This window comes from Danio rerio, chromosome 18, assembly GCF_049306965.1.
Source record: "Danio rerio strain Tuebingen ecotype United States chromosome 18, GRCz12tu, whole genome shotgun sequence".
NCBI classification, from domain to species: domain Eukaryota; kingdom Metazoa; phylum Chordata; class Actinopteri; order Cypriniformes; family Danionidae; genus Danio; species Danio rerio.
In genome coordinates, this window is record NC_133193.1 from 21,649,476 (window position 1) to 21,771,371 (window position 121,896).

Consider the following 121,896-nt stretch of genomic DNA (forward strand, 5'->3'; position numbering starts at 1 on the left):
CCACACAGTGCATTCTAGTGGAATCGCGTTACACAAAGACCACCAGAGTTCTGCAGAGGAGTGGGGAAACGAGTGGGGGGGTTGGACTGTGGTTGCCATGGAGACAGATCCCTTTTCTCTGCTTTCAGTCTCCCTCCTTTCCTCTCCCCTCTGCCACCTTCTTGCTCTTTCCCCCCCTCTATATCCCTCTTCTCTCTGGCTTTCTCTCTCTCCCAGGACAGATAAGCATGAGGACAGGTTTCTGTGTTTACTCGACACAGTAGGGCCCTCCAATCCCCGAGCAGGGCTGACCCTGATAACACTGCCTGTTACAGCAGCAAACCACTGACAGTTGATAAGCCGCGGTGCAGGCATCTTCCTTCCCCTTTCTCCCTGCCCGGGATAACCACAGCCACGCACGCTGTGTTCATTTGGATTAGTGTGGATTCAATTGGATTATTCCTCCTGTGTTCAGAATGTTGATGTCCGAAAGCATGGCACTGTTGCTTTCTCCTTCTCTTTTTTTTTTTTTTTTTTTTTTGAGCTAAATGTCAGTCAAGAATCTTCAGTGAAGTTATCGACTGACTTCCTCATCTGCATGTTCATGTGCGCAGCGATAACTCCCAAAAATAGCTTAGTGTATTAACTCGTTATCCTACTTTACATGCAAACTTAACTAACAGCCTTCTACCAGGTCAGCGATGCTTTAAGATTAGCTGTAGTTTATCTTGGCTCAAGGGTATTCCTTTAGTTATGTGACATGTGATCTAAAAGGCATACATATGCATGCAGAATTTAGAAAGACGTGTCATTAGCCACACTGGACGTTAGGTGATTTGCAGGCAGATGCAACGATAAAATGCGCTGTAGGAAGGTACTGATAATCAGTGTTGGGGTAAGTTACTTTTGAAAGTAATGCATTACAATATTAAGTTACTTGCCAAAAAAATAACTAGTTGTGCTACTTAGTTACTTTTTATGAAAATTAATGTTACTTTTGTTTTACTTTTTTATTACCTTGTCAAAGCTTGATCTCTTTCAGAACTTGTTTTTTTTTCTGTTTACATTTAAAAAAAAAAACCTTAGAAATTTTTGCAGGATGATGTTATCTGAGAATTCCCTGAACTGCACATGCCATCTATACATCTATACTATACATGCCATCTATACAGATTATTGAAAGTTTAAAGCAATCTGTTTGCTATTTGTCTTAAATAAAATCACAGTCCATTGAAACTATAATCCCCTTTTCTTCTATGTGTTCAAAATAATGAACACACTCTCTCATTGATTGTGATGCATTATGACATTTTAATTCCGCAATTGAATTTAGATATAAAATAAATGATATATTATGAATTATATATTATAAAAGATATTTAAACTAAAAAGTAACTTGCATTACATTTTCAAATTAGTAACTGAAGTATTAAAAATACATTTTAAAAGTAATGCATTACTTGTTACTTAGAAAAGTAATATTGTTAGGTACCTTGCGTTTTGCGTTATGCCTAACACTTCTGATAATAACGTTCAGACTATCCAGACAGTGGCATTTGGATGAATGTGTTAATACTGCATGCATTCCTCTCGATAACAAATAAACAAACAAATAAATAAGAGATGAGAAAGCAGCAGTAACAAAAAAAAATTGATTATGCCCATGTGTATATGCACATTTAAGTTCTGCAATCCAACAGCATCCTGTTGACAAAATAACCACGTTTTGATTGAGCAAAATAGTGTTTTGGAAAATGCTGACTAAGCAATGACTATTATCATTTGTAAAACAGCTGTTGTTGAACTGAATGGATCAAGATTGTATAAATGTAGTTTAAGGGTTATTTTACTCAAAGTTAAAATTCTTTTATCAATTACTCCCCTTCATGTTAAACTTAATTCAATAGTTTCTACTCCTCCGTGTCAAGCTGATTTTAGCTCATGAAACGGATGAGGCTTTTATACTTGATGCATTTGCCTTTGAAATATTCTTTAAAATGACAGGGGGCGGTCAAAACAAATTGACCGTAAAATTAGACACATATACGTAAAAGTAGGATGTTACTGGAACTACGTCATAATTAATATCATTCAAGATTTTTAAATAAATTATTTTATAAATGATAAATACTGAACATGGGTTGCTCTACAAATATATTTTATTATGGTTAGAATAAAAGCAAAAAAATAAAATAAACATTTACTAAACAATACTGATGCTTTGGTTTTAAGGTCTAGCCTGCTCTACAATTCACACATTACTGTCTGGCTAGTCTGTGTCCTCTACGTATATGCTAAAAAGGGAAAAACCAATAAAAACAGGCCATCAGTATATTGTAAACTGATAGGTTCAAATATACTTTTCCAGTTATCAAAGAAATAATTTGTTACTTCGTTTTAGTTTTGCAACTATGAAGTTGTTTTAAATTCTAAATTGTAACATATACATCAGTGCAAAACCTATAAATCAAAATACACCAAGAAATAAAATCTCTTTAATGTGATTCATATTCAACTCAAATCAAATGCGACACCGTGAAAACTGTTCACTCGAGTTTTAAAAAAACTTTCCCCGCCAGCCGAAATCATGTCACACACCCCCAAAGCGAATCTCCACAAACACAGTGATGACGTCACGTTCACCACGAGCACTCAAGCGAACTAGTATATTGCCTAGTTTTGGGTGCACTTACACTTTAGGCTTTTGAACTGATATGAACCAACACTAAAGTAACTCCTTTTGTTTTCATTTCCCTGTGAAGCTATTTAGAATCTGTCTGCATTGTTTGAGGCATCTAGATCTAAAACGGCATTCCACAGACACCTTGATGTTCTTGTAAAAAGCCTGCATTCCTGACTGTTTATTTCTTTAACTGCTGGCCTGTGACCACAGTCATATGATGGTCCTTTCCATCCTTTTTGACATGGGGCTAATATGCCTTGATCAGAGTCACACAGTGTGGCTGTAAAAGATGAGGTATTTTGAGGCCAGGCTGTCAGACATGGGCTTTGTATTCCTTCCAAGTAAGCATTGAATTCCAGGCAGTAATTAGATGTTGTCTGTAATGAGATTTGTGTGATACGTTTGCTGTGAGAAGGTACCGGCACTCACTCACTTTGATGTTGAGATTAAGACGCGCACAAGAGTGCTTTTATGGCGCATATTAAGCCTACACGGTAATTACATTCTCACACAAATGTTGAGGTTTTAGGCCCAGCTGGGGGTTAAAAAAAGAACATGCTTAATTATTGAAGCGAGAAACCGATCATTCTGTGAAACAAATGCTCTGCTTTTATTTTGAAACCCTCGCTTCCTGGTTCACACGCGCTTTGATTTAATTTAGTTGCGCACATTTATCTAGAGGAGTATACAAATTAAAAATGTCTTTGCTTTTTCTATCAGTCATCATAAAGTTGCACCGTGTTTACACATTTTGTAGATGGTTTTATTAAATGATTTGTTTTTCTGCTTTTCTTTAGTGCAGCAACCATAAATACTTTGAAAATTGCATTGCTTTCAACTTGTAAAATTCCAGATTGTTTATTTAAGCTCATTCTATTTTAAGCGCAAAGTTCATGGACTCTGAACTAGCAACAATATGGAAATACTTAGGTGAACAGAATGTGTTCAATTCAGGTCGTAATTATCTCTAATGAGATTCTAAGAGAGGTCAATCCTAGCTGGGCACTAGCTAATTTTAAATAATTATAGATATGCTCATGTTTTTTTTCCACCCTCCACTTTAGCATTCTTTTTAATTTCACATTAGGTGACATTGTTCTTGCCTGGACGTTTTGGGTGGCAGTCTAAAAACCGCTTGGATTTAACATGCAAATTTTGGCTACTATTCTCTGTTCATTTTTTATGTGAAGGCAAATATTCTGTCGATTTTATCATGGGTACAGTGTGTTTCTTTCCGCTGCATCTGAACATTTTTGCATGAAAATACAGACGTGGTCAGATTTGATTATTCTGAATGAATTATGAGGTTTAGACTGCGCCATGTAAATGTACAGTGGCAAAATACAATTTGCCTTCCCCAATGTAGCCATAATGGAACGCATGCAACACATGCTTTCAAAGGCAAATGGACAGACATATAGCTATTTATGGGTGAAAAGAATGCAAGCTATTTTGCCTAGCAATCAGAAGCTAGCCTTTGTTTTTTGTGTTTGAACACCATAAACCTTATTCATCATTTGAATTTCTTTTGAAGGTCTATTTCCATCAAAATGCAGGTTGTCAAGCATAATTGGAAAAAATCGTGAAGAGAAACACAAGACTTCTAGATTGTTATTTGTCAATCCAATTTATGTCCTTGGAATCACTTTTTGATTTACACATATTAAAAATAAACATGATTAAACATTTAAAGATTTGTAACTGAAACTGTAGCCCAGGTTGCCTGATAAAATACAACACCTTCTTACACTATAACATAAAAATTTACAGTCAAAACAAAATTAAAGAGATGGTTTATCTAGTGTTGAATGCTCAAAGAATGAATCTGTGAAAAGTCTAAATCCCCTGAGTTGAGCAATTCCCAATTGATTGAGAAAATCCCAATTGATCAACCAGTAGAATTTTTATTCATGCTCAATGTGATCGAATGTAACCTTGTAAAAATAGACAATTAATAATAATAAAAATTTTGAATAGTGGTTAAAGAAATTAACTTCTTGTTGAATTCTGTTTTGCATATATAATGTGAGAAAAATGTTTAAAAATATATCATTTCTGTAAATTGATTGACATTCCAGTGATCAACCAATCACGTTGAAAACTCGCCCCACTACGTTAGACACCATCTATGTTGTCTTTTCTCCATAAGTTCAGAGAGGCGAACAGCAGTATAAAGGATTAAATACGGAAATATACACACAAGTATCTTCAAGTTTGGATTTTGGTCAGAAAGTTGGTCAGAACGTTTCTGTACAGGGGATGATCCAAGATAGCAAGTCACCCCACGAGACGAATGCAGATGTGAATCAGTTAAACTAAACCAGGAACGCGGTAGTAAAATCCAATTATCTGCTAAAAATTGCAAACAGAACAAACTTTTGTTTTTTTCCACTTGAAAGACTGCTTAAAGAGTCACGAAACACCAAAACACTTTTTTAAAACTGTTGACAGTCATAAATGTGTCCCACGCTGCTTAAAACACTATTAGGACACACAAATTTCACAAAAAAAGTGAAAATTGGTTGTTTTTGCGTTATTTCGACCAACTTCAGGTTCTTCAGGTTTAAAACAAATTTTTGAAGCTGTGTCTCGGCGATTAGATACTTGTGTGTATGGCAGAGAGACGCCACGTTGTGTTGCCAAAACAAGTGGGAGAAGAAGAATTGTTTGGAAATACTGGTCGTCAGTGTTGATTTTTTTATAATTTGCTATGTTAAAATCACTACAATAATATAGACTAAAAGATCTGCTGTAAATGCTGCTCTCCCAGTGTAAACTTGTAAACACCGCAATCAAACTATTACTGTCAAGTAGAATTTTCACCGAATTTTGTGACAGAAATAAAAGTAATGGGTTTCTGACGCTGAAGTCACAGAGAAATTAGGGGTTTTGTTTCTCATTCGCCGTGCCGTAACAAACATTGCATGAAAGATGCACGCTTCCAGCAGTTCCTCGAATCAAATATCTCGTTTGTCACGAGTGGCATGAATGAAATGTTCCTGAATGAAAGTGCTAAACTACAATTAAAATCCACCATTTATTAATTTGGCCAAGAATTTGATTACGGATATCCATGTAAACACAGTTGCTGTCTGTCTGTGTGTGTGTTTGTTTTGCCTCACTGAAAATTAGCGTGTGCCCAAACCGAAACTCCCGTTTTTTTAAGCAAATTTTTATGAACCTACCCTCTTTCCCTCATCCGACACCTCTTTTGGTGAATCGGTTTAGTCTTGATTAAACTGAGCTGATGAACTGACTGCTGAACCCGTATCATTTGAATTGAAGTTATTGATCTGAAACGTTTGAACTGCTTTATTTGAACTGAATCTTTTTCTTTTCTTTAACTGGATCTCTTACATTTTACTGTATATCACGATTATTGAACAAATAACTTTTGAGTAAAATGTCCTGAATTGTTATTTTGTTAATATTGAAGTTGTAAAAGGTATATTTGAAGTTTTTGATGTTTTAAGTTCCTTCTATTATTCTAAGTGTTATAATAGTGGTGGGTGCCCCCAATAGTTGTCAATGAGTAATGCATGCATATTACTTTACTTGATTTAATTTTCAAATTGACACAGTTGTAAATCAATTGCTCATTTTAAGTTCTTAAAATAATTCATTTATTTTCAATACAGATTTATTCACACAAGTGTTAAATTTAATTTACATCACCATAGACAAACCTGCTGGCCTTATAGTTAAAATTAGCATTAGGTGTACATTTTTGACATGAGTGCTACACGTATACATCTACTTCTATTACTTCCTAATCGATTGCAAGCAACATCCAGTTTCTTACTGTAGTGTAAAGCTCAAACTAAAGTCATCCAAAGTCCCTCTTAGAAGGCCAGAAATGTATTTTTGTTTAAAATGTGAAAATATTTGTTTTGAATGCTGCAGTATAATAATTTAAATGGCAGTGTTTCTTTGCTAATGGTATTTGTGTCCTGAGGCTGTTTCCCAGTAACTAATGCAGTTATTCTTCTAATTGAGTCATAGTGCATTTAGGTATTTCCTTTCAGTGGCTTGGCAATTAAACCGTGGTGTCAACACCTTAATACAATGCTTTTTGTTTTCTATCCTCCTGCCAGGATTGCAATTACAGCCGCTGGTAATGGACACAAACTCTTTGCTTATGGGTCAGTAAAATGACTCAATTCTCTTAAATGCTTGAATCCAAGTCGGTGTTTATGATTAATGGTTATGCTCTTCAAATTTGGAACATTTTAATGTTTCATGGTTTAATGGATGAACAATCTTACTCCGTACGGACAGTTGCTTTTATAGTCAGCGGCTTTCTTTAGCATTAGCCGCATCGGCTCACTTGCATAACCTAAATTTGACTCATCCCATCAACCACGATGTTTCTTTTAATTGGCTTAGACATGGATTTGATGGCTTGTACTAGTACACGGTTTAATACTTCATCCTGTGGAAGCCTTCTAGGGTTTCTAAAGCAAGGCATAAAGTGGAATTTGATATGTTGATCATACAGTGATCAGCATATATAAGTACACCCCTCACAAATCTATCTTTTAAATTAATATATTTAATAGGAAGCTATACAATGTTATATTTGTGAATATACATTCGATTAGTCAGTACTGTAGCCAAATCTGTAGCTATGATAATGGTCAAAAAACCAGTACACCCAAATTTATGTTATAGAAAAATATATAAATATAAATTTTTTTTAAAAATGTAAAATATCTCTCATCGCACAATTTAAAAAAAAAATAGATCGCTGTTAATCTATTCTCAAAGTTGAGTCGGGTTTTATTCTATGCAAATCTATAATGACTTTCACCTTGATAATTTAGCGCGGATGTATACCTGACCGCTGAGCCGTCTGACAAAAAAAGTGCCCTTCTGAATCAAATCAGCAGAATGCCTGACTTTAGCTGCAGTTCGGCAGTTTCACTTTAACTCCTGATTCATTCATGCCTTTGTGACAAACTGGGATTTTAGATGCAAATAAGGAGTAAGGACTGGTGAAAGTGTTCTAGAATTTAACAACGCAATAATGTTTACTTTAATAATGCCACTAATATAAGCATACTCTGCGTCTTAATTCCATTTCTCTTTAGTTCAGTTACGACTTTAGTCTGAACAAGCTGATCAAAAATCGCTGTTTTGAGCTTATGTAGGCCTACAGTTCAAAATTCATCTTTAACTGAATAAGCAATTAGTAAACACAAGTACATCTTAGTGAACATCATTTATTTTCATCACCAGTTATCATAGTAGAGCAGTTTCTCAAGCAGTTTGTGATGCATTTGTAAACAGGAGATGAGCCCCTGGTCTAATGCGTCACCTGGCTTGAGAAACTCTTTCTCAAAGACTTATTATTTGGGTAGCACACATATTCTGAATGATTTTTTTTTTCAAAAATTCAAAAATCAAGAGAAGCAAAAATATATATATATTAAATTTAGTTTAAATGTTGTATGTTGTATTTATTTCCCAATATTTTGCTTGAACTTAATTGTTTTATCTTTCAATTTCTAAATATGTTTGGTGACTAAAATATCATTTTATTAAATATTAGGGATGCTTCGATCAGGATTTTTGCAGCTGATACTAAGTACCGAATACTTATCCTGGTGATCGGCTGATACAGAGTACCGATTCTGATGCTTCAAGCTTTTTAATGCATAAAATACATATTCCTTCTAAGTATCATACTTCAGTGGAGATATCTCCTTACCTAAAAGAATAAATAGCTGCATATATTCCCTTAAATGTGTCTTTTAGCCATTTACATGTGAATATGTCATGGTCAGAAGCAGCTTTACTGGAAATAGCTAAAACAATTTTTTTAAATGGTAAGAAAAAGGACAGTCAATGCAATTTGGAAACATTGCAAATGTTGAAAGAAGTATTCAACATGTCTCAATGAAGAAAAAGTTATCAGCGCATATTTGATGCATAAAAGGTTAAAATGCACACCTATAAAACTAATACTTCTTTACTAAAAGGAAGTAGTTTTATAAACTACTTTTTTATTGCAATAAGTATATTACAAGAAGTTATATTATTAAATATTCATATTCAATATTTACTTGTGTAATATTTCCAGCCAGGTTTTAGTGAACTTGCAATATTGTCAAAACACAGAAGTTTTTTTCAGTTCTTATATGTAAAAAGGCTTAAATACATGCAAGGTCATTTAAATATTTTGCTCATCTCCAACTAACACAAATTCTTGTGATCGCATCATGAGATCGGCCAGATCAGCGAGTATCGATAGAGTCATTAAATGTGATTATCAGCCGATACCGATCTCCAGCTTTTTAATCCGAGCATCTCTAATAAATTTGTTTTGTTTTAATGCAGCAAAATACTTTGCCTATATTCACTAATAAATGAATAAAAATATTCATTTTCAAAATGGGGTGTACTCAATTATTCTGAGCATGGTATATGTGGTGTAAATTTAATAGTATATTCAGTGTAGTTGATGTCTAGTGTTCCTCATTTTTCTCAAGGAAGGAAGAATGGGCGTACTGTATATTTTGTAAGCAACAAATGTTCTTGCTCTTGAATGCGCTAAGTGGAAATATTAGACATTATTTAAGCTGTTAAGGCCAGCGGCCGTATTGATATTTTTTGAAATGTGTACAAAAATGAAATATAGTTAAAAGCTATACACTGGTGGTAATGTATTATTTTTTCATAACAGTGAAGGTCTATTTTAAAAGAAATATATTTTTCTTCCAAAAGTGTATTTGAAAATGTGAGTACACTTCTCTTAAGTGGATCTTTTCAGTTAGTGGATTGACAAGGCCAAATGCCTCCACACTAGCTGCTGCCTGATTTATTATGAAACGGAATAATACATAGATATTATTCTTCATCCTCTTAGTGTAGCGATCCAAAATGTACCCTTCGTATGCGAGTGAAGACTGACAATTACAACCACTAATGGAATGATAATGGAATCTCACATATTCAGTTTTCTTTCTTAGACCTCTTTACAATAATACATTTTAGTTTTAAAACACAGAAGTTTTGCTACGGTTGCGTCTTCTGCCCACACTACCCCAGAGTTTTTGAGCCCTGAAAACTGAGCTTTTTGAAAATGCTAGAGAGGCAATTTCATTTTAAAACACTGCTGCTGCGTGTCAGTATGGATGGCGAAACTGAGACATCTGAAATGGAAGCATGGCTGCAGACATTCTGATTGGGGCTTTTTCTCAATATTAAGTGCACAAAGTTCAATCTTGCATCCTTTCCTTAACCCTTTACTTCGCAATTTTGATATGGAAAACAAACACCTGAGAACACCTCAGGTAAAAACAGCGTACTTTATAAAGTTATTTTGCATCACAAGGGCTACATTGTAGTGTTCACTTTCTTAACGATGAAATGAAAACATGATATAAGGATCTGCCTATTTTCATTTTGATATTAACTTAACATTACTGCCTCCTTTCATTTTCACAAAATACGAAACATCCCCTTTCTTTTGCTGAATTACAGTTTTAATAGTAAATAATGGCCATTATAAAAGTATAATAATAATAATAATATTACAGTACAATAAGTTTAAACAATATAAGAAACAAAGGGAAGCAATAAGTCACTATGCAGAATCAGCGTACGTGCTTACATAAATTAATATCTATATTAAATCTTATCTTTGCGTTCTGCCAAAACACGTTACATGAGAACAAAGAATAGATTCAAAAGACCAAAATATCATTAGATAGAGATTAGATGAATTAAACATCACGTTTAACAACTATTGAGATGAAATCCAGCGGAAGATCCTTGATGAACTGTCCACCTGCGCTGCCCTTACCTGGGGAGGTGTGTTCAAAGCACCCGTGTACTACCTGAAGCTCAGACGTGCGCAAATGCTGGAGCACATGCCAGAGTCTGTGTGGTGTCACATGATGTGCATTTTCAGTGGTGTAGTGTGGATGGAGATTTTTTCAGTAACGCTAGGTAAAACGCCAGTGTGGACGTGGATTGTTTACATTCTAAAACATCGCTTTAAAACTAAAACATATTAGTGTTAACGGGGCCTTAGTGCTGTGGATGTCCCTTTCCTTATGCATTTTCGGGTCGCTTTAACTGACCTCAGCAGGACTGCAGTTCACGCTGAGTGGAAAACGCATATACAGCTGCGGTGATGTATTTGTGGCTGTGGTAAAACCTCTCCAGGTGCCCTGTTTGATTCATTGGCGCATCTGTCATCCCCTGCCTCTCCTGCTGAACCAGACAAAAGCAGAGCCACGCTAGATTGAAAAGGCAGAGGAGCAATCTTTTAAATGGATCTCTTTTCGAAAATATATTATGACATAATCATGTTTTCTTCTCAAAGCCCAAGGGAAGGCTGCCTGTCAGACTCTGGCCTTCTCTTCACTCGCCTTCCCCTGAACAAAAAGCAGCTAAAAAAAGAGAGAGAAAGCGAGAGGGAGGGGGAAAAGAAACGTGGTTGTGTGCTAATAGAACCCAGAGGCACTCTGAAACCTTAGACATTCTGCTTTTCTGCTCTCAGTCGGGAGATTAAAGCTGGGGAAACGTTACAGGAGGCTGGATAATTGCCCCTGTGTCTCCAGCAGACAAAAGCCAACGCTTCGACAATTCCCCGCGGTAAGTCGTCAAGAGAGGCTCAAGGATCCTTCAAGGCTGCAGCAAATTGTATAGTCCTGTCTAACAAACTACCAATCTCTGGATATTATGAGGCACCCATACAATCCCGGGCGTAATGACAGCTTGCACTGCCATAATGGAGTGGAGGCACAAAATGTTTTTTTCTTTTTCCTTTTTTCGTGAGCACACTTCAGATGGGGGAAAAAAGCTATACCAGCTACTATTTTTTTTCCTCTTTCTGAATTCCCATTTGTGTTTTGATCTCTTTTTTGTTTTTCTTTTAAATATTCATTATCGCTGTAGCTGATGCCACCAACAGGTGATTGCAACCTTTTCCCCAAAGGACCACTTGATCTGTTGCCTGAGAAAAATCTGCAAGCGGCTAATGAGTTGCCTAGCATTGGGGTGGCTATAAATTAACAAGGGTTTTTTTTTTTGTGTGTGTTGGTGTTGTTCCTCGCCCCCCCTCTCCCCTCCTGCTCTCACGTTTTTCGATTTGCTCCCTCTCTCTACCTGCTTCACGCCTCATTGCCGCCAGCAGCAGCGGCGGTGATGTCTGGCTCCGGCAGTCCTTTTTTTGTCGGTTCGGTTCATGTTTAGAATTAGCCATTTGACAAGAACAAAAGAAATTAATTGGTGGTTTAAGCCCTAATGAGACGGCTTTGAAATTAACAGGGCTCATCAATGGAAACAAACAAAATCCTTCAGGGCCGTTGTTGAGGGAGCATTACTCTGACAGGGCTTTTGACACAATGATGAATAGCAGGTCAGGAGAGACCATCTGTGCTTATTTAAACCCCTGCAGGAGAGGGGAGGGTTGTGGCCTGGCTGGAAGAGATGGCGATAAAAAGAGAAAGGGGGCGAAAATAAGCCGAGAAAAGCCTCAAATTCACCAGCTTTATTCATCGCCCTTCAGCATGACACCACTGCCCAACTAGGGCTACAAAGGAAATAAAAAGCACTCACATTTGCATGTGAAAGGTTCAGGGACTCTGACTATGCATCCAGAAAGCCAAAGAGCTCTGATTTCAAGGGATATTTAACCTCCATTCAGGCTGCAACAAAGGCTTGGCTGTCGGGCTGAGAGCCCCGGCTCGGGCTGATTGGGGAAGGGGGAGGGGGTTTGGGATCAGAGACCTCATTTGTTCTCCCTCTTTACTCGGCTCTGTCTCTGTATCTGCCGAAGAGCTCTAACCTCTCCCTCCCTCCTGCTCGACTCCACAGGCGCAAGGCCCTCTGTGTTTTGTAAAGCCACCATTTTGCCACTTTAATGTATAATTAACACATTAATAATCCATTGGCACATGGGCTTGTTTTCAAGCTTGTTTTAGGGATTGGCTGAGGAAACTGTTCAGTTACAGTCAAACCAAAATTTCTTTTTCTTTTCCTAGTGGGTGCAGGACCCTATTTATGCAAGCAGGGATAATAAAATCCTTATCAACTGTGACATATTAGAAGCATTCTTCATGCAGTGCTTTTCATGGAGCTGGTTGACAGCAAGGAGAGTACAGGGTCTCATTAAGGCTAAAGCTACATTCACATGACCTCAATGTAGCCAAAAACATTGGCTAAAAAGCTAAACAAAAAACATCCGTGAAAGAACCAAAGCACTGTATTATATCTTCCAGGTCACTGTATGGTGCTGTCACTTGTTAGTAAACAGTACCTGTAAGTAAGTGGCGATGTGTCATCGGTGACTGTGCTTGTGTGTATGCAGAATTTGTAGTGCGTGTATAAAGCGTCTATGCTGTTGGTTGTAATGTTAAGAATCAACACTACCACATACTCTGCCATTGTTGTGTTTGTTTGCTCTTGCTTTTAGTCTACACCTCTCTAAATACATACCATGCACCCGCATGACATCGTTTTCAAAGACTTGTTTTTGTGTGTTTACATGGACATGACAATGGCGGCGTTTTCAAAATTGTCAGTCCTTTTTCAGATTTATTGCCATTGTCATGTAAACAAACAACGCATATGGCGTTTACAGTTTTTGGCTAAAAATGTCATATAAACAGCCTCTTAACAGTAACCAACAACAGTTGTCTGAATTGTTTTGGTTTGATTATAGCCTATTACATACTTTACCTTTTTTTTTTTTTTTTAAAGATTTATTTTTGGCCTTTATTAGATGGAACAGTATTTAGACAGGAAGTGAAGTTGGAGAGAGTAGGGTAGGGAAATGTCCTTGAGCCAGGATTCAACCACAGGACGCCCTGACGTGCTACTACACCATATGTTGACGTGCTAGCCACTTGGCTATTGCTCCGACAACATTCTCTACATTTCTACCAAAGTTATCTGACATTTTATAGATAAATTTGTTGACACAACAGATAACCAAGTTCTCGCTGTATTTTATTATCATTTTCTAAACTTAGTGTGAGAATTGCAACACGATTTTATGGCAACTTGTAACGTTTTGATTTAGTGGCTAATTCATATGAATTAATTTAATCTCATACATACAATTTTGTGTGATTTGCTAATGACTGTTGGGTTTAGGGGAGGGGTTGGGTGCTGCCATGCCTCTTTTTTTAAATTGTACATTTTCGTACGATGGAACTTGTACAAACTCATGTGAAAAAAGGCTGGTTTATACTTCTGTGTCAATGGATTGCTGTGACCCACCGCGCCCCTGCCTTGCGCATTGCCATGCATTTATACTTCTGCGTGCTGTTTGTGTTGCTCTACAATAACACTTTTGAAACACTAGCTGGCAGTGAGGTTTTCATGTTCCTTTGTGTTGAATTTTTTTTTCACAGGTATTTTGTTTTTTTTGAACGTTACCTTAATGTAAAAGTAGCTAAAACTCGCTCATTCTGAGGCGGGAACTGGCGGACGTGCAGCAACTTTAATCATAGGTAAACACTTGGGCTGTGTGATTAATCAAAATCGAATCGCAATTTGAAATGTCGTAATTAGTTAATCGCAAGAGGCTGCATTATAAAATATATATGTATATTAATAAAACAAAAACAACGAATAGTAGCTGCTTCAGAAAATTAAACATTCTAGACTTTCTGCGATGGTGACATGAGGCACCGCAGACATGGTATCGGTTGTCATGAACTATGCCACATTACACAAGATGAAATGATTGATCCGGTGTCACGATGCCCATTTGTCGCTTGCAACTCCCCACGACACCCTATCTCAAGGACATTTTTAAGAGCCGTCACAGAATTGTTCCATGGCTTACGGATTATTGAGCTGAAACTTGAATTAAATTAAAATCAGCTTAAAGCTTGAATTAAATCGTAAATCAAATCGCAGTATCTGTCGAAAAAAATCGCAGTTAGATATATACCCCAAATCGCACAGTCCTAAACATCTGAGCTCCTTCACGGGACTCCACACTTGTAAACACTCGCTCTAACGGGTTCCCACGGCTCTCACCCCCGCCCACACTCGCCATCGCTACTAAGCCAACCAATCACAGAGCTTGCGCTTATTGCAAAATGTAGTTGCATTTTTTGAGAGGTGTGCATCAGCGTCAGCCACAGCAAGGAGTATGCAACAGCCTCAGTGTAAATCAGCCTTTTGCCACTGAACTGACAAAATGTAAAATAGTTATGTTTCCTCGTGAGATCAGACTGGAGAATTGTTGAAGGTGTCTGAATAATGTCTGGTTTGTCTGTGCACCACAGCTCAGATTCAATGTCCTAGTCCCTGATCCCTGATTCTGTCCTCCCAGCATGCCTCAGCTCTCCCCTGCCAGCTTGTTTGTGGATCACAGGGGACTGGTGATAAATAAACAGCCCGTGCGGAGGGGAGGAGGAGTGCTGGATGTCTGGGCGATGTTTAGCTCTTCCTCGGTTAGATAAGGAAATGTTTGATGAAGTAAGGAGGAACGAGAACGATTTAGGTCATCTAATCTGATTCTCAGAGAATTGGTTGAGCCTCAGTGGGGAGCAGTAATTACATAGTAGGATTAGCGGGACTGTCTCTCCCCCCCTCCTTCCAAAAAGCGCTCATGCCCTGTAGGGTCGGCCTTTGACGGGATGAGGGGGGTTGGGGGGAGGATGAGACTCAAGGGGAAGTACAGCGCGTTAGTCAGGGTGCACTCTGGGTAAAGCTGGCGAATGGACATCTAATAATATAAATAGGTAAATCCTTTGCTTGCTAAGGCAGGGATTGCACCGTAGCCTAACAAGGATTAGCCCAAAATATAACATCTGATGCTTTTTTTGGGGTTGGTCAAGTAGTGGGTATTAATCAAGTGCAAACTGATAGCTGCTTAGTCGCTGATTTATCTAATTAGGAAGAATTAACTAATTAGGAGACAGAGTACAGTCTGATTTAGTTACTTGGATTGTACAACCAGAGTTCTAATTGTATTCGTCTGTTTTTGTCTGTCTGGTTTACCACTGTTTGCTGTGTTTTAAATTAGCTGCTTCATAAAAATAACTGTGGAAGCCTGTTGCTGCTTTACAGTAAAACAATAAAACAAGTAGTGGGAAGCCAATTTTAATAATCGGAAATGGAAATAGTTGCGCGGTGTCCTATAAAGTGAAATTTATTAGAAAGTAAATAGTATTTCAAACAAAAAGAAACAGCTCATAGGTTATGCAATGTCAGTTATTATTACTGAATGGTTAAGGTTTACAAGGTTCTGTGTGTATATTAGTTTCTGCAGTGGTTAACAAGACATATTAACTTCACAGCATGTCAGGTTGTGCATTACACATTTCAGGTTGTATAAATTAATGATGAACAATAATTTATTTATTAGGGATGGGGGAATATGTTGGCCTTACTGTTATCGGCCGATATTAGAACTTGCCATAAGCTAACATTAATGTTGGTTATTTTCACTGGTTATCAGCTTTAAAAGGTTTGTAGGTAATAATGTACATGCTTTAATCACGTTTTCATTGCCAGTGTGTAACCAGCTCGGAATAATACATACACTAACTGACAAAAGTCTTGTTGTCAATCCTAATTGTAAGAGCAACAAATATTAACTTGACTTCTAGTTGATCATTTGGAAAAGAGGAAGAAGGTAGATTTTTGTGATAAATCATCTGTTAAACTGCATCCCATTGATCACAAATACTGCAGAGGACCTATTGGAACCCGCATGGACCCAAGATTCTCACGGAAATCAGTCAAGTTTGGTAGATAGCGCTCCTTCTCATACTTCAGCCTCCACATCAAAGTTCCCTAAAAGCAAAGAAGGTCAAAGTGCTCCAGGATTGGCCAGCCCAATCACCTTACATGAACATTATATAGCATGTCTTGGGTAAGACGGAGGAGGCACTGAAGATAAATCCAAAAAATCTTGATTAACTCTGTGAGTCCTGCAAGTATGCTTTCTTTGCCATTCCAGTAGACTTTATTAATAAGTTATCTGAGTCATTGCAGAGATGTATGGATGCAGTGCTCCAGGCTCATGGGAGTAATTTTTCCACTGCATCATGACTTTATATTCTATACTGTACATTATTTCTGTTAAGTGTCAAGACTTTTGTCTAAGCAAAGTCAGACCTTACAGTCCTAATTAAATAATTAAAAATCAAGGCATGGTCATATTTAATTTTGGTAAAATAAGTGTAATCTAGAAGCCTTTGCCTTTTATATAAGTCACTTCTTATAGCAAATGATCAACTAAGTCAAGTTATTATTTGTTGTTACTGAAACTTGGATAGGTGACCAGACTTTTGTGAGGTAGTGTAGAAATTAAGACATTCCCAAACTTACTAGTCTATAAATATCTAAAGATAGATTTTTATGTGAAGAACCAATTACATTTTTCCCAGTACAATCTAAACTATTTGACGTTCATTCAGGATAATTCCAAACAAGCTATTCTGCATTGTAGCATCAAAGTACAATGCAAAGAAAAGAATGCCTTTAATAGTTTTAAATATTCTTCATAATCTAACCGTCACAACAAAGTAATTGTACAAACAAATCTCACCACTGTCATTTTTGTTGTATGCTTATTTTGTTAATAATAAGAAAGTGCTGCATATATTTACACTTTTTATTATTTTATTTTATTTATTTATTTATTTCCATGTTTTAATCTAAAAGTAGTGTGAAAGGCATCTAAATGCTGTTGTTTTTCTGAGTCGCTGGCTGCAGTTCACCTAATGGCCACTGGAAAGTCTAGATAGGATACATGGTCGGCCGGAAGTGCGATATGCTCATCAATATAGCAGCATTTTTTAAGACACTGTTTAACAATAATTAATATTTTTATAATACAGTGACGATTGGGTTTAGGGTTAGGGCAGAGGTAGATGTCAAAAAAATACAATTTATTGGGTAATTTAATAAATAATGCTCTGTGCAACTACTGTTTTTATGTTACTGTGACGGTTGGGTTGTGGGTAGATGTTAATAAAAAAAACAAATAATGGGAAATTTAATTAATAATATAAATAATTTTCATTAATTTCCAGCTGCAACCATATCTGTTCTAGCAACAACCCAACCGGTGTTATAATAAGTGTTTCTGAAATCTACATGAAATTACTTTAGTATAAAAGTGACATGAGTATTTATAAATGAAGAGTGTATTTACCAGATTTGCCATTATAACACTTCTACAGTACCACCCCATAAAATGTCTTCCTGAATTCCACTCTGTTTATTATGGTAGCTGTGGTGCGTGTCCATGAATTTAAGTTTGTAAACAGTATAATATATGTACATGCATCTACATACATTACATGTAACATTGTAAAGAGGCCATCTTCAAGCTCGCCATTGCCTCTGTAGCCTCACGGGACCATTTGACGGAGCGTTTTAGCATACAGAGACACACACATGAAGCCTGGCCTTCTGCTTACCTTCCGTCTGCACCAGAAACACAGTCATCAAAGTGCCTTTTGCATAATTCCCAAATGTCACTCCACTGCAGCCAGGGTCAGCTGGGAGTTAACTTGCCCCCAGGGAACCTTATTTGCTGACAGATACAGACAATACATATTGAAAATTTTCACTCCACCCTCCTCCCCCTCCATGCAGTCGAGCGAGCGTGTTTGAATATTGAATGGCTACTTTAAATCATGCAGAGAACGCGAGCGTGCGTGTGTGACATGACTGTGTTTTTAAATTGCACGCATAAACGAGTGCGGCCCTATGAGAACAGCAGCCCCGATTGCAGAAATGCCTGCCACGCATGGCTGCCGTTTGGAAAGGGTAATCCACTCATTGCCGTTTGCATTCAGTGCTGTGAACCGTGGGGCGCCCGCCCGGATGCCCGTGCATAAATTACTGCCACGGAACATAAAGTGCTGGGAGGATTTTCCTTAACGATCGCCCAGGACCGCTTTAAACGCTTCTGCTTGAGCAGTCGATACCGCGCAGCCCATTCAATTATGCAGACGGCAGTCCCTCATTAACAGAATCCCGACCTTGACATGTCTGCCCTATTTCTCTCCCCTGCCAGCCCATGCTGTCTTCCTCCCCCCGAACACGCGCCCAACCGCTCTGTTTGCCTCTTCGCTGACCTGGAAATCCATGAATATCGATTAGTTGTTTGCAGTGTAATTGAAAATGTCAGTTATGAGGCCTGCACAGATAAAGATCAACACCGGCGATGGGGGCTTGCTGTACTACTACCTGCTGCCTGTGTTTATGTGCTCGCTAAAGCTGGCGGTGAGGCTAAATCGCTTTAAATAATGTTTTTCATTGGCTTGGCATGCAGCTAGTGGAGATGTATGTCTTCGGTTTCTAATTGAGAGGAACATGCAAAAATATTCATGGAAACTTTCCTCTTTTTCATAACCTTTCTATCATTTCATAACCTTTCTGTCTCGCTGCTGGCTTTGATGAATTGACAGCACGTCACTTGATTTGAATTCTAAATCGGTTTGGGAAAGGTCAAAGGTTAGTTAGCATTCAGTTCACAGAGGAATCACACGGGGTTTAAGATTATGTTGGGCATGTTGATGTCTCGTGCTTTGAGCTTCAGGCTATTCATGAGCAGGTGCTTAATCTGGTTCTTTCTTTATTAAGGGTTTTGTTTATGTTTGTCTGCTCTAAGGTTAACCTACATGCTAAAACAGTCAGAAAAGAGGCTGAAATTAGCATTAAGCACATAAGTGCTTGCTTAATCGCCTTTCTTTGTGTGTGTGTGTGTGTGTGAGAGGTGCTATTCAAATGTTTGTCATATTTAAATTGGCTTTATTTTTATTAGTTCTCACTTAAATTTGCTTGCATCTTTAGCCGTTTTGTTGAGCTTGTTGTCATTTAATAATTTTATTAATTTCTAATGTCTGTGTAGTTGCTTTTAGTTGTCATTTTTTGTCAATTTAACTTTAGACTTATGGTTGACATCAGAATTATTAAACCCTCTTTGAATTTTTTTTCTTTTTTAAATATTTCCCAAATGTTGTTTGGCAGAGCAAGGAAATTTTCACAGTGTGTCTGATAATATTTTTTTCTTTTGGAGAAAGTCTTATTTGTTTTATTTTGGCTAGAATAAAAGCAGTTTTTAAAATAAATTAAAAAAAAACTTATGTTCAAAATGATTAGCCCCTTCAAGCTATTTTTTTTCTACAGAACAAACCATTGTTATACAATAACTTGCCTAATTACCCAAACTAGTTAACCTAATTAACCTAGTTAAGCCTTTAAATGTCACTTTAAGCTGTATAGAAGTGTCTTGAAAAATATCTAGTCAAATATTATTTACTTTCATCATGGCAAAGATAAAATAAAATAATTTATAAGACATGACTTATTAAAACTATTATGTTTAGAAATGTGTTGAAAAAAAATCTTCTCACTGTTAAAAAGAAATTGAGGAAAAAGATAAACAGGGGGGCTAACAATTCGGACTTTAACTGTAGGTAACAACAACTGCGACATTAAAAAGTCCTTTAAAGGACCAATATATTTGCACAGATGGTAATTTAAAATTAAAATTAATACAAATTATATATATAAAAAAACATTTACATAAAATTCTACTGCATTTAGTTTCACTTTAAACATCCACAATATTGGCCATTTAACAACATTTGGGAATTGGGGAACTAAAGAAGATATGGAAAGTAATCCGATTACATTACCCAAAAAGTAATCCAGATTACATTACCGACTATAATTTTATAATTTCAGAAGTTTTCTCTTTAGGGAATTTATTGAAAACTGGAAAATAAAAAAATATTTTAGGCTGTGATTTACTATTCTGTCATTTCACCTACTCTTCCTCTGTGTCGTAATCTGCTTTACACAAACACACTTCTTGCTTAAAGTCGTTGGCGTTAGTCGCACATGAAGACTTTAACTTTAGTCCATCCCTCTTTCAGACACACCCAGGCTTCCCAGGATGCCACTGCCTGCCTGCTGGTTCTCTAATCGATTGCTAATGGCTTTAGCTCCATCACTGCGGAGCAGCTTGGAATCTGGCCCTGGGACTGAATGGAGCGGAAACACCATTTTCAGCTCTATGAGCCGTTATACTGCATTGAGAAGCCCATTCTGCATGCTCCATAGCCCTGCTGATGGCGAGTGCATGGCTGCTAGATGGCTTTTGACTCTGACTCGCTCTCTAATGCTCTCTTTTTCATTCTGTCGATTTCTTTACAAGTCGTAATGCTGAGGGCACGAAGTATGCTTGCTGACGTACGACAGAATAATCTCAGTCAGTGCATCCGATGATTGCAAATGTTGTTGTGTTATCAGTGACCATAACTGCATCGCTCAGATGCTTCTTTAGTATATGGTTGATGTGTTCTGTAATTTCCGATGACGTGATTGTTGGGTCTGTCATTCAGAGTGTCAGTGTTTACACACATCAGTTGGCTCAGCGTAAGGTCATGCTGGCATTAAAGCTGCAGGCTCTATAGAATGTTATTCAGCAGAGTGTGTCAGTAACCCAGGCCAGTGTTAATCTGGGATTTCTGCAATCCGGCCTCACTGTTAATGAGCACCTGTGGATTATGGCCGCAGGCTCCCCGGTGGACCGCTAACAGGCCTCCAACCACAACACCACGTGCTGCTCATCTGCTCAGCTCTGCATGCATTTTAAGTTGGTTATGTGGTTTGACAGCCTTTGGCCATTTATGATAAGGTTCACTTATTTTGAGAATGTTTTGGCTTGTCAGAATCAGAAGGCCAATGCTTGTTAGTTAATTATCTTTTATCTTCTTATTTGTTGTCGTCTTTATCATAACCATTTTTATTTACTATACAGCAGTGGCAATTTAGCAATTTATATAAATAAATAAATAAATAAATAAATAAATAAATAAATAAATATATATATGTGCTGTATATTATATATTCTTTGGATTCATCTTCAATGCCTCCTCCTCCATCTTACCACAAACATGCTCAATAAAGTTCATGTCAGACTAGATGTCACCTGCATTACACAGTTCATCTTTTCTAAAACTGTGATATATAGCTAGTAGTTGTCTTAAGATGCATGGAAATAGTGTCATCAAAGGTAGTCAATCACTTCATAGAGAACAAAACTACCACCCTATCACAATTCCTTATTCTGCTGTGAGGTGAACATCAAAGTGCATGTTTATTTAAGTTAAAATAGCCTTTAAACAATGTCACCTCATATGTATCTCAGGATTTTTGGAAATGTACTTGTGATTTACTTGTTAGCAAGGCAAAATAACTATAGATGTGAATTCTGCTAAACATTATTTGGCATTCACAACATTTTTTTTTTTTTTTTTTTTTACATACATCTTGGTGTAATTTATTCATTCTGTCTAGAAAAAAGGACTACAGGATTTAGGACTACACAACATTCCTAATATTATTGTCTGACTAATATTGTAGTCGTGTACACTGTTTAATTAAATTTCTTAGTTGAATTTACTTAAAGTTTAAACTTTGTATAACTAAAAATATACATTGAAATAAGTTTTAAAGCATTTGTTGTTCTGGCTCTTTGTCTTATAATTTTGCACAGTTTAGATACTTTTATGTATGCACTCGGGTTTGGTTGATAGTGTCTGTCCAGTATCTAGAGAAATCCAGTCACCCTAATCAAACGTCTAATGCAAAGCTCAACAGATTAAACAGCAGTGTTGATTTAGAAGTAGACGTTTAAAGAAGCTACCAACATAACCAAACGTATGCAAAATGATGATAAACACACCCATCCATTCATTGACAAATGACTCCAGCACCTGCTTTCATGGCCCCCTCGTCTGCTATTAAAACACGCGGCACTTCCTGATCATGTTAAACGCGCCTTTAGATTTTCCCTCCGAGCCGCCGGGTGGCCGCAGGCTTGCTTTTCCCTCTTAAAACAGCCGTTTGTACTTACAGTACCTTGTGGGGGAAAACACATTAACATGGCAGACTTCCTCTTGGGAGGAAGCCAGGAGCTGCTGAGTGTTCAGAAAAGACAGAGTCATGCTGAGAGAAAGAGCAGTGTGTGTGGCACTGTGACGTTTCAGAAGGCTTCCAAACGTGATGGACTGCTTTGACAAACGCTACTGTTTGCTTTCTCTTCCATAATGCATCTGAATGAGGGATTTGTGCTTATGAATATTGTTTGTTGGGTTGCTTGTGATGGGATTGTAATCAAATGCATGTTTGTTGTGCTCGTAGCTGTAGATATTGCATCTTTCTGCTGCCTTGCATTTGTTTGCTTTTACAACGGATGTGGTTTCGCATCTTTTGATCCCATTATTTGAGTTTATTTATGTTGTTTATATTCAGTGTTATACTACACTGTTCTGTGTTATTTGTGAATGATGTTAGAGTTATTATAAATATGTGCTGTATATTGCTTCACACTGGAAATGAGCTAATCGATGAGTCACTTAGAACAGTTCTGTCAGGAATGCACTCAGGAAGTGTTTTGCTGAGTGTGTAATAAAGGTTATTTTACTAATTAAGTTTAGTTTGTCACTTGGCTAATTGAGACCTCAATGCATTGTCTGGCGTTTTGCAGAAAACTGGTTTGGGTTTAGTTTAAGCAATCTCTGAGTTTTGGTTGGTTTTGTCACATTGGTAACTTGCACTATCCTGCTATCTGCTTTAGAGCAAGTTTTATTCTTGGTTAGAGATTGCAAAATCAAACTGGATCAATCAGCTGTGAGTAAAGTGCAAAATCACATGGCAGCAACTCAATGCATTTAGGCATGTAAACATGGTCAAGAGGATCTGCTGTAGTTCAAACAGAGCATCAGAATGGGAAAGAAAGGTTTTAAGTGACTTTTAACGTGGCATGGTTGCAGGTGCTAGACGGGCCAGTCTAAGTATTTCAGAAACTACTGATCTACTGGGATTTTCACACACAACCATCTCTAGGATTTACAGAGAATGGTCTGGAAAAGAGAAAATATCCAGTAAGCGGCATGGTGGTTTTGTAATGGTGTGTGAAATGTTTTTTTGGCACACTTTGGGCCCATTGGTACCAATTGTGTCAACACCACAGCCTACCTGAGTATTCCTGCTGACCATGTCAATCCTTTTATGATGACCACAGTGTACCTACTTCCAGCATGAATCATCTCAGGCTGGTTTCCTTAACATGAAAATGAGTTCACTGTACTCAAATGGCCTCCACAGGCAGACAATGTCAGTTTGATAGAGCAACTTTGGGATGTGGTGAAACTGGTGATTCGCATCATGGATGTGCAGCCGACAAATCTGCAGCAACTGCGGGATGCTATCATGTCAATATAGACCAAAATCTCAAGAATATTTCCTGTATCTTGTCGAATCTATGCCACGAAATATTAAGGCAGTTCTGAAGGCAAAAGGAGGTCCAACCTGGTAATAGTAAGGTGTACCTAATAAAGTGGCCAGTTAGTGTATTCAAATAGTTATACATTGTCATTTAAAATTAATAAGGTATTATAATAAAAATGCACTTTTGAATATTTAAATATACATTTGACTATGTTTTTAGCTGTTTAGAAACCTGCACTATTAAAATAATTGATTTGCATTGAAATACTGACTCTCTTTTGCAGAAATGAATCAAACGACCTTCTCATATGTCACATATGATTGGCTGATTGCTGCAAGTGTCACAGTTTTAGGTGCACATGCTCCAGAGCACAAACTCTAGTGCAAACCCTGAGTTAACAATGTGAAAGTAGTTAACATTGCGCAGTAGGTAGTGCTGTCGCCTCACAGCAAGAAGGTCGCTGGTTCGAGCCTCGGCTGGGTCAGTTGACGTTTCTGTGTAGAGTTTGCATGTTCTCCCTGTGTTCGCGTGGTTTTCCTCCGGGTGCTCCAATTTCCCCCACAGTCCAAAGACATACGTTACAGCTGAATTTGGTAGGCTAAATTGTCCGTAGTGTATGAGTGTGAATGATTGTGTATGGATGTTTCCCAGAGATGGATTGCAGCTGGAAGGGCATCCTCTGCGTAAAAAATATGCTGGATAAGTTGGCGGTTCATTTCACTGTGGCGACCCCTGAAAAGTGCAGATAGATGTTGACTTGCATTTTATGAATCACCAGTGACCACAGTTTTAGTTACAAATCTTTATAAATGTTTAACTGAAGAAAATAAAGACCAACAGAAGGTGTGTAAATTAACAACACATTTGATATTTGGGTGACCTATGCCTTTATGCAAACTAGAATATGGTTATCCAGAACTAGGCATTAAATTGTGCTTTACAAATAGAGCCACAGAATGCCCGTGCTAATATGTGTCCCTTAATCGAAAGTATTGCCTATATTTTCAGTGTCCTACAGAGAAGTGCCGCACCAAGTGTCAAACAACATAGGCGAGCAGATGATGAAAAACAATTCATTTCAAATCAAATGTTTCAGTGTTTCAAACTTTTTTATGATTTCATCATTATTCGAACTGTAGTGTAAACAACTCCCTAAACATTGACGCTTGTGAATCAGGAGAAGCCTTAAAGAGGAGTCCTGGAGCACAGTGAGAAAATAAGAGGGCAGAAAAGCAAAAAAAAAGAGCATCAAGTTTGTATGAGTGATTCTGGGAATAGGCACATAAGAAAGCATACATTAATATATTGCAGTGCTGTGTATGTGTGCGCCAGAGAAAGAGAGAGAGGGAGCTCATCCTCTTAGAGCTCTGCTTGGTTACATGGGCCTGTATGCTCGACGAGAGATCTGCATGGGGCTCAGAACCGGGAGCTTTGTTGAAATGCAAAGCTAAGCAGTCAACACTGCTCTACATTTCTGAAGCATTCCCAACAGACTTTGCAGTCTTTGAAGCATTTCTGGGCCAGGGATACAGCCTTGTTTATTCAGTGCATCTGGAAAAAAAGGAAAACAGTGTGTGAGAGAGAGAGAGAGAAGAAAAACGCAGGCTATTTTTTGTTCCCTCGATACAGTGAAGTGTAACTCTCTTTGACGTCTCAACAGAAGGCCTTGTACTACAGCACTTACTGCCAGATGCCTTGATAGAAACACCCTTGTCAAACAGGAAAAGAAATAAATGCTTCATTGAACTAAAGCTGGGTTGGAGGGGGTGCCCGGGTGTTACTTCCCACCTTGTGTGTTTTCTACGTCGTGTGTATGTGGGAGACGAATAATTAGATTTGATTTCTGCGTTTTTTGTTAAATGATTGTACTTTTAAAGGCACGTTCACACTAAGTATGATAACTGTAGCAATGAGTGTATTCAAACTGCATGGTGAAGTTTTATAGTCTCTTACTTTAAATGCTGCAATTTGTTAAAGTTTAATATATTAGTCTTCATCAGGTCAAAAAAATTTAAATGTCAGTGAAATTATTACTGTTGTTAGTGCTAAAGTTGTATATTTCTAGTTGTATAGTAGTCAGTAATTGAAGTTGTTTACAATTGTTTTAAGAAAAGAATGGTTGTTGTTTAATAGTTTTAGGGCAACATTTATAAAAGGTGATTATCCACTTCAAATGTTGACCACTATATTTACAGTATTTACATTAGGAACAATAATTAAAACAACGAGTTTTTTGACCTCACTTCATTATTATTGTTCATTTATTAGTTTCCTGGAAATTAGAACTGAATTTAGAACTTTTTTCTACTGTTTGACGTGTGAAACTTTATTTAATTATAGCAACAAATATGTTGAAGCGCAAGTACAACCCAGAATATGTAAAGTATGGATTAAAATATTTTGACGACAAAAATAGGCTTAAAGCCTCAGTGTGTCATATGTAGTGAGGTGCTCTCACAAGAGAGCATGAAACCTTCTAAATTAAAACGACATTTAGAAACCAGACAAGATGTTTTATTAACAGTTCAGTTTAGTTCATGGTAACTGAACCTTTCTTTACCCAAACCACCGTTTACAGTATTTGTCATTTTTACTTTGTAATATTTCTATAATTTGATACATTTTGTTAAATGACAGCAATAAAATGTTGTTTATTTGTAAGTCTTGGTGATTTTCTTATGATTTATCTGTCACTACTTGTTTATGTTAACAAATAAATACAAATTAATTATAATTCCTAAAATTATATTATAGTTCCTAAAAATGTGGGTCACGGCTTGATGACCATGTAAAAATGTGGGTCCCATGGCCAAACCAGTTGAGAACCCCTGGGCTAATGGATGTCTTCAGTGGAATTCATACAACAGCATTTCTTTATCCACAAAAGTAAAGGGAGTAAAGAGTAAACATAAAGTAAAAGAAAGTAAAAAGGCTGGATGGAGGAGGCTTGTTCTTTATCTTCACGCTGCAGATGGTCTGTTTAACTGTTTTCTTGCCAGTAACGCATTCAGTTTTTTCATTGACAAAGTCCGCCATGTAAATAGCGAATGTGCCATGGCGTGATGCAATTGACTCTTAAAGGGAATGGTAGATGAGACTGGTTTAATGCACGCTATGCTCAAAACACGCCCATAACTTATTAAGAGAATAAGCACAAACCTGTTAGACCATGCGCCAGGGTGCAAATTGTGTTTTTTCATCCTATAACTATATTACTGTCAACACTAACAATTTATTTATAAGTGGACTTTTGTCGTGCTGCTTTGTTTGTTTGGGATAGTTGGTTGATTCTGATTGGCTGTTTGAGTTTTAACTAATTATAAGGTGGAAAAGGTGCGATGAATGTGATTGCATGCTATTGTTTTTTTCTGTTTTGTTATTATGGTTGCATTTAAAGCTGTCTATATGAGAGAAAGTTGCTTTCAACAGCAGATTGCTTTACAATAACAATTGTATGACATCTTGACATTTTCATTAATAGTTTGTAAATCTAAAAGATCCCATGAAGTGCTTTGAAATTTGCATTGTTAATGGATGTTTAAAGTTATCTCAACCCGAAACACGAAGAGAGGGTGGGACATAGTGTAGCTCCTCCCCTTAAAAAAAAACAGCCAATAGTGTTGTTTTATCACCACTCTGCCAGTGAGAGTGTTTGCTCAAGCGCATCAAATGAAAAGTAAATGAGAAGCATCATGAAGTGGGCAGGACATGTCAGATACTTAAGAGTATTTGATTGGTCATGATTTGATTAGAAACTGAAGTAGGAGGTGCCATGAATGAAACCGTTGATCCATTTGGGCGGAAGTGACAAACTACAAGCTTTACATGTTTATGTTGGTTTTATATTTTCTAAACATGAATTTTGTCACTGTTTTGGAGCACACTAGCTCATAGATATCTTAAAAACTAACAATACAAATACTAACATTTATAAAAATGTTATGGGGCTTTTAAACCATGTTCACATCAAAAACAAAAACTACATCGGTATCCACAGCAACCATGCTTTCAGATATGTACACAACACCACCTGTACACAGCACAATACCAATGTTTTCATTTCAGAAGACTTTACAAATCATTATTTGGTGAATTAACCAATTTTTTATTCTGGCCGACTGTTATTTTCTGGAGGAAAAAAAAGACATTTTGAAGAAATGAACTGGAATAAAACAAATATAAACATTTTATTTAACCAATTATCTAATAAATATATTCAATATAGAAACATAATGTTCTAGTAGTCTCGTTTTTTGTTAACTTTACTAACCCTGATCTAAAAGTGCGCCGATTAAATGTAGTCCTGCCTTTTCTACTTTCTATTTTTCATGTCACGATTTGGAAAGCAGATGTTTGTGTTTGTTCTTTCAGGCACATCCTCTGCAGCGCCAAGTAGAGTATGAGAGGATTTACATTCGGGCTTCTTAATCTGTGTAAGCGAACCTGTTTCAGGATGTAATTCACATGGTATGTCTTTTGATTCGGATTAGTTTGGGCAATCCTCTTACCCCGCTGGCTCAGTATAACTTATCACTGACAGGGCTGTCTCGTGGAACACAGCAAATCCACATATCCATCCCGCCCAGACTTCCAGCCCCTAATTCTAATCTGTCTAAATCTGATCGGAGACTTTAACTTCCAAATACCTCTTGAAAGCCACGGCTCTCTGGGTAGTTCATATGAGGGCTTTATTTTGATGTAAAAACGCGGTCGAGGATACACGCTGCTGTCATTTGAACAATGTTAATCGTGATTTTTAATCGTTCTTTAGCGAGCCTCGTTGGTGTATGTGTGTGGGAGATTGTTTTCGATGAATAATTACGACCGCCTTCCATAAGTGCCGTCGCCCTGATCGTAAAACATCGGTTATGAGTGTGAAGACATGCATTAGTCCCTTTTACACTGACACAGCTGGCAGTGACACCTAAATTGCAGACTTAAGGCCGGTGGCCCACTCATATTCGTGTGCTTTCTTCATCTAGGTTGGTAATACATCTTGTTGAGATAGATTTAAAATCAGGACATGGCTTAAAAAGCTTGTAGCGAATGTCACTGGCCATTTCTCTACTTTCTTTTCTCCCCCTCTTCATTTTTTCTCTCTCCTTAGTGCTTTGACTTAGAAATACCATGAAATATTTAAATCCTTGAGTCATATTCTTTATCCTTTAAGGTTCTTTATAATTCAATAAACAGGATTAAAGGCAGAGCAGGCATGCTCCACTTTTCTGTGTCAGCCGCCAGGCCACAAACAGGCTCTTATTAAACGTTGTAAGATTACGCCTTAATCTCGCTGAACACATGTTGGGAGGAATAAAACCAATTTTATTTCAGAAACGGGAGTCCGCGGCTCTCTCCGTAATCTCATCGCCATGCCGTCAAAAGGAAAAGACGCTGTTATGTGTCAAAGGCAATGTGAGGGTGTCGAAGGAGGGTTGAAGACAAAAGATGTGACATGCAGTGCGATTCTCCTTCTTTTACTCTCTCGTCCTCGCCTCCCACATACATTCACACACACACACACACACCTGTTTTCCAGTCAGGCCTCCTCCCTCTCCCCTTGCATGAGCCTGCTTACTTTAATTTGCTTCCCAATCATGCAGGATTTGGTGCTGTGGTCCCTGCGCCCAGTGCGAGGCTGGTGTGAAGATGACGATAAGCTAAAGCCGTAAATCCCTGCCTCAGCTGTCTTATCAGGAGCTGCTGGGGCGAGTGGCATGCTTTAATGGAGGCGGCTCTCTGTCTGGGATTTAACTCCAATCGCATTAAGACTCGCCTTCACCACTGTGCCTGATTTCTTTTTTTTCCCCCACCACCACCTCCTTTTTTCGTCATCATCATCTCTTTCTTTTTTCTCATTTCTTTTTTTTTCTCCAGAAATTCAAGTTGTAGCATGGATGTAGGGAAATTCGACTCATAAGCTCTCCCGCAGTTAATTCTGCGCATAGTCATTTGTCTTCCTGGCATTTTTCTGGCTGCTTTTCGGCAGCGATCATGAAGAGGCGATTTAATAGCAAATTACTTTGCTTGCTTTTGTGCTGATATTGTTCCTTAATGGACTGAAAGGGAATTTGGAAGAGCCATTAAGACGAGATTGTTAAAACTGACACTGTAAAAGATATTGGACTTGTCATAGTGCTTTTAAGACATTGTTAAAGCGCTTTTTAACGTCTGTACTCCTGTTCCGCTGCATCTGAAGATTAAAACGCCTTTCATCTAAAAGTTTAGTGCCTAAGGCTGCATTCATACTGTCTGTGTTTGGGGATTGACAGCTGTATTTATTTACAGCTGTGAATCTCAATGTGACCTGTTCACACAGCAGGTTTTGCAATTGCAGTTCAAATACTGTATCTGCACTGTAAACGCCAAAAAGTTTGGGTAACTTAAACCGTTTGAGGAAACCGATTGCAACAAACCCTTTAAGTTCAAAAACTTATTCTAATGTGTACTGTGAACTTAAATCAATTAAGAAATTGAAGCAATTTGAGCACAGTAAAACCCAATAAATAAAGAGAACTCAAACCAACTGAGTACTGTAAAACACAATGGGGTCTATTTTGACGATCCAGGTGCAAAGTGCATAGCACATGGTGCAAAGGCATTAAGGGTGTGTCCGAATCCAATTTTGCTAGTTTAAGGACGGAAAATTTTGCTTTGCGCCACGGCGCATGGTCTAACAGAGTTGAGCTCATTCTCTTAATGAGTTTTAGGTGTGTTTTGAGAATAAACCAATCAGAGTCTCATCTTCCATAACCTTTCAAAGTCAGTTGCTTTGCACCATAGTGCATTTGCTATTTACTTTACGGACTTTGTAAGGGGAAAAACTGAACGATTCCCTAAAGAGAAAACAGTTAAACAGAGCACCTGCAGCACGAGAATGAGAGACAAGTCTCCTCATTGTTTACTTTCACTTTCACTCTCGTGGATAGGGAAATGTGTTGTACTCACAGACATCCATTAACCTACACATGATTAATTTTGTTTGTTAAGCGCAAGGATTTGTTTCAAAACTATTTCTAAATTCAGTTCTAATTTCCAGCAAAAGAATAAATAAACAATAATAACGTAGTGTGGTCAAAAAACTGAGTTATATCCAAATACAAATGTTATACCCCATATGGTCTTAAACGTGACTGGCTCTGCCCTGGACTTTAGACCAGCTTTGATGTAGTCTATTGTGTGGTTTATTATAGTTAATCAAAATAGCAACGCGCCAGCAATGCCCCTTAACACGTCTCTTTTTTTAGACCAGAACGCATATGGGCGCACATATGAGCGCAAATGCATTTGCTATTTAAACATGTCGCAAAACATCAAAACGACTCAAGCTGAAACTAGCAAACAACAATTGCGTCGCGCCTTGAGCTTCATGACACCAGGTGCATGATAGGGCCCTATAAGTTAAGGCAACTCAAACTATTTAAGGAAACCAATTGCAACAAACCCTTTGAGTTGAAAAACGAATCTATATGAGTACTGTGAACTTACTCTATTTAAGTTGAAGCAATGAAGTATTTAATTCACTCATTACCTTTAACACTGAGTTCAAAACTCTTTTTAAATGAGTAGAATGAACTTTCTGTTAGTTTTGAGTTAACTACACTCATTTCATTTTATAAAGTTGTGCATTGGGTTTTACAGTGTGTAAGAGGATTTTTAGGACTATAACTTAAGATTTTCTTTTTAAGAATTTTCATTATATATATATATATATATATATATATATATATATATATATATATATATATATATATATATATATATATATATATATATATATATATTGGGTCACACTTAATTTTGATGGTCCGTTTGTTACATTGCATCTACATGTCAACTAATTCTCATTAGATTATAAGTAGACTGTTAAGTTGGGGTTAGGGTTAGGGCTAGTTTAAGTTGACATGTACTTGAAAAGTATCATATAGTCAGTTAAATGTCTGTTGAAGGAGCAGTATCAACAGATATTAAGCAGACATAGTCTACTATTACTCAAATTGACCATCAAAATAAAGTGTTACCATATATTTTTTCAATTATGTTGTAAACCTATCTTGATAATACTTTGACATTTTACTCTGAACTTCAAATTTGTCTACATTGTTTACATTGTGCAACAAAAGGCCAGAGTTTTGCAAAGCTCTGTTCACAACAAACCCTTTTTTTTATTTATTCAATTATTTTATTTTCGGCTTAGTCTCTTTATTAAAGGTGCAGTAGGTGATCTGCCAAAATGCTAATTGGATAGCATATTAGCTTTGGACGGCAGGGAGGGACTGTGTTTCAAAGCCACGCCTCTTGAAATCACGAGCGTGCCCACCGCGACTCAACAGGAGACAACCCAGTTCATTAGCCAGAAGTATATGTAATGGTTGGCCAGGCGGAGTGCAGGAATTTCACTTATTACTAAGCCACAGTTACATGCCATTTCAGACTGAATATTCAGAGTAGCGGTAAACAATATCGGGAGCGCGTCACTGTCATTGTTCAGAAATGACCCAATGTAAATATAAAAGCAACTTTAGCTCAGCAAGCAGGCTACGCGGAATATTGTTATTTACGGATGTTGTTGTTAAAATGAATATAAATCTACATCATCGATGCTGTAAAAGCTTTCACATCTAGCTTCCACCGGGAGATTTCAGTGGCTGAACAACACGTCTGTGCACTTCGTGCCCATTCATAACACAATACACTCTACATCAGCTCTTTGTGACTAATATAGTTTTAAAACAGAACATTACCTCTATAACAGAAATACTTTAGCCATTGTGTGGTGTCGTCCTTCCTCCAGCGTGCAAAAGTAACTCTAATACTGATTCAGGAGTTTATAAAGTTTCAATTCAGCATTTGATTTTGCCGCAACTGACAGTCTCACGTGCACGCGCGGATGAACATTTTTTAGTTTTATGCCTTACCCAGAATATGAAATTGCATATACATACATTTAGATCATTTACTGTAATCATTACTATTAGACCGTGAAGAGACTTTCAACCAGCACAAAAACAAATGCTTCTGAAGACAATCACCCACTGCACCTTTAATCTAGGGTTGCCACAGCGGAATGAACCGCCAACTTATCCAGCAGGTTTTTACGCAGCGGATGCCCTTCCAGCCGCAACCCATCTCTGGGAAACATTCACACACACTCATTCACACTCATACACTACAGACAATTCAGCCTACCCAATTCACCTGTACCACATGTCTTTGAACTGTGGAGTAAAATAGCCCCTGGTTATAAATATTGTGATCAAGGTGATTTGAGGAAACCCACACGAACGCAGGAAGGACATGCAAACTCCACACAGAAATGCCAACTGACCCAGCCATGGCTCGAACCAATGACCTTCTTGCTGTGAGGCAACAGCACTACCTACTGTGCCACTGCGTCGCCTACCCTTTTTTTAACCTTAGTAAAACTTAAAAAACATATAACGATAATACCTTCTTCTATTTGTTTATATTTTGTCATTTTAACATTATTTTATTAAAATGATAAAACACAGAAGAGCTCTGAGTATTTCTACCTTCAATGGCCATAATGGTCAAATTGACCGCATGCATTTTAGCATCCGCCTTTTAAATGTGCATGCCTCTATAGCCTAGCAACTTTCTGCTAACAAAAACATATGTTTATTTCAATTAACTGTAATTTAATTATTGTCTTCCAAAAAATCCTTTTCACTACGGTGAAAAAACATTGCTCTTCCACTTGCCAGACAATGTGAGGTACACCTTGACATTTGCACACAATTATAGGCTATATTAGGAAAGTGATTGTAATTTGAATGACTTCATAAAATATGATGACAGACAATCAAAGCTTAATTCTAAAAATTCTGTCCTCTACAGTCATATGAATGGTCTGACGAGCCGCTATGGCCATTAGAATTCTGGTTGTTTTGGTGTTGATATATGCATGCCTTATGTGAACAAGAGAAATTACACAACATTTGAAGAAAATTAGGTGTTTTTTGGTTGTCTTTAGTGGTGTAAAGTAACTGTATGTATTGTATATATTACTGAAATTGAAAGGTTTTTTCTCAGGAATTGTAATTTGCTAAGTAGTTTTAAACATGTGTACTTTTACTTTCTCTTGAGTACGTTTTTAGTGCTCTAGTGGTACTTTTACTCCACTACTCTCCTTTTGTCTAAAGTAAAAAAAATCAGCAATGAGATTCCTGTCCAATCAAATCGCACATAGAAAGTAAATCGCATCATAATGAACTACCTCAAGACATGGGCGCTTTAAAAATGCAGCAAACCTTTTGGAAGCATTAAAAATGTCCAAGAAGATGTGCAATTTTTTTACACGCAAGGACCCAGAGACTGCATGTCACCAATGAGAAAATGAAGGATGTTGACTGTATGATGACTGAAATCGCCAAACAGCCTCAAACAATCACTTAATGGAACTAATGAAGAATGGAAGAAAGGGCCGAACAAGGAATGGAAGGAAGGACCAAATGAATGATAGAAGGATTTAAGGAAGAACTGAACAAACTAAGGAACGGAGAAACAAATGAACGAGTGAACGAATGAAAGATGGACAAAATGAATGAAGGAACGAATGATCAAACGAATGAAGGACAGAACAAACAAACAATGGAAGGAAGGAAAAAACTAACGAATATAGGAAGATCACCGAATGCACTACAGAACGTTACGTTTACACATCCTAAAAAACTGCATGTAAACGCATCAATTTTTTATTGGAATACTCACTACTCTTGAGCATTTTTAAAAGGTCTTGAGTAACATTTACAACTGATATTTTACTCTACTTGCACTACATTTTTGGGCAAGTAATGGTTCTTTTTCTGTACTCTTTCCATCACTTGTTGTGTTAACTAATGTGCTCTCTCACAGAATCAGGACACTCCTTTTCTTCTGTTCAGGTGACAATCGATTATTTTGGCGAAGCACAGTTGATGTTTGGTTTGTTTATAGACCAATTACCATGTTTGTAATCATTCAGGATGCGCGCACAGGGAGGTGGCAGAAAGCAACCAGGAGCCCTAGCATTTACAGCGAGGGAATGAGATGCGGCATCAGATGCGGTGCAGAGTTTGTTGTTGTCTTAGAAATAAGATATATTACTTAAATATTATATATATATTATTCACATAATGCTTACAGCATATTATAACAGCTCGTCGCCCAGTGATAAGCACAGAGATTCGGCAAAATTAACGTTAAAGTGAGCGGCGTTCATCTGACAGCTCCATTTGCGATAGCACCCTCCCAATGAATATTGGATAAGACGAAGTGACCAAGCATCCAGCCCTAAATATACAATCTCAATGAAGCTCCGACTGATTTTACAAGAGAGAAGTTAAAGGTCTACAAGTCTTTGGATGCCAACAATGTTGTTCTTTGAGGTCATGTGCAATAAATATTGCTCCATGATGACCAGATTCAAGAGCTAAACACCAAGATTCCGCCTAGCCAAAGACAAGGAAACAAGACGGAGCTAACGTTATACAAGGCCTGGGTAATTAATCACCAACATGCAAAATGACTGCATTCTGACAGTGAACTTCACCTGTACGGCAGGGTATGTGAACCTACACATAGAGGTAAAGTTGGTTTTATTCGCACATTCAGACTTTCTCCTTAACAATATACGTTAATTTCCTAAAAATATTATTTGCAAACTCTAAATAGCGAAATCATATTAGCAACAGCCAATGACTATCAAAGTACAACATTGTTCACAGTCAAATAAACAGTGTTAATGTTGTTTTCAAGTCAGACTTGCAGGTTATTTCAGACCGAATATTCAAAGTACCGTGGTAAACAATATAGGGAATGTGTCACAAGTTGTCACTGAATGAATGTGTGAGTATAAAACTAAGTTTACCTCAATAAACGTAACTTTCACGTTTCATTCTGAGCATTCAGTGTCCGCAGTTTAATTAACCACATGTAACTGTTTTTGCTGAAATCATTTCTGCAATCAAAAACGAGTGATGTGTATGATTCAGCATAGCATGAGCTTACCTGATATGACATGAGAACTGCAGAGTCCAGCATTTCTAATTAGCTCCTCACTTCATTCAGCTACCATTTAGCCAAAGACGTCTGCAGTCGGTATTAAAGCAGTGTGTGGTGTATGGTAAAAGTTAAGTTTTCCATTTTTGGACTCGAATTCGGCATCCTACCGCAAAACACGACATCTTTCCCATTGTAGCCTGTCTGTTTTTTACAACCGGGGACCTGTGTGACGTCATGTGTGACGTAGGTTGGTAATTAGTCTATATATTCTTACATAAGTCAAACACAGCAGAAATGCTTGAATCAAACTAGATGTGCAAACACTTAGATGCGCATGTTTACACCTTTTACTACTAGTTCTCGTTTAGGGAAGCATCTAGAGCAAAGCTCTGCTTAGTTCCAGTTCTGAAACCTTGTGTTATCAGCCTCGTCTCATCAGGTAATTAGCTTGTAGGCCTAGCTTACGTTACCCTTGACCTGACATAGTGGGCTTAGTGTGTACTGAAGGCTTAGCACAACTCTAGCATCCTTGGCCTGACACTAATAAGGTCCCATAGCTCAGTCACACAACAACAACCCGGCCCATGTGGCGCTCCAGTGCCTGAGGTTGCGCATAGCTGGCGGGAGTCTGGCCAAAATGACAGCGAGGGCTCTAGGGAGAGCCAAACTGCTTTTGGTGTTATCTCGCGTCACACACGCGGTGACTGTCTGTGTGTTGATTCAGGTGCACCGCACTCTGCCGCTCAGCTCTAAACTCCTGGGCCAACTCGAACTCTCTGCTGCCTCTCAGGCAAATGCCAAAACAAATCTTATCATAATTAGCAGTAATCCAGCTCATTACCGTCTGCCTAATTATCCTATTAATAGCACTTCCTGGGAGAGCTTGTTTGCCACGCAGGCAAATGTTTGTTCCCAAATTAGCAGACAAGAAGACAGCTCCATTGTTCAAACACAGGGCTTTGACAATGCAGAGCAGGCTAGATTAGTGACACAGAAAGGAGGAGCTTTCCATATCACTCTCTCCGAGGCTCTGAGGTACAGCAGCTCTGTGCCCACTTTAAACAGCCGCTCTATTACGGTCTTCTTGGTGACTACACTCTATCACAAGCGTCTTGTCTGATTTAAAGTTCAAATGAGATCAAAGCTTTGACTCTAACTTGTAATGGAGACCAGCTATGTGATTCAAATCAGGCTTGTGGTAAAGCAAGTAGTTTCTAGTCTTATTATTATTCTAAATGAAAAGAGTTTGCCATCATAAACTTTAAAAGTGACATCTGATATTTGACTTTTTAAACTAATTGACTACATTTTGACACCCAATTTAAAATATCCAATTAGTTCCCAATACATAAGTCCAGTCTCTGCCTACATTTATCTAAGTGAATATGTTATTTTCTTACTGAAAAGATGAGTCAGATGTGCTGTTATTTATTTAACCTTAGGTTGTTCCAAACCCATGACTTTCTCATTTAAGTTAATGCAAGAAGTAAATGTTTTTTGTTAAATAACAGTCTTTTAAATGGCAAGGATTTATTGTTGTAAACTTATATTCTGACAATCCTTTCCATTTAACCTTTTCTTAAATTCCAGCTCGACTGCTTTAATTTGACTGACTACATTGTGGCAGTAACTGGACACAATACAATGTTTTTTCAGTACTTAAATCAAGTCTTCATCTGCAGAACAGTAAATTTTGGCTACCAAAACCAGTTGTTTGACATTTGGCTGAAAATGTAAATGGAAGCAAGGCTATACTGTGCCACACTGCTCAGGTGTGTTCAGTGCACTGGTTTCACTTTCCATCCAGACACTGTCACTGCGCGGTGTGAAGCAGTTTTTACACCAGATGTAAAAAAGTTCAAGTTTTATTTGTAATGCTTATATACAATAATTTTAAGTTCCTCCTGACACCCATTCATTTTAATGGCTTGTGCCGTGTAAGGGCCTGCCTGCTAGTACAGGAGCCAATCAGGGATCGCCAAAGACTAACGTTTCTCCGGAGAGAGGCTTAGACTAGATGTGTGCTTTTACGACAGTTTGGTGGTCAACAAACGCACTGGAATCTCAACAGATACTTGCTTCACAGACATAAAAAAAATATCCTAATAAAGCTTGACCTCTGTACTTTTAAATGAGCCAACTACACTTGAGAAACTAAAGTGTTTTGGTCTGGTTTACATATTCCAAACATGTAATGTCATAAGCTTGGCAAACAGATTTGGAGAATTTGATGTTTCCCCATTCAGACAGAATGCCCGAACATACAGCCCAAGAGGTGTTTTAAAGATGGCCGCCGAGTGAAATGACTTGCCTTAAAGGTACTTACAATAGTGCTACAGTCCTGTCTTGGCAACACTGGAAAATTGACAGCTCTCAAGCTGTCAAGAAAATTTTACGGTCAATAAAATGTTGTTTTATTGGCTGCTTTTTTAAAACAACAGCATAATTTAGTTTAATTTAAAGCGTTTTACAACATTATATTATTTAATAAAATAATAAATAATTATTACAAAGCATTTTCGGTTTCATTTTAGGCTTCTGACTAAGTGGATCCAGAATTTTCAGTTTCGGCCCAGAATTTTAATTTTGTTGCATTACTAATTTTGTTGACTATCTTGTTTCTCCTTGAAATGATAATCTGACATGACGTACTTATTATCCCTCATCTCGTTCTAATCCTTTGACTTTATTCCCTATGTGGCATATTATTATTACATCATTATGTTTTTGTTCATACTGCGAAAGCCCAAATGGTCCAAAACAACATCTGATGAAATGAACAAGCATTTTTCCTTTTTAGAAAATATTTGAATCAGGCCTTGCTTCTATGCAACAGCACATCAACAAACTCTCATTAGAGTATTAGCAGACTGTTTTGGTTAGGGTTAGTATAGTAAGTTGACATTCCCTTGCAAAGTTACTTATTGTAGAATGTTTGTAAGGAGACAGAAGTGTTAGCAGATATTAAGCTGACAGTCCACTACTACTAAAATAAGTTTGAAATGTAGTTGCAGAGTAGCTTATAGTCAAATATGCCTGTATGGTACCATCAACATGAAGTATTACTAGTAACTACCATTTTACATGAAGATTACATCTCTTAATAAAATCTTTAAACCCTGAATAAAGTATTAACTCTCTTTGGCTTTAATTATATGGATGATAAACAAAAATGTATCTTATTTTGTGTTGCAATACAGAAAACAATGTTAACAAGTTTTGAATGACTTTATGGTGTGCAAATGGTGACTTCATGAGAATATTTTTAGTTGAACTCTCCCTTAACCAACATGGAGTGTGTAATTAGAAAGTCATCATCATTATTGTTTTCAGACTGGACCACTTGTGGTAGTGAGTCACACACATTGAGACATGCTGGGCTTTGTGATCTCAACATAAAGACGCCTTTTTAAAAATGTAACCGTAAGTGATCATGGAATAGTATTATTAACAGCTGGTTTGTGCCATTGTAGGTAGAAGTAAAGAGGTCAGGCTGTGCCAGATCCAAAGGTGTTGGACCAGGTGGTCTTCATTATGGTCGCTGATGCATACGCAGGGAAAACTAATCTTGAATGAGTGTTGTGCAGTTAGCCTCAGGTAATCCTCAACACACACTGTCAACGCTGATCTGTTTTCAATTCTACTCTTTTTGGTTACTTGTTTTTGGCACAACCTTGAAGCTGAGCCAGAAAAAAAAGTCCCTTAAAGGTCAGTTTACTCGGTGGCCATGTTGAACAGTTTGCACATATGTAGTAATAGGCATGCTCCTATGCTTTCATCCTACTGAAGAAAAAAGATATCTTAGATGGCCTGAGGGTGAGGATATAAATAGCAGTTTTTTTAAGGTTGAAATATTCATATATATTACTAAAACTACTTAAAAAAAGAATCTTGAGCAATTAAAGATGAAATAAAATGTTAGTTAACGTAAAAATAACATGTTATCTAATCATTATACATAAAAGCTTGACTATATTTTAAGATTATTCCATTTGTATGATGACATTTGTTCAAAAAATTAAACATGCACTAACGATCGCCCCTAACCCTGACCTTCAACATTACACACACTGTTATACATAAGCTAACCATACAAAAACCAATGATATGAATTCATATGAATAACCAGTAACAATTTAGTTTAGATCACGGACATAACCATGAACTAAGACTACTAGCTTATACATTTACTAATTACCCACATAGCAAATGTGTCTGGCCCAGCTCTGGCCCACACAATCAGCTTTTGCTTGGCCCACATGCCCCAGTAAAACACAAACAAGCCTTAAAAATGCACTGTAGACCACCCCTTTAAGCATTCAGTCAGTATTTAGATTCACAGAGAAAAAATAGTGCTGAAAATGTATGAACACAACTTTATTTGAACCTGACCTATGTCTGTAAATCACCTGTAGGATCTTCAGCTGTTTTTAAATAGCGCATTTGTTTGCTTGGTAAGTTTTGTGTTTGTATGTACAGCCCATAGGGTAAGCAATGCTGTTACCCTTTAGGAGCTCCTTCTATATTGGCTCAAAATTAGTGTTTTCCTTATAATATAAAAAGTTTAGAGGCTGAGAGCAATTACTCGACCAACTCTTTCCGCTCTCCAAACCTTAGAGTTTTTTTTACGAGTTTACTAAAAACCGCTCTTTGTAAACTAACACACACACTGCAGACCACGAACATGCTCCACCAGCTCTATATATAATAAATGACTCTCTTTTCTCTCTCTCTCTCTCTCACACACACACACACACACACAGACACTCAAACCCTGTCACGGTATGAATAAGCAGTTCTTGGCCTGTGGAACCAGCAGTGCTGTCAAGCCATTGATGTACAACACTCTGGCCTTTGTTCCCCTGTACACAAACACAGTTGCCACATTAATATTTCACAGGAAATGTACTCTCTGCTCCTGATTTAAAGCCCTTTCTTGTTAACAGCGCTGTTTGCCTCAGTCGGTTGCTCTGACGTATGCGGCTTACAGGCCCGCATTTGTCCCTGACCGCGCACTGTTGTTTAGGATCATGCCATATTTATTTTTCATAGCATTTTGGGTAAGTGATTTCAAAATGAAGAAGCCTCTTCATAGTCATGTTTCCAAACCACCCTAATTTAAGTGTAATTAGAAATCATTATGCTCATCTGAGCTCTGCTAGTAAGATTCATAATTTCTACTCGCTCTGTTGTTTGTTAATGCCAGTGTGGGATTGCTTGTAAATGGCCTGTTTTTTGTTTCTGTCGGCCATGTGTGTGTGTGTGTGTGTGTGTGTATGTGTGTTTGTGTTGTGATAAAGTCAATGTAGTGTGATCATTTGTTATAAAAGAAACGGAAGCACTGTAGAGCCCAATAAAAAAAAAGAAAGACAAGGGATCAATAGATTCTCCCCGCAAGAGTGAAACATAACAGAAGCAACTAAAGCCTTTTATGAGAGAAACAATACATTATTCATGGCAAACTCTCTTTTGTTCTGCTTTGTTGTGTCTTATACAGATGGGATTACAGAAGGCTAGATCTTGGAAACATATGAAAGATTAATACGTGAAGGGGGACATGGTTTGCTTACGAAAGGACTAAATAATTATTCTTTCACAGTGAGTGGTGGAAGAGCTCCAGAGATGGAGAACTGGAGGTGCACTTTGACTGCAGAATGAGAAGGTAAAGTCAGAGCCGACCGAGAGTGACCTTGATCTGGCAGACACCACTGAGATTATATCAGGAACCAAAGCTATTCAGGGATCTCCTCATCTCAGTTAGATGGTTATCTGAAAGGGTTAGTTCACCATAAAATGAGAATTCTGTCATCATTTACTCATGTCATCTTAAACCATGAGATATTTGTTCATCTTTGGAACACAAATGAAGATTTTTTATTCTTTTGTCCAAATCCGATGAATTTCTGTCTCTCTTTTGAAATTCCATTCATTCATTAATATTCTTTCAGCTCCCTGTACTTTTTAGTCCCAGTAATTTATCAGGGATTGCCACAGTAGAATGAACTGCCAACTACTCTGGCATATGTTTAACGCAGCAGATGCCCTTCCAGGCGCAACTCAGCACTGTGCTGGGAAACACCCATACATTTTCTCCAAAAAGTACAACTTCATATTGTACAAAGCAAAAAGTAACACATTTAATTAATTATATGAAAAGTAATTAAGTAAAAGCCCTAATTGTTTCTCAAATTTTAATTATAATACAAACCCAGGCTCATTGCAAATATGTGCCTCAGCCTGTATTTTAGCAGAACGGTCAAATACATTGCTCCTTGTGCGTTTTGTTGCACGTTTTAGATGACAAATTCACTAAAGAGCGCTGTTTAAATTTTTTAAAATCTAAAATAAATGACTGAAATAAACATCCACGAGTTTATATCATGAACTAAAGACTTTTAGCTATTCAGGGATCTATTCATCTCAGTTAGATGGTTATCTTAAAGGTTTAGTTCATCATTAAATGTCATCATTTACTCATGTCTTCTTAAACCATGAGATATTTGTTCATCTTTGGAACACAAATGAAAAAAAAAAATCCCCAAATACGAGGAATTTCTGTTTTTCTATTGAAATTCCATTTATTTTCCTTTGGCTTAGTCCCTGCTATATCAGGCATCATCATAACAGAATAAACTGCCAACAACTCTGGCATATGTTTTACCCAGCAGATGCCCTTTCAGGCACAACCCAGCATCATGCTTGGAAACACCCATACACTCTCTCAAAAAAGTGCATCTTTATATTGTATAAGTAAGCAAAAAAAGTAACATGCAATTAATTACATTAAAAATAATTTTAAAATGCCAGAAAGGTTGTCCATATGGAGATAGACAGGTGAGGCAAACAATTACAAATTGTGGACACCATTAAGTTGTTTTGTGATGTGTATGTATTAGGGTTGGGCCGATAAACGATGCCATCATCCATCGCCGATGGGCAATAGATAACATGATGCTGAGCCGGCATCGGCGATCCTTCGCCCCGTCCCCGTCGCCAACCCGCTCACAAAAATTACATGTCTTAGTATTAAAATGGCATTTTAGAACAAAGATGATCCACATCCACACTGTGTTTCACCTAGCATTTCTGAACAGCCTTCCGTCCGCTGCAAATGCACATCACATGACCACAACCACACAGCCACACACACTGTCATGCGCTTGTCTGAGCTCCAGAGAGCAGTGCATGTCGGACAGTTTATCAAGGATGTACCTCTGGATTGCGTCTCACTATGGTTGTTAAACGTGATTTTTACTTAATTTTGTCTCTATCTAACGACTCTTCGGTCTTTTGAATCTATCAGGTAACGTGTCACAGCACCAGTAGTACACTGCTTCAGTCTTTCACTTTCACACTTGTACTTAGTAATTTTAGTGAAAACCTTAGATACTGTTGGTTGGGCACGTTTTTTACCGACCAACCTCCTGCGGAAAAAGTGATTGACAGGTGGTAATTTGTGTTTAACTTATCTTTATTTATATATGATTTAGTTATGGGTAAAACAAAGACCATGCAGATCAGGTAGTTGAAACGGTAAATTACAAATAATTAATTCATTGTGAATAAATTAATTATTCATAAATAATTATTTCACCTCCGCCTATGACGACCATGCCATCATCCATCATGATGTTTCACATTAGACATCGTACAATGCCAAATTGGTTGACATCGCCCAACCCTAGTATTTATATATTGTGCAATGAACTGTACAAAATAATCCAATACTTATTGGTTAAATTTCACTGTAACTTTCTGTATAATAAAGTTTGTTAGCAACATACAGCTAGCCTGTGTTAAAGAGCATTACTACAATGCTCTAAGGGTGTTTTCACACCAGACTTATTTAGTTTGGTTGAATCGAGACCTCCTTTAAGAGATTGATTCAAAAGATTTAATCCAAAAATGATTGTTGACAGTGCTTTTTGTTTCTTTTCAACTGGTTCGGACCAAAGCAATCAGTGTGATATGAAAAAGACCCAAAAACGGCAGAGAAATGCTACAATGTATCATTTGTTGCCCTTGGTCTGAACCAAATGAACCGAACCACTGATGTGAAAGCACGCTAAAATACTTAAGTAAAAGATTAAATTTAAAGTATTTTACCTCTGCCAAAAAACACAAATGAGCTTTTTTCCAGGCAGTTTTTTCCAACTTTTTTTTTTTTTTTTTTTTTTTGGATAAACATACTTAAGCACGTCAAAAGTGTTCACAAATAAAGTGCTCTCCTAATTTGTATAGTATTATTTTCAAATCCATTCATCACTCAGAATGGCTGATGTTAAAGTTGAGTCAAATTTAGGCTAACAAAAAACGATTTATTGAATGTTTTAAAGAGAGAAATTGAGTGAAAAAAAAATGGTCTGTTAAATAATTCAGCTGCTTGATTTTTTTACAGTGCAGAATTTTCAATGAAACGTTAAAGTTCCTTTTTACTGGTTATTTCAATTGGGCGTTTCTGATTATTAATCCATGGGCTTCAATCGCAGTGGACTGTAATAATCAACAACGAGGTCAAATGAGGACTGTTATCTGAGTTTGTACACACAGGTCAACCCACCCAGTCCAGCCACATTTATAATCGCGCCGTGGTATTCTGTGCATCATTGGCCTTCTCTATGAATAAATAACAACGTCAGATGTGAAGCGTCTGATTTAAAAGCTCATTGCGGTTCACTCTCACTGTTGGCCAGGCGTTTGTAAACAGATTGATATCCCATCGACTTCATTAAGGGGCTCTGCTGGAGCGTAATTGGCATGTCCCGAAGAGCAAGGTTAACAAATCCTTCCTCCGTCCTTGTCCATCATCAGACTGGCACATCAATAGATATGAATGCACAGACACAGTCCTGAATGCCACAGAGACGAGCTGATGAAGCACTGAATAAAGAAAAAAAACACACACGCGCACACACATACAAGAACTGGGATAAATACAGTCGTTAAGGAATCCCGGCGTAAATGAAAATGAATTGATTTATTTTAATTGATTGAATAAAACACAACACGTCCGTAATCTTCGCCGAGACGTTGGAAGGAGGGCTAAACATTTGTCAGTCTTTATCTATTTTCAATTAGCTGGCTATAATGATTAATTGAGTGCTCAGAGTTATGGATGAGTTAATTAGTGTAGAGAGCTCATCTCATTAGAGCAGAGTGGCACACTCACCACATGCTGCAGAGGCTGCTCAGGGTGGCACAGTGCTTTCTGATTGCACGTGGCCACCTTCTTCAGACTGTCGGTTAATGACACACTGCTGCTCATCTTCGTCATCATCACCAAGGGCGCAGAGTGCAGTGGCCGAATGTAATTTAATATGATCTAAATATTAAATATAATGATGAACTATACAGCCATGTTTGCATTTCTCTTTCACTGTTCCTTTTCGTTCTGATTCTTTCTAGGACATGTCCATAAAACATCTGTTGCTTCAAATGAAGTTTCATGTGTTCAGGGATAACATATATACTTTTTTATTGTTTAATTATATTTTACATTTTTATTAAACATTATTTTATTTGTAAGTAATTAATTACATTTACCCCCTTGTTATTGCTATTGCTGCTGTTATTGCTTGGCATATTCAGATTGTGGCATATTGATTTTTTAATTATGTTAACAGAACAACAAGGCCAAATAACAAATAAACAGTTTTAAATGTTATCCCGCTTGCTTTTTGAGCGTTGTTGAGCGAGTTCTTAAACGCTTTTGATTGGTCACACGGACACTGATGTTGAACTGCTGCGGTGATCAGCTGATGCGTTATTAGTGGAAAAAACTTGCTCTGCAGACACACTTGTGTCTGGATCCCCCAGTAATGTTATTGTTGTAACAACGGAGAGAGGAGATAAAACGATACCTCACGAACACACACGCACACACACACATGCATGCAGTTAAAGTCAGGCATCCTGCTGATTTGATTCAGAAGGGCACTTTTTTGTCAGCAGCTCACCGGTCAGGTATACATCCACGCTAAAATATCAAGGTGAAAGTCATCATAGCTTGCGTAGTATAGACCCAGCTCCCAACCCAACTTTGAAAATAGATTAACGATAATTTTTTTTTATTGCACGATAAGAATCTCGCAAGAAAAAGGCCCACCACTAATATATGTGTGTGTGTGTGTATGTATGTATGTATATATATATATATATATATATATATATATATATATATATATATATATATATATATACATTTTATTAAAATGAGCAAAAAAATCCAAATTACATTTAAATTAATGCTAAACATTTGCTTAGAATGTCACTAAATGTGTAAATAAATAAATAAATACAACAAATGAAAAAAAGTTATGTAAGTTAATGGAAACTAAATATATAAATATATTTTTAAGTATATTTCTTTGATTGCAAATCGAAATATTTAGCATCAGTATTCCAGCTCCAGTTCAACACAACGCTGTACATTTTATTGTATTTTAGCACTTTGGTGCTCAAACAGTTATTCTTACCATTATTATTATTATTATTATTATTATTATTATTATTATTATTGTTGTTATTATTATTATTTTATTTTTAAATTTTTTAAGACCATGATGTTTTTTTTTTTTGTTTGTTTGTTTTTTTGGCTCTTTAATAAAATTGAATAAAACAAGTGTAACACTATTAAGATATTTAGTTTTTGAGACTTTTTTTTATGTTGTTGTTGTTGGTTTGTTTGCTTTGTCTTCATAGTTTTTATTTATTTTATTAATGCCTTTCCAAAGTCATTTTAATGCCAGTGGCATGAATGCCTCTGTCCCATCCACAGCATATGCCCTTTAAATCTGAGAGCAGTTTTGCAATTTCTCCTAAAATTATTAAACTGCCCCCTCACAATGCTCTCAGCTGCCCCAATCCACAAATAACAACACCTATGTGCTTGTGAGGGTTTCATATCTCCCCGGACCCAGTTGGCATTTACCACACTCCTTTATTAACAGCTCGCCGTGTGCCATTAACAATCCCTCTCATTCTGCACCTCATTCACCCTTTCCCAACCACTCTCAAGACCTTAGAAATCAGTAAGCAAGTGTTTTAACAGTAATTCATTTGAGATGAGAAAGATCTGACAGGGAACCGTTGTCTCCACGACTCACCTTTGCGTAATTCGCTTCAACCATGTCGAGCACCGACCACTTCCTAACTCTTGGCTAAGTGTTAATTAAGCACACAAGAGCTCAATAATTGAGATAACATGGCAATCGGATGGCGGATTCCTTTTTATTTTTTAATTATCAAGCCCTCGGGGTGTTACTTCGTCTTAATGAAATATGGACAATTTGACAAATCAGTCTCTCCTAACGGCGTTAATGCCTTCTGCATATTCATGGCTTTTTAGAAGTCTAATCAAAGTGGTTGTTGGGCCTCCCATGTGAGCGTGGCATGGATGTGTGTGTGTGTGTTTACGTCTCTCGCCTATGAATGATTCATGCTGTTTAGCTCGCAGTTGCTTGGGTGCATCTGGCTCTGGGAGGTGTGAGTCTGGCCAAATGGAGGGCCACATGGCAGCTCCAGATGTTCAGCTTTTGTATATGCACAGCTCATCAAAAACAACAACCCGTGCCACCCCTGGGTCTCTGCCATCTGGGGGAGAACCCAACTACAGCTCCCCGCCAGCCTGCTGGTGCATTGTGAAGTTTGGAGGGAAAAAAAAAACGATGGCGCTGTCAGCCGAATCTCCAAACTCTTACTTTTTCATCTTCTTGAAATCGCGGGTCACGCCGCACAACTGATTGGTACCCATAGATACGCATATCCATGTAAAATCCCAAAGCACTCAGGGAGGATATTTCATGGCCTGCCTCTCTTATCTTCCCTTTGATACATTTTTTATCCACCTCGATTGAAGATTCAGCTCTTTCATTTCCTGTGATATGTGTCCTGGCTTTTCCCTCTCAGCGCCGAGGAACAGATAAAGCCCCCAATAACCAATTCAAAACTACAGAGCCCCTCAGCTGCCCTTCTTCCCACCTTAACCCTGGTAATGAATTCATTAGACTTTACAATAGCATCTGCTCGGGGACCGAATGGAGCAACCCCTAATAAATGCTTTATGGATTGATGTGGCTTTCAGAGTCGGCTTTTTGGTAATGTGGATGGCTGGCAATAACTCCATGCATGCTTGGTGATCCACTGAATGCGCTATGATATGATAGGATGTGTGTTCAAGAGCTGGGTGGTACAGACACAGGGATGATAGGCGGCTGGTGAGCGTTTAGACAACTAGATGTCATTGACTAATTTGATTTTATCTGTTTTAATTTAGAGTTTGTTGACTTTGCGGATTGATGGCAGCCATTTAATGCTGCATTACAAATCAAACATTAAAGCAGAAAGGAGTAAAGGCTAAAGTTTTTGCTAAATAGTTAGATTTACTAAGAACTTGCATCAACGTAAACCCTCTTTTGACAATGGCTATGTTTACATGGACATCAGTAATCAAATAATTTGCTAAAGTAAGACAATAATACGATTAAAATGTTTACATGAGTAGCTTTTTGACTGTCATTGCGTCACTGCACTATCTACATTTCCTCCGGAGTTGCATTTTTAATTTGCCAACTTTAACTGCAGTTTGGCACTTTAACTTTCCTTCAGGAACATTTCATGCATGCCCCCTGTGACATAAGATATTGGGTGCGATTATGAACTGCTGGAAAAGTGTTGTTTTAATGGAATATGATACTCCTCGCTGAATGGGAGAAAAAACATTTCCTGAAATATGAATAATGAAAAGGTGTGGAAAGTGAATAATTTTTTTTGCTGCATATGTGTTAGAGTTTTCATTTCAGACACAATATTAATGGAGGGAGATGTAAAGGGATTTACTAAAGTTTCCAATAGTCAGTTTAACCCCATTGGAGCTGCGACAAAGTGACAAGACCCCATTCATTTCAATGGAAAACTGTTGCAATCATTAGCTACGTTTTCAATTACCAATCTTTATGTGCATTTTGGATATGCGCATAAAAAATAGTTGATGGAAACGGCAAGATGCGCATAAAAACCAAATGCACATACTGTAGGATAAACTTTTTATTAGATAAGAAAAGATGTGCATTAATTACGATGGAAACAGTTTTACAAAACCAATTCCAGTATTCGCATTAAAAAGGTCATGTGATTTTGTTATAAGAGATCATGAGATGATAAAAATGTGTGTGAATGGACAAACCAGCAGGCTGAGCACATTGTAGAACATCTGAAATGTTGTTTTGGTAATTCTAAAGCACCTTACTCATCTCATTTTTAGTGTTCTTTTTCTTATTAATGACCTCCAAAATCAAGAGCGTCTGTGCTCCATGTCTGACACCTTAAAACACCACCGCACGTTCACTGTGTCAGGATTGTGAGGCTCACGTCATTTATTAAATGAAGAAAAGATTCACGCAGTTTCTCCTACTGCAGCAAATTCTGTTTTTACTGTTGATTTTTGACGCCAGATAATCATTAAGTGACAATTTTGTTCGCTTTGACTCATTGGATGGAAACGCGGCTTTATTCGCTCAACTTTTATTCGATAGCCCAGTTTGCGCATAAAGTTAATTCGCATTTTTGGATGAAAACATAGGTTTTGTCGACAGTATGTGAGAGTGTCTAATAACACAGCAAAATTTAGAATCCTTCAACTTAATTAAGAATGAATTTTGAGTGACAGCCAATGTGAACATCAATAGTTGATCATTCCTGCACCAGCTGGTTTTTTTTTCATATTTTGAACCTACATTGACCATCGTTTGCAGCAGATAAACAACCACAACAACAAAAAGATGTTTTCTTTTCTTATTTATCTTTTCCATTTATATTTAGAGTTCTGTCCAAATTGTTTAATTTCAACACTCATTCACTGTCAGTAAATATCATTTATAAACTTTACCTAATAAACCTTGTGGTGGTAATGCCAACTAAAGCGAATTAAATGGCCACCCAGGGTAAAGGCAGCTACAAAGTCACAAGTAGTGTGTGGGGCTTTAGTGGTATTTATGTCATTATTTAAATTACCAATGAACTGGAAGCTAGGATCGTTTTTATTTTTCCCATATTGGGACGCAGTTCCTAGAAAAACAGAATACTAAATGAAAAAACATTGGGCGGGGCTTGTTTTTCTACAGTAAGCTGAATGGATGCAAAGTAAGCTTTTCATTCAGAATGATCAGGAAAAGGGTTTGGAGAGAGTTATTACAACTTAACAGACATCACCTCCTCCTCACCATTTCTGTTTGTTGTCAAAACTGACATTTGGAGGGGCGCATTTAAGTATGTTAGCCACGCCCATCACCTTAAAATCAGGTAATCTGTTAACTTAATTGAAAGCAAGCAGGAAGTACATTTTCAGATTTCCAATTAAAAATTACAAGGACATTTTTATTTCGTAATGCCATGCACAGATAAATCATTCACTACAAAACTGGCAATGTGAGCTAACAAAATCATATGGTTAGTTTTAATTTCTTGGGCACTTTAACTCCCAAAAAGGCATATTTTAAGCCATTTTGTGCATATTTTTTTAGTTGCACCTCATTATCAGTGTCTGTTTCTAAACTAATTTGCTTTATCCACTGCACTTTGGTCATTATCTAAATGTGATGTTACGTCTGTGTTTTTAATTTGCGTATTGTCATTATAATACCCTAATCTGGCCTTTAGTCTGGTTTTGGAAGCTTTAATTTGCTAGATTTTTTTGGAGTATTAAACTTTTATTAGATCTGTTGCAAAATTGAAATAGTGAATAAAATGGTAGCACATGGCATATTGAAACTAGATAGTCTTCATTTGATCCATCAGTTTTCTGCCCTCTGGCTGTGTTTTTGTGATGTATCTCTCCTTAATTTGACCCTAGCTCACTTCCTTGACCTCTGGGTTGTATTTATTGATTGGATCATCTTCCCTGCAGTCCATCCTAATCAATTGACAAATTGCAAATTCTCACATAAACACTTTAAATGACTGTGGATTAAATGTGAGATTACTGTCTAAAGCCTTGTTTCCACTAAACAACAGCAACAGATGCCTGTAAGCATTTTGCTTAGATGGGCTTTTCTTTGGGAGAAACGCTTAATACTTTATTACCTGCGACTGGTTTGTGTTCTGACCACGTGTTTGGTTGTACACTATTTCAATAATGTGTTTAGTCTTTTAAAAACACTGTTGAAATGCATTGAGCAAGTAAGTATTGTTCTTCTACAGGAAGAAACTGCTAATTACTTCCAAACACTTCAGTCTGTTAGTAAATGCAAGGCTGTTAATGAAATCCAGTCATAACACTGGATAACAGTGTTTCAGATGACTGTTCTATAGCCTACAGCTGATCAATCTGTCAGATTCTGGAGTCATTCAAGTTCTAAAGTGAATTATAAATGATAAATGATCTTAAATAAAACAAATAGATTTATAAAGATGGTATATGAGTATGATATTTCTCTCACCTGGGAAATGAAGGCAACTTGAATGGTTTGTGAGCACAATTAAGTGCACACAGCATGCCATATTATCTGATATTTGTAGGAAATAATTGATGGAGTAAAGCCACATAAAACAAATCAAATATACAATGTATATGCTGAGTTCAGAGGCGAAACAGCTGAAATCCGCTAAGATGACATGATGGCAACCAGCGAGACCTAGCTGTCATTCAAGTGGCCTTACTTATGCAGACTTAATATAATTTAATAAAAACTAACTGGATGAGTTATAAAAAATGTACCCCCTCACAGTTGTGATGACGTGTAATACTAGCTATATATATCTTTTTAGCAGGCTGTAATCATGTTTTTATCAGCTGTCAAATTGGCCAATTTAGCATTGCATTCAGTGAACATCTGAACGTCCTGGAGCTAGCCCCCAAAGCCGAGTCGATGTATTACAGTTTCAGTTACTTCCATTTTGCCTTCACGAGGGAGAGCAAGAGGTTGCCGCTTGGTTGGCACATATGTCATAGGTTGCCAACCCCGTAGGGCAAGCACACTAAATGAGCAACCCTTCATGTACGTTAAAAAAAAAAAAAAAAAAGTTAATTCCCCATAATTTACGAAAATGAAATGTATTAATAATATGAATTATTTGTATGTGTTCATAAACAATTACTAGGAATCTGTACATTTCCAAAGCATTTCCCAGCTTTAGTACATTTAGATATATTTCAAAATGCATGAAATATGAGTATAACAATGGTGCAGAAAGTGAGCATATGACCTATATGTGAGAACATTGCAAATGTGAAAATTATGTGAGAACTTAAAGTTGTATAATTTTCATGCAAATCCACATAGACAGTAGAATGTGCTGTTGCAATATTATGCATATATACAGTTGAAGTCAGAAATATTAGCCCCTATGAATTATCAGACCCCTGTTTTTTTGTTTCCCAATTTCTGTTTAACGATGTGAAGATTTTTTCAACACATTTCTTAACATAATAGTTTTAATTACTCATTTCTAATAACTGATTTATTTGATCTTTGCCATGATGACTGTAAATAATATTTGACCAGATATTTTTCAAGACACTTCTATACAGCTTAAAGTGACATTTAAAGTCCTAGTTAGGTTAATTGAGTTAACTAGGCAGTTTAGAGTAATTATGTAAGTTATTGTATAACGATGGTTTGTTCTGTAGACCAGTGGTTCTCAAAATGGGGGTCGGGACCCCCCGAGGGGTCGCGTGACAAAGAAGGGGGGTCGCCTGGTGATTTCCAAAAATATATTTATTTTTTTCAAACCATAAGAATTACCATAAATTATCCATAACCTACTGAAGAATTTTTTTTTTTCGTTTTTAGTTACTATATACTTTATAGTTACTATATAGTTACTATAGTAGCTTATAGTTACTAGTTCTATTGGATTGTGACCCCTGGGGTAATTACATTATATTAAAGACACAGCAATATCGTCAGATGCAGCAGATTGATTTTATAACAACAGGTTAAACTTTGTGGCCCATTTACAGCACTGATATACATAAAAAAATTAAAAGAAGAATAGACTTGGGTTTATTAGTGTGTGTGTGCACCATTGCATTTATAACCACTGTATTTATAACCACCTCAGAGGATATTGGGGGTCGCGAGTCACTGGCATTGTCATTTTGGGGGTCGCAGGCTGAAAAGTTTGGGAACTCCTGCTGTAGACTATTGAAAAAAATATAGCTTAAAGGGGCTAATAATTTTGACCTTAAAATGGTTTTTACAAAATTAAAAACTGCTTTTTTTCCTAGCCGAAATAAAACAAATAAGACTTTCTCCAGAAGAAAAAATATTATCCGACATACTGTGAAAATTTCCTTGCTCTGTTAAACATCATCTGGGAAATATTTTAAACAGAAAAAAGATTCAAAGGGGGGCTAACATATTCTGACTTCTGTAGAGAGAAAGTTGAAATTGTAAGACAGTTGTATATAAATACCTTGTGCTCACAACCCACCTAATAAGAATATTACCAAGTGACAGCAATAGTCTACAGTGTTGTTCAGTATATGTTTGTCACACTAACATACATCCATCAACAGTGCAGACCTGTTTTGCATCCAGGCTCAGAGCCGCCCGACACAGAGCGAGGATTACAGACGAGTTCTCTGAGTGAGTCATCACTTTAAACTACAGATGGAATTTACAGTTCAAAAGAGATTATGAATATTAAAGAGGGATTTTTAATGATTGGGTTTTGTTCTAGCAGGCAGCACAGTAAAAGAGCACACACAAACTCAAAGGATTAGATAAACACAAAGCTTCAAGGTCTTTGCCTGAGAGAGAAGTGTATTTATTAAATCGCCTCTTTGTAATTTCCTTTAAATAATGTATTATTGCCGAGACTAACAGCTCATCGCTGGAGAAACGTGCTTTGGGGGGGTTTGATTGGCGTAGCGCAGCACTGATTCTGCTGATCTGCGGCTAGCAAGTGTGTATTTGTGCATATATTTTCACTCGCGTTTGCTTCGTAAGAACCGGCACGTTGAATTTTACATTATCCAAATGCTTTTGATGATAATCCCCTACTTGTTTTGTGAATAATTCACTTTATATTAAAGAGAAGGGCTTTGAAATTCAAACACACACTTTTATAAAGCACTCCAGGGTGGAATAAGTGGATGTCAAAATGCAGCCTTACTTTGGTTTAAGTGCTGGCAGGATGTAGTACATGTTTAAGGTAGCCCAAAATCAAGACATTTGAGATGGCCGTATAATTAAAAGGTTTTAATGGTTGCCGCTGCTGTCAGGAGTGAATCAGAAGCACTTGTGTCTTGTGCAGCAGTGATGAGAGGATTGGTATGAGCTCATATATCGTCTCTTCTGTAATCATGTTTCTCAGTGAGTCTCACTGCTGGTAATTAATGTGCATTGCCTGCTGAGTAAGACGGTAATAATAGTGGAGAGCCATTATTGTAGCACACCCCCATACTTCACATATGTTTGGAAGCAAATTACTGACCCGGTCGATACCCAGTGGGCACAGGCGTAGATCAATACCTGCTCTCCCAGGGAACAATCTTCAGCTTTAATGACAATACATTGATTTTTAAATAACTGCTCATGTTTCAGAAACGCTAATCACTCCGCTTTCTCAGGGGACTGAGAGTCTGTCTTTTCCATTTCGCTTTTTTCATCTCTGCTTCTTTCTCTGTCTCTTTTTTATATCTGAGGAAGAATTTGTGAGTGTCTTGCCTTTCTTTCTGTTCTTTCGTTTTTGTTTGGTAGTTATTTTTTATAGATTTGATTCCTAACTTTTGCACTGTAAGTTTGTGTTTTAGCAATGATGAATGTAGTACTGTAACATATATCAAATATTCATTCATTCATTCATTTTCTTGTCGGTTTAGTCCATTTATTAATCTGGGGTCACCACAACTGAATGAACCGCCAACTTATCCAGCATATATTTTCTGCAGTGTATGCCCTTCCAGCTGCAACCCATCACTGGAAAATACCCATACACACTTATTCACACACACATACACTACAGACAATTTAGCCTACCCAATTTACCTATACCACATGTCTTTGGACTTGTGGGGGAAACCGGAGCACCCGGAGGAAACCCACGTTAATAATGCGAGAACATGCAAACTCCACACAGAAATGCCAACTGACCCAGCCAAGGCTCGAACCAGCGACCTTTTTGCTATGAGGCGATTGTGCTACACACTTGTGCCACTGTGTTGCCCCTAATACAGCAATTTAGTTTTTAACAATATATGAATTAATCTTAATTTAAAGTCGAGTTACATTTTTTAACAGGTACTCAAACATTATTGCCTAATTTTTAAAGTAATACGTTACTTTACCCTTTACTTTGAAAAGTAATATGATTACATAACATTTACCCCCAACATTGTCAGGTGTTATAACAGGTGACTTGTTTCAGATGTCTGGTCATCCAGCTCAAAGTTCATGTTGTCTGCACTTGCTGTGAACTTAAACTGTATGCTAACTCAAACATAACAGGCTGACCCAGGTCACAGTAGCAGCACTCAGTCCAGCTGGCACGACTTTCCAGGTAAAGATGTTGTGTTAGCGTCTTGACTGACTGAACTGAGTGACTGCACAACATGAATAAATGATCAGAGCGGAGAGGTGAGCCGGGCGACAGCAGGCTAGGCTGGATGGGGGGATGACAGACACAATCTCACGTCTTTATTTTTTTCTTCCTCTCTAAGGAGACTGACTCACCAGCAAACAAGCCCCGCTGTCGGAAAAAGCCAGACAGCAGTGTTAATTAGAGGAGCAGGAAGATAGAAACAGCAGGGGCAGGTAAAACACACACACACACACACACACACACACACACAGATAGGATGTCTTGGAGGAATGTGATAGGCAGGTAGTCATGGCTTTTTTTCAGGCAGGAGATAAATAATTTTGAACTGTTAGCAATTAGCAAAGTAGGTGTTTTGTTTGATGAGTAGTTTTTTGTTTCTGCTGATTATTTTCTAAACTGTTTTGCATGAGAAGAATTATTATTATATAAAATAATTCCAGAATGTTTCAATTACTTTTGAAAAGAAAAAAAGCACAATGTCTTATCCTAATCTGTATAGGATTCATTCATATCGCTAATCTGTATATTATTGAATTGGTTGTTATTAAAGTATCTCAATTTTCTAAAACATTTAGTTAAATCAAGGTTGTATTTTTTCCTATAATGATGATTGTCGTCAAAATAAATTAACAAACAAGTTAAATTAATATAAAATTACAACAGAAATACTCTAGATCCAAATATTGTTAAACAAAATGGAATAAAATAAAAATAATAAAATATTGTACACATTTAATTAGTAAATATCAACACCCGCTTCAAATGTTATCACTCAATTGTATTATCAGTGGCAGCTGATAGATATGGGCCAGTAGGGGCCTTCTGCACCTAATGGTAGCCTCAGAAGGCTGTTATGATCCATCCACATGGCTAATCAACTATACTAATAATAAAGAAGACTAATAAAATACAATTAATAAGATATTTAATAAATAATATATATAATTCTTGTGGTTAATTAGCTATACTAATAGAGAAGAATCCAAATCCAGATATGTTTTTACTGTGACGGTTGGGTTTAGGGTTGGGGTAGGGGTAGACGTTAATAAAATGCAATTAATGGGAAATTTATTAAATAACATGAATAATTATTGTTAACTTCCGGCCACAACCGTATACGATCTAGCTGATTAATCATGTGGATGGATGATAATGGCCTTCTGAGCCTACTAGTAGGAAACAAAAGGCCCCTACTAGCCCATAAGCTGATAACCAATGATAATGGCCATTCAGTCGAGTGATAATATTTGAATCGGTTGATATAAATTGTAAAAATTATTCAAATAAATAAATACTTACATACAAATCTGACATATTTAGTGGTCTTCTACATAAATATAATGCCAAACAATATTGGTGATCACGTTTAAACCTTTTTACACGGATTTCTTCATATAAATCAGTTAAAGGAGAGGGTCTTCAATTTATCAAAATATATGATCATAAGTTGCCATTTCTCATAAAATACTTGGACTGATCCCTTCATTAAATATTTATTTTTTTCTAGTTTTAAATATAAAACCATATTACACATCCATGTTAAAGCTTTAGGTGGGGCTGCTGAATATTACAGAGAAGTAATATTCTTCTCCGATGACATTTTTTTTTTCAATTTAATAATTACTTTAATCAAATTTGATAAATATAAAATAATAAACTATTAGAAATGAACCAAGTCAAAATCAACCTTATTTTAAAACAATGAGTACATTTTCATTTACACCAATAATCCGATTTTATTACAATTAAGACAATACTCTGATTAAGAGAGTTTACCATGTAAACAGAAAAAAATATATATATTTAATCCGATTAAGGTAATAATTGAACTAAAGATAAATTAAGGTGTGGAGTATGCCAATTTTAGTCGCATAATTGGAATATATTTATTTTTTAGAATATGGAAAAACTGTCTTTTCGCTGTTTTCATCTGTTTTTATATTATTTGTTTTTATTTCATATATAGTTGTCTGTTTTATTCCTGTTTTTGTAAAGCACTTTGAATTGCCACTGCGTATAAAAATGTGCTATATAAATACCTATTGAAGTGCAGTACAGACATGTAAACACAGCAATCAAACCATTACCGTCGTGTAGGACTTTCACCGAATTTTGCGACAGGATAATCACACACAGCTGTTTGACACTATTTTCTGCACCTACCGAGTCAGTAAAAGACCACAGACACCTGCATCGCGAAAGGCAATCAGCGTCCAGTATCAAATTACATTAAAACAACACTTTTCCAGCAGTTCAACATCGCATCCAGTATCTGCATGAATTGCACTGCATGAAATGTTCCTGAATGAAAGTGAAGGTGCCAAACTGCGTTTAAATTGGACAAATTAAAAATGAAACACCTGAAATTACATGAAACTCCGGAGGTAATGTGGAAAGCGAGGTGACACAATAACATTAATCAATTTATGTGCTATAACATGCAAAACGACATCATGAAAGCAACATTCAAAAAGCAACTCATGTAAACACATTAATCTTATTATTGTCTTATTCAGATTAAGGCAAATAATTAAATTACTAACGTCCATGTAAACATAGTCAATGTTAAGCTATTTCAGTATGTTAAATTAGCAGTTAAAACATAAGTTGTCATGGCTTACATATCATCATTTTTTTTTAGTGTATTCCTTCGTGATAACAAAAGCCTTCACTGATGTTATCAAATTGAACCATATTGGAAAGTGTCACCATGTTATGCAAAGCAGTTTAAAATAGCAGCCAGGCATTTTGAGCCCTGTGTCTGAGCTGCAGACAAAACTTTCCCTGACAGGTATCACAATGCAGCCAAACACTGATGTGGGCAGACGGCACCAAAGCCCAGCAACGCCTCTGCTATTTGTGATGCCACAGATTCACTGTCAAGCGCACCCACAGACTGAATAACAAATCCCCCTCTCACAGCCTGGTCTAGACGGAGAGAGAGGTGGTGTTAAGTGTCTTATTAAAGAAGGATGATTGCAGCGGTGGCGATGGAGCCGGACCTGCCACATGGCAGTCATTATTACAATGATCACAAGAACCTCTTGTCGTGGATGGAATCGTATTTTAATCCACAACACATTATTACCGCAGCGAAGGGCAGGTCAGCTCTCAGACACATTTAAGTAGTGACTAAACTCTCCGGAGAGCTTATAATATTCCTCCACCCCACCTCAAACCAACCCCGGCGGTAAGAAAAATTGCTCATATTTTACATTAAAGCGGCTTTTTTTCAGTATTATACAGCCGCAGTAATGAAGAGTCTAATGTAATGCAGCTGCCGAACCGTCCGTGGGGACGATGAATAATGCAAACCTACTTGTTCTTCGGGTTCGGCTGATCTCTGGAGCTTTTTCTCTCTGTATTGTCCATTATGACAGCCTATTATCTGGCCTTCAGACTGCTATCTCTCAGACGTTGCGCCCGGTCCATTTGTTACCCCTCTTGCCCCTGGTAACCTTCAACCAACTGAGGAGAATGATTGAGACAGTATTGTTATATAAACATAAGAGCCACAGGCCGAGAAAACGAGGGAGGTGTCGCATATAAAACTTCAATCCCACAATGCACTGGTGCTGAGTACATTGCTCACTTCTCTCGCTCTCTATCATTTTTCATTAAGAGCCATTTAGGCTTTACTGCTTGCTTTGTCATGCTAAAGCCAAGCATCATCTATTGCTCTCAGTGGTGATTAAAAACTCTTAAGAGGGAAAATCAATTTTAAAATTAGTGAATGGAGGGACATGAGCAGATCAAATAAGTTGCTGTGTTGTAGTATAATTATGGAGGATAAACATTTGGTCATGTGTTTACTAAATGTTTTAAGCATTTCAAAGTATTAATCTTAATTAATGAAGTGTCGTGTAAACGCTTTAGTCCAGATAATTCAGTTGTAGTTCTGCTTCATCCAGCATGTTTACAGTTATAGCAGCCTGGGGTCTGTTCTTCATACGTGGATTACTCAACTAGCTGGATTTGGTTATTTGACATGATCCAGGATCGTTTCATTCTTCAAAACTGATCTCAGAGTTGTGGTCAAAGCAACAGTTCGGGTAGTTCAAACCTGCTCGGAAGCAGGTTTATTTAACATCAACAGGAATGGATCGGGTCATTTCAAGCAAAGGTTATACTGGATGTATGTACCGAATGCTGATATTTTCTTACAGTCGATTATATACTGTAAAGAGTAAAATTGAAATGGTTAAAAAAAGTTTATAAACATTTATAATTTGTAATAATTAATATGATTTAATATTTAATAATTAATAATATTTATGTTTATATACATACAAGTTAAGATATATATAAATAAAACTTAAATAAAAGTACAAAAACGAGGTGATTTTCCCCAAGGGGATCAAAAGAAAATATTTAGAGATGATTCCTTGGATTTACTCAATTTTTTTAATGTTAAGTGGCTGTAAACAATTTATTTGGGTTGAATTTAAACAAACATTTTAAGTTCAACTTTATTAAATTTAATTTGTTTGTTTAGATTCAGCTCAAAAAAATTATTTGCAACAGTTTTGCAGACTGCATTTTTTTCAGTGAGGTCATTTATTAATATGGATTTTTTAGATACAAATACTATTTAAAGGTACCGATCTAGCTTTAGTACAATTTCTGGAAGATTAAAGACATTAACAATATTCAACTTTTTTTTGTTTGTTTGTTTGTTTGTTTAAAGCAATAATAATTTATGCAATCATGCACATGTTTTGATGGCTAATATGTTGGTGATTTGATGCTTTACAAAAGTTGCAGACACCTTTACCGATTTCAAAATGCTTTTTTGAGGCAAAATTAATTTAAATTCCTAGCGCTGATTAAGAAACTAAAATAGGCCTGGGCTCCTATAATAAAGAAAATCCGATTTAAAATATAAAACTAAATAAATTGCTAAGTACTCTTGACACATGAAAGTGTAAAACCTGCAGCTCACAACAAAGGTGGAAAGTTATTGAGTATCATATTTAACAAACTGTTTACTACAAATTTTATGTAATTTTGCTCACATAAATAATTGAATATTAATTAGATGATGTCATTACGCTGCTGTGCCATCAGCCAATCATTGCATTGGTGATCATGATTTTAAGGATCGATAGATCAGTCCTTCGCAACACTCACAGTGATCTCAGATCAGTTCATTCAGACATTTTAATCTAATTCGCGAACTTGTTTGAAAAACCAAATTAGCCAGAGATCACTTATCAAGAATAAAAGATCCAGGATCTGCCAAATCGAAGAACAGACCTCTGATCTCATGAGAAAATGTAAAAATTTTATGTTTTGTCAGTTTAGTGAATAATTTGTTCAAATCCATACAGTCTGAGTTCAGTCATTTAAAAATGTTTGATTTTAAAAAGGAGGCGTGGCACCCATATATACCCAGATATATTTCGTTTGTACATTTGTTTGTTAGCATGAATGTAAAATTTGCATTATGCTATTAACATTACATTAGCTTACTAATAACCTGTGGAAAGGCTGTCATCAAAATCAGGGAATACCTTTTTCTTGTGACTTGTGGGGCTTGTGACTACATTTACATGGACATCAGTAATCTAATGATTTGCCTTAATATGAATAAGACATTATGTATATCAAATGTAAAATAAAAATCTGAATAATTCAGAACAATCCCCATAATCTTCCAGAATAATCCCAAATCGGTCAAATTTAATGAACTCTTTCCTAATAGAGCTATTGGGTGAGCTTGAGTTCATATCTCATTATAAATCACAGCAAAAATATCATAAATGATGTCAAATTTTTCTAATATCGTGCACACCTATGCATTATAAATCATTTGTAGCTATTGTAATAGAACTCTATAAATGGGCATCATTGGGTATTTATGCAAAACATAAACAAGCAAAAACTATTTGCAAAACATTTACAAAATTAAAACACTTGCATTTTTCGAACATTGTTGTCGTGTAAAGCTATCATAAAAGTAGCCTTATTAAGATAGTATATACATTATATACACAGCAAATCGCTTTGAATAATATTCAACTTCTTTTTTTTTTACTGTATGGATAAGTGCAGCTTCAACGCTCAGCCATAATATTTCCTTTTGTGTTCCAAAGAAAAAATAAATTCATGTGGGTTGACAGAATTGTAATTTTTGATTTGGGGTAAGTCATCTTAAATCAGCACCTGCACTGACACTGTGTCAACAAATATAAATCTAAGGTGGTGTGTCTATGTACATGTGATGTATATATGTGATATGTGATATGTCACTGCTTTGATCAGTCATTGGCTTCCGTGTGTGTGTCTGTGTGTGTTGCAGCTGATTGTGTCATTAGGTGAGCAGAACCCTTCTCCCTTGGCTTGACACCTCAGCCATCTTGGATCAATGCCGGTGGCATTTCTTAAATCAATGTAGCTTTAGCATTGCAGGGATTTATCTATAGACTCAACCCGAGAGCGGAGAGAGAAAGAGAGCAAGCCTTATCTACTGACCTCAGTAATTACCCTGTCCTGCAGCTCTAATTCAAATGTGTTCTGACTGAGATAATTGCCTATTGGAAAGCCCAGTTGAATCTCACAATAATCACCAGCAACCCCTGCAGCCTTAGCTTTGTGTGTGTGTACATGTGTGCCTGTCCGTGTGTGTGCAATGCCGCTGACACCGCTGTGCTGCCCAGGTCTTTCTCATCTGGTTAGTGTCCCAGCGTTTTACGTGACAGGAAGAATCGAAAGTGGAGTTTGTGTTGTGCTCGCCACCCGGTTGGTAACCCAGCCTCAGTCCCGCAGGGCTAAGGCCGGCTAATCAGAGCGCTGATAATATCAAGGCAGAAACAGAGAAAGAGAATCAGGAGGGGGAGGTGAAGGGATGGATATATTTATCTAGTTAATGAGAGGTCAAACATGGCCGTGCTCCACAGGGAGAGGGAAGGGCCGAGGAGCCATGAGGGGATGATGCTGGACTGTTCGGCTTGGTCCCTGCGCCGCTCATTATATCAGCATCATCCTGCCCACCCGGTACTCACAAACACACACAAACACATCCTCTGATTAATTCATGAGGACAGGGAAAGAGTGTGTCTGTCGAGAGACCAGCGGCACACGTTTCCCTAGCTTCAAAACAGACGTGGATCGCCCTCCCCTTCGCTCGGGTGAAAAAATATCAGCCATACAGATGTGTTGTGAAACATTAATGGCTACTGCAGCATTTCCCCTACAGTATTAAAAAAAGCCCAGCCAATTCTGCGCGCATGTGTGTGTGTGTGTGTTCACTTGTATTTTAATGCAGCACTTTTCATTGTTGCCGGCGTAAACGCGGCAGGCGGTCTCGCGCGTTCGTTGGTGCATTGCCCACGCGTGTGTGCCTTTATCGAGACTCGGCAGACGCGCTCTTTAAAGCTGCCAGAGGGAGGGGCTCTGCTGGCACAGCCAAACAGGAAATGGGCCTGGATATGGATTGCTCCAATTGAATTAAAAACATTAGCTCTAGAACGATGGGGGTTCCTCGGGAAAATGTGGGGAATTAATTTGATTGCAGGAGCATGGAGAACCGGCTCTAATGGAGCATCGGGAGGGAGAGACAGACGGGAAAGAGACAAAGGAAGAAGCAGTGAGAGATAGACAGACAGACAGGCTGGAGGAGAATGAGGAGGAGGAGGGGGGTGAGGAATAGCCAGATAGTTTCAAATTAACTGTCATCATGGGCAGCTCCATATATGATTACCCATGAGAGCTTGGAGTGTGGAGCTCATTTCCAGAGAGAGGTCAGATGAGAATGGGTGTGTGTGTGTGTGTGTGTGTGTGTTGGCTGACTCGGCTTATCCCATGCCCCATCGTGCACTTCATTCCCCGACTCTCATTATCCCTGCTCTCGGGGGCACGAGGGGGTCGGACACGCACTCCTAATGATCACGCGTTACCAATGATTTTTCAATTAAGACAAATGGTTTAATTGCGAACAATTAATCTATTAATTTACTTGAACGACACACACATGCGCACGCTCTCTCGCTCTCTGTCTGATCTCATCTCCTGTCTGGTTTGTTTACACAGGCGATGCGCCTCCTCCCTCTAACATGTGTGTGTGTTGTAGCTTAACAGGATGGTCGGGAGCGCAGGAGGTCAAGTAATGGCAGCCCGTCTCTGGTTTCACCTCCACATGTTAGTTCTGTTGTCAGCGCAGTGAGGTGGTGTGAAACAGACCCCAAGGCCGGTGAAAATAGATCAAGCTTGCATCCCCCGCCTCTTTCTTTCTTTCTTTCTGTGTGTGTGTGTGTGTGTGTGTGTGTGTGTGCTGGGGCCATCAGTGCCACATGGTTACAGTCCACCAGGCATGACCAGCCATGCGTAAAGAGAGGGGGAAACTGACAGCTTCCAACAAAAGCAGCATGACAACTGAATGCTGTGTTTGCCAGTGATTGTAATGACTTATTATAATTGGTCTGCTTATCTTATATAATACACAATTGTGCATGATTGGAATGATTCCAGATTTTTTTTCCACCACATTCCTCCCTCCTTTTTTTGTGGTGTGAATTAGGATGGCAGTGTGTAATTGATGTGACAAGCCAGAAACACTTTTGCCATCCTCTTTTTGAAAGCGGTAGGATGCGTTCAGGCTTTTTTTGTAATATTATTAGGTCGGAATGCATTCGGCCTCATTATCATGGAGGTGGAAAATCTAACTACAAATGAATCATTTAATTATTCTGGTGACACGATGCAAGCAATTCTAATTGTTATATCTCTTTTTTTTTTTTGTCCTTCAATAGCCAATAAATGCCTGTGTGGTTTGACTTTGGTGGGGAGGAAGGCGAGGTTTGCTGTTAAAAGAGGCTAAACGGATGACAGGCATTCAGTTGTACGGTAAGCCCGCATTATGATGCTTAGACATGAATGAAGATGTGAAGCTTCACCAGATCGACTCACTGCACAGGCACCATGCAGTGATAAGATGCTCAGGCTTGGTTTCGCAACTGCTTTCTCAGATACAGAGGGGCTTTTGGAGGGGACATCACTGACAGCAAGCATCTAACACCTGTTATAAAAGAATTTAGAAATGTTTTATATATACAGTTAAAGTCAGAATTAAAGGCCCCGCTTTGAATTTTCTTTTCTTTTTAAATATTTCTCAAATAATGTTTAACAGAGCAAGGGAATTTTCACAGTATGTCTGACTTTTTTCTTCTGGAGAAAAACTTATTTGTTTTATTTCGGCTGGAATAAAAGCAATTTAAAAATTTTTTGAAAACATTTTAAGGTCAAAATTATTAGTCCATTAAAGCTGTTTTTTTTCCAATAATCTACAGAACAAACCATCATTATGCAATAACTTTCCTAATTACCCTAACCTGCCAAGGTAAACTAATTAACCTAGTTAAGCCTTTATATGTCACTTTAAGCTGTATAGAAGTGTCTTGAAAAATATCTAGTCAAATATTATTTACTGTTATCATGGCAAAGATAAAATAAATCAGTTATTAGAAATGAGTTATGAAATAATTATATTTATAAATGTGTTGAAAAAATCTCTCCTTTAAACAGAAATTGGGGTAAATATAAACAAGGGGGCTAATAATTCTGACTTCAACTGTATATATACTAGACACTGTCAGAAAGAAAAGGAATGAGTGTGTGTGTATTCAGAGTTCAACATAATTGAGTATACACTATTTTGAAACTGAATATTCATTTCTCAATGAACATAGGTAATATAGGTAATAGGTATTTATAACAAAACAGATTTATTAAAGTAAAGTATTTATTAAAACAATATTTTAACCGCTGAATGTCTTTTGAAATAGAAAGATTATGCATTTAAATTTATGCGAAATATTGGGAAAAAATTTGTAAAAATATATTTACAAATTACAAAATGAAAAATTATGAATATACAATATTTTTTAGCAAAATTTTCTAAATGTTTGGTTTCTCTTAAATTTTGCACTTTTAAAATTGATTTCATATTTTCCTCCAACATATGAATTTGGGTGTACTAATTCTGGACAGTTATCATAAGTTTTGTTGTTAGATTAGCTCCAGATTTAGCTTCAGTACTGACTAATTTAATGTATATTCACACATATAATATATAATTATACACAATTTATGATTTTACAATTTTAATAGCTTTTCATAGATTTTATCTAAATTAAAATTAAATATATATATATATATATATATATATATATATATATATATATATATATATATACATATATATATATATATATATATATATATATATATATATATATATATATAAATATATTCTAGACATTATATAATATATATTTAAAAGTATGCATCTAGCATACAATATATGATATTATCTGTACAATCATACAATATATGATTTACACTACTTGACAAAAGTCTTGTTGTCGATCCCAGTTGTCAGAGCAACAAATAATAACTTGATTTCTAATTAATCATTTGGAAAAGTTGCAGAAGGTAGATTTTTTTCTGATGAATCGTCTGTTGAACTGCATCCCAATCATCACAAATACTGCAAAATATGTACTGGAACACGCATGGACCCAAAATTCTCACTGAAATCAGTCAAGTTTGGTGAAGGAAAAATATTGGTTTGGGGTTACATTCAGTATGGGGCCGTGCGTGAGATCTGCAGAGTGGATGGCAACATCAACAGCCTGAGCTATCAAGACATTCGTGATGCCCATTACATTACAAACCACGAAGAGGGCAAATTCTTCAGCAGGATAGCGCTCCTCATACTTCAGCCTCCACATCAAAGTTCCTAAAAGCAAAGAAGATCAAGTCGCTGCAGGATTGGCCAGCCTAGTCACTATACATGAATATTATCGAGCATGTCTAGGATAAGATAGAGGAGGCATTAAAGATGAATCCAAACAATCTTGATGAACTCTGGGAGTCCTGCATGAACACTTTCTTTGCCATTCCAGATGACTCTGTTATCTGAGTCATTGCAGAGATGTTTGGATGCAGTCCTCCAGGCTCATGGGAGTCATACACTATATTATATCTTTTTTCACTGCACAATGACTTTATATTCTATACTGTACATTATTTCAGTTAGGTGACAAGGCTGTTGTCTAAGCAAGGTCAGACCTTACTGTCCTAATTGAATAATTAAAACTCAAGACATGATCATATTTTATACTGGTAAAATAAGTGTAATCTAGAGGCCTTTGCCTTTCATATAAACCACTTCTGATAGCAAATGATCAATTAGAATTCAAGTTATTTGTTGTTCCTAAAACTTGGCTAGGCGTCAAGCCTTTTGTCAGGTGGTGTATATATCTGTAGTCAAGCCCAAAAGTATTCATACCCCAATGGCATAAATAATTTCAGGATTGACTGTATATACAATAGGCCTTCTTATACACTAGCACAACTTACCCCAAACTTATCTTTATCTTGGATACAAAAGCTTTTTCTTTGAACCAATAATATAAAAACACAATATGTACACCTAGGTTCACGTACAGCTTAATTTAAAACCTATTTGTGATTTTGTGCTTCATAAGGCATGTCGCTGTGCAATCCTGCTTAATGCAAAACCACACAATGCAGGACAAAGGATCTCCAATCAACCATTATTATCTGACATCAGTGCACTGTAATGACTCTCAAACAATGGTAGAAACAGTTAGGGGTTCGTTTCAAGTGTACACACACACACTCACACAAACACACATGAGCACACTCTAATGGACGCCAATTGCAGCAGATCAGGCCCGCTGCGGTCATCTAATGCTGGGTATGTGCTTTGATCAACAGTGTGGCGAACTGAAAATTCTACACGGCCAGTGACCAACAACAGACCCATTTAGGATGACATATTGGTCTAGGCTGTCCAACTCTTGGCTCGCCAAGATGAATTGTGGTGAGTAGATATTTTTATGTGTCTTCCGCTGTACTACGCTATTCAAGTTTGTTTCCTGTATTTATAGGTTATGTGCAACAGTGGTTTGTGGATTTGGGTTGTGGTGGCTCGCTGTGTCATTTGAGTGATTTGCTATGAGATTTGTAGTGATAGCCATCAGATCAGTTCAGCCACCCCCTGCAGATTATGGACTGCTATAACTGCCGATTATGATGGCAGGTTGCTGTTCGAGAGAGATAAGAGATTACATATGAGGCACAAAACTTGATAAAAGATTCTCTGTGCATGTGCGTGTGTGTGTATGTGTGTGTGGTTGAATACTCCTGAAGTTTTATTAGATGGTGATTCATGTCTGGCATCATTTTCTCCATCAGACCTGCAGTGTCTGACTAAAAACCAACATGATCAGTCATGATATGAATTCTGTTTTTACACTGAGTATAGATGGTAATATCTCAGACATGACGGCTAATTAGTAGAGACATATTAAACAGATTTTTTTAGATTTGAGATGAGTCACTCTGTCTTGAGTCAAATTTGACTCACAATCTTGAGAACTAACGCTTGCCAAATATAAAAAAAAAACCTCTGAATCAACAATTGAGGTAATTTGTCCAAGAAAACTACAAAAAAGCATTTAGCTAAGGTTCACTGGGCCTTAAAAATGCAGATACAGAACCAGAATCCACAAGGATATAGACATATGGTTGATACTTCTTGAGGCATGCAAGCTTTGAGGGTGAAATCCCATACTTTGAGCATCCCTTCTGGAATATAATGCTTGAAGAGTTGCTAAATACAACAGATTTTCCCAATGTATTAAAAATGTCAAATAATGATGCTGCCATCTTTCTAGATTCATTTTTATACATGAGATTGGATGTTCATTCATGCTTATTCCATCCTATAACTAGTAAAGAGGAAGGAATTATCACAATTATCCTACAGCTTTTCGGAATTTTCTGATAAAATGGACAGATATTTTTGAGCGATCTTTTTTTAAAAGACTAAATACAGATAATATATTAAATATCTAATATGTAGTATAATTGTTTGATTGTACTGTGCACTGATTTAATATTTGATGCCTTTGAGCAAACTTTTCTTCAACCCTTTTTTCAAATCATGGATTTATTCTTTAACTATGACTCCCTTTTTAGGGAAAAGTTCACCTAAAAATGAAAATTCTGTCATTTGCTTCCGTTAATGTTGCTCAAAACCTTCAGGGCTATATGTTAAAGATTGTGGCTCCACAAGACATAATTACATAGATTTGAAACAAAATGAGGTAAGATAATGATACATTTTTATTTTGAGCAACTTTAGCTAATTATTGTCATATATTTGGGTTTTTAGCAACTAAAAAGTGTGTATATATATATATATATATATATATATCTTAAATGGATTGCTCTCTAAATCCTGCAATAAAATAAAATTTTAATAAATGTACAAAAGAATAAGCTGAAGCGTTGTTCTATAGCATTTGTAACATAAATGGCTTCAATTTGAACATGATGATTGTATCATCACTGTCTTCTGCACTGTCAGAGTGCACTTTTCAAGTGCATTTAGCATCTGACTCATATTTGTGATCTCAACCTTATTTTCCAATCAACACCAATTAAAATCAATAATTTGACCGCTGACAGCTTATTCACCAGATCAACCATCAAGTGACCTAGACTAATATTTCCTTGTGTATAGCCATTTTAAGTTTTGCTAATCATACTCTTTTGTTTTATACATATTGTAATTATGAGTAAAATTTTATATTATCGATGTGTATAAGACATGTATTTTCACCTTGAAGTGAATTGTAGTTATTGTCACCAGTTTACCTAAATACTTTTTTTTTTTTTTACAAACTGACATCCTTTAATAACTTTGTTTTTTTTTCTCTTGTTATATTGTTTATAACAAATATAATAAAGAAATATATTGAAAATAGGTTAATCTTACAACTCCCCTTGTTACACAGTTGAGTTTACCAATTTTTTAATCCATTTAGGCAATTTTTGGGTCTGGCGGGAGAACTTTTACCTAAAATTAGCCAAAGACTCTAGAATACGGAAGTGGTGTCACTTGTATAGTTTTGTGTGGGGAAAAGTGTAACGATCAATATGGCGAATGAAACCTCGCCTACAAGTACAGGAGCCAATCATCAATAGCAACAAACTGACTATTCTTCAGGAGGGTAGCTCGGACCAGACGTGGGCTTTTACGACGTTTATGTGGTCAACAAATACCCTGGAATCTCAGCGAATAATTAAAAGTATCCACTTAAAGCCTAAACTCTCTACTTAAATGAACCAAGTACACTTTAAAACAAAAGATTCCTGGTTTTGCATTCTGTAGCAAATGCGAGGCACAGACTGTCCTGTAAAACACATATCACATGAAAACAGCAACTAGTCAAAGACCCACAAATTTGTAAACAAAGAGTTGCTGTCATTTCTGGAGGAGATTCGCCATCAAGACCAAGTTCTGGATTACTTCAGAAGACCAGTGCGATCAGATGATCATTATCATGAGGATGATAATGGTTGGTGTCGTGATCTAGTTTTTTTTTCGAGTGTGCATGCGCATTAGTTTGGGCAACCTGAAAAAAGCCAATTTTGTTTGATTCGACGTTTAGAAACAAAACTTATGAGACAATTATTGTTTAATTTTATTGGTGATTCCAAATATGTAATGTAATCTTAAGCTTGGCTAACAGTTTTGGAGAATTTGATGTTTCTCCATTCAGACAGAATGCCAGAGGTGCTTCTAAGATGGCTGCCGAGTAAAATGACTTGCCTTAAAGGGACTTTGGCCTAGCTTAGCATAGTTTATAGAATAGACCATTAGCATATTGATCATTGCTCATAGCATATTGAAATTATTATACTATATTGAGTATATATACTCATACTATGTTGAGTATAGTTTCTACCCATATCAGTCTAGAACTTTTTATTTTCCGTCTGTCGTGGTACACAATATAACTACAGAAGAATAAATCTTTAAAAAATATGTATTGGTACTATTTGTTTTTTGTGAAACTATTTAAAAAAATCAAAACAAAAGTGGAGTGTTCCTTTAAGCAAAACCAGCAAAGGGCCTACCGTTAATATAATGATGGGTTGGTAAATGATAATAGCATACTGGTAAACTGTCAAATATAATGATTTATAGCTCAGTTATATGCATACTAAATTCATTTTTCCTTTATCCTTATTGTATTTTTCCACCCAGTGGCATAAGTTAAGACTTTTAGTTTGCAAACAGTGACCTGGACCTGTGTGTGATGCTCGGTTGTCCCTAGAGCTCCACTCTTGTACTGTACATACAGGTGCATCATTAGAGTAGAAACAGCAGAGCAACGGAGGACAGTGTCACCTTTCCAGCAGTCATATTATTTTACCTCAGGCGGAAAGTTGCCCAGTAGACAGACTACCTGGCAGGCCCCCCGGGGAGCCCACTCTCCTCATCTCCACTCTCTCTTTCTTCATGACTTCTGGCGTCTCCCCTGAGAGTGCTTTCTTGCCTAACCTCCAGAGCGAGCCTCGCATTAGCTGACATTTCCAGCAGCTCTGAGCCTCGGCTGCTCCCCGCCACAGAAGAGCAGATTTATCGCACCCAAATGTGCGCCACCTGTCTGCCTCCCTCCCCCGCCCGTGCCACCTCACCACTGCCACCAGTCACCATTACGGCCTGTCGCTCAGCAGGAAGCGGTAATACCCTCTCCGTCTCTCTTATCATAAACAGCCAATGTGTCATTTTTATTAAGGCTGAGACATGAGGCTGTGGCTTACAGATCATACTGCCTTGGCAGATTTCATGCTTGACATATGCGCATATGCTGCAAAGTCAAAATGAAACCTGACATATCAGAAGGCATCATTTTAAATCTATTACTTGAGCAGATTCGGGACTAAAGAGCTTTGCTGCGTGTAATATTGTGCCGTGAAGGTGGCCGTACATGTAATAAAAAGCAAAGCGTGATATTAAACACTCACGTCTGCCTTGCATTAATAAAAGCAGGTTGGAATAAGTAATTGAATTTGCTTTGACGTCCCCAGCACCTCGACAGCGAATCCCTTAGGTGTGAAGACCTTCATATTTCTTATGGTTTTCTCTTATCGCGCCTGCGTAAGCCTTAATATGATTTATGCCGAGTTCGGGTTTGTCTATTTATACAATGCTCTAAAAGTATGTACTCTTATTTTATGAAGAAAAGATACATACTTTTGAGTGTGTAATAGACGATAAGGTACATGTAGGACATGCAATACTTCAGGGTATACTACTTTATTTAATGAATCGTTACTTGATGTGTCAATCTTCTTGTCACATCCTCCATTCTTTTATGATTAATTTCCCATGGTATTGGAGATGAAGTAGCATTATAATCTGGCATTTTCAGATTTTTCAGACAGAGAGGTTTTTTTTCATTCAAATGTTAATTATCTAACTTTTTTTTTTTTTTTTTTTTTTTACAAAAGTTCAATATGTTGTTGCAGATTAAATATAACATGGATATGTAACATGACATGAACATCTTGGTAGCACTTTACTTGAACAGCTGATTCAGCTGAATATTATCACTCGATTGAATAGGTGTGATCAGTGGTTATCAGCTGATAGATATGAGCCAGTAGGGGCCTTCTGTGCCTACTGCTAGGCTCAGAAAACTTTTATTACCATGCAGCTGGCGACCAAAAGTTAACGAGAATTATTTAAATTATTCATTAAATTTTTTGTTTCGGTATTTACGTCTGCCCCATCCCTAAACCCAACCGTTACAGTAATGTAAAAATAGATCTACCAGAAAGAACAGGGAGAAAATTATGATGTTAAATTAAATTTATTGATGAGTATTATTTGACAAAAGTATAATTTAACAAAACATAGGATTTCTTTGACGGAGGCCCTGTCCGTAGCTTGATTTGGAAGCTTTTAGATCCAGCTTTGACTGCTGAGGACGAAGGCAGGAGCTGGGCCTTCCCCCTTTAACAGGGCCAAACTGGTGGTGGTGGGGAGGATGGTGGGTGAACGTCTGCGTTGGTACCTGGAACCAAACGAATGTTATTAATAGACAGCTTATATATTCTTTGTGTCTCTTGGCTATAGGTTGGCACTAATTGTGATGAGTGACATGATAGGTCTTCCTGGTAGAACTAGCGCTAAAAGCTACATATCTGGATCTGGAGTCTTCTCTATTAGCATAACTGATTAACCACAAGAATTATTTATATTTTTTAATAAATATCTTATTAATTGTATTTTATTAACATTTACCTTTACCCCAACTCTAAACCCAACCATCACAGTAATGTAAAAGCAAATCCGGATCTGGAGTCTTCTCTATTAGTATAGCTGATTAGCCATGTGGATGGATGATAACAGCCTTCCAAGCCTACCAGTAGGTACAGAAGGCCCCCACTGGTCCATATCTATCAGCTGATAACACCCATTGGATCGAGTGATAACATTCAAAGCGTTTGTACTTAAAGGGGTGTTAATGAGACATGTCATGACACCTTTATAATCATTATATGACACGTCATTAGTAGTAATGAGAGTTAATGAAAACTGATGTTAAATGTCAATCAGTTATGTAATGTTAGTTATGTAATGTTGTGTTTGACATGTCTTTATGACAACTTGACATAATCAAAACATCCTTACTTCATGAATATGTCATAAAGTTAATTTTCATGAGGCCATTATAATTGTCATTAATATTTTGCCAATCACTTTTGTTAATAAAATTTATTAGTGAAAATATTATTGTTCTATCAAATTGCAGTCATTAATATTTAATGACATTTAAAATAAATTTAATGACAATTTTTATTTGTACCTCTTCAGTTCACCTAAAAAATGATTAATGACACTGCTATACTGTATGTTTATGTTTATTATGATTATGACAGATTTATGACAAGTTATGCTGCCTTGATAGTGTCAAGTTGTCTTGACAAAGACACTAACTGGTAATGTCAAGTTATAATAACAAGGTTATTGTTATCATAACAATGTCACCTTTGCATTTAAATTGACATACAGTAACTGAGCGAATTGCACTTATCAACAGTTATAGATGTCATAACTATAAAGGTTTTATGACACTCTAGGACCAAAGGTTTTTTTTGTATCTTATTAGATATCCATTATTAATCATACAGACACCTTTCCCCAATACTCTGTACTGTACAGTTTGTAGTTTAACACTTTTTTCCCATGTAGTTTTAAATAAACTCGCATTCAACATGTAGAGCATTGATTACCATTCAGGTAACATATAATGCTACAGTTTAAGGCACACAAAGGCCCAATTCCAATTCTATTTTTGTACTCCTACCCCTTCCCTTTGGCCCTTAAAACAGAGTGTTATAGAGAAAGACTTCAAATGTTACCCCTTAGAAACAGGAAAGCACTACAACACACATAGACTTAAAAAATTTATTCAAAGATGATTCCTTGGATTTACTAAATTTTTTTTTACGTTAAGTGGTTGTAAACTATTTATTTGGGTTTAATTTAAACAAATTAAGTTGAACATTATTAAACCTAATTTTGTTTGTTTTAATTCAACACAAATAAACTGTTTGCAACAGTTCTGCATGCAACACTTTTTTTCAGTTTACTCAGGTCATCACGTCGCCATGAGCTCTTACTTCACATGAGATGGAAGATGGCGACTACTGTAGTTATTACAGTTGAGTTATTTTTTGGTATTTATCTTAGTATAATGTGGCAATAAGCTCGTAACTGTACTGTGCATTTACACCGTGGCCATATTCATCTACTGTATGTAAACACACAAACACAATATTAAGGGCTAAGGGGTAGAATTGGGATTGGGCCTAATTGTCGATTGCTATTTAGGATGGAAAGTATGCAAATTGGGACCCAGCAATAGAATTGTACTTGCAGAAAAAAACAAGGGTGACATGTTGAAAGCAGTGTCCAGTTCTGACGGCGGATTTGGGAGTGTGTGCAGAGCGTGTGCACTGGGAGACAGATGGCCTGGCACTCAAACAGAAAGGTCATGGAAGCAACAGTGTCCATGCTGGCTGTGCACATTCATTAGGAGGGCAGGAGAGCTGCAGGAACCTCCAGAGCACAAATTAATCAGCTCTGCATGGGATATATGGGGCCTTTAATCCATCACACTCTGCATTCCACTGATATATTAAGGTTATTAATAAAGACAAATTTGGATTACGTTTCGAACCGTGATATATGCACCCGTGAGTAATGTACCACAATTGGGAGCTATTTATAAATTAATGAAAACTGAGATATGTGGGGAAAGGTGTAATATTCACAATACTCCAGAAGCAATTGCTAGCCACCATCAGGTTAACACAATCTGAATCTTATCGTTTGTCGGTCTGTATACTGTATGTTTATATATAAAGTAACATAATATTATGCAATTCTACTTATAAGTATACTAAATTTACTCCTTTTTGTTTGTATATCAAGTCTAGAAAATGTTATATATTTGTTATATGTTTTAAAAAAAGTGCGAAAATACAATTAAAATAGTAATATAGTACAATATTATTCAAATTGTTTGTTTTCTATTTAAATACATTTTCAAATGTAATTTATACCTTGCATTCAAAAATTAATTTCAGCCACATTCTTCCATTCTTCAGGGTCACATGATCACATAAAAATAGGTGCGTTCGACTTTATGCACAGATGATCGAAATCTGTCTTTAAGCGATGCGTGCGGGTTCGAAATTTTGTCTGGCTTGATGCTGTGCCGATGCCACGTGACTGTCACATGTAGCATTTAAGAAATTCCAAACAAACACAATTAACTTTTTATGCCATCTCTATCTTGTACATATCATGCTTATTAAAAGACTACAAATATTTTACTGCAGTAATAACCTTTTTTTTTTTGTTAAATAATTTGTTATAAAGGCTAGATTGTTTGCATAGGTTTATTTTCTTCTTTTTTTCACAGAGACCATTTACTGTATTCAGCTCCTTTAAATGACTTAAATCATGTATTTTTTTAGTAAATAACCAAATAGGCTATCCACTTAAATAATTCTTACAGACTTGTAATATAATAAAATAATAGTCATTATTGATCATGCCACCCCATAAAAGTTTCTTAACAAATTAAGTTAAATAATTATTTATAACAATAACCATATAATAGTTATGGAGGGAATGCAAAGGGGTTAACATTGAGATATCTTGCTCTTTCTGGGAATTTTTCTACTGAAAGTGTAGCTCACCTATTTTACGAATGTCTTTTTGTTTAAACTTTTTGGAATAATGTGTATGCTTTTATTAGCCAAAATAATTGTGATCATTTATACTAACAGACACCTTGTTTTTGGATACATACATGTATAGCAAGCTTTTGTATAAACCTATAAATGTTAACCCTTTTTAGCATATTTAAAGAACTGGAACAGTATTACCACCATTTAACATCTAGTAGCCTAAAGAGTGATGTTTAAACTCCTACAACTTGTGCTTTGTGTTTAATAGACCTATTTATTTGTATTTATTTTCTTTTGGTGTGGCCCCATTTTCCCCCTTATTTCTCTCATACTTTTGTTATAGGCTGCTTAAGTAATATTTTCCTTATTGTTAAAAATTAACTATAGTTTGTAGAGACTATTCTGTTTTAGTTGTACTGTAAATTTTGTTGTTGCAATAATCAATGAAATAAATAAATAAATAAATAAATAAATAAATAAATAAATAAATAAATAAATAAATCATTGATCACGCAATGTGACCTGTCATCATTCAGCAAACTATGAGCCTCGAAGTGTCCAACCTGACAGCCTCGTTTTTAACTCCACCCCCACCTGCGCTTGGCTAATCTCGTTGATTGCCGGCTGCAGCAGTGCTTCATGTCTAACACAACTATTAATTGCGGTAACATAGCAATAATAGTTGTTTATTTCAATTTATTTTACATATTAGATTATTTGTTTACATATCTCTTAGCTCATACTTTTATTACTGTTAAAATTATAATTATAATATAATTAAATATTTTAAGCGTGCCAAAGAATGATGTGAGCCAATTTTTTCTGTTTAAAATTCATTTAAATTTCCTTTCACACTAATATAATAAAGATAAAGTGCTAAAAATAGTTCTAAAACATTTTTGAAAACTTAGCAATTACCACTTTCACAAATTTTTCCACTTGATGAGTGATACAACTTAGGGTTGTCAAAATTACAGCCTTCGATACCAGTTAGTACCAGAGGATCTGTTCATGAGCAAATATACAAGCGATATGCTGATGGCTCAGCTGTTAGACAGTTTTCAAATGCTCAAGTGTCTGTGTATCTGTGTTCACACAAAAGCAGTCAAGCGATGGCCATTGGAGCCAATTACAGTCATATCTATTGAGCAAATGTATTTTAAAGTTACATCAACAGTGTTTAAATGTTTACAGGAAATGGACATTCTTAAAATGTTTGACGTCTTTTTGACTAATATAAACATTTGGCCAATGACAGAACTACAGTTTACAGCACTACTAATGTTGTTGTTGGTTATTATGGATGCTAATATAATTATCACTATGCTTTAATTTGTTATTGTTGCATTTACTTTTGGTCAGTATATAGTTGTTGGATTTTTAGTTTAGTTTAGTTTGAACACTAAACTTATGTAAATTAAACATCCTGTTAAAAAAAGTTCAATTGAAACTTTGATACATTTTTGTTCTATGGACATGGTTTGGCTCTTGTATCACATCTTGTTGCTTTTTTGACTCTTCACACCATAAACAATATATATTTGAGTCATTGTGTCAGTTTGATCATTTTCACAATTCAGTTTCATTCCGTTGCACTCTGTCCAGCTGTTTTTGACTGAGAAAACACATCCAGCTGACAATTGACAGCCCTAATTTGTATGTCATTTGCATATCACACATCACTACACATTATTAATTGTGTGGTTTTACATCATATTTTACTGTGTGAATGTGAAATGTTATTAAAAAAAGACAGCCTTAAAACAAAACTTGGCTGTTGGCCCGGAAGAGGAAAAAAAAAGAAAAGGAAAAAAAGTATCCATATTAAAAAAGACGAGGCAGGGTAATATCATAGCTTATTCTCACTTTTCCTCATCTTTTTCTATATCCTTTGTGAGTGTGTCTGCAGGCTCTGGCAGGTGAGAATTGGGGGTGAGGGTTCTACGAATTCATTATAGACAAATGATTACAAATCTCTCTCCAATGAGCTTTTTTAATCAGAGGTGGCAGCGGAGGGTGTTAATTCATTCTGTGGGAGGGAAGGAAGGAAGAGGTGGAAAAGAGATTGGAAGGGTAGTCTCTGTTCTCATGGGCTCCTCGTCTATAATTTAACCACTGCGTGCAGGAAGAGTAAAATCACGCTCATCTCTGCTGCAGCCCGCTGCACTTTAAAGTCCACCTGAAATCAAAATGTATGTGATAATATCAATATGTTGATCTTAATGTCAGCTATAATCTAGTGTGTCCAAAACAATGAAACGTTTTACATTTCAAATCAACCTAGGATCATTTGGAAAATGTACCACTATATACATATTTGAAGAGTGCCAAATAGATCCCAGGAGGTAAATTTTTTTGCCGTTTTTGTTTTCGCGAATCCACCAGACGCCGCTCTGTTTGCTTTTGAGATCTCAAATGTCTCTCTCGAGTGCTATTCACGCCTGCTGTTCTCACGCAAATCTACCAGAGGGCGATGTTGACTGACTAACTGACTGACTAACTGACTGAATGATTGAATCAATGAATATATGACCGATCGACTGACCCACCCTCCTCCTTCCCTAAACCCAACCAACAGTTTAAAAAAAACCTTGCCTGATTTTTACCACGTTTCCAGATTTTACCACGTTCTCACCCTGTATTTTACTTGTTTATTTTATTTTTTGGTTTCTGTTTTTGTCTTACTCACCTTCTGGAACTGTTCTTTGCCGGACTTAAACCTCATCGTGGTCAACTCCTCTCTGCGTCTCAAGTCCACCAAATTACATGGTGAGTTACTGGTGAAACTGGTAACAGCAGAAAAGCTGTCCATATGGAGGTAACTTGTCAGCTGGTAAGCGTGAAAAGGAACACCGTCATACCGCCCCCTAGCATTCAATTTAAGGATAAAATGCATCCATACTTACTTCTGGCTACATAATTCACGATCTCCAGAAATGTATATAGGCTACGTTTTCAGAATGAGCCTATGTTGTTTAGAAGATATAAGCAAACCTACAGTTTCTAAAAACTTTTGTTATGACATCGCTGTGCATTGGATTATCTGACCAATCAAATGCACTCTATTTTCTGAAGCATCCCACCCACGTCAAGATGCATTTATACCAAGGGTCTAGTGTGTGCATTTTGTCAGTAAAGCCAGTTCTGTAATCAGAGGTAAATCTCCAGCACCTGCTTTCAGATGGAGCAGTGTTGTACTATACAGAGCCACATTTCACTGACAGGCTACCCAAACATTTTAAATGAATTAATTGACATGATGTAGAAATTGAAGATAATCAGTCTATGATTTGACAGCTGCTTGCGTAGCTTCTCAGTAATGTGCAACCCTGTTTACTTCTAAAAGTACATGGAAATACCACAAATAATAACATGGGTTTACTCCAAACTCACTTCATAAGTTCAGTTGAGTGTCTGAAGTAAATCTCTGTGAGAGATGATTCCATAGTCGTCGAAGACTTATTGAATCGATAAAAGCAGTTAAATTGGTAAAGTCTAGATAGGATAAGTAGCTGGCTGGAAGTGCGATATGCTCATCAATATAGCAGCATTTTTTTATGACACTGTTTAACAATAGCTAAAATTTTTTTACAGTACTGTGACGGTTAGGTTTAGGATAGGGATAGATGTAAAAAATTACATTTATTGGGTAATTTAATAGATAACATGAATAATAATCTGTACAACTACTGTCTTTAAATTACTGCGAAGGTTGGGTTTACGGTTTGGGTGGTGGTAGACGTTAATGAAATACAATTAATGGGAAATTTAATATTAATATATTAAGTATAATATATAATTAATAATATATTAATATTTCTCGTGGGTGCTCCGGTTCCCCCAAAAGTCTATGTGCTACATGTGCTATAGTTGAATTGGGTAAGCTAAATTTTCCATAGTGTATGTATGTGAATGAGTGTGTATGGATGTTTCCCAGTGATAGGTTGCAGCTGGAATAGTATCCGCTGCATAAAACATATGCTGGATAAGTTGGTGGTTCATTCTGCTGTGGCGACCCAAGATTAATAAAGGGATTAAGTCGAAAACAAAATGAATGAATGAATAAACTTCTGGCCGCAACCATGTCTGATCTTACAACAACCAGTAAAATATTCTGTTTGATTTCCTGGGTTTATTATTTGCGGCATATTTGCATGCAAGTGTGCCCTCTGGTGTTCGGAAAACATTTTCTATTGAGCACAGAGCTGTGCTTTCCTGACAAGATGTGCATGACAATCTCAGCTTTTGCTAAATTGTGATTTCCTTTTTGATTGATTGTGCTGCCTTACAGGTAACTGGGACATACAAATTGAAGCGTGAATGACACATAGTGCACTATAAAAGAATAAATGCTTGGAGACATGCAGCATGAAGCAAAGCATGAGTCTGCTCAGACCAAAAAATGTATCGGCCCCATTTAAATTTGACTGAATTCTGTGTTTTGAAGAGGAGAAAACATTATACTTACTCAGCTTTGCTATTACAGACTGCTCCTGTCATGAATTGTGCTTATCTATGTCTATTTTTGAAAATGAGGAGGAGCAATTGAATAAGTCCCGCCCCGTCTTCATGTTTCAGTTGAAATTAAGTCACACATGAAACAAATCTGCATTCCAAAGCACTTCAGTGAACCATTAAGTCCACTATGCAGTGGAGAGCGTTTATGTTTTTGGATCAGAGAGGAAAAGCCAATTAGATTCGCTGTAGACTTTTCCAGGCTTGATTTGATCTTGGGTTGGAAGATCACCAGTGCATTTGTACGTCAGGATTTTGCTGATTTGTTGTGTAAGAAACTCAATCTCGTCACGCATCCTGTCGCAAATCCCTTTCGCTAAGTCCTCGTCGTATTTGTTGTCACAAATGTAAATGTAAGATGTTAATGACACTCAAGCTGTTTACTTAAGCCGAAAATAAGCCCAAAAGACTCTTTCTCCCCCCTTCGCATCCCCCCGTTCCCTTTATTTTTCGGCGAAAATCTGGGCTTTGGAGCTCAGTGCTGGAATGAGCAGCTCCCAGATGCCATCCCTGCTTAATAGTGTCTCTGAGCTCCCCTCACCACCCAGGTTGGCACCCACTACAAAGAGCAGGGTTGGCAGTAGCTGTGAGAGACTGGAGGAGATTACCACACATGCTGCTTAGACTCAGTCCATACTGCATTCATTGAGGATTAGTCCTCATCACAACCTACAGCCCTGGTTCATGGCCCGCAGCGGCGCTCTGTAAAAGCCCACTGCCTACCTGGTGCCATCCGTCTGCCTGGTCCATTTATCTGGCTTTATCTGATATGCATGGCCCACTGTTTAAGCCCCAGGGGTGGAAGACACATTAGCAGATAAAAGACAAAATGTATTGCTTTTATATATATATACACTGTATGACTGTTGGTGCTGGCCTGGTGAGTGCAAATGGAATCTGAGTGAATGTATGTATTTTGCTTTTAACATACAGTAGCATGACTGGGTTATAAATGAGAGTGAATTTATGGTTAGTTATTTTATATCATTTTGTGTAAATATTTTATATAAATATATGTATAAAATATGTGTGTGTATATATGTATATATATATATATATATATATATATATATATATATATATATATATATATATATATATATATATATATATATATATGTGTGTGTGTGTGTGTGTGTGTGTGTGTGTGTGTGTGTGTGTGTGTGTGTGTGTGTGTGTGTGTGTGTGTGTGTGTGTATGGTCTCATTTATAGGAGCCTAAAGTTATCATCAAATATACAAAAAAATCTTAAAGGTATAACCTAACTATATAAGGAAATATATTTAAAAAAACGTTCATGTACACACTGTCACATGCTCTGATACATTGAGAACAAAATGTAATTAAAAACAATTAAAAGCTAAATTTACATTATATGCTAATAAACAAATTAATTTAACTTTTTTATAAGGGTCAAAGATGAGTCAAAGTTTTAGTGTCTGTATCAAATAAAATGTACATACATGATTCTTAGAAGCGAAAACAAGTTAAATGCACATACTGTGTACTTTCATGTTTCAGATTCAACTTTAATAAAAAAAAATATAAAAAATGGCACATTCAGAAATACAGTACAGCTTTTTTTAGGGTTACAGACATCTACTAACCCTAGAATGCTACACAAATTCAAGATTTTTACCAGTGGTGTAAAGTAACAAACTACAAATACTCAAATTACTGTAATTGAGTAGTTTTTTTGTAGAAATTGTAATTAACTTAATGTATTCTTTAATTTTTCCTTGAGTGCATTCTTAGTGCAGTATTGGTACTTTTACTCCACTACTTTCCTTTAACCTGTAGTCACTACTTTTATTTCCTGTCTATGGGGATTAGAAAAATCAATCCTGTGATTCCTGTCTGATCAAACCGCGGATAGAAAGTAAATCGAATCATACTGAACTACCTTAAGACATGCAGCAAACAGTTTGGAAGCATTAAAAGTGTCCAAGAATATGTCCAAAATCTTTACACGTAATGACTGAGACAGTTTAGACTGAATGTCACTGATGAGAAGATGACTGATGTTTTCTGTAAGCCATTCACAGCGCAATACTCATTATACACTTTAGAGTACTTTTAAAAGGTCTACTTTTTACTCATACTTTGAGTAATATTTACAACAGATATTTTTACTTTTTTTTTTTACTTTTGTACTCAGATAGAATACAAATTAAAGGCATCTTTCAAAATATCTTTTTTTGTGTTCAGATGAAGAATGTAATTTTCATTTTGGCTAAAAGTATCCATTATGCAGACCACAAAAACTAACAGCACCGTAATTAATTTTCTCCATCAGTCTGAGCTGAGTATATTTTAAAGCTCCACTCCAGAGCGCAGCGCATTCTAGCAAAACTTTCCAGTGCATCATTGTAATGCAGTCCTCCGCTCTGTAAATAGAGCTTGCTTTAGACGGATTATTACGAGTGTTTAATGCCACGTGAATGGAGAGTTTAAAAAAACAAGAGAAAACCGAGCCAGATGAAATGGTCCGGCGCGTGAATTGGCAGCCGTCCACGTTGTAAGTGTAAATATAAACAGCATTAAACTGGGGTTGCAAATATTGAGTCCCTTGATACTAATGAGAGTGCTTTACCGCGAGTGGGCCAGGATTACTGAGAGGCCTTTCACGGCTCCGCTCACTAAATGCTGTGTATTGTAAAGGGAATCTTGTTTTCATACTGGACGCTTACACAGTCCACGCCCCCTTCAGCTGCCTTTCCTTCTGACAGATGCAAGCAGATTTTTGCTGTAACTGGATCTCTGTGCAGGAGCATCTCAGCTTCTTATTTTTCCCTTTCATTTCGGAGCGAGGCCAGCCTCCTGTGGAGAGGGTCCTGAACCCGCACAAACTCCGGCTTGTTATTTCGGTCGGTTGCGGTTTGTTCTAATGACCCTGCCCACTCAATCTGCTGCTCGGGAGGGTAGCGCCACCGTAAATGTGTTGATGTGAAATCATCATAGCGTGTCAGCATGTGGGCTGCGGTTCTGTCAGAGAGAAAAGAGCTAGAGTTCACTACACACTAATTAATGGGCTGAACTTTCCAGTCAGATTGCACAACTTTCCCGGCAATGGCTATATTTGCATCTCTGCTACGTGGGCTAAGTAGGGTATTTATGGGTAAAAATATTAACCGAGGTGTCACACAACTGATCCCGGTGTCCAGTTACCTGAGTGTTAAGAGAAGGTCAGGGAACTTTGAACTCCGTTAATGCAGGGCATGTGATTGTCTTAAGTTACCAGGGAGGGCAGATGTGTTAAGAACCGATGTGATTTTGAGTTGCATATTTAGAGGGTTTAATTGAAGGAGGATTTATGAAGGATGATTTCTTACTTTTAGGTAAAATGTTGTTAACAATGTGTCCATTCTATTCTATTCCAATTATGCCATCAGAGCTTTTGTATTGCGAAGAATGAAGTGCATTAGCGGTCTTCAGTTTTTTTTTTTTTTTGTGATGTTGGTTATGGAAGTCATTTTTCCATTCATTTTTACCATAGGGAAAAGTCTTCATTAAATCTGTATGAACAAAGGCAGCCTGTTAAGAGGTGACTCACAACATTATAAAGTTAAAAAGAACAAAGAGTATTTGAAAATTGGACAAAAAAAGACAAAAGCTTCAAGATTGTCTGCTCAAAGTGGTAGCTCCCCCAATAATGTAAATTTGCTAATAATTCTCTCATTCTCAGTCTATCCAAGATATTGCAGTCTCTTTTATTCAGTTGTGCATTAAAGAAGATTTTCATCTATAACCGTGCTTCTTGATGATTCATAAAATGCTAGTTGATGGGCACTTATGCTTTGCAGAGGTTGGGGTTTAAAGGTAATTATGGCCCGTTTCCACTGACTGGTACAGTACGGGTCACCTTTATCAGGCTTGCGTTTGCACTGCCAAAAGGGTACCAATGATGAGAGTGGTGTACAACAGAGAGTTTCAGTCGACGTCTTTCTCGCTTAATGATACGTAAAAGTAAAGCTCTACGGGTCTTTCACATATCATACAAGAAGCACTTCTCACAAAACAGATGCTTCAATCACATAAATACTTGTGTATAAATGTTCATTACTAACCTTTCTTTGAATATAATTTGATTATAACTGCATATTAATGACAGTGAGAAATAGCCCATGTAACGTTTGCAATTATATAAAATAAATAAACAAATGCAACATACATGAATACATACAGCCCCTTACAGTCTCCGAAATGGGGTATATTTACATATATCCCACCCTCCATTTGCAGCGTTCTTGATCAATGTAGATATTAGATATTATCTATTATATTACTAGATATTTAGCAAATCAGAACAGACTAGACCAGCTGACCAATAAGAGGCAATTGCATATTTTTTAGAGAGGAGCTTCATAGAACATAGATCATAGATGTCAACATACCATTTGTTTGACAACAAAAAAAAGAAGGGTGTAGAATAAAGGTAGTAGGGTTGCACGATATTGGAAAAACTGACATTGCAATAACTTTTCTTCATATTTTATTTTTCATATTGCAATATTGAGTATAATTTTAACTCATGAAATGGATAGCTCTATTTGAAAATATTTAGTAACTGGAAGACTATTTTAAATGATAATGGGATGATTTTGTTGTAGAGTGCATTCACATAAAATCTAATAAACCAAATCACAAGCAAGAATATATACAGTAAAGCAAAGTAACAAATGAAATAAATGCTGTTTTTCTTGGAGTCTAACAGTGTTAAGGTACACAAATTGAATGATTAAATGTTAAATAAATAACACTGTATGATCTTCATACTGCACATAAATGCAACTAATGTTTTTTGAACATACAAAAAATGTATTTTTCTGTGCCTGAATGTTGGTACAATTTGATACAATTTTGTGGTAACTTTATGGTTAAACTGCAATTACTCCACAATCATGTGTGTTAACTCCTACTCAACTATAATTCTTATTTGACACTGCAGATCCTAAGATCATGTAACTTTTGTGGATGTGCACATTGCAATATCAATCACAAAATGATATATTGTGCAGCCCTAAAAGGTAGACATTAAAAATCCTTCATTCTTTCATTTTACTTCGGCTTAGTCCCTTTATTTATCAGAGGTTGCCACAGCGGAATAAACGGCAACTTATCTAGCATATGTTTTACACAGCGAATTCCCTTCCAGCTGCAACCCATCACTGACAAACACCCATACATTCTTACATTCACACACACACACACACACACACACACACACTATGGCTAATTTAGCTTTTTCAAGCTAGTACTCGAACCAGCGACTTTCTTACTGTGAGGCGACAGTGCTAACAAACCACTGAGCCACTGTCTTGCCGACATTAAAAATCATGTATTATTTTTTTAATGAACCATAAACACATTGCAATGAATGCACTCCCTAAACAGAATCAAATATTTGAATGTAAATAGCTAATTGATCACTCCTTTAAATTTGAACACATTTTGTAACTGATTTATTGCCCTATGGAGAAAATAAGTGCTGTTTTATCAATGAACACAACTATTATACTCTATAAACAAATAAATATAGTGACACGGTGCTGAGTAAATCATAGCAAAATGTTCACTTATGTTAAATTAATTTATTTTTCATTTACATATAAAAATTAATAAATATTTCTAAATTATATCAATTTCTTTTCTGTACTTTAGTGTCCAGCAGTATGTACAGTTGAAGTCAGATTTATTAGCCCCCTCTTAGGTTTATTTTTTATTTTTGAAGTTTCCTAAATTGTTTAACTGAGCAAGAAAATTTTCACAGTATGTCTGGTAATATTTTTTACTTACAGGGAAAGTCTTATTTGTTTTATTTCGACTAGAATTATTAGATTATTATTAGAAATGAGTTATTAAAACTAGTATATATAGAAATGTGTTGAAAAAATCTTTCCGTTAAACAGAAATTGGGGAAAAAAATAAACAGGGGGGCTAACTATTCTAACTTTAAATATATACATTTTATGCTGAGCTTCTGTAAACTTCAAAAATGTCCTGATTCTTATTCTGATTAAGTTCATGTTTTTTTGAGATGATCATTGTCATGATTGACCATGTATACTTTCTTCACTTCAGTAAACTGCATTTAGTTGGCTCACCTGAAAGCAGGCCAAGTTGTGTGTGCTCATCTCCTGTCTGTCCTGGTGTGAGTAATGGACTCTTGCTGAGCTGCAGAAGGTGGCATGAGGACGAGGGGCAGGGCTGGAGGGTGCTGAAAACCAAGCTCTCAGGGTACAAGGGGGGATCCTTGTCTTTCACAGCAGGGCCCTGTTGTCACCTCTAGTGTGTGTGTGTGTCTGTGTGTGTGTGTGTGTTAGCAGAGAGCTTTGAGCAGCTGAGGTCAGCGTGGGGATTGTGTGTCTGCTCTGCTGTAAAAGAAGCTTCTCTGACAGGAACAGCCTTCACCCTTTATATGGGTAGATAACAAGCCCATACACCTCACAGCAAGAAGGTCACTGGTTCGAGCCTCGAGTCTGTTGGCATTTTTGTGTGAAGTTTGCATGTTCTCCCTGTGTTCTTGTGGGTTTTCTCCAGGTGTTTCGGTTTCCCCCACAGTCCAAAGACATGTGGTATAGATGAATTAGGTAAGCTAAACTGGCCACAGTGTATGTGTGTGTGGAAATGGATGTTTCCCAGTGATGGGTTGCAGCTGTAAGGGCATCCGCTGCATAAAACATATTCTGGATATGGCGGTTCATTCCACTGTGGCTTAAACTCCAGATTAATAAAGGGACCAAGCCAAAGAGAAATTGAATAAATGAATATAAATTCAGCAGTGATACACTAAGTGAAGTTTTTCAAACTAATTTCGAGAGGAGCACGTGATATAATTGACTGCAGCTGGCCTCCAATCTATACTCATTTGTTAGCCAATCAGATCTATCATAATTCACTATAAGTAGCCTAGCTAGATTTACTCCCTTATCTTCGTCTTCCGAAGAAACCCCCCATCCACCCCTTTCTCCTCCTTTCCTCCTTTAAAAAAGAGGAGCTCTCGAGAACCACCTGATCTCGTACTCCCCTCACATGCTCTATGGACCTGGCGGGAGCCCTTGGCTCAACTGTCTCCGAGCTCAGGGTTCTCTCCCAGGACAGCATGCCAAACCTGCTTACAGCTGTCAAGCAATATCTAAGTGTGAACAGGACAATAAATGCATTTATTTTGACAAAGGATCTCAAATTCAAATAAATACTTATATTGTTACGTACATAAATAAACTTTCAGGGTTATCACAAAAATATTAAGGAGCTTTTTTCATGTTAATATAATAAAATTAATAAATTAAGTTTCTTGACCACCAAATTAGTGTATTTGAATGACTGATACCAGAAACTGATGTAATGACTGGTAAAAATGCCCGGTAAGGTCCCATTTGAAACAAGCATTTTTTTATTTAATGTTTGACGTAATGTCAAACATTACAATGAAGATTTATTGAGAAATTGAAAGAAGACGTGAAAAAAAATCATTGATCTATTTAGGCAGAAGCTTTGAATGTTTATTGGTTTTATATATTCTAAACAGATATTTTGTCACTGTTTGAAGCACACTAGATAATAGATATCCTTAAAAGGCTAACTTACTAACATCTTAAAAAGCCTTTATTTTAAATGTACACTACCTTTAAAAGGCCATAAACCTCGTCTCAGCAGGGTGTTTCTGCATCTCTAGTTTGAAAAAAGTCAGGAAAGTGGGTGAGTCCAGCTTTGTTTTGGTAGGAATGTTGAGTGGCGAAAGAGGGAAGGGTTTACATGAAAAGGGGAGTTTCAGTATGTGCACTACAGCTGTTTTTAGACCGGTAACACAAAGCACAGAAACAGGGAAGATAGACAGTGTCTACACATCTAAATATTTGCCTTAATCTAAATAAGACAGTAATATGGTTAAGGTTTTTCCATGAGTTTCTTTTTTTTTTGTTACTTTCATGATCCCGTGTGGGAGAAAAACAACCCTCTGCATTTCTCGTTAGATGCAGAGACTCGGTAGGTGCAAATAGCGTCAAACAGCCGTATGTGTATAGACTATCCTGTCGCAAAATTTGGTGGCAATCAATCACGGCAAAAATCCTAGGCGATTAAGTTTACATGTTTACATTCGGAGAGCAGCATTTACAATGGATTTTTCAATCCGTAATATTGTATTGATATTACTGTAAACTTACTAGAGTAACTAAATCATTTTGACCAAGGTATGTCTTTAAAAACTAAAAGAGTACTTCTGGCGATACTAACTTTGCCATCTGAATAAGCATAAACAAAGAACAATGATCACACACTTACCAAATCCGTAGAGACAGGACAATCAATACAAACTGGAATGCGTCTTTTTTTTAAAAGGAGACGAGCGGAAAATTTGAATTTCACCATTTCCAGAAGCAATAATCTCTCATTTAAAAATGCTCCTTACAAATATATTTTTGTCGCGTGTTAGCAGACCACTGTAATCCACAGTAAAATGTGGGCCCTCATGCAGCGGTGCTCTTATCGCAGGAAATTGGAAACAAAACCTTCGTTGCGGCACATTTATAAACGTAACACTGATGACCCATGTCTCTGAACAATTTTTCTTTTTTCACTTGTTTTAATTACGATTGGCAACACTACATGGTGTCTCTCTGCCATCTCAACACTCTAAGAAGTAAAAACAATCTTCAAATCTATATCATGCATATTAATGAATTTGCATCTCATACACAATAGAGCGTTCTAATTGGTTTAAACCAAGTCTTTCTCATGAATTAATGCTGAAAACTCAATTATGTCACTTTGTACCAGCCAGTACAGACATCCAGTCTACACTCTGGAATTTACATAATGATCTCATGGCCGTGACGTAGCTTCAAAATTTCTTTTCAAACCAGAAGAACGAATTAGCTTGATCTTTTTGTGAAATACATGTGTCCTAATAGTGTTTTTAGCAACATGGGACACATATATATATATCTCAAAAAATGTGTTTTGGTGTTTCGTGTCTTTGCTATATGTAAGTTATGAAGTGTGTCGATAAAGTATATGTCAGTCCAATACCTCCAGCAGATTTGGAAGCGTGCACTGATTGGACACTTTACTGTCTCATAAGGCCGCTGAAGAGGATTTATGAATGGAAGTGACATGACACAACTGTCGCTATAGGTGACATGATAATGACAACATGGCAGATGTTATACATCCAATTTGCATTCCTACTCCATGCATTCATTATGCATGAAACAAAAAAGTTATGGATATGCAAGTTCAAATAAAAACGTAGTACCATTCAGACAGCACACCTTTCAAATGATTTGAAAAGGCAACGCTTGAAATTACAGACTTCTTAGATGGAGTAATGCAGGTCACACGGGACATGTCAACACCATTTCTTACACGTCCTTCTAGCCATTACCTTTCCAGCAAAAATTTTAGCTTCACAGTGATTCCGTTTGACGATGAAATGCAAAGGTATTTGAAAAGGCAGCTCTTGATATCACAAGCTTCTTGGAAAAGCCAACACGTGAATATTTAAGTAGCTTCAGAGCTAAACGTTTTTTCGCCCGCCCCTCCCTCGTGGTCCGGAGCAGTGTTTGTGTATTTTAAGTGCCTCTGAGAGTATAAAACTAGCAGGCCGGGGCAGACTGCGGGTGTCTGGTATCATGTTGAATTAAAGCACTGTCAACACATTGAGAATGGCAGGGTCACATTTCGTCTCGCTCCCAGCCTGCAGTTCTGTGGGCAGATGAACATAGTGCACTACTGCACATTAGACACACACAATTACAGCACTGGGATTGCACCGTTTGGTTTTATTTGGGGGGTGCTTGTCATTTGCTTTTGTACAGTTTGGTTCAATACATGATGACCAATGATAATATTCGATCCAAATCCCCCTTGTCATCAACTGTCACGCTTTGTTTGCTGAATATTGTCCTGTAAAGTGAGCTTGAATGGCATTTCTTATTGATGACATCAAATGAGAAAGGATGACATCTTTTGTCCCGCTGCATTAGCGTCAGGATGAATTATTAAGGATCTAGAGGGCTGGTTGGCGGCTGTTGCTCTGTAGTGCTTCACTTTAGTATTGATGTAGTACGACACCATGTCATGTCTATAAAGGGGTGTTTCTGCTTGGAGGGTGAGAAGTGCAGCCCTCCTCTTTCTCTCTCTCTCTCTCTCCCTCTGTTTCTGTATCTCGCTTTACCACTGCGTGTACCAATCTGTCTCTCCTCCTCTTTATCACTGTATTGCAGAGCTGTGCTGAGAGAAGCAACTCTACTGTGGAATTTAAAAACATATAAAAGGGAATAGAGATTTTTTTTATCACATAATTCAGTCTTTTTTTTTCTCAGTTGCAAAATTGTGAGTTTATATAAACAGCTAAACTCACAAAGGCAAGTTTACTGAATTACAAGTGTCCGGCTTTTATTTTTACACCCCACAGTTCTGTATTTTTTTCTTGCCAGAACTTTTGATGTGAGTTTTATATCAGACATTTCTGACAGGTCAGATTTTTTTCTTGAAACTAGAAACTGATTGCAATCATTTAACTCAGTTGTAAGAAATCATAAATATATATATATATATATATATATATATATATATATATATATATATATATATATATATATATATATATATATATATATATTCATATATATATATATATATATATATATATATATATATATATATATATATATATATTTTTTTTTTTTTTTTTTTTTTTTTTTTTTTTTTTTTTACTTTTGTTTACCTAAATTCTGAATTTTATCTCCTAATTTTTGCTTTTTCCTTGCAATATTAGTATTTATCACAATTATATTTTTTCTCACAATTGCTAGTTGACACTGTAAATAAATTAGGTCAGGGTGCTTGGAAAAAAATTTATATAACGTTTGTTTCAAGAGTTCACACTTAGCTGATGACTGTTTATAAAGCGAGTTTGGCATGCTGTCTCGGGTGAGAGCCCTGAGCTCATAAGATCCTTGAACCTGGGGCTCCCTCCTATTTACAGGGTGAGAGGGGAGTTTGAGCTCAGGTCTCGAGGTCTCCCCCCTTATTTAGAGCTGATGACAGATTAAAAATTGCTATATAGATATATACTGCTGGTTAAGAGCTCTGCTATAGTGCTCATTTACATTGATCAATTCACTTATGACGCATGTTTTTGGACTGTGGGAGGAAACCTGAGAACCCAGGGGAAACCCAGGTGAGCATGGGGAGAACATGTAAACTCTACACCGAAACGACAACTGGCCTGTTAATGATTTGAACCAGTGACGTTCTTGCTGTGAGGCAACAGTGCTAACCACTGGGCCACCGTGCCACCCTATAAAGGGAAAGGTGGAAGAGGGGATTCTTCAAGGCGAAGATATATGAAGTAAGAAACTTATAGTAATTTATAGTGAGTTATAGAATCATCTAATTGTTGAATCATGCGTTAATTAATGCGGGACCAGCCGTGATCAATCATAAACACTTGCCCCTTTCGAAACTCTATCATGCTCTGGCTTATTTCTTTATATATATATATATATATATATATATATATATATATATATATATATATATATATATATATATATATATATATATATATATAAAAGCAAGTTTACGGTTCATACATTTTTTGAGACATACATTTTTGTTAGATTTTTTTTTTTACATCGTAGAAATAAGTAATTTACATCTTGCTATTCTTTTTTAAATTGCAATATATATATATATATATATATTTTTTTTTTTGTAAAAAAAAATTAGGGATTTTGCCCTTTATCAATAGGACAGATTTACAGACAAAAAATGTGGGGAGCAGAGATATGGAAAGGATCGGCAAAGGACATCGAGCCGGGAATCAAACTCAGGTCACCGTGAGCACCTGGGTGCTATATGTTAAAACACTAACCACTAGGTTATTGGCACAGACAAAAAATAATAATAATACATTTTTTAGAAAATTACAATTGCAAATAATTAGATTTTCTCATGTATCGTATGAGGATTCTAAGTTTACATCTTTTTGTCTTGTTTTGTTTTTCGAAAAAATGTTTCATTTGTTTCCACAAAATAATACAAAGGATGGCACTGTGGTTCAGTGGTTAGCACTGTCAGCTTACAACAAGAAGGTTGCTTGTTCAAGTCCCGGCTGGGTCAGTTGACATTTCTGTGTGGAGTTTGCATGTTCTCTACGTGTTCGTGTTAGTTTCCTCCAGGTGCTCCGCTTTCCCCCACAGTCCAAAGACATGCGCTATAGGTGAATTTAATAAACTAAAATGGCTGTAATGTATGTGAGTGAATGTGAGAGTGTATGGGTGTTTCCCAGTACTGGGCTGCAGCTGGAAGACCATCCGCTGTGTAAAACATATGCTGGATAAGTTGGTGGCCAAGGGAAAATGAATTAATAAAAATAATACAAAAAATGTGTAATGTTGACTTTTCTGTTTTGTAATTGCTAATAAAAATAGGTCACATTTACCATAATAATTTTTTTTTAGAAACAAGCTTTACTAAAAAGCAACACCATGAGAGTTAATAAAAACATCTTCCAACGCCTCCGTCCCATTTATTGTGTGTGGAAACATAAAGTTGAGTTTCATCTTTTTGGATCTGACTCCTCTACCAATGTCCCCGGTCACTAATACATAATAAACAGAGAAATCTCTCACCGAAGAAAGAGCACCGCTGGCCTTAAAGCATGCATGCGTGCTTATCGGAGCCTTAAGGGCACAATCAAGCTGAATTATACGTGGCTTGATTTACTTCTCACATTCTGCTGTGTTTGGTGTCTGCTGGATCTGCAGTTCTCTCTCGAGCTGTATAAGTGTGTGCGTTGTTTTTTTCTCCCTGGAGAGTCTTGCTTGAAGGTGACATCTGTCTGCGGCTCTGTCACTGCACTATAAATATGCCGGTGCGGTAGGTTTGTGTATGTATGTGTGTGTGTGACAGAAAGCACAGTTGATCAGATGGTTTGGGCTGAGTTCAACTGCATACCTGCTAGCCGTTCTGTCACCTCCGTGGAGCTCTTCATTATTGGCCTGCCTCCTGTATGCAGGTCCAGACATGGCTGAGCCCCAGGCAAAACACAATCTACACATAAACACACAGGTGCACACAGGGGAAGAAACAAACTTTGGCCTGTGTAAGCAAATAAAGTGTGTGTTTGGTGGGCTGGGTGTGGAAAACATGGCACACTTCAGCTGCAGTGAAAATCATGTATTATCTGGCAGGAGTATTTTGAAGAAGTGCAAAATTTTATCTGCTCAGTATGCATGATGCATTTTAATTGTCCCTATTCCACAGGTGGGATATTTTTCAGTACAATGTAAACCCTTTAACAAGATTGATAATTGTGTAATTGAACTTTTGTCCATGAGTTAAGACAAAAAAAAAAAACTCCAAATTTACTAAAAGACATTGGTAAAAAAAAAAATAGGGTGCAAGTTAAAAGAGGTAATACTTTTTTATCTTATCTTGACCAGCTTATTCATGCATCACATATTTCAAGAGCAATCTGAAAAATGGGGTGACAGTTATGGGATTACAATGTTTGACTTTTAAAATAAATAAATAAACTTGATGCTGATGGCTATTAAAGGTGTGATAGCCATTCAACTATATGATTCTCAATGCATAATGATGTATCTTTTCCTCCTTTTTTTTTATCAATATTATTTTTATCATTTTTTTTAACACGGAAATCTTTTTGTCCATATTTCAAATTAAAATATTTTCATTCAGAGCTTTCATAGAGCACTTTAATATGTACCAGCCCAAATTGCCAGCGTCTATTTTTTTAAATTTTATTTCTGGGATGATTATACATTTTTTTAATGTAACAAGATTGCTTACAATAAAGCAATAAAGTTTAACGTACACACGGTTTAAAAGTTTTAACTCTGTATTAATTTTTCTTCGTTTACATTGGAGCAATGCTGGTCTTTTTAACATTCTGCTCTTTTAAGAATTTAGTTTCTGAGGCAATTTTAAAAGGACAATCGTTTTCTACTTAAAAAATAATAAGAAATGTTTCCTGTGTTTCCTTAAATTATTTCAGAAGGATGATCAATAGGGATGTCAATGTCTTAAAACTATTATATTTGATTTACCAAAGTCACATCAGTGGCAATTTCACATCTGTCACATCCATAACAGGGAGATGTCACATCTATAAAGACATTTTTTTCCTCATAAATGTGAAAATATTAAATTAAATAAAACCAATCATTTTTGTTTCATAAAGAGAACTCTTATTATTTTGATTAACGTTGTTTCTTTTGGATTGTGCAGTTTAATTCACAGAATTTCTACAAAGCATGTTGTATACTGTAACCCGCAGACTTTTTTTGTCACATCCATAACGCATATTTATTTTCCTCAAAGTAAAAAACTTGATTACAGATTGATATTTTCTGGTCCTAAAATATAAACAAAAGTTTCAATATAATGTTAACATATATTTTCTATGCGAATTTATGTTTTGAGTTTTTACTGCAAATGTCACATCAGTAACGTTACTGCATTTATTTATTTAAAAAACACATTCTTATTATATCATTGAAATAGTCGATTTTAATTTTGTGAATGTCACACATTAACATTGTGTCCAGTTCAGTGTGTATTATGAATTTCCCATCACAATAGATGTATCATCATGAATAGATTCAACTCACTGCGTCTTTGACTTCTCTGTCAAGGCCTTTATCCCAGACGTCTTTACAGTCTCTTCGAGGAACGTGAATTCAACCACAAAGGCTGTTTTGTCTGTCAGAAAGCTCTGTTTGGGGTTAAGATGTGGTCTGTTAGGTCTTGTTGACTGGGTAATGTTTGTATTATCTGAAATGAGGCTGTTTCCGTATGCTGAGCATATGTATTTGTACGTGCGTGTTTGTGTGTGTGTGTGTGGCGGAGTAAAAAGACAAATTGCATGTTTCCATTAAATGAAAAAAAGCGCATCAAAGTTTTTAGTCTACAGCATGTTTGTCAGCAGGTCTCCATGCTTATGACCCTCACAATGTGTGTCAGTGTGGCTTTTGCTTTCGCTCGACTTCATTCGGATGAAAAAAGAGGCTTTCTTCAAGTAAACATTTTCATTGGAAAGACTTCTCCAACCACCTAAGGCCTGCTGTGGTTTTTGGCATAAGAGTTGGGCTCTTGGCATTTTTAGGATATGAGAGGTTTGTCTTGGCTAACTCCGCTGGCCTTATGTCTACAAATGTTCTCTCTGTCTCATTGAGAGAAAGATTAATGTTGATGTTTCGGCCCAGCATCGAGGGGGAAAAGGTAAATTTACCATGTGTCTCCAGGGAGGACACATGTTTATTCTGCCATCTCTACATAAACAAAAGAGGCACATGCGTCACAGGTGTCAAGCACTCAGCGAGATCACAGCAGGCCTCAATCTGTTTGATGGGCAGGGCTATTAAACCAGCAGCGTGCAATTTCCATCCATGTTTCTTTTTTTTTTTATTTTCACTTCAACTGATTTTTATGTCATGTTTATGGTGGCTTTTTTAACACGTAATAGCTGTAATTCTGAGGAACTGTGTGGAAACCGTTTAAAGTGTTGCTGTTCGCTTATGAATAACTGTTTATAGTCTACTTACCTCTTGGTCGTCCTTATGAAAATATTGCTTGTAAAAATATTGCGCATGAAAACATTTTATCAAAGGGTTAGTTTAGCTCAAAATGAAATTTCTGTTGTTGTACACACCCTCGAGTTGTTTTAAACTCAATTTGCTGGCTATTTTTTATTTATTTATTTTTTTTTTTGTTTACATTTTTTTTTATCTAAGATACATATGGATTAGGACTGCACAATATTATGTCTTAGCATCGATATTGCAGTGTGTGAGTCCGCAATAGTCATTTCGCAGACATCTGCAATGTAGTTGGGATTATAGTTGACCATACATTACAGTTAACAACATAGTGGAAGCATTTTAAAATGTAAATTTCAAGTGAAAGTTTATTATTTTAATTTGTTTTTTAAGGCCTGACTTTAAGAATTTGAAGCTAAATTGATTCATTGGAGCACCATACATTAAGTGTTTGTTGCCTAAAGATTAATTGAGCGTTGTATAATTATTTACTCAGTTGAAACAACAATATTATTATTATTCATTCATTCATTCATTTTCTTGTCGGCTTAGTCCCTTTATTAATCCGGGGTCACCACAGCAGAATGAACCGCCAACTTATCCAGCACGTTTTTACACAGCGCATGCCCTTCCAGCCGCACACACACACTCATACACTACGGACAATTTAGCCTATTACCCAATTCACCTGTACAGCATGTCATTGGATTGTGGGAGAAACCGGAGCACCCGGAGGAAACCCACGCGAACGCAGGGAGAACATGCAAACTCCACACAGAAACGCCAACTGAGGCTTCAACCAGCGACCCAGCGACCTTCTTGCTGTGAGGCGACAGCACTACCTTCTGCGCCACTGCGTCACCCATTATTATTATTATTATTAATAATTTTATTATTAATTTTATTATTACTTTTATTATTATTATTATACAGAGATTATTTAATTTCTGCTTCTGAATACTGTTTGACTTCGGAGAAAATCATAACTTATTATTTATTTGCATGTTTTATCTGTTGTATTTAACTATGCTTGACATCTTTTAAAATGAGATTTCATGCAGATATGCTACAGAATCCTCAAAACAGATCTAAATTAAGAATTCATTACAAGATCATCTTCAAGTCATCTGGTGAAATTACATTTATATGGCAATATGTATAGCATTAAATGAAATTATTGCAATGTTAGTTTTTTCCAGTATCGTGCAGCCCTAATATGGATCAAGCAGTTGAATTCAAGTCTTTTGAAGAGGCATTCATTTTTTACAAAATGAACAGATTTCATTTACGGTTTTATTTACATGTAAACATTGATCGTCAAACATGAATAGAAGCAGACCGGGCTCAATGTTGGAGAAAAACTTGGGATAGTTGAGAGATGAAAAATGAAAACAGTCAATAACTACTCACTCTTATGACGTTCTAACCTCCCTCATACTCCATAGACAGCAATGTCCTGATTCATTCAAAGTTAGGAAAGGTACCCCAAAAAATCATCAAAACAGTTTGTGTGTCTCCAGTGGTTCAGTTGGAATAATATGAAGGTACGAAAAGTAACAACTAATCCAAATCTGTTTGAGATTCTTTCTTTAATTTACTACAAAAAAAGACATTTAGAAAAATATTGGAAAGCGGTAGCCATTGACATCCATAGTAGGAGAAACAACTATGGAAGTCAGTGGCTACCAGTTTTCAACAATCTTCAAAATATCTTTTTTTTTGTGTTCAACAGAAGAAAGAAGCTTAAGCAGGTGTGAAACAAGTAAAGAGTAAATAAATAGTGAACTATCCCTTTAAAAGAGCACCACTGCTGAACGCTGAACAATAATAATTGACAACAAGTCCTTGATTACTTACAAAGTAATGCATACAAAATTAATTCATTCATTTATAAAAATGTTAATTTGGCTGTAACTAATAGGTGTGTTACCAGTTAAGAAGGAAAAAAAAGGTAAATGTAAACATCTCTGACACAGAGCCAAAAATACTTACATTTTAATACATCTAATCAATTCAATTCATCTTTATTTCTATAGCGCTTTTACAATGTAGATTGTGTCAAAGCAGCATAAAATAGAAGGTCTGGTAAACTGAACCTGTGTCAGTTTTCAGAGTTGAAGTTTACATTAGTAAATTTCAGTGTGGTTTAATTTTCACTGCTGAAAGTCCAAACACTGAAGAGCAAATCCATCGATGCGTTGCACCACAAGTCCCAAAAGTCCCAAAACCAAGCAGGCCATGCAGTGGCGAGGAAAAAAACTTCACCAATTGACAAAAGTGGAAAAAAAAAACCTAGAGAGAAGCCAGGCTCAGTTGGGCATGACCATTTCTCTTCTGGCCAAACTTCCTGTGCAGAGCTGTAGTCTAGGCGCTGGAGATTGGAGAAATGTCTAATGAAAACTGTAATGAGTGGACTAAAACACAGGAATTTTAAAGTAGTTACATCAAGACAGTAACAAATACAGTAACAAACAAACTTGGCAATGAACAAATCAGTTTCTCGGTTATAATTTTTCCACAAGGTAATAGTAAACTGCTCCTTGTTTCAGGAGTATCACTTGGCTCACCTTGACATAATGACGCACACACACAAAAAGAGGAGAAAAGCATAGTATGATTTAATGGAGTAACACAACCCTTGATCTTCCCTTCATCAGATATTTATTTATTTAACTAAATAACAAAACTGGTAAAAGTGCACACTTTTTTTTTTCCTCAGGGGGGCACGAGGGGTTGAAGCAAATGAAAACAATCCTTTTTTATATTATTGATGCATTTCCTAAATATAATAAATGCCCATGTCCAGATATTTTTGATTCTCTTAGTCACTGAAAGGAGAAAGGAGAGCCTGAAGTAATGTGAGGGCAGGCGCTGCATTCTGCACTCTTAGTCAAATAAAAATATGAAATAGTGCGGCCCATCAAAGGCCCTTCTTCTGTCCCAATTCCCCAGCTGCCTACGTGGAAATGGGCATGACATTTATCACCGGCATCAAAGCGGAGTAGCTGAATACCAGTCAGTAAAGTAGAGGAACAATTTCCCATCTAATCCCTGTCTTCATATTCTTCATCATTCTCAACCTTGACACATCATGCTCACAGAGAACCATTGAGCAGTCAAACGTTTTTCCTGCATTCGACTCTTTTTTTTTTTTTTTTTTTCTCTCCCCCTGCTCTCTCAGAGTCCTTTGATACTTGTGTGGCAGTGCAATATCTTTTATGTTTGTAAATTAGATTCAGAAGGTCACCATGCCTCATGTCTCTGTCAGTGAGACTGTGTGGAAAACGGCAAACCTTTCTTTAATCTCTTTTATCTGGAGTCATTTTATGTCGTATGTTGGCTTCTCTAAAATGATGCTTAGATATGGATGAAGGCCTTTGGCACTTTGGCATATACATAGATGTCTCTAATGGCTCTCACTCCACACTGAAAGAAAATAGCTGTCACGTTGGATTTATTTGCAAGGCTTTGTTTTTTTATAGCAGTAAATATGCGACTGAGAAATAGCTCTTCTGTTTTGCTATTTCTATTGTAAGTGGTTTGAATTTTAGATCATGCAGATAATCAACTTTAAAAATTGTATTGAATTATTTATTTTCTGAGGACAAATATACTCATCAAACTTTTGTGCCATGATTTACACCCACTGTGAAACTTATTTAAATGTTATGAGTAGTTAAAGGGCAGCTATTTTAACTTTTTTTCAAAATTGAATATAAATCATTTGTGTCTCCAGAATGTCTTTTTTTGTTGCCTGTGCTTTTAATGCGAATGAGCTGGTTCTTCCTGCCCTATGTGCGTGTTACAGTCGTAGCATTCACATATAGACAAGCAGTACTATGTCAGACTAGAATGAAGCAGATCTCGCTTACTGCACTAGGAAATTTCCCAATGGTTATTTGATGTATTTGTTGTGGAGTTATTTCAAGCCTTTCTGCAATGATGAATCACACAATGTCATTATAAAGTTCGCTTGCGTGCACATGCACAAACACACACACACACACGTTTAACTTTGCACGTTTTTGCATGGCAAATGGGACAGGATGCTCATTAATATCCACTGCTGTATGAACATCCGTTATTTTAATGTACAAAATAAACCTGATTTAACGTTCACAAACCAGGATTGAAGTGGGAAAAATGGGAGGGATTTGGATCCTATTTTAACCTCAGGAAATGAAAAAAAGAGACTTACTGTGTTTCTAATTCCCCCGATATGACTGTAGACACACTATACCTACACACAGTTCTGTACAAACAACTTACAAAAGATGATTTGTATCATAGGTGCCCTTTAATATGTAAAGTAAATATTATCAGGCATATTTACAGCCAATGTCATTTGATGAGCTTATGAAGGCTCTTTTTAAAGATTCAAAAGAACAGGCCAGAAATGAGTCTGTTATACCGAATGATGATCTATCATCCATATTTTGTTTTTCAAGTTATTTGAAACAGTAAAGTAGGCACTTTACATAATATAATATAGCAGTTTAATCGCAGGAACCTTGAAATGTGTTGTTTTTATGTGTACAATCAATAGATTTAGTAGTTTTATATTTCTCCAATATTTTTTATTGAATTTTATTTAATTTGCTTCGTAAGACTGTAATTTGTATGTTTGTCTATTTGTCCAGTTTTTAATGTACTTCATTGCTTCGATTCAGTGTCTAATGTTGAAATTGTGTTGTATAATGGGATAAATATATGTTGTATGTAGAGCTGAACAATTTATCGTTTAAGCAAGATAAAAAATTTTTTAAAACATTATTAAATATACTTTTTAATATCATTGGATAAAATTTTTTATTATGTTACTTTACATTTGATTTGTTAAATTTTTGTATTTGAATACTGATAGACTCCTCAGCAAACCATAAAGCACTGTTTATTTATTTTATAACAGTTTATGAAAATGCACTGCATAGAAAAAGACTTGACCACCAGTCAATCGAAATTTTTAAAATCTTTTTGAATAGAACTATTTAATTAATTTAGTGAAATTATATTTGTATCGCGATATATATTACAGCAAAAGAAAATATTGCAATGTCAAATTTTTCCAATATCATGCAGCCCTAGTATATTGTGACATTTATCTGATTGAAACAGTCTTGAAATTTGAAGAAAAACAAGATGTAAGGCGATGCATGATTTCGTCTTTTAGGAACCAATTGGATTGTTGGAAGATGGGCCTTGCAACCAAAATGGAGGAAGACTGATGAATGGTTTTAAAAAAGCAAGACACTGAAAGCCCCAACTGAAAGGCATTCCATGTGACCAGAAGTGAAAAAAGTGTTTTCGAGGGGGAAAGTAAGGTTATAGTATTTGACTAAAGTTAATGGAATCAAAAACAGGGTATCCATGAGGTCTTAAAAAGTTTTAAAATGTCTTAAATTTCAAAATCAAAATTTTAGGTTTTGAAAAGTCTTTAATACACTGAAATATTGTGTTGTAGGTCCTAAATAATTTTGAAACGTCTTAATTTTCCTATGTCCATGTAAAGCTACCCAGACCAACATCCATCCAATCACTAACATACCATCTCAATAAAAGTTTTAACAACATTTTTTTATTAACTCTTTTTTTTTTACTCTATTTACCAACTTTATTTATATTTCTATTTATAAACATACATAGTTTAATTATCTTCCTTACAATAACATTTGTTTTTATTGTTTTGTTAATGTTTTAACTGGGCCATTAGAAAAAAATCCTTTTAGCCTTGTGTAACTCTGAAATTTCATTCATAAAGGTCTTAAAAAGTCTTAAATTTGACTTGAGGAAACGTGAGTGCACAAATAAAATGTTTATAACCAGCACTACTGTACAGATATAAAAGTAAGAAGTGTAAATTTTGATTTCATGCTGACTAGAAGAATTGTAAAAATCCCTGTGAGGGAAAAATGAATGGGAGAAGTATTTACAGAAGCCACTAATTCCTTCTATAAAAAGTGTGACATATTATCCTTTAGTGTTATGCTGATTCCAGATTACACTCTTAGATTTTAAAAGTCAACAATGCAGTTGTATGATATTTATGTTGAAAAAAAGATGCGTGTATAAAATGCTGTATCAAACATTGCGATGAGATTATGCATGATGATCAACATCAAAGACTTTGACTGTTTATAAGGGCAGATTGTTTTAACTAACAGTTGCCAGCAGTTGTCTGACTGTGAGCCTAAAGGAGAATAACATGACCATCATGCTCACTGTCAGCTCTGGCAGATGCCCAACAAACCATAGTAATGGCTCTGTGCATGTGTGTGTGCGCACATGGGAGCAAGAACGAGGGCACATGAAAAATAGAGTGAGTGACGGGGCGATGGCATTAGAGATATGACCGTATATGGCTTGACCATGTGATTAGACCCCGGGGTCGCTGGCTAAGTCACTTGAAGTTCTGCGTCTGGCCTTTTAATTATTCATCAAGGTATTGCTTGGGATGTAACCTCATTTAGAGCGGGCTCCAGGGCCAGGCCATGTGTTGTTAACACTGCACTGTGATCAGATTAACCACAGAGATGACTGCCAAGGGGAAGCGATACTGCGCGGCCTGGCGCAGGTCTGGAGACTTCAATTGGCTCGCATTAGCAGGGCTTCAAGTGCGCTTTGGATGTCTATTTGATGTTGAGGGACTGTGGTTAAGGCTGCAGGGGCTTAGGGCCATTTTAGCTGCGCTTCACTATTCGCTCCTGTCATCGAGCCCAGCTAAGCGCAGGTATTTGGAAGAGAGAACGCTAGTTTTTAGAGGTGTGGAGAAAGTGGGTAACAGACGAGTGTTTTAATGAGCTTAAGGGAAAGAATGAAGCATGATGTCCCCGGCTGGCCACATGCCCACGCCGTCTGACCTCTGAGGTGATGGCAGTAGATAACAGGTGAGCTGTCACTGAAACAGATCCAAGATCAGCTGAGGGCTATAATTTCCTCCCTTATCAAAACAACAACAATGGAGTTCTCAAAATGGCAGCGGACAGCACATAATGGCTACATGCTAATTTGAGACTAATCATTTTTTTACGGTGGAAGGGGAGACAAAAGCCTTTAAATTCTCACAAGGTCGTTGTGCTGTTCTGCCTTGCTGCCAAAGGCACCCGCTGGGAGTACATTCACCGGTGGGCTAACATGAACTCAGACTAATTAAAGCTGACTGACACTAACGTGACACTAGCAGAAGGTGCGCTGGCGAGAAGCAAAGCCTTCCCGCTAGTATTTGTCCAACACGGACTGTTGAGCTGATGCCCCTACGTGTGAACTCCTGCGAGCTGCTGGTTGTTGCTGTTTTATGCTAATCTAGCATCACAGCAACACCTTTACTTTTTCCCCTTCAGTGAGAAGATTTTCCATTATTTAAGATACAACTTAACATGTTATTTAGAATCTTCTAAATGAGTACAGAATCTGTGATCCAAAGATCAGCTGATTTATGATCTTGTTTAATATTTTTGCATATGTACACAATGACTACGTTGACATGGACATCAGTAATCAAAATATTTGCCCTAATCTAATTAAGACAATAGTATGATTAAGGTGTTTACATGAGTTGATTTTTGAATGTTACTTTCATGGTCCTGTTTTACATGTTATAAGACAGTTTGGTTAACGTCATTGTGTCATTCTCCGGAGTTCCATTTAATTTCATGTAGTTTCAATTTCAGTTTGGCGGTTTCACTTTCAATTAGGAACACTTTATTAATGCCCCCGCTGACAAACTGGGGTATTGCATGCGCGTATGAAGTAAGAACTGCTGGAAGAGTGTTGTTTTAATGGAATTTGATACAGCATGCCCAATGGAACGTAAAAAACTTAATACGTAAAAACGTAAAAAACTTGTAATAATATAATTAAATATAATTATTCTGCAAAATATATACTACTCTCTACTTTCTGTGAATTTATATAGAACTGTTGAATTTCTTTACTGTATTTTAAAGCAAGTACAGTCTTATGCAAAAATTTGGGCACCCCTCTGTGGCTGCATTATGTGTATTCTTGATAAGAGAAGATCCCAATGAAATGCCATTTGATTTCTAGAGAAAGTTAAATAATGTCATGTTTTTCAGACAGAAATACGTAGTGTAGCGGTATTGAGATGTGTGCAATTAAATTGAAACTGAAAAATAAGCTATGCAAAAGTTTGGGCACCCTCTCTTTTGTGTTGATTGTAAAACCTGTAGTCACTTAATGCTGATTAATTACAACACAAAACTGATTGTAATAATGCTGCGGTCACATTAAAGTTTTATCATGCGAAATTCTGTTGTACAGCACTGCGAAAAGGGGCGGGATTAAACAAAATGATTAGACATTAAAAAAGCAAGCGGTTGGTCCATGTTTTAAATTTCTGTCCAGAGAGGTCATGTTTTGATCCTCGATTGGTCTCACGTCATCATGTGATGGGATTTCTCAGGTCAGAGTTTACCAAGCTTAAACTTTCCAATGCAGAAAACTGGGAAACTTGTCACATGAGCTTACGTTTCTGGTCTGACGCATTTGCGGCCGTAAGAATGGAAGTCTATGGGGAGAAAAATGCAGTTTGACCACAGCTGGACTTAGTAAACCCAAAAAAATCCTAAAACAGGTACAACCAATCATGAAAAAGGATATTTAAGATAGCTGATTGTGCTTTTCTTTATTGTGAACCTGAAAGTAGCAACATGGAAACCTCAACAGAACTTCCTAATAACCTAAAAACTAGGATAATTCACTAAAATGAAGGATGCAAAAAGTGATCGCAAAGGTTTAAAGGCTCCAAAGTCTAGAAAATTGTAAGAAAATGGAAGGCCACATGAACAGTTTTTTTTTTTGCTGAAAGGCGAAGAATGGTTGGAATGGTCAGTTGAATGCACAGTGTTTTAAAGCATACTCTATTGCACACATGCTCAACACACTTGCACTTGAAAGATTCACCCTTCTCCATTGTCAGCTTTTTCCCCCCAAAATTCCTAATCGAAAAGAACGCTTTTTGTACTTTTTTGTACTGGAGTTATTTTGATCATCTCACACATGCAGCTGTGGGCATATATTGTTTTTTGGCATTTTCAGTAGTTTGTTGTTGTTGTTTTGTTGTTTCAGTTTCTTTTCCAACTATACCCTACATGAACTTTTTGAAATAATATTACAGTTTAAAATAAGTTTTTTTTCATGATCAATATATTAAGTCATTTATTCTCATTCTCATAAAGTCATTTATTTCTCTAATGGCAAAACTGAAATTTTAACATCATTACTCCAGTGTCATCGGTGTCCCTGGGTTCTTTATAAATCATTCTAGTATGATGATTTTTTGCTTAAGAAAGTTTTGTTATTATTATGTTCAACACAATGTTGTTTCTTAATCATATTTGTGACCAACTTTTTATTACTAATACTATTTTTTAGTATTCTTTGGTGAAGATTAGAATTCATTAGAATTTGAAATGTTTTCAATTTGGTTAATCTGTATGGAATAAAATTTTTAAAAGTCGGTAATCACCTACTACTCGAGTAGGTACTACATTTGAATTTAAATGTACTACATGAATGTTAGAAAAGTACTGCATACTAAAAAATCTTGCCGGAGATCACATGAGTACTTCTCGTATACTGTTTTTAAAATGCTATGAATTTGGACATACTGCTCAGCTTTCATGCTGTTTTTAAAGTAGTATATCCTATGGAAGTATGAGATTTTGTATGCAGTTTTTGTTTGCTAATTTTAAATAGAGCACATAGTAAACATGGGATGAGTATAATATACTAGTATGAAAAGTATGGATTTTGTTTGATAAAAATAAAATAAAAAGAATAGAAATGTACTACCCAAACAAACATTTTGATAACCATAATGAGGGTAAGGAAATAATAACATTCAATGATTATTGATTCAAATTAAGATGTTTGAGCAAACTATCACTTCCAAGAGCTGCAGTTTCTGACAGACAGAAGGGTTTGGTGTTGGAGACAGTAACGTTGTGGTGGGATATTGTGGTCTGTGATCAGTGTGAGAAGTAAACACATTCAAACCCAAAGCACGTAGACAGGATGTTTACCTTTCACTTCTTTGTCCAGCTTATCTTACCACTTCTTGCTGTGTGTGTGTGTGTGTGTGTGTGTGTGTGTGTGTGTGTGTGTGTGTGTGTGTGTGTGTGTGTGTGTGTGTGTGTGTGTGTGTGTGTGTGTGTGTGTGTGTGTGTGTATCCTGCTTTCACAAAATGTAATTTTTGCTGCCTTTAGATGGATGATTTTTGTCATGGTCAGACTAATTCAATGCACAAGTAAAAATTTTAACATCAAAGTGTAATGCAGACAAAACAAAGTGTAACGTCCAATAATACTTTGTAAAAATGGCCTATAATATAAAATGCTTTATTTTAAATGCAATTTTCATTAATTATGCAACAATTTGCATACATTTCCATCACATAAATCTGAATGAATTCGTATTATGGTCAAATGGATTTACAAAAGAAATTTTTTTTATGCCCCCCCCCATTTTTTTTCCCCAAAAGTTTTTATTGTTGTCATCTGGCACAAGATGAAATAATACAAACACATATTACAGGTTTATATTGGTAGGTCTAGAACATATAAAATGGCTAAAATGAACAAAAATACTAAATAATTTGTAGATAAATAAATAAAAAAAAGTTTAAAAAAAAACACATACAAGTCTAAATTATTGTGTTACATGAAAAGACAATATAATATCTTTCGCCAAAATTTTATTTTGATGGTCCATTTGAGTATTAGTTCACTGTCTGCCTAATATCTGCTGCTAAACAACACTTTAATGACTATACGAAACTTTGCAAATACATGTCAATTTACACTAACCCCAATTCCAATCCTAGCCCCAACACTAACCCCAACCTAACAGTCTGCTTGTAATCTAATGAGAATTAGTTGGCATGTAGATACAATGTAACTCAAATTCAATAAACAGACCATCAAAATAAAGTGACCTCTCTTTTTTTATTGATCAGTAATTCAGAAAACACTGAAAACATAAACAGAAAAATTAAGTAAGAAAATATCCCTAATATGAATAAACCATCAAAAGTACACTAATAAACATAAAGTACAATTATGATCAAATAAAATACATATAAGAATAAAATCGTTTATTGTATGCTGGTTCTGACGAAGTAGAGCTTTAAGCAGGGCTGGGCGATTTGGCCTAAAATCAAAAACTTAATTAAACATTTTAACTCAATTAGGATTAATAAATGATTTTTTTTCCTCATAGTTCACTGATAAGCTTTGTAGGGTAAATATGCTCACATATTACACATCAGAGATTTTAGAATAAAAGGTGCATTACTTGATTTTAAAATAATTGAAGGAAACACTCACAACTATCTACTTCATGGTTTAATAGTCCATACCTTACTAATCTTGTTCATATCGCCACACGTTCTCGAACACTCAGGTCTTCTTCTTCTATTCACCTCACTGTTCCCTCAGTCCGCCCTGTCACTATAGGGAACAGATCCTTCAGCCACTCTGCTCCTCAGCTTTGGAATTCACTTCCTCCTGATCTCTGTAATTTAGACTCTTTCACAATTTAAATCCAAAATCAAAGCACGTCTGTTTAGAACAGCTTATTCACTTTAACCTGACTGCATTTTTAAAGTTTGTATTGTTTTGTTTTTGCTATTGCTATTATTTTTGTATTATTTTAACTGATTATTCTAGCTGTCCTGTACGGTGACCTTGAGTGTCATGAAAGGGGCCTTTAAATAAAATGCATTATTATTATTATTATCATTATTATTCATTCATTTTCTTGTCGGCTTAGTCCCTTTATTAATCCGGGGTCGCCACAGCGGAATGAACCGCCAACTTATCCAGCAAGTTTTTACGCAGCGGATGCCCTTCCAGCCGCAACCCATCTCTGGGAAACATCCACACACACACTCATACACTAGGGACAATTTAGCTTACCCAATTCACCTGTACCGCATGTCTTTGGACTGTGAGGGAAACCGGAGCACCCGAAGGAAACCCACCCAAAGGCAGGGAGAACATGCAATCTCCATACAGAAACACCAACTGAGCCGAGGTTCGAACCAGCGACCCAGCGACCTTCTTGCTGTGAGGCGACAGCACTACCTACTGCGCCACTGCCATTGAACATTGAACAACTGAAATTAAAACCCAGATTGCCTAAAACAGTTTTTTTTTTTTGTAAAAAAGTTCAAATAACAAAATAAATAATTGTCAATATTTTTAATATTAAAAGTGGAAAATAAGCAGCATGTCTTCTAAATAAAATTACTCTTGTATATCCAGTAAATCAAAGGTGTCCAAACTCAGTCCTGGAGGGCCGGTGTCCTGCAGATTTTAGCTCCAACTTGCTTCAACACACCTGCACGGATGTTTCTAGAATGCCTAGTAAGAGCTTGATTGGGTAGCCCAGGTGTGTCTGATTGGGGTTGGAACTAAACTTTGCAGGACACCGGCCCACCAGGACTAAGTCTTGACACCCCTGCTGTAAAGAATATTTTAAACTGTGCATTTCTTACATCTTCTGTAAACAAATATTTTAATGTAAATAATAATTTTAATGTAATGGAAAATATGTCGACTCAAGGCATCTCTGGCGCAATCATTGTTGAGGTAGTGCAAACGTGCGACATGAAGTTACATTTTTTTGAGAGATGCGTGGTTATGTGACCACTGAACCATACCCATGCGTTTGATGCAGAAGTATAAATCCTCTTTAACAGATTGGGCTCACTTGACTTGAGGTAGGGAATGTTTTTGAAAAATTGTCCTGGAAAAATTTTAATGATTATAGGTTCTGAATGTTATTTTTGATTACCTTTCGATTAATCGCCCAGCCCTAGCTTTAAGGCACAGGAAAAAAATCTATTTGAGAAAACATGCCTTATTGTAGTTGAAGTCTACAGACACAGATTGATAAAGAATGACAAAACAAACACTTACAAGTGTATATTGTGTGATTTCTCTACATTAGAAAGGCATTTAAACATTTAAAACGAATGCTACTTTTGTCTACATTGACACAACATCCTCTCATCCTATCACTTGGTTTGTCCCAATGACGCACTAATGTCCCCCGTTCCCTGTTCGCCCATCAACCCCTATTATGCATATCCAGGTAATGCTAATGAGCGACGCTGCCATGGAAATGTGTGACGAATAGCACTTTCACGCTGCCTTAGATCTGGCCCTCGGTCGTGCCATTTCCTGTTTCCTGAGCCACTCGCCACTCAAAGCCTGACACTGATATTCACCATCTGCTCCCCGACGATGGGACAAATCACACACAGAGCCCTTCAATTTCCCCCCGTTGCCATTAAAGACAACTGATTCAATAGAGACCCGGAGTGCAGGCATGTGGGACTAATCTGAGAGACAGCGCAGGAAAAACAACTCCTGGCCTGTAATTGACAAATGTCAGCCCTCAGCCCTCCTGTGCATTCATTAAGAAAAGGAAACCTTGTGATCCAGAGTTTCGTCAGGTCTGTCAAATGAATTGTGTCTGGTGATGGAGCTGTTTAATAGGATATGCTGTCTGGGTTGTTTTGGCATCTACTTTATAGCGTGATTTTAAATTGTAAAGTAGTGGAGAGCAGGGATGAAAGTAACAAAGCGATTTTCTTGAAGGCCTGACATTTGCTTTCCAAGCTATAACAGCACATTCTGCATGCAACCCTTGATGGAGCTGCCAGATATCACCTGATTTCAGGGCCGTATCCTGTGGTTAGGTCAGAATTTCAGTTTTTAAGTGCAAAAAGTAACTTATTGGGTCACATTTTATTTTGATGGTCCTTTTGTTACATTGCATCTATGTTCATCTAAGTTTCATTGGATTATAAGTAGACTGTTAGGCTGGGGTTAGGGTTTTGGGTTAGTGTAAGTTGACATGTACTTGCAATGCTTTTTTAGTCAGTTAAATCTCTTGAAGTTAAAGTTAAGTCTGTTGAAGGAGCAGTATCAACAGATATTAAGCAGATTGTCTACTAATACTCAAACGGACCATCAAAAGAAAGTGTTACCACTTATTGTAGCGATTCATTTTTCCTTATTACAAGTTGTGTTCATGCATCACTGTAACAGTAACGGTTTATTTAGTGCAATAACACATTCTTGAGTTTGCAATTTCTGTTTAAAAGTAAATCCGGATTAAATGGACAGAGTTTCTGTGGGGACGAAAGTAACACTGTTATTTATGTCCCACTGCTAATAGACAAACTTTATTTTTCCCTTCCACATTAGATTTTTCATTGTTTTAACGTATATGTTTTATAACATGACTGCATATTGCAGATAATGATAATAATAATAATAATAATAAGTATTCAAAACTTATAGAAATTTTGAACATTGTTGGATTGCTTTTGAAACATCTGATGGAGATACATTAGTACATTAAAAAATAACAAAAAAAATAAAAAATCCAGCAATGACATGCTTAATTAAATGTAATTAAATTAAATGTCTTATTGAATATGCTCGGATAACCATAAAAGGCATTTTAAGGCCACAAAAGGTTTTAAGAAATTAATTCAGCTATTTGCAATAAATATTTATGAATGAAACAAGTATCAGTTTCTTCTGACATGCTGTATTAAGCAGCACAAAAGCAGTTTTTAACATTGAAAATAATTTCTCATTTGTTATATTTTATAAAACTAAAACTTCATTTTTACTTCACTTAAAAGTAGGGATGCTCATAATAACCGATTAACGATAACAGTTAAATGATAAAAAAAAAAAAAGATTGCATATGTTTTTAAAGTTTGGCTGCATAAAGGGCCGATCACAGCGAACGCATATTACATCAGTCGCGTCTTTTTCATTCTTCAATCAAATGAAAGCAGAGGCTGGGTTTCCATTGATCAAATGCATATTTTCTGTGGAGCGATCGATTTGAGCTAGCCTGCTATTTTCATTTGATGGGAAAAAAAACATATGATTGGGCAAACAGCATATTCCAGTTCTTAAAAAGTATTCAGTCTTTTTTCTCGTTTTGTAATCTAAACGTGTCATTTAAGTGAAAAATATCTACGGCAGCACTATTTATTTTAGTTTTTAAGTTTAGTTTATCCTGTTTTTCTATGCTGTTGGAAATGCTCCAGGTGTGTGAAGATGTTCTGTTGTTCTGATGTTGTGGATGCTGTTGTTCACATGTTAAAATAAATCAGCATTTTATAATGCAATATTTAAAATCAGACACAAAATAGGCATGTCAATTTTTTTTTTCAATGAAATATTAATTTAATATTAATCTGACCAGTTCACCGTTAATATTCAGTTAATGAATGTCGGTTGGCAAACTTAACCAAAATGAGCCTCCCTACTTAAAGGAAATGATGTACAAAAAATACATTCACAAATAATTGCAAAAATTAAACTTATATTCCAACACAGGCTCATTCTGAAAACGTAGCCCTGTATACATTTCTGGAGATCGTGAATTATGTAGCCAGAACAATGTATGGCTGCATTTCATCTTTAAAATGAACGCTACAGGGCAGTATGATGCCATTCCTTTTCTCGCTTACCCACTGATCGTTTACCTTCGTATGGACGGTTTTTTCCACTGTTACCATGTTGTCCGGTAGCTTGACACATACGTCAGCAAACTTGAGACGCAGAGCAGAGTTGAGTGGGACAAAGATGTTCGAGTCCGGTGAAGAACAGTTCCAGAAAGCAGGTAAAACACAAACATGTGGCACTAGTGAGAAAAATTTGAGATCTGCAAAAGAGTACACCGCAGTCCCTGCCGGATTCGTGAAAACAAAAACTTAGAATGAGCCTGAGTTAAAATATTCCATTTAAACATACAATTTTGAAATAGATTATCCGAAATGGCATTTTTGTCTAGTATACTCCACTAACATTGTTGGAGTCTTTCATTACACACCTCGCTAGATAAAAACAACAGCAAGAGCAAAATGTTAACCTAAACAGACAATTAGCGTGTTCTGGAAAGCTCTCGTGCTGCAGAGGGGTGTGTGGATAATGACTGTCAACAGACTCTCCAGCAAACATATAATGGGAAAAGCAGAAGCCTCTTTGAGCTTTGCATTACACCCAGAAGTGCCTTACAGACATCCCAGAGAAGTGTAAGCAGATCCAGAGAGCACATCCTGAAAGAGCCCTCCGACAGGAAACACAGCCAGATGGAGGGAACAACAGAGAGCACAATAAAGCTTCTCAAACACCACGTCATCATGACTTACAAACATGCTGGAGCTTTTTTGGATTCATGACAACAATGATCAGGGTGTGGACTATGAAAATAGCAACATCCTGCTCATGATGGTTTTTGTTTATTTATTTTTTATTTTGGAGATGAACTGTAGATTAAAAAAGCTTCCTGTGAAACACCAAAGGAATTATTATTACTGAACATGTCTATTACAGAAGGGGTTAGAAATAAAGGGGGGCATGCATGCAAATGGAGTATACTCAGAGAACTGATTGGTTGGTTGTGAGCCCTTTACTAAAAAAAAAATTGTTTTGCGTCTTGTTTCAACTACTTATTTAAAAATGAGTGTGGAGAGGGGGGGGGGGGTATTGAGGAAAACATCATTGTTTTATGTTCAATCCCCTTAAATTTTTAAAAACAAGGAAGTTAAATCAAGTGATTTGTGTTGGGACAGCATGAAGGTATTGTGTGGAACCCTGTACTTTTACAGTGTTTTTCTGGGAAAGGCCTGCATAGTATACAAAAGTAAAGTAATAGATCTTTTTTACAAGAGGATGAAAATGCATTTCAACGGTCATCAGCATATTAAAGAGCCCCTATTATGTGTTTTAAAAGACCTTCTATATAGTGCACTGTAAAAATTGCTGTGTTCCACACAATTTTTTCATGTCCCAACACAAATCGATTAAGTTTACTTAATCGTTTTTACAAATTTAAGTTGATTGAACATAAAACAATTAAGTTGTTCCTATAACAACCTTAAGAATTGTGTTGTTTTTATATTATTTTAATTAAGTAGTTTGAACAAGCTGCATAAGTCATTTTTTGAATGTGTATAACAGCACTACGTACATATGGACCAAGTATTGCTTCCTCCGGATCATGACATGAAGGTGTATTTAAAATTGTTTCCTCGTTTTTTTGTAGTTTGCAAAATATGTGTTTAATTGTGTGTTGAAAGTTGTAATCGCCCTGCGCAGCTTGTAATCCAGGGGTGTCCAAACTTTTTGGGCCGAGGGCCAGATGCAAAAAAAAAAATGTTGTCCCAGGCCAAATTTTACATATATCACACAGACACGCATATATATATATATATATATATATATATATATATATATATATATATATATATATATATATATATATATAGTTTTTCCTTAAAACAAGCAAATTAATCTGCCAATGGGGTAAGCAAAATAATCTTATGTCAAAAGGAAAAACAAGATTATTTTGCTTACCCCATTGGCAGATTAATTTGCTTGTTTTAAGGAAAAACTCACTTAATATTGGCATATTATTTCTCAAAACAAATTAGAAAATTCTCCTTTATTTAAGATTTTTTAGATATTTGTACTTGAAACAAGACAAAAATATATAAATAAAAAAAGCATTTTTTGCAGTGCAGTGTAGAATTTTCTTGCACAGAAAAAACTGCTGTTGTTGAGCTGATAGGGCAGCTGCTAATTGTTTTACTTTTTGATCTCGTTTGGCACCATTGTAAGAGCTGAAGGCCTGATGCTTTGTTTCATAATGTCTTTTAATATTATATTCCTTCATTACAGCAACTGATTCCTGGCAAATTAAACAGAAACATTTCCCACTGACCTCTGTGAAGAAATATTCTTTGCCCCAACGTGACTGAAACTTCCTGCACTGACTGTTGATTTTTCTTTTTCTTGGTGCGCCATGGCTCGCCAAAATGTGATTATCAATTATGTTTCCTTCAGTTTGGTCGGTTAGTTTTACATCATAACAAGAAGTGCTGACTAGTTGAAGGCATGTAATAGCGACACCCGGTGGTTTTTATTGAATTACGTTCATTTTTGTATAGCGGGCCAGATTCTATTAATATTTATAAAAAGCCTCGCAGGCCGCCACAAAACTGATTGCGAGCTGCAGATGGTCCGCGGGCCATAGTTTGGACACCCCTGTTGTAATCACTTACCTGTTATAGATCAGTGCTTGTACTGTATCTCTCAGGTTAAATCTGTATGGGCTATTCACACATTGCATGCAAAACTATGTTGAAAACATGATGCGTGATTCTTGCTTTACCAATTTAAATGCGTTTCTGAGCTCATGATCCTCTGCAGTTTGCCTTTGCTGTGGCCACCAGCAGCTGTTCCTACACATGCGATCAATTTTCAAAATAGTTCAACTTTTGCCACTGTGTGGATTAATACTGAATGTGTGTCGTTGTTTTTACTTGGGGTTAGGTTTAAGAGTAGAGTAATATGCTGGTGTTTAACTGCATTGCTTCATTGTATTCCAGCATTGGGCTTACACATATACTATGTGCTACTTCCGTGGTGGGCGTTTTTCTCTGTCTCGCACTGAACCCAGTCGACCAATCACAACATACTGGGTCATCAGACTGATCACAGCAGATTAGCTTCACACAAAGGAGGGGTTTGGGAACAAATGAATCGCTGAACAAATCATATGAAGGTCATTTGGATAAATAGGTAAAAATAAATGCATATTATAACACAATGAAAGTATTTTTTGACCTTGCATGCAGATCAGCCTGTTGTTGGACGTTTAAATCCTCTAAAGTTTGTAATATTTAGATTTTTACAAACATGTACATTTTTAAAGTTTTGTATTTTATATATGTACATCAAATTGCAAAAATAAATAAATAATGGTGTTTCTAATGGCACATTACATTGTACTGTCTTCTAGCAGCCGTTATCAGTCTCACACAATTTTTCCCTAATTTTTTAATTCTATCATGGGACTTTTTTTTATATGAGTAAATTAGAATGCAATTCACTGCTCTCAAAATATCTGAGTAATCAATCCGATCCAAGCATGCTTCTATTGTAAAACAGTCCCTGATTAGTCTTTACTTCTCATCTCTTACACCCCTAAACCCCTTTCACTGTGTCTCTGTTGAACTGTCTTGATGCTTACAAATTGCGTTGAGGAAAAAGATGCATTATCATCACTGCAGTGTCCTATAGCTTTAGCAAAGTCACGTGTGTGACCTCTCTGTGATGGTTATATCAATATGTGTTGTGTTGTATTTTATTTGGGCTTATTTTAATTGAGAACACCTGCTTAAATTAATGTATTGCATGTGTTCTACTATTGTTTGCAGATGTTTGGTAAAGCTACAATCCACATGCATATACTATTTACATGCAGTCACGGGTCCGTTTCCCAAACAACGACAAAGCTCGTGGCTGAATTATCATAGTACGATGCATCGTTTGGGAAAAGAACTATGTAGTTTCCCAAAACCTGTAGTTTCTCTGTCGCAGATCCATCGCTTGAACCACGTTAGTTAAAATGAAAATGTCCATAATAATGCTCATAATGATGCTTTTATTTTATTTTATTTTATTTATTTTGTTTTGTTTTGCTTTGTTTTGTAGGTATACATTGTGTCTCCTGGGTACATTTTAAATGGTAAGAAACAGTGGTTTGATGCCATAATTGTCAATATGAAAAAGCTGGCATCCAACTTTATTGTGATTTAGTTTTGTGCCTGCAAATCTAAACGTGTGTTTAATTGCTTACAGAGGGCATTTGATGCGGCTGCAGCAGTGGAGTTTGGCATGGCTGTGCTGTGCTCAGCGGTTGGTTCAGACATTGGCCTCTTTTCCAAAGGAGAACTAATTTAGTGCAGGCAGGCTTCACAGCCAGCAGTGCTTCACTTCTAACAAGAGCAAGGTGCCTGCAGTGCTCTGATACAAGCATGTGCTTAGCTAAAACAGGAATGGTTGTGAAGGTCTTTTTAACTGCTGCACAGTCTGGATTGCATTCCAAATGCATTAAAGGAAATGCAGGCTTCACTTTTTTATTACAAAGTATATGCTATGCATTGAATTTGCTGATACAGATGTGCAAAATCCACCTAATTTTACAATGTGGTCACAAGGTGGAAGACTTATTCACCAGTGGATAACTCAATACTCTTTTTATGTTTATGTGTTTTTCAATTTATGACTTAAGTATGGCCTGTGCTAAACATAATTATTATTGTATGTTTTGCTTTACATTATAAATTTCAAACTCCTTTATCAAAATTATTATATTTATTTTACGAAGCATATGTTTATGATAATTACAAGATAAGAACATTTGAGGTGAGATTCGTGTCGTATCATCCAGATTATTTGGCACATTCTACCAGAAATGTGCATTACCTGTCCCTGAAATAAAAACATAAATACAGTGAATAAAAAGTATTTCATCCCCAAAATTTCTAAAACAGACTGATGGTTGACTTCTGTGAGCTGTTCTGTAAAAGATTATGTCATTCATTTAGTTCTCAAACTTTTTTCTTTATTAAAAACACTTTACAAATGTACAAACCCTGTCATTGTCCTTGTGCTCAGCCCTACTGAACATTCAGCTTTAATAGCTTTGTTATGCTAAAAACTGTTTTGAGAAGAAAAAAACTACAGAAATAGCTAGTTTAAGTTGTTATCATTAACAACGGTGATGGAGGAGAAGCTGATAGTGGTCAAGGATGCGTTCTGTCATTGGATTGGATGCTTGTTTTTGATTTTTTGAGGACAAAAAGCTTAAAGGTCTGGCCCTGTCACATTTTTATAAGTGAAAATGTACTTTTCATGTAGAATGTTTTATTTATCAAATATGAAAGTAAATCTAAATACACTGGCAGCAGTTGTAAAACTGATTTTGAACATGTTAGAGATTATAGTTTTGAGAATATATATATATTCAATTTATATTATTTTTGAAATAATTGGACACATAATTAATTATGCATACTCAAAAGACTTTGTTTTGTATTGCATAACATTTTGTTAACGTTTATTTATGCATTTTCGAAAGAGTTTTGTTTTGCGCAACATTTTTCTTTTACATAATGTTTTGTTAACGTTTATAATTATGCATATTTGAAAGACTTTTGTTTTGTTTTGCATAACGTTTCGTTAACGTTTATAATTATGCAAATTCCTTGATATCTCTGAACTATTTTCAATGTTAAAAGAGCTCTCTTCTTGTAATTATTTATTGTTTTATACTACTAAACACGCTAATAATTATATTATCTGGGTTGGTCATTAATGGAAAGGGGTCTGGCTGCAGACTTGGTGCAGTGCAATCTGAGCTGCATTCAATGCTTTTTAATGCGCTTACCTAACCCCACCCCTAACCCTACCCGTCACAGTGATGTCACTCACTCCATTGAGTGCCTGACAGTATGTCTGACATTGCATCGCTGAGTGATCGCTCAGCTTGCATCATAAAGGCTGCATCCAGATACTATTGCGTTTCCACTAAGTGGTAAGGTAGGGTACGATTCAGTATGCTTTTATGGCCGTTTCCATACCACTTTTTGGGTACCCTTTCGAAAGGGCACCTAGCACAACAAAAGGGTACCAAAAGGCAAAGCAAGATGAGCAGCTGAACGCTATTGGTTTACAGAGATACACCACCAGTGCCATTTTTAAAATGCACAGCCGAGACATTACATTGTAATAATATATACTTTTAATAACAAGCCATGATCAACCCGAGCTTAAATAAACCTTGTCGTCGTCTTGATGAACAGCCACAAAGCCAAGAAGAAGAGCAGAATCCACCCTGTGCACTGTTGTTTTTTACAAGGCCATCTAAACATTTTTTAGAAAGAGCTCACTTGCAAGTTCTTAAGCTGATAATAATAACGTGAAAAAAAAAAGAAAATTCTTATAAATGACAAACTACAATCAACTTTTATTTGATTTAATTGATGTACTTTTATTTTTACAATATAGCACATAATAAATACATTAGGCTGTGGTGCTTAGGTGGAAGACTTGAGTTTATGTCCAGTATGCACAATGTCTTGGTTTGGCATGGTTAATTAAGTAGTTTTTTTGGCTTGGTTTCGCCGTCTATTCACATCCCTGCTTTTCTTTGTATGGGCATAGTTTTATCTCCTTCACTGCAACGCTGTAATATTCCCTTTATTGAGTGCATATCGCCTTTGTTCAGAAATATGAAGGTAAATCGTGCCTTTGTCTGTGAGAGCCGATGATGAATAACTCCCAGGGCCCATTTGGGGCCTGGCTCGTGTTAACGGCTTGTACGGCTAGATTTCCAGGGCGGCGCTGCTCTTTTCAATTGACGCTCGCTGCAATAAAAGAAGGAACATTATAATAACCCAGCGGAAAGAGACGTCGGGTTAGCCATGTGACAGCACTGGCAGCTATGTGCGGGCAGAGTGCCGTGATCCGGCAGGATTATCTGCGGCGGTGGTGTGGCAGGCGCTAAGGGAGAGGGGCTTTTATTATGGAGTGTTTTATTGCTGACGGGGGTAAGACTGGCAGGGGAGGAGATGCAATAAAAGGGAGCTGTAAAATATTGCGCCCTGAGCTTCCAGTTGTCCTGTCGCTTGCCGAAAGAATTACAGTGCAGTTGTGTGGGGATTGAAGGAGGCTGTGTGTATCTTGTCTATGAGTTTAATGTGCATATACAAACAAGTGGGGCTATATATGTGTGTGTGCATGAGGGCTGAGAGCCAGGCAGTGAGCTGGAGTAGGTGTTAATATTGGAGTTAGGCCTCTGGAATATAATAACAATCCTGAAATATCTTTACCTGTGGCGTTGCGAGATATGTTGCAATGACCCAAACCCAATTTCACTTTCACCTTAAACACACACAATATTCCTCACTGTTTGTGTGGAAGACACAGAGCTGCGTAGCCTTAGCATTAGCATGGATGGAAAATATCTGCAGTAGCTTTAGCGATTTATTGGTTGATGGGCTTGGACTAACTAAAGACCTGCTTAGACCACCTAGAAACCAGCTGCCATGTTCCAAAACACCATCCTAAGCTGGCTTTTCCAGCAGGGATGGCTGCTTGGCATTTTAACACGCTGTCGCCTCTGTTTTAGGACTTAAAAAAGGTCTGGCTATAATTAAGTGACCCAAATATCTCGCATCAATCTGCAGTGCAGGGGTGTTAGTGGACCCATGCGTGAAATGTAAGAGAGCAATAAATCAGTCTTATGCTTGTTACATTGAGTTTATACCGAATCGCTGTGACTGAGTAAATCAAAATAATAGTGACACATTTGCTTGCTGGTTAGTTTAGGCTTAACACAGCCAGTCACAATGTTGTGTGCGAGTGTGTGTATGTTTGTGTGTGTGTTATATCAGCCTGCATTATTTCCACTACATTACTAGTGATTCTTTAAAGATATTTCCACCCACCAAAGAATAAAAAAAATAAGCTGTGCCAAATACCACCATCTCCTATTAAGTATTGCAAATAAGCATGGGCTGGTGTAAGTTTCTCATGGTATGATAACCTTGGATAAATATTATTATTTATCATGGTATTCATGGTATTGTGATTACTGCTCTAAATATGTTCTTTTTTAATGTCTGGGTAAAAAACAAGAACTTTTTTCCGCTTTGAACACTATGACTGTGTCCGAAATCGCATACTTCTATACTATATATGTTGTACACTAAAACCAGAATGCCGAGTAGTATGTCCGAATTCATAGAATTGGAAAAACAGTAAATGAGAAGTGGATGACCTACTGCTTCCGGTGAGATTCTGAAGTGCACATCCGATGGACACTACGCTATACCATGATGCACCGCAAAAGGAATTCATGAATGGGATGGAAGTGGGTATGTCATGTGGTGATGACAAAATGGCATCCGTAGTACATCCAAGCTCCATTAATACTACTCACATTCATACTGTGTAGAACGTACCTTTCTATCGGTCGAGTGGTAAATTTATATTCAAATGCAATACCTACTGAGTAGTAGGCAATTTTAAATGCAGCGAATACATTTTATTTTGAGAAACATACAAAGTATTTTGGAACCGTAAACATGTCAGGCTTAATAATTCAAATGAATCATTGACTTCTGCTGTCTTTATTAGTTTCAAAAACAGATTACTTTACAATTAAAAACAACATGTTTAGATATCTTTTCTGATGGAGATACTGTTGTCCTAAAAACAAAATTAAATTTTTTTTTACACATATCTTATAACAGAACATTTTTAACACCTTGACTTTTCCAAACCGCAGTGTAGTTTTCATCCCATGCCTTGCAAATGACATAAATAATAGAGTTAGTGTTTACATTTTCAAGCTACTTAAATATGTGTGCGTAAATTGTATTGTATTCCTAATTGCGTAAATTGTATTGTATTCCTAATTCTAAATGTATTCCTAAGTTCATATACATATTGGTATAAAAGCAAAATATTAAATTCTATCAAACTGTGCTATGCTTCATAAGGGGCCATTTACATATCATGTCTGAAGGCATGTGGAAAGCATGAGGCGCATCGCTTTCTTCACTATTTTAAATGTGCTTTTGCGTTCGTTGTTGCTAAGTGACCTTCAACTGTTTTCTATTTTTTTCTATTTTTTTATTTATGGAGAAAATGAAAAACCACCGCAGTGTTTGGGGGCTCTGTGTTTGTCTTAGGTCATTTGTTTACCGTTATTATTGAAACGTGCATTCCATACTAATTCTAAAGTTAATTGTTTAGTTCTCGTACTCGTGGTGCGCTCATGTCATTCTGAAATATTGAGATATAGGTGCACCTGGAAAACTGGTTGTTCGATCCCAGCTCAGAGCGAGTTGGGTGCAGTAGGACTGGTGGGTTACACATGGGGGCTTGTCCAGAATGAGAGTCACGTTTAGGGAGGTGAGTGTAACGGAGGCCAGCTAGTGAAGTGCTATGCAGGTAAACCTCACTCCTCTGACCTCAAAAAGTGCTCTAGCGACAGACATTAGAGTACATGGTATTTAGCCTCCTTGTTAGAGCAACCGACTCCCATACAAAGAATCGCCAATTCGATCCCAGCTCAGCACGGGTTGGGTGCAGTAGGACCGGTGGGTTACATGCAAGGTAAGGCAAGTTTATACAAGTTTACATTGGACTTGTTGGATCACAGATATCTAATATTTTAACAATTTATAAAAATGTACAGTCTGATAGAGCGCTTGGACTCCGAAGCCGCTTCGTGTGACGTCACACTTAACAAGCGGATATAAACTGTACATGCAGCTTCATGTCGCTAATAATTGACGACACATAAATTTATTCAATGGTTTGCCTAACCTTATTAAAAATTCTTAACAGAGATATTAATGGGGCCATGGCCAAGCACTGTGAGGAAATTAATAATAATGAAATAGTAATTGCCTTATAGTGACATGACTATCGTCCATGTTTGCTTTTTCTCTCACAAACACCTTTTCTTTTCACCTTACCCTAACTGACACATGCATATTGCGTTATTGATTAAGGGCGCACTCACACTAGGTACAGTTGCCTTAAACTGTGCTGAAGCGCAATTGTGTCCTCTCCTCTCTCCTCCTAAGCCTGCACTCACACTGCATTTTCCCTTCCGAACCAGAGCACGCTTATGTCATTGATGATGCGACTGTTCAGTTTAACAGGAAGAGAAGCGCTCTCGCTCAGCACAGGGGACATAGCTTTTAGCTATGTTGTTTTTGTATTATTTCTAGTCGTTTGGGATGCAGCGACATGCAGTCAAATATTTTGCAGAACAGATCCACAACTTTTGACGCTCATAAATTATCATAAAAGTCCTAGTGCTGCATGTATAAGGAGGTTTGCTGAAGGTGTAGCTGACGTGCAGCGAGGTGTTTGCATCTTAAATAAACTATGACAGTTCACGTTCATTGAAAAGTAAGAATGATTAGTAAATCCATATGAAACAGTCCCTTGAAGTTGCGTCTTCAGTTTCGGGCTCAGGCGTGCTTTGCATTCACACTACACACTGCCTTGCCAAAACACAACCGAACCGCACTCTGGCACACCTCTTCCAACCAAGCCAGAGCCGGCCAACTGAACCATGCCTGGGCCCGATTCAGAGCACTCACACTTGCCTGAACAGGGTTCGGATAGCATAGAGCGAATGCACCACAAGTCATGAGGTCACAGAAATGAATAGGTTGATCATGGTTGTGATTTTGCCTGTGTTTGTGTGGCATAGTGTATTGATAGAGAGTTTAGGAGAGAGGGCATGTTTGCTGCTTTTCTCTCTCTCCTTCTCTTTCTCTCTCTCTTTTTCTCTCTCTCCCTGCATCTCTTATTACTGCTGTTTTGGCAGCTGACTGTGGGTAATG

General features: G+C 36.6%; 1 long non-coding RNA gene across 1 annotated transcript; it reads left to right on the forward strand.

The window, feature by feature from the left end:
* Positions 1–55,338: 55,338 nt before the first annotated feature.
* On the forward strand, positions 55,339–117,125 carry LOC141378822 (uncharacterized). Its single transcript, XR_012394307.1, has 6 exons — positions 55,339–55,474; positions 55,558–55,651; positions 64,190–64,283; positions 67,182–67,287; positions 115,175–115,208; positions 115,322–117,125. It is a non-coding gene; the product is annotated as an uncharacterized lncRNA (long non-coding RNA).
* The last annotated feature ends 4,771 nt before the right edge of the window (positions 117,126–121,896 follow it).